Source organism: Haemaphysalis longicornis, unplaced genomic scaffold, assembly GCF_048455015.1.
Source record: "Haemaphysalis longicornis isolate Haplotype H1 unplaced genomic scaffold, Haemaphysalis longicornis Haplotype H1 scaffold_12, whole genome shotgun sequence".
NCBI classification, from domain to species: domain Eukaryota; kingdom Metazoa; phylum Arthropoda; class Arachnida; order Ixodida; family Ixodidae; genus Haemaphysalis; species Haemaphysalis longicornis.
In genome coordinates this window covers 75055265-75199443 of record NW_027526225.1, presented here as the reverse complement: position 1 = coordinate 75199443, position 144179 = coordinate 75055265, and the positions used below count along the sequence as shown (strand labels likewise).

At 49.0% G+C, this 144179-nt stretch overlaps 2 protein-coding genes and 4 long non-coding RNA genes across 7 annotated transcripts; 2 read left to right on the top strand and 4 right to left on the bottom strand.

Moving 5' to 3' along the window:
- Window positions 1-776: 776 nt before the first annotated feature.
- Window positions 777-3276, bottom strand: LOC144162817 (uncharacterized). The gene is made up of 2 exons (XR_013320779.1): window positions 3065-3276; window positions 777-2816 (listed from the first exon to the last, which is right to left on the bottom strand). It is a non-coding gene; the product is annotated as an uncharacterized LOC144162817 (long non-coding RNA).
- A 39538-nt stretch (window positions 3277-42814) lies between these two features.
- Window positions 42815-61462, bottom strand: LOC144161681 (sodium-dependent glucose transporter 1A-like). The gene is made up of 6 exons (XM_077692305.1): window positions 61133-61462; window positions 55887-56217; window positions 51320-51609; window positions 50567-50693; window positions 47920-48078; window positions 42815-44291 (listed from the first exon to the last, which is right to left on the bottom strand). The coding sequence occupies exons 1-6, from the start codon at window positions 61274-61276 to the stop codon at window positions 43330-43332; spliced, it is 2013 nt and encodes a 670-aa protein (XP_077548431.1). The 5' UTR covers window positions 61277-61462; the 3' UTR covers window positions 42815-43329.
- Window positions 61463-82715: 21253 nt separating this feature from the next.
- LOC144161680 (sodium-dependent glucose transporter 1-like) lies at window positions 82716-99596 on the bottom strand. The gene is made up of 6 exons (XM_077692304.1): window positions 99238-99596; window positions 92080-92410; window positions 90700-90989; window positions 89457-89583; window positions 87727-87885; window positions 82716-84041 (listed from the first exon to the last, which is right to left on the bottom strand). The coding sequence occupies exons 1-6, from the start codon at window positions 99379-99381 to the stop codon at window positions 83080-83082; spliced, it is 2013 nt and encodes a 670-aa protein (XP_077548430.1). The 5' UTR covers window positions 99382-99596; the 3' UTR covers window positions 82716-83079.
- Window positions 99597-102743: 3147 nt separating this feature from the next.
- Window positions 102744-104495, top strand: LOC144162816 (uncharacterized). Its single transcript, XR_013320778.1, has 2 exons — window positions 102744-103142; window positions 103703-104495. It is a non-coding gene; the product is annotated as an uncharacterized LOC144162816 (long non-coding RNA).
- Window positions 104496-104718: 223 nt separating this feature from the next.
- Window positions 104719-121993, bottom strand: LOC144162815 (uncharacterized). Of its 2 annotated transcripts, none has more exons than XR_013320776.1 (3): window positions 121738-121993; window positions 116510-116629; window positions 104719-115023 (listed from the first exon to the last, which is right to left on the bottom strand). It is a non-coding gene; the product is annotated as an uncharacterized LOC144162815 (long non-coding RNA). The 2 variants fall into 2 exon arrangements; XR_013320777.1 differs by lacking the exon at window positions 121738-121993 and adding an exon at window positions 119793-120835.
- A 450-nt stretch (window positions 121994-122443) lies between these two features.
- LOC144162814 (uncharacterized) lies at window positions 122444-125101 on the top strand. Its single transcript, XR_013320775.1, has 2 exons — window positions 122444-122554; window positions 123745-125101. It is a non-coding gene; the product is annotated as an uncharacterized LOC144162814 (long non-coding RNA).
- The last annotated feature ends 19078 nt before the right edge of the window (window positions 125102-144179 follow it).

Sequence of the window (144179 nt, the reverse complement as noted above, 5' to 3'; positions counted from 1 at the left end):
TCAAAATTGTAGTACAGCAGACGAGCTGACCACCGTGAAATCCTTAAAGGTCTCCGACCTGAGTCTCCTGCGGCTAACAAAGCAACTACAGCCTGATGGTCAGTTCTAAGTGTGAACCGTCTGCCCCAAAGAAAAATGTGCCACTTTTCGCACGCGAACAAACAAGCCAGCGCTTCGCGCTCTCCCACAGAGTATTTTCTCTCAGTCTCCGACAAAGTTCTAGATGCAAAGGCTATGGTTTCAAGCCGAGAACCATACCGCTGCTGTAGTACCGCGCCAATTCCCACATCAGATGCGTCGGTAGTTACTACTACAGGCAAGTCAGGATTAAAGACTTTCACAACCGGAGAACATGTGAGGCGCGCTTTCAACTGATCGAAACTGCGCTGAGCATCATCAGACCAACAAAACGTCTGACCCTTCCTGAGCATGAGGCGAAGTGGTTCAACTATCTCTGCATAGTTCTTTATGAACTTAGCATAGTATCCTGCAAGACCTAAAAATGATTGCAGTGACTTTATGTCCGTAGGAGCGGGAGCATGAACTATAGCTTTTACTTTGCTCTCCAAAGGTGAGATGCCCTCAGCCGAAATCTTGTGACCCAAAAAATCAAGTTCCTTGACCGAAAAAAGACATTTGTCGTTCAACTTCATGCCACTGTTTGCTATACATGTTAAGACTTCTACCAGGCTCGCGTCATGCTCAGCTTGAGTCTTTCCCCACACAAGAATATCATCAAGATAGCAAACAACATTTTTGCAATTTTTTAAGATCTGAGACATCATTTTTTGAAAAACCGCAGGCGCCGACGCCAGACCAAAACACACCCTCTTAAACCTGAATAAACCTTCATGAGTCACGAAAGTAGTTAAGTCCCTACTGCCCTCTTCCAGCAACAACTGATGATAAGCCGACGCCAAGTCAAGCTTAGAAAAACAAACAGCACCATGAAACATCTGCAACAGCTCTTCAACATGCGGTAAAGGATACCCATCAATGATAATTGCCTTATTCGGTTCCCGGAGGTCCACACACAGCCGAATGTCCCCGTTCTTTTTCCGGACGACGACGAGTGGCGAAACCCACTCCGAGGCGTCGACACGCTCAATGACATCATTGTCCTCGAGGCGTCGCAGCTCGCTGGACACTGGATCACGGAGAGCAAGAGGCAATCTTCGTAGCTTAGATGCAACTGGAGTCACACCTGGCCGCCGTTGGATCTTATGCGAGACGTCCTTGACAAGACCCAACTCGCCGTTGAAGAGATGTTCGAAACCCGGGGGCACGTTCACGGGACACTGCACTGCACACACCGATGCTAGTCGACACGTAAGAGACGCACCGTCGATCTGAATGCCCAGTTGCTGGATGGCGTCGAGCCCCAAAAGAGATGTCCCTTTGTCGGTGACGTAGAATGTGACGGAGCAAGACCGTTGCAAGACTTGAACAGGAGCTTGGAATGAGCCGCGGATGCCGATACGTTGTTTGGAAAAATTCCACAAGTTGACGGAAGCCTTGGACAGCGCATGCTGCTTACTGAAGTGACGCTTGAAATCTTCGACAGTCATCAACGACACGGATGCTCCGGTATCGACTAAGAGTTGCATGGTCACTCCGCTGACTTCGGCTTGAACGACTAAGTCCTTTCTTGGAGGATTGTTGACGCTGACTTCCGCTTGGACGACTAAGTCCTTTCTAGAAGAAGTGCTGACTGTTAAGACGGAAGATCTTGCGGGTGCGATGATCTCCGTGGATGCTGGATGCTCTACAGGTTCCGGTGTCGAAGCGGATCCCGTAGCTTCCTTCGAAGAAACTCGATGCACTGGTGCCGGCTTACGGCACATCGAAGCGAAATATCCCCACTTATTACAAGAGTTGCAGCGCCGATTTCGGGCTGGACAATTTTGAAATGCTGAATTATGCCATTTATTTCCGCATCGTTCGCATAACTGAAGCTTGCCTGCAAACTACTTCTGCTGAACTGTACCGCGGAACTCTACAGCTGACTGCGGATGGAAACGTCCATCTTGGAGGCCACCATCTTGCCTTCCCGAACCCGGTGGAATGACGTCACGGCCTCCCCGGCTGGCCAGGCCATCTTGAATTCCTGAGCCGCCATCTTGAGCGCGCCGGCCTCCCCGGCGGCCCATGCCATCTTGATTCTCCACGCCGCCATCTTGAGCGCGGCGGCTTCCCCGACTGTCATCTTCCGCGACGCCACCTTCTCCTCGTCGTCCTACTGCTTGTACTTGATGATGCGAACCGAAGGCTTGGTTCGCCAACGACAAAGATTCAAAACTCCGACCAATCTCTTCAGCTTTCTCCAAAGACAACTTTTCGCCATGTGCGAGCAGCTTTTCTCTAACCTGGGGATTAGACATTCCATGTATGATTTGATCTCGGACGCGCTCCGCGTACGTCAGCCCGAACTTGCAACGTACGGCTTTCTCCTTTAGAGCGGTCACGTATTCTAAAAAACTTTCCCCCCGAAATTGACGACGGCTTGTGAACTCATGTCGTTCAACAAGCGTATTTGTGGACGCAGCGAAGAGCCGGTCCAGCTGCTCCAAAAGTTGGTCGAATTTCGAAATGGCCGGAGCCGAGGATGCGGTCACACTACAGTCGGTCGCGGAGTCGGTCACGATAGGGCTGGTTACATTAGCGTCGGTCACGTTACTGGCGGCGTCCCTCCTTGCTTCGTCCTGCTCCGCCTCAGCAAAATACCTTCGTTGCCCCTCCCTACCCAAAACACTGACGAGCGCCGACGCGCGTCGTCCGTCATTCCAGTCGCTGCCGCCAGCCGCCTCGAGATGGGCCTGAAACAATTTTTTCCAGTTATGCCACGGAATCGGAGGTGGCCCCGGCAATTCGAGGAAAACGGGCAGGTTATCGAAGAGGCCCATGCTGCCAAGCAGGAAGGAGAGAGACGCAGGAGTAGAAGCAGAAGAACGAAGTAGGGCGAGGCCTAAACGACGGTTCGACAAGCGTCAGCACAAAGAACGCTAGGCCTCGCGACGCCAGACGCGCCGGACAGTCACACTCGAGCGAGGTCAAACGCACTCACGTTTTCATTCTGCCGGACCCGTCGACGATGTCGTCGCAGCAGAAGAAAAGCATCCCATCCTCGTCGCCAAAAAGATGTTGTGTCGTGGGCGACGGCGAGCGGCCTCGGCAGCGACGGGAGCGAAGGCCGGCCGCCGGGCCCACCCACAAGCCCAAGAAGAAAGAGTGCGGCCTGCTCGCACCAAGACCAGAACCCAAAGAGAACGTTTATTGTTCAACAAGACGACACCGAGACGCATACGCACGTGACCCGTCACGTGCGTCCACAGCAACGACATCTAGTTACAATTTATACAACCACGCGTACACAGTGAGCGGGCGCTCCACTAGAGGGCGCCACTACACCACAAATCCGACGCAGCCAAAACCACCATCGCACTAAACACTTATAAATGCGATTCCAAGCGACACATTCGAAATCGCGCCCGTATGCACCAAAGATCAATAGAGGGCACGGGAGAAATTACCCGAACAACTCGGAAACATACCCTGCAGCAATACTCGAAAACTTCCATGCATCTAAAAAATTAAAATGACCCTCAATGGCATTTAGTTTGCATATACAAAGTTCGCATTCCTATCTACTTATCGATTCTGAGGTTTCCGTGGATTTGTTATAAGTTTTTGGGCATTCCTCAAGCAAGTAGTGGTTATTTGCCAAAGAAGGCCATCATCATCATCATCAGTGTGGTCATCATCACCCAAATGGAGGTCGGTCGCTTCGTTTTCGCATTCCGAGACTTCACCATGAAAAAAGCCTGCAGAAAGTTGTCCCGCAGGCGAAATACCGTCTTCATCGTCGTCACGATCGTGAGCGTGTTCGCGTTCTTCCAGCTGGGGAATTTTACAGCGCTGAAGGACTTGCTTCAGGACGAGAATCTGAAGCACATCGAATACTGGAGCCACGAAGTCGGTCAGGCTGCTCTACGTGAGGGCGAGCAGTATGAAGCGACGCGGCTTCCGCACCGCGGAGGCTGGGCCGTGGAAGCGCGCTGTCGTGAGGGCATCGATGTCCTGTTCTTCGTGCACGCCTGCTCACGAGAATGGAGACGGCGGGCGGTCCTGCGCGACACCCTCGTCGAGGAGGCGGCCGCGAGACGCTTCAACTGGGCCGCCGTGTTCTTCGTGGGTCGCAGTGCCAAGGACCCACTTCTCGACGCCTGGCTCAACCTTGAGGCGGACGCCCTTGGCGACCTGGTCGTGTTCCCGTTCGAAGACGGCTACAGGACCGTAACTCCCAAGTGGGTGAACGGCATGCAATGGGTGGCCGACCACTGTCCTAACGTGCCGGTGATCGTAAAGCTGGACGACGATGTCGCCGTTCACCCGTTCAAGGTGAATGCCAATGCGCCTGCGAACATCGACGCTATAGTCTTCAACGAAACCCACGCTGTTAACCTAAAGTTAAGAGCTTAGTTACTGGGGCTGTAGTTGATGTCTAGTGTAGAGGTTCAACGACTGGCACACTGTACCAAGCTAATGAAATTTCGGTTACGAATGCATTTTTTGTTTGGAGCTGGTAAATTAGGAACTAGTTCAATTCAAATAAAAACTAAAATGCATACAATGAAATATGCATGCAAACAGGCATGGTTAACGTTTATACTTAAATCGTTTTCTTATCAGGAGCTCTCGTGACCCCGTAGTCTTGGAGGTCCATCAAATCGGCCACATAATTTATTCGAACGTTTTAGCGAAGGGAATGGTCGTCAAGCTGATAGTTCTCCAGAAAATAACATTCCTAGTTATTATTTTAAAACCGCTATCAACATCCGGATTTGAATGGTTACGTGCCAATCAAACAAACGCTGCCTTTCATCTTTTGTAGATCTGCCAAAACTCAGTGCGCAAAGCTCCGCCACTGCGTGCGCCTCCAAGAAGGGCGTATAAACGGGGAGACCACTATGTAACATTTATTTAACCAAGAGAAACGCTTTCGCCTTCTCATCTCGTGGGAATATGCTTAGGCATACTCTTACACCTTCTTTGTAAAACTCCCGCCAAAGGTGACCTCAAGAAATACGTCCGTTGCCGTGTTGTGGACAGACATGAGTGGTACGTGTGTCAAGTTCTTGCTTAAATTTTATTGTGAAGGCATTAATTTTTTCCATATTGTGTAAAACTGCAAATGGAGTAGGTGTCAGAGGCAAGCCTCTAAACACACGTCACTACAGAGCGTTTCAAAAAGTGTGAATCGCATTGCAAAACCCAAAAATGGGAAGGTAGGCTGAACGATGCCCGCACATGGGCAGAGCCCCTTCGAAAGTGGCGAGTGTTTCAAGCTAGTGCCCCAAATATCAGAACTGCGAACGCATCGAGTAACTTCAGGTTTCTAAGTCCCATACTTACTATCAGGCCTGCTAACGCCTGATGAGTCATTTCCGGGATCTTGTTCTCATGCTCATAAATCAGGAGTGCTAACACCTGATGAGTCGCTTCTGGGTTGTTATTCCATATTAAGGCTTTCATTACGAATTTGTAATATTTCATATTACGACTGCAATCTAGGGGCCGACATAGCAGTCACACAAATATTAAGGTTTCTATACCAAAAACTGCACTTCAGACCCGATGTCACGTGCTGGAGATACGCATGGCAGGTAGGGAAGGGTTTTCTGCCATTTGACTCTGCGCATTCCAAGAATGTCAAGCGGAGATTGTCAAACACTGCCCTGACCTTGGCATTAAGCCGATAATACTACCCTGGGATGTAGAGGAGCTTCGATTGATTGTTTGCAGGTTTTAACGAGCCGGTGCAACGAGGGTGCGAAGGCGCGCCGTAGTGTAGGGCTCCAGGTTTATTTTGACCACCTGAGGATCTTTAACGTTCACCGCAATTTCGTACAGAAGGATGTTTGTGCTTTTCGCCTCCATCAGAAAAGCGGCCGCCGCGGTCGGGAATCGAACCCGCGTCCTCCTGCTCAGCAGCGCAAGCCCTCAGCCACTGAGCCAACCCGACGAGTTGGAGAGGAGCTTCACAGAGAAAATTCCGAAACTGCCCAATTCTGGCTATCCGAATGTGGTCCTGGTGTCGATCTGGGAGTCGTTGCTTGAAAAGATAAAAAGAAAAAGAATTTGTTTTAGTTGAGGAAACCAATTAGGCAAAACAAAGTAGGGGAGCAGAAGAAATGATTTAGTTAGTAAGTTCGAGAGAGATAGAAATGCCAGCACCTTCGCCCCGAATGATAAGATTAGAGCGGAGAAGACAGTGGGAGGGCGAATTGATTAAACCTGTTTTCCAAGTACCTTTTTCGTATAAAGGAGCACCGTCGGCAGGAGAGGAAAACAAGCACATATGCTGCACGCACGTCCGAGTTCATTGTTCAGAAACTGACGCTTGAACTTTGCGTCGGCCCCATTGAAGTTCTGCATTTTTGCAGCTAGACACCTGCGTCTGTCGGCAGAGTTGCCCGCTTCGCAGAGCGCGATCGTCGTACTTTTGCCAGCAAGTCGCTTACGCTCAGCTTCGATGACGCGAACGGATTCGTCAGCAGCCCTTTCTTTCTCACGGAAGGCGTCGCGTGAGCTCCTGGGTCGTGTGCATTCCTTTGTCGGCCTGGTTTTATTTACAGCAAAGCTTTATATGGCCTCGGATTCTACAGAAACAGCTGGCTAGGGCCGCATCTTTTCAAAGTGCTACGAGTTGTGCCGCGCCTCCGCCAGATGGCGCCACGGGTCCCGCGACCGAGAGAAGACGCAGTGAAACATCCCCCTCGCGAGGGGCACGATCAAATGCAGAGCATTTCCGGGGGCGCACGACGTTAAGTAGTTTGCGTTACGTTAATGTTGTTGCACTTGTGGCAACTGCTGACAAGAGAGCGCTCGTCAGCAGTAATTTGAATGAGTCAACGATATAAGGCGCGTTCATAGCGTCCCATTCTGTGTCGGCTTTGTGGCGCAGTGGGTAGAGCACCATGTACATTGGGTTCCGCCCGCAGGGTCGATGGATCGAAACCGGGCGCCGGATAGTATGTTTTTTATATAGTAGGGAGGGGTGCTGACAACGACGTTGCGGACTACGGACGTCAACGCGGGTGACATCGTGAGTCTGAAATGCTCTGCATTTAAAAGTACGCAGGGGTCCTAGAGAGGCAACTTACAGGAGCAAAATTATGGTTGTGCCCTATCTGCACGGAATCACAAACATTAAGAAGATAGCAGCCAGAGAGGGGGAGACAGTTGTGTGCTCAGCTCCAAACAAAGGGTATGCCAGGCGCCGCCATGTCAATCTTCCAATTATAGAGAGCCATTTCATTGCACAACTAACCACCGTAACAACTGTGCAGCATGCGTGCAGGGGGTTGTATACAAGCTACCTTTATCGTGCGGGAAACGCTACACTGGCCAGACCTGCCGTTGTATCAACAATAGAGTTCGAGAGCACAAGGGCGCAACAAAGAACGTTCTGCCAGGTCACTTGGCCACGCACTTCCAACCATAAAAACAGTGATATGCTCGCGCGCGAAATAATCGGAGCAATGAAAATTGAAGAAAACATCGGCGATTGTGTCAGCAATGTGTCGGTTGCGCTAACGCATAAACTATTTCTGCGCACTGTTGGACTCGGACCACGTAGCTAGAGGAGGCTATAAATGTACAGGGCGAGGCGTAATAAAATTCATTTGGTAGTGTCAGCGCTTGTGCTTCGTCTTTCGTCTTTGTCTATGTCCTGAGTTAACTTGAGGCTGACCAGTATTTAATCAATTGTTATCGGACAAGCTCAGATTCTGCCCATGCTAACACCTGAAGAGGTAGCTACGGTTTTTTTTTATTCTGGTACCCGCATATCTCGGCTGCTAACGCCTGACGACTGACTTCCACTTTCCCATTCCTACACCTCAGCTTAGCCAGTACCTACAGACGGAATTGCCCCGGGAGCCCGCACGCCTGCACTGCTGGGTTAGCGGTGGCCAGCCAGTGGACAGAGAAATAGGCACCCGCTTTTTTGTGAGAACGGACGACGCCCCAATGAACGAGTACTTCACTTACTGTTCCGGCCAGGCCGTCATAATGGCCTTCAACGTCATGCGAACGCTCCTTAGAGGGTCATCCAAGGTGTATCCCCACCCCACGGTAAGGCCTCTTGTCGTCTTGGCGTGCACGTACCCCAAAAGCGACACTTCTACTCGCGAACATACACGCTCGAAATTCAGACTTTTTTCGTGTGTACGCTCGAATATGTACGCTCGAATAAGTTGCCGAAAAGTAGATGTGCTTACTTGGGCTGATCTATTCCGCTAGATAAAAGAATCAATTTCACTCTCGGCTTCTTCTGCATGTACTGACAGAGCTGCTACATGACAAGGCAGGAAGAATGTAACGTTGAGCTTTTAATAAGTACTGTCAAATCACCATAAACATGCCTCTGTTCTCTTAAAACCACCAGATGAATATAGTGGCAAGAAAGGAGCTTAACGTTTGAGGTAATATTTGGGTGCCAGACGTTCGGTTTGGGAGAGGGGGAGGGGCGTACATAGCGAGTCATTTTTTGAATATTGGAGCGTTGCTCAGTAGCAACAGTCCTGTTTGAAGCCACCAAGTGTAAGTTATTACCATTACAGCCACGGAGAGTGTGTCCAATTTGCGGTAAGCCTTCTCTTCAGGTGGGAGTACTCGTCGTTGCACCCACGTTTTACCACACATTGACACCCGCACCAACGGGAAAAATGTTTTTTTTCAGCGTTTCAAAGTCTTTATTCTGTGAGAATTGTTGGGGGAGGGCACCTGACGACGTTGAGCCATCCAGCGTTTGTCATATACAGCCTACGGAGCTTACACTGCGCCTACTTTATATTTCCTATACCGTACAGAAAAAATGTACTTCTTGCAGTATGCAAAGCATGAATGAAAGACGATGATGGGTTGCACATTACGTAACGCTGTTTAAAACGTACGTAAGCGCCGTTACTTACGGGAAAACACGAGTGCAAACAACTATTCCTTCAGACAATTTTACGCAAACATTTCTCCATTTGCAAGAAAATTGTCTCTTCACTTCGATGCACATGTCTTCACAGAACTTCCCCGTAAATCCTCTACTCTCCCCCGCTATCCTGTCAACTCATCCCCTCCCGTGTCGTTCCTACCAGGATAAATACAATGAGGGTTTTTTTAATTCAATTCATTTTTCCTGGCTTCCACAGTTCGCGCTGGATCAATTGGAACCATTCAATTTTGGTGGACTTGCAATACCGCCTCGAGGTGTAGTCTTGGGTTTAAAGCTCTTTTTGTATTTTTTCGTCTAAATATGGTTTTTAACGCGTATTTTCATTTGATCCCGCAAAGATAAAGCACATTTGCAGTCTCTGTTAAAAGCCCGCTCCCAGGGCCATCTATCAATTTATGGTTGGCCTTCAATGTGCCTGATGTTTTCTTTTTTGATGTACGAATGCGTTTTCTAGATTTAGCGATTTCGAAAGGTTTTGGATGTGCAAACTTCCCGCTCCAAAATTTGGTTTTACCGTTTCGGCAGCGTGGCTGAATTGAAGGTTAGACACTCAGACATAGGGACCGACATTTGATCGTTTAGGTAGGCCCCCGAAGAGTATCTTCTTTAAAAGACCTGCCTTGATGGCACGACTTCTACGAAAACGGTTGGCGCGAATTGATGCCGAGCTGACTGACACTTTCGTGGTTTTAGGCCAGAAAAAAACATACATAAGAAAGAAGGGTGAGCTTCAAAATGGCAGCAGAAGTGACGGATGCGCTTTCGAAACAGAGACTCCAGTCGCATTCGGCTCATGCAAGAGGCACCGTTTGGGCACTAAGCTCATCCTCTCTGTACAAACATCGTCGGTGTGAAGACTGGAGCTGCAGCCGTCTTGGGCCCAGTTTCCCTCCTTTTACATGGACGAAACGTTATTTCATATTGGCCCAAGGGGCCTGTCTTCTTGAGGAGGGAGGAATGTGAGGTGTACATAGCATCCTCTCTGGCAACCCATACCAACCCCTTTTTTTATAGTTTACTGTGTCACGACACGGTTGAGTATGTGTCGAGCCATAAAAAGTTAAAACGACGCCGTCCACATGACAACAACAGCGGCATAGCTGGCGGCCCTGGTCAGCTTATCCCTTCATAATCAGCGCTCACTGATCCAGAGGGTTAAGGCAGCAGTCGTTGCATCTCTAGACCTGGTCCTCTGGTTCGACCTAGGCATCCTGTTTTAAGTGCAGAATACTTTAAGGGCCCGGGTTATCGTAATAACTACTACAGGATAATGGTGTCATGCGCCAATACAGGGGCTTCGAAAAGATAACCGTTTGCGCTAGTCAGGACAGAATCGGCGTCTCGAGTTACAAAGCTTCTGTCTGCCCCATCGGGCCGACGAACCTCACGTTACTCACATGGTAAGTGTCGTGGGTGGTCTCTGTGCTGCGCCACTGCCGCGGAGGTTGCTTTTGCTTTACGACAAAAAGTACACGCTAATATAAAATAGGAAAAACGCCATGAAATATCGCATTATTGCCCTTAATGAAAAATCAATCACACGGCCTCTTGATGGGCCTTTTTCTGGGGCTTCGCCGCCCTCTCTTGACAGCTTTCGCTATCAACGCTAGGCTGATACTGAAACTAGTCCCCTGATGGCGCCACAGCCCGTCTGGCGAACGACTACTCCGCACTTCGGCAGCTTCCACGTTCAGTGGAACTGCTTTCTCTTTGCGCCGCTTTCCATTCCACACTTTCCCTTTCCCCATAAAAACGTCTTTTCATCCATACAAATAGTTGAAGCTGGAATTACGCAAACGTGCTAACGTTTCCACAATTTCGCGTTTCTTCTTCCCGGTCAACGCAGGACGACGCGTACGTGACCGGCGACCTCGCGCTGCTCCAGGGAATCGGCCACGTCAATATTGGTCGCTTGTACTTCTACGAACCCTCTCGAGAATCAAACGGAAGCTGCCTTTTCGTCGGCGATTGCATCTTCATGCACTGGCAGGTTGTTGCAGGTGGGAAGGCCATTGAAGAAGTCGCGAGGACCCTGGACGCTCGCTTCTACTGGTCTGTCCTGCTCTCGGACCGAAAGGTGCACGCGGGAGTGAGGCTGGACTTATCGTCCAGGCTGAAGTCCCGCGACTATGCACTTGCTTTCCAAGAGACGAGGGCAGTGCTCATCAAACGCAACAGAATTGATAAAGCGCAACAAGCGCCTCTGCCGTCTCCCTAGAGCACCTTGAATTTTTTCGAAAGATTTTCTTCTTAGACGCTAACCGGAAATAGGGCTCTACCAAACAAGCGTAGTTCGGTGCTTGACAGTGCATTTGTGTATCTGCTGGCCTGCACGTAAAAATAAATCCGACTGTGTTTACGTACGTCATGCCTCATTTTCATGCCCTGGAGCATGCCTTGTGGGAAAATGGCATTATTATTCCTACCCATACAAACTCCTGTTGCTCACCGGTGGGTTGATATGCGAAAGAGATTTCTGTATGCTCCATACGAAAGAGAAGATTCTCACCAGCGCACAGTGACATTCCTTGTACAAGCACTTTACTCATATGGTTTCAGCAACAAAGGTAACATCGTTCCTTATTCTTATAAAGTGACAGGCCTAATATTTGACGGCAAAACATTAGTGCGCCTACTCTGTGTAGGAGTGTTTTGCCTTGGTAACTGCTACACGGAACTTTTAATCGCGATCGAGCCCGATCCCTCTCGAACCAAATCCTGGTTTCCAAAATGCGATTAAGGTTTCCAAGCGCGAACAGGCGAAAGCGGTGATACTCTTGTTCCCGCTGAGTAATCGCACAGAAGTTGACAACTTAAACTAATGCCACAAATTGTATCTAATGACTTGATCCAAATAATCAAAAGGCAACATTTATATAGTTACGTATGCCTACGTTTACGGAAAGCTCCCAGACGCTATTATATATTTAACGGTATTATATATTTACCTAACATGGTCGCTTCCTCCTTCTGTAGTTCGTCCTTTGTTGACCCGAAAAAGCAATCTTACTCGCTTTCTACTGGGTCTGCCTCCTACGTGTTCTGGAAGAAAGAAAAAATCGGGAATTAACAACAAAGCGCGTAGGCCTCTTTCTCACTCCGTCTGTAGATCACGTGGTGAAGGTAGTCGGTCATCTGCTCCGTTCACCATTCGTTATAAAGACCCAAATTGTCTGTATTTGTTCTGGGTATTTTACTTAAAAGCAAAGGTACTGATCTCCTTGTAGGAAAGTCTCGAATGAACAGGATTTTTACTCTGCGATTTCATTTTTGCCTAACTATTAAGACTTAGTTGCTGCTCGTTAGTTACTTGAATTCGTGGTTTTAAGCGTTTTAATACTGACGAGTTTCTAACTTTTTTAATATTCCTATTGGGTTTTCGCGCGACGTTTCTGATAATAAGCACTGGTCGCACTTTTAGTTGGTGACCTCAAAGCTTGTGATTCAAGGTATATTAATAATTAAGCCCACGTTTAACAAACGTCCTTTCGAAGGCAGTTGTTCCGGTTTGACTTTAATTTTTACGCTCCCAAGGCAAATTCCGCCAAACAAGGAACTTGTTTTAATGCCACGTTGTGCTTGCCTAATTATGGCCATAATGGTTTGTGCGGCATGAACGAACAGAGCCCGGAGGAACGCAGAAAGAACATTGACTGGCGTTCTTTCTTGTGTTTGTTCGTTTACCGTTAAACCTTACATCCGACCAATTTTTAAATTTTTTAAGAGTACTGACTGTTCGCGAAAGCATAGCAGCTTGGTTCAGCGAGCGCAAACTATAACTCCTGGATGCATGCCGAACTAGGCACTGCTTTTGTTCATGTGCAAGAATCCGCATACACGGACAGGACGCTCAACAATCTGAAGTGCGGCTGCTCTCATTGCTTACAATAAGCTTCCAAGCCTCTCTAAACCCCGAACTTAACTGACTCAGATCAAATTAAAAGCATTAATATTAACAAATGCCGAGACAAGCTTTTAGGGGCGAAGAACTTCAAGACCGAGGCTTGTCCGGTGCTGTGCTCACGGCACAGCACCTTGTAAATCGAAACATCTGTGAACAAACGGTTCATAAAAGGTTAACAAGAACAAAATAAAACGTTCACAAAAGGTTAGAGAGAGAGAGAGAGAGAGAGAGAGAGAGACGCAGAGCACCGTGTAAATCAAAACATCTGGGGACAAAACGTTCACAAAAGATGAGAGTGTAAATTTGGGCTTGTTGGTGATGCATTCTTGCAGGCTAAGCGCGAGGCAGACACAGGACGAGACAAGAGATGTGACGAGGACAAGCGCTCGTCCTCGTCTCAACCCTTGTCTCGTCCTGTGTCTGCCTCGCGCTTAGCCTACAAGAGTTCACAAAAGGTTAACAAGAACAAAATGAAAGGTTCACAAAAGGTTAGAGGGAGGGAGGGAGGGAGGGAGGGAGGGAGGGAGGGAGGGAGGGAGGGAGGGACGCACAGCACCGTGTAAATCAAACATCTGTGAACAAAAGGTTCGCGAAAGGTTAACAAGAACAAAATAAAAGGTTCACAAAAGGTTAGAGAGAGACAGATAGAAAGTCTGCTTCTGGACAGCCGTGCTTTATATGCGCGAGGAGCATTGAATTAGATTGGGTTGGATTTGGATTTGGATTGGATTTGATTGGATTTGATTGGATTATATTGGATTGGATTGGATAGGTTTAGATTGGATTCAAATGGATTGCATTGGATTAAATTGAACTGTATTGTATTGGATTGGATTGGAAATGATTTTAGCAGCAGTAAGAACTTTCACGGATGATTTACGGTAAGTACGATCCCCAGTGCTTCGCCCACTCGTCATAATTCACTTCGTCGAGATGCGTGAACTTTTTTCCTTTCCTTGACTTCATCATAACGAACTGTCTTCATCTTATATATCATCACCAGCCTATCTACGCCCACTGCAGGGCAAAGGCATCTCCCATTATTCTCCAATTACCCCGGTCCTGTGCCAACTGTGACCAATTTATCCCCGAAAACTTCTTGATCTCATCTGCCCATCTAACTTTCTGCCGCCCCCTGCAACGCTTGCCTTCTCTATGGATCCACTCTGTTACCCTTAATGACCAGCGGTTATCTTGCCTTCGCATTACATGCCCTGCCCACGTCCATTTCTTCTTCTTAATTTCTACTAATATGTCTTTAACACCAGTTTGCTCCCTGACCCTCTCCGCTCTCTTCTTGTCCCTTAATGTTACACCTATCATTTTCCGCTCCATTGCCCGCTGAGTCGTTCTCAATTTAAGTTGAACCCTCTTAGTGAGCCTCCAAGTTTCTGCCCCGTAGGTGAGTACCGGTAAGATGCAGCTGTCATACACTTTCTTCTTCAGCGACATTGGTAGGCTGCTATTCAGTATCTGAGAATGTCTGCCATATGCACCCCACCCCATTCCGATCCTTCTAATTATCTCTGCCTCATGATTGGGATCTGGGGTCACAACTTGGCCTAAGTAGATATATTCGGTCACCACTTCCACTGCCTCGCCACCTATCTCAAACTGCTGTGCTGTCCCGAGGTTATTGACCATTACTTTAGTTTTCTGCATATTAATTTTCAGGCCCACGGTTCTACTCTGCTCGCCCAGTACGGAAAGCATGCTTTGCAATTCGTCCCCCGAGTTACTTAGCAAGGCAACGTCATCAGAAAATCTGAGGTTACTGAGGTATTCTCCATTAACCCTTACTCCCACCTGTTCCCAATTCAACGTTCTGAATACTTCTTGTAAGCATGCTGTGAATAACATTGGATAGATTGTGTCTCCTTGTCTGACACCCTTCCTTATACGTATTTTACTGCTCTCCCTATGGAGGATGATGGTAGCTGTAGACCCATTGTAGATATCCTCTAGTATTCTTACATAATGCTCATCTGCCCCCTGGTTCCGTAATGTCTGAATGACTGCTAGGGTTTCGACCGAGTCAGATGCTTTCTTATAATCTATGAAGGCTATATATAGGGGTTCAGTATACTCAGCGCACTTCTCTGTCACCTGATTGATCGTGTGAATATGGTCCATTGTTGAATAACTTTTACGGAACCCTGCTTGTTCTTTAGGTTGACTGAAATCTAAGGTTGCAGAGATTCGGTTAGCGATTACCTTGGTAAATACCTTGTAGACGACTGACAGTAAGCTGATCGGCCTGTAACTTTTCAAGTCCTTCATGTCGCCTTTCTTATGGATTAGGATGATGTTCGCGTTCTTCCAAGATTCCGGTACCATTGCGGTCATTAGGCATTGCGTATACAGGTTTGCCAGTTTTTCAAGTACAATTTCTCCGCCATCCTTCAAGAGGTCTGCTGTTATCTGATCCTCACCAGGTGCTTTGCCCCCTTTCATTTCTTTCAAAGCCTTCCTTACTTCTTCGGTCGTTACTGGTGGGATGTCTATCTCCTCTGAACTACTGTCTCGTTCGGCATTACCCTGTATGTCCCGGCTGCTGTACAGATCCCTATAGAACAACTCGGCCACTGTGACTATTTATTCCTATTTGTGATGACATTGCCTTGCTTATCCTTGGGAGCATACATCTGATTTTTACCCCGGTGGGTGTGCTGGGCCCGCTCAAGACGCTCACACGCTCGGGCGAGGTGGTAGCTAATAAAAATTTATGCTAACACGGCCCTAACCCCTAATGTACTACATAAATGGACCCACGGCGCCAGCTCGCACATCCAACGCTGCCCGTATTGTGACGAGAAGTGTATCCCTAACCTGTACCATTTGATATGGCACTGTGAGCACTTCAAGACCGATCGCGAGCCACTATTGGACCTTGGTTCACCACCCGGAGATGAAGAAGCGCACCTGCAACGCGTTCGAGAGGACCCCTCAGTACTTGAGAAAATTACCAGTGGTCTTTACAAGCTGGTGTAATAACCTGGACCGACACCTCTAAAAATCGTCGCACCTATCTCTTCACGGTTTCTGCGAACTATATGTTCACGGACTTTACAATGCTATCCACCATTTAAGGTGATTGAACCTTGAACATTGTTCTTTTTTTTCGATTATTCCCTCCCTTCCTTCATGTCCGTTTCCTTCCCCAAAAGGGCATTCATGCCCCCTCTGATAATAAAGGCATTCCTCCTCCTCCCCACGCCAAGACGTCTCTTCACTGCTTTCAGGCTACCTCCGTTCTTTACAGCGTATTCGATCCTCTCCATATTATACTTCCGTATGTCAGCTGTCTCACGCTTATTGATTAACTTCGAGAGCTCGGCTAGTTCTATTCTGTCAGATGCGGTAGAGAGTCTCATGGTTTGCCGTTTCCTGATTAGACAGCTGTCTTACGCTTATTGATTAACTTCGAGAGCTCGGCTAGTTCTATTCTGTCAGATGCGGTAGAGATTCTCATGCTTTGCCGTTTCCTGATTAGATCTTTCGTCTCCTGGGAACGTTTACCACTATCCTGTCTAGCCATAGTGCCCCCGACTTCTACTGCACACTCCGTGATAATGCGTGTAAGGTTGTCGCTGGCTTCCTGTGTCGTAAGTTCGGCTTCCTCGTTAAGGGCGGAATATCGGTTGTGCAGCGCGATCCTGAATTCTTCTACTTTACGCCTTACTGTTAGCTCATTTATCGGCTTCTTTCGTACTAGCTTGTTGCGGTCCCTCCTCAAATCTAGCCTAATTCGAGATCTTACCATACGGTGGTCACGACACCTTACCCTACCTAGCACTTCCACATCCTGCACAACGCCAGGGTTATCGCATAATATGAAGTCTATTTCATTTTTGTGCTCCCCATTCGGGCTCCTCCAGGTCCACTTCCGACTCTCCCGTTTACAGAAGAAGGTATTCATTATGCGTAGGTCATTCCGTCCTGCAAACTCAACTAGTAGGTCCCCCCTGCTATTTCTACAGCCCAGACCATAGTTCCCAACTGCCTTGTCTCCAGCCTGATTCTTGCCTACTTTAGCATTGAAGTCCCCCATAACTACGGTATATATCATCTTATATATATATATATATATATATATATATATATATATATATATATATATATATATATATATATATATATATATATATATATATATAAGACAGAAAATAAGGGTTGGCAGTCAAGAAAACCTCGGAAAGCAAAGGGGAGGTTGTGGTGGGTCATAGAAAGAGATGAATTTTTTTAGTCGAAAAGAAAGTGGTGAAAAAATGCCCGCCGGGTGGGATCCGAACCCACGACCTCCAGAATACCGATATAGATAGATAGATATATAAGCAGTAAAAAAAACTTCTCGAGGAGCCAGAAAAAATACTTGAGAAAATGGTAGACGCACGATTAAAAACAAAAAAATACCCGCGCCTTCTCGCAGGGGGAACACGAGTAAATGCAGAGCATTGGTGGTCGTTAACGCCGTGTAATGTCGCGTTAGGGTGGGTAGTTGGGTCGTAGTTGCGTTGTTGTTGGTTTGGGGTAGAGAGAGGAGAGTAAAGTCGCGTTAGGGTGGAGCGAGCGTCAACCAAGGAAGGAAGGAGCAACGCAGTGACTGAAACACGAGCGACCGCTAGCCGCTTTATACAGCGCGCACAGTAGAGGGAGAGCAGTACGGGGGGGGGAGAGCGCGCATGCGCAAGCAGCGCGCGCCCTTCCTCGCCCCACCGCGCTGCTATCACGAACCTGTTACGCCGAGACCGCGACGGAGCGAACGGGCTGACTACGAGGCATGCGTGCGCCAGCTGCTGTTGAGAGAGAGGAGGGAATGAGGAGAGGCGCACCCGTTGCGGACGCGGAGCTGTGGACGCCGTCCGACGCAGGAAGAGGAGAGGCTAAGAAATGCTCTGCATTTAAAACAGTGGTTTACTGACGTTCCGACTGCGGGACCAGTCTTCATATTGAGTAACCTCAAGATGAAGACTGGTCCCGCAGTCGAAACGTCAGTAAACCACTGTTTTCTCAAGTGTGTGTGCGTGTGCGTGTGCGTGCGCGCGCGCGCGCGCGCGCGCGCGCGCGTGCGTGCGTGCGTGCGTGCGTGCGTGCGTGCGTGCGTGCGTGCGTGCGTGCGTGCGTGCGTGCGTGCGTGCGTGCGTGCGTGCGTGCGTGCGTGCGTGCGTGCGTGTGTGCGTGTGTGCGTGTGTGCGTGTGTGTGTGTGTGTGTGTGTGTGTGTGTGTGTGTGTGTGTGTGTGTGTGTGTGTGTGTGTGTGTGTGTGTGTGTGTGTGTGTGTGTGTGTGTGTGTGTGTGTGTGTGTGTGTGTGTGTGTGTGTGTGTGTGTGTGTGTGTGTGTGTGTGTGTGTGTGTGTGTGTGTGTGTGTGTGTGTGTGTGTGTGTGTGTGTGTGTGTGTGTGTGTGTGTGTGTGTGTGTGTGTGTGTGTGTGTGTGTGTGTGTGTGTGTGTGTGTGTGTGTGTGTGTGTGTGTGTGTGTGTGTGTGTGTGTGTGTGTGTGTGTGTGTGTGTGTGTGTGTGTGTGTGTGTGTGTGTGTGTGTGTGTGTGTGTGTGTGTGTGTGTGTGTGTGTGTGTGTGTGTGTGTGTGTGTGTGTGTGTGTGTGTGTGTGTGTGTGTGTGTGTGTGTGTGTGTGTGTGTGTGTGTGTGTGTGTGTGTGTGTGTGTGTGTGTGTGTGTGTGTGTGTGTGTGTGTGTGTGTGTGTGTGTGTGTGTGTGTGTGTGTGTGTGTGTGTGTGTGTGTGTGTGTGTGTGTGTGTGTGTGTGTGTGTGTGTGTGTGTGTGTGTGTGTGTGTGTGTGTGTGTGTGTGTGTGTGTGTGTGTGTGTGTGTGTGTGTGTGTGTGTGTGTGTGTGTGTGTGTGTGTGTGTGTGTGTGTGTGTGTGTGTGTGTGTGTGTGTGTGTGTGTGTGTGTGTGTGTGTGTGTGTGTGTGTGTGTGTGTGTGTGTGTGTGTGTGTGTGTGTGTGTGTGTGTGTGTGTGTGTGTGTGTGTGTGTGTGTGTGTGTGTGTGTGTGTGTGTGTGTGTGTGTGTGTGTGTGTGTGTGTGTGTGTGTGTGTGTGTGTGTGTGTGTGTGTGTGTGTGTGTGTGTGTGTGTGTGTGTGTGTGTGTGTCGAATCAGAATAGGAAATGAGGCGCTCGTTGAAAATAGCACAGAAATAAGAGTTGGCAGTCAAGGAAACCTCGGACAGCAAAGGGGAGGACATGGTAGGCCATTGAAACAGATACAGAATTTGGAAAGAAAGTGAAAAAAAATGCCCTCCATGTGGGATCCCAACCCACGTCCTCCAGAATACCGGTCTGGTGCGATAACCACTACGCTACCGGCGGGGCGACTCTCTGGAGACCGGAATTCTGGAGGTCGTGGGTAGGGATCCCATTCCCACCTGGCGGGCATTTTTTCTCCACTTTCTTTCTTTCCAAATTCTTTATCTGTTTCAATGACCTATCGCATCCTCCCTGACTGCCAACTCTTATGTCTGTGTTATATATATATATATATATCTATATATATATATATATATATATATAGTCGTGAAGTGGAGTCCGTCCTTAGTTGCTGCAGGACTACGCACAAAGTAGAAGTACGCTCTTCGGAGACTTTATTTCCAAAGTTTCGACCTGAGACAGGTCTTCCTCAGGAATGAAAGCTTTGGGTAAAATCGTACGGACTCAGAGTGGGGGCGGCGCCCCGAAACACAAGCCACATGGGAAACAAACACACAAACGACCACAAACAGCATACAGAGCTTATTCTGCCAAAGGCAGGCGAAACGTTGGAAATAAAGTCTCCGAAGAGCGTACTTCTACTTTATATATATATATATATATATATATATATATACAGCAAGAAATTCGGGCAGTCTACAACGCCAAAGAAGGCATAGGGGAATGGTTGGACTATATAATTTTTTACCGTTAGTGAAATTATATATATTTTTTTCCATAATAATTGAAGCGAGAAAGAAAAAAAGAAAGAAAAACACGCACCCAGCGTGGGTTCGGTCCCCACTCTGGGTGCGTGTTTTTCTTTCTTTCTTTCTCGCTTCAATTAATATGGAAAAATATATATATATAATTTCACTAACGGTAAAAAAATATATAGTCCAACCATTCCCCTATGCCTTCTTTGGCGTTGTAGACTGCCCGCATTTCTTTCTGTATTTCCTAACAAGCCCCTCATTTCCTAACCACATATATATATATATATATATATATATATATATATATATATATATATATATATATATATATATATATATATATATATATATATATATATATATGTGGTGACGTCCCGCAGGAGGATGGTGCAGGGCAGTTGGCCGGAATGGGAGATTAGCCACCAAGAGACGGTGCGGTGCGATAGTGGTGGACGAGAAAGAAGAAGTTGTTAATAAAGGTGTTGGTTCGACGGACGCCATGTCTCCTGCGTTACATATATATATATATATATATATATATATATATATATATATATATATATATATATTGTAGAGCGCATGCCACGGAGGCGTTGAAAGAGAGACGACCAGACCACGTAGCAAGGCGGTTTATTCGGAACGCCGTGGGGTCTCGTTCTCCTGATGCCAGGGGCGCGCGAGACCTCTGGCGGGTTAGCGCGCTCGTGGGCGTGCGTCACGCTGCTGCCGCTACAGGGCTCCCCCCCCCCTAAGAGGAGCTGGTGTGACGCTTTGATGAACCCAACGTACATGGTGGTCGCGGTGGTGTGCAGCCACAGTGGGAAGACTCGTAGGATTTATGTCGGCGGCGGTGACGTATGCCGGCTTCAGGCGCTTTAGGGCTATGTTGTCGTGAGAGCCATTGTTGTGAGAGCTATTGTAGGGCTATGTTGTCGTGAGATGACATATGTTGACGAGTAACGTTCTACCACAGGGAAAGAGCCAACGTAGTGTGGTTGCAAAGGGAGGCGCATGAGTCCGTACCGCACAAACACATGTGTTGCCTGTTCAAGGTCCGGAAGCACATAAGGTCCTCTGGGTTTTCGTTGCCGTGTAGGCTGCGGTCGAAGGTCAGCGAGGATCAATCTCAGGGATTTCACGTACTCCGCAGCGAAGATACTTGAGAAAGTACCTCGGACAGCTCGGCTGATAGTCGAAGCTGGGTTCCAAATAGAAGAAGACATGTCGAAACATTTCTTCGTCATCCCACCTGTTAAAGATCCGAACACGCTCAACTTTCTCCAACCAGTCGTCAGGATCTTCCGTGGGTGATCCATGAAATGATGGTACTTCCCGGGGTTGCTGCAGAACTACAGGATGGCTCGATGCGTTGGTCATCGTGGATGCGTTGTTCATGGAAACGGTCGTGACGTCTTCCGCCTTCAGTTTATCTGGCAGTAGTCCAAACTCCTGCTCTAGGCTTGCTGTCGGCGGCTGGAACGAGTTGGGCTTGCTTGACGACTTGAAGAGGGTTGAGTGTGCATGTACCCAGCACCTGCACCAGATGTCACGAAGCCAAGGACGACGCAATTATCTTCAAGAAAAGAACAGCGTTCTTTTATTAAAGCGCAGTTTGTATTTCGCGCGTTCGGTTTTCTGACTGCCTTCACGGCCTCCGCGATCGGCTGCCGGCGGCGCGCCGTTGCGGCGTGCCGCCGGCAGCCGATCGCGGAGGCCGTGCTGCCTTGATGGTAGTTCGCGTCACAGCTGACAGATGGCGCCACCAGTCCACGGCGCGCGCGCCGCTCGTGGGACCTTGTTCTCGGCGGTTGCACTCTGTCTTGCAAGAGGTAGCGGCAAAAATCCCCCTCGCGAGGGGCACGATCAAATGCAGAGCATTTCCGGGGGCGCACGACGTTAAGTAGTTTGCGTTACGTTAATGTTGTTGCACTTGTGGCAACTGCTGACGGGAGAGCGCTCGTCAGCAGTAATTTGAATGAGTCAACGATATAAGGCGCGTTCATAGCGTCCCATTCTGTGTCGGCTCTGTGGCGCAGTGGGTCGAGCACCATGTACATTGCGCTCCGCCCGCAGGGTCGAGGGATCGAAACCTGGCGCCGGATAGTATTTTCTTTTATATAGTGTAGGGGGAGGGGTGCGGACAACGACGGTGCGGACTACGACGGGACAACGCGGGTGACATCGTGAGTTACTGAAAGGCTCTGCATTTAAAACGAGTTCAGCCGAAGAACACGTCAGGTCAGTCTTGAAGGCGGTGCGTATGCCAAGAAGTGTGAGGAGCAAGCGCTGAACCCACTGAGTTGGGCAGTCATGTGCTGTGAGCGCGGCCTTAAAGGGACACTGAAGTGATTTGTAAACAATGCGGGATTACGAGCGCAAATTGTAGTCCGGAGTCCCTAGGCCCTGTTTCGACCACTCTGAGCACGTTTACGCGAATTTTTTTAGTAGAAAAATCAATTCGAAAATGCTGTCCTCCTCTCTGCACTCTCGCCCATTTTCTTTGGCGGTTTCGTGTGACGTCAGCAGGCGAGGAGCTGGCAATTGGCTGCGCTACTGCACGGCTCGCCGACCTTCCGCGACCGAGTCAGTCGACCCAACGTTTAGTCCGCCTGCCGCCGACGGGTCATGGCAATTCGCTCGATCAGTTGAAACTAAGCCACAGCCCGTTTGTGAATGGAAGAATGTGCCTTTCTTTACTTCCTTAGTTTGTACTCTGTGTATAGCTCCAAGTCAAGGTCGCTTCACACAAGCGCTGCACAAGCGCAAATGCGACGCTTCGCTGACTGGTACGCCAGTAGGAAAATATAAGGCCTCCTGAAGGGGTAGAAGAGTCAGCGAAGTCAATATAGGTACTAAGGAAATAAAATCAACTGATATTTTTACCGTACAGCGTAAACTAGGGTGCGAGAAGCACTTTTTTGCGCTGGGCGAACAAGCACAGCGGTCAGCAGCACGACTACGCATCTGCGAACGCTTTTCCGTCTAAGAAATGCAATTGCTAGACGCGGGCTATTCTGGAAACTTGGGGGACGCTTACTGCACGAGCGCAATACAACAAATAGTAGTCCGCTAAGCTGCTTGAAATACTAAAACTAAATAAATGTGTAAACTGGTTATACATTATATACCTTATATTTCCATTCCCGGCAGCGTCCTCGTCCGTGGCCGTGTGGTCTGAGGCGCTGGCTATGTCATCGGAAGTATTTTGCCCGTCACAAGTTCGAATCCCCGCGGGTACAAGTTGTTTTTTTTTAAGGTAACTTTTTCGTTTTTCGCCGATGTTTTCTATTCTGAGTTCACCTTTTTTTGAGCCGCAACGTTCACTGCTCCACGAGCAGTGGGCTCGGCAACAGCGTATCGATGGCGAACGCTCACCTGCGATGCCTGTTTTTCATGCAGATTGTCGTCTGGGCAGGTGTTCCGACAGTCTTCCGCACGGAGCCTCACGGTACCGACGGAAGCTTGGTCTCACTGCACCGGTGACCACAGCGCCCAATCGACTTGCCACTACCGCCCATCACTGACAGCCCCCTTCATGACCGCTGCATCGCCAAACTGCCTCCTGTTCTGCCCCGCCTACTGCACTCCCTGAAGTCACGTGGTTCCCACGTCACCGACCCGACACCGGCGCCACACCGTTACCATAAAAGCACCAGCGTCACCCGTGGCCCCTCCAGTGGGCTCGGCAACAGCGTATCGATGGCGAACGCTCACCTGCGATGCCTGTTTTTCATGCAGATTGTCGTCTGGGCAGGTGTTCCGACAGTCTTCCGCACGGAGCCTCACGGTACCGACGGAAGCTTGGTCTCACTGCACCGGCGACCACAGCGCCCAATCGACTTGCCACTACCGCCCATCACTGACAGCCCCCTTCATGACCGCTGCATCGCCAAACTGCCTCCTGTTCTGCCCCGCCTACTGCACTCCCTGAAGTCACGTGGTTCCCACGTCACCGACCCGACACCGGCGCCACACCGTTACCATAAAAGCACCAGCGTCACCCGTGGCCCCTCCAGTGGGCTCGGCAACAGCGTATCGATGGCGAACGCTCACCTGCGATGCCTGTTTTTCATGCAGGTAACAAACCGCTTCTCCTTATTTGCCAAGCCTACAGGGCATTATGCGTTGATAGTGTTGCCGAGCCCACGGTATTGCATTGGTGCCCTTTATCATTACTGCTACTGCTTACTAAACCTGTTGTTGCTCTCCGGAGACATAGAAGAAAACCCAGGCCCTACTACCCGTTCATTCTCCACCCAAACAGCTGGCGACGTACTGTCAGCCCTTGATGAAGTTCGATCCTCCCTCCTAAAAGAAATGAAAAGCATTCAAACTACACTGTCCCAGTATGATAAAACTTTTGAAAACATGACCGAAAGGCTTGCTAAAATTGAAGCAGACTGTGCGAACGTAGCCACATTTAAAACAGACGTCGAGGAAATCCGTTCCATCGCTGTACAAAATTCCGAACAAATCGCTGAACTAGCTTGCAGTATGGACGATTTTAACGATAGATCCCGACGAAATAACCTTATCTTTTATGGACACAAAGATTCCGGACGCGAAACGTGGGCCCAATCCGAGGCTTTAAACATAGATCACTGCAAGGCTGCCCTCAATCTGACTGTTAACCCACGCGATATTGAACGCGCACACCGACTGGGAACTTTCCATCCTAGCAAAGATAGGCCCATAATTGTAAAGTTCACGCATTTCAAAGATAAAGATCTTATTTTAGCGAACGCAAAAAAACTAAAAAATACTACATACAGCATTTCACAAGATTACTCCCCCAACACCCGTCTGATACACAAACGACTGATCGAATTTGGGAAAGCCCAGTCCCGACCTTATAAGCTCGCATACCGTAAATTAACCATCGATGAGGTGACTTAGATTTTTGACCCGACTACACAAACTGTGCTCCCACGTGCATCATAGCTACCCACTAAAGCCCATGTTCAATCGAAAAACTTTCTTTCAGTTATTTATACTAACATTAGGAGCCTATTGCTTAAACGCGATTCCCTGCACAATCTGATCCAGGCTACCGAATGTAAATTAGTAGTACTAACCGAAACATGGTTGAATTCATCTATCTTCGACTCAGAGTTGCTTCCTATGGTTACTGATTTTGATATTTTCCGCTGTGATCACCAAAACAAATGGGGGGGTGGGTTCTTAATCGCTGCTCACCACAGTTTGCAATGCTGCGCGGTAGACTTTCCTTCTTGCCTTGAAATTATCTTCATCCGCTGCAAAGCTGCAGCCCCACCCATTATAATTGCCGTCTGCTACCGCCCCCCTGACTCCGATTCCTCTTTTATTGGCAACTTTAATGATGCTCTCCAAATGGCAACTTCAGATTCGGACGGTTCCCCTCTCCTGCTATTCGGAGACTTCAACTTTCCCTGAATAAATTGGTCCAACTTAGCATTAACAACTTCAAAAAATAATATTGAAAGTGACTTTGTAGATACTTGCCTAATGTTCAATTTATCCCAAGTTATAACATTCCCTACACGAACAACCGATAATTCCACAAGCTTGCTAGATTTACTCCTAACGTCCGAACCTGATAAAATTTCGTCGGTTTCTAATCTAACCGGTCTAAGCGATCACTCAGTCATTCATGCGAGTTTCCAATACAACTTACCGAACCCCCCCAAAATCAAGAAAAGAATAACCCTATACGACAAAGCCGATTATGAAAGTATGAATAACGAACTTTCCTCTTTCTGCGATTGGTTTCTTATTGATTTCTGGAAACGGTCTGTTGACGAAAACTGGGAGCTTTTTAAAGAGAAAATGCAGCATTTAATAAACACCTATATTCCCATCATCACCATTACAGAACGCCCTACTTCTCCGTGGTACAACAACGCATTAAAACGCCTTAACAGCAAAAAGAAGAGACATTTCCGCTCGGCTAAGGCGTCGAATTCCAAGCAAGCATGGGAAAAGTATCGTAATACTGAAAAACTTTACGAATCCATGATTTCAAATGCTAAACGAACGTTCTTCTCGTCTACCCTCCCAGACATGATACGCACTAACCCCAAACAGTTCTGGAAGGCCATTAACCCCACTCATACGAAACCTATCTCGTTATGCGATCCACAAAATGTTACAATACCGGAGTCCTATGCCGCAGAAACACTAAATTCTACATTTTGTTGTCTTTACTGATGAACCCGAAGATATACTTCCTTGTGCTTCCACCCATGATTTCCCTGTTATGCCTAACGTCATCTTCGAACCTCACGGTATCATTAAAGTGATCGAGTCATTAAGAGTGACGTCATAAGCTGGTATTGACTGCATAAATTCTAAAGTTCTGATAAACACTAAACATTTTTCTGCTGTTATATTGTCTCATATCTTTCAGCAATCACTGTCATCTGGAGTGGTGCCACGAGACTGGAAGGTCGGCAAGATCATTCCAATTCCCAAGAAAGGTCCATCATCCTCACCCTCCAGCTACCGTCCAATATCACTAATATGCATATGCTGTAAACTTATGGAACATATTATCTACTCTCAAACCGTCAAATTTCTTTCGTCTGTAAATTTTTTCCACCCCAGTCAGCACGGTTTTCAGAAAGGCCTCTCATGTGACACCCAACTCGCGCTTTTTATTAACGATATCAGCTCATGTCTTGATCATAATATTCCTGTTGACGCTCTCTTTCTAGATTTCGAAAAAGCTTTTGATAAGGTACCCCATAAACGTCTCTTTCTAAAACTTTCGCGCTTAAACCTTGACCCTGCCGTCTTAAATTGGATCCAAATTTTTCTTTCAAACCATGAACAGTTCGTTTGTGCCAACCAGACATCATCATCCCGTTGTCAAGTAGTCTCAGGCGTGCCCCAGGGTACGGTCCTTGGTCCCCTCCTGTTCTTAATTTATATAAACGACCTGCCTAATAATTTATCGTCAAGTATCCGTTTATTCGCAGATGACTGCGTCATTTATCGCCCAATTAATGACCCTAATGACTCCTGCATTGTCCAAAACGATCTAATAACAATTGAAACATGGTGCAGAAATTGGCTAATTACTCTAAACATTAACAAAACGTCTGTCGTTTCTTTTCATCGTAGGAAACATTACCCGGCTCCAACATACTTTATTTTCGGCTCTACGTTATCCCCCGTGGACTCCTATAGGTATTTAGGTATAAACATAACTCCCGATCTTAATTGGACACCCCACATAATAAATATCTGTAACGAAGCAAATAAAGTTCTTGGCTACCTCAGACGAAACTTGCGCCTTTTCCCTCCTCCTGTAAAACGTTTAGCCTACCTAACATTATAACGCCCGAAACTCGAATACGCTTGCGCCGTCTGGGACCCGCACCAATCCAATCTATCTAAAATGTTGGAATCTATTCAGAATAGGGCGGCAAGGTTTATTTACTCTGATTATGCATATCACTCAAGTGTCACTAATCTGAAAAGCCAAGCACAACTTCAGAATCTAGAATTGCGACGCAAGGCCGCTAGACTAACCCTTTTTCACAAATTATTTCATTCATCCTCTGACGCATCCAGTATCATGCCCGCACATCGAATCTCTTCTCGTACTAGCCACCGCAACACTGTTTATCCTACGCATGCCCGTACAACTGCCCACCTTCGCTCGTTTTTTGTTCAAACAGCAAAGGATTGGAATGATCTTCCACCCGACGTCGTGCACCACTCAAGCCCGCTTCTGTTCAAAACCCACATTGAAAGAAATTTGTACCACAGCCCACCCCTCATGTAACACCCCGTACTGGGGCATTTGAGGTATAATAAATAAATAAATAAATAAACTAGTCCGCAGAACTCGCGAAGCCTGGCACTGGCGCGCTAGCGAATTATCGTTGGCGTGCTGTTGCAATAACAAGCGACACTCAAAGCAGCCAACAACCCGTTTGTCATTACGGGGGATTTCAACGCTGCTCACCCTCTGTGGGGATACGCATACACCAACCCAAGAGGCACTAGACTACACTCGCTGATAGAATCTCAAGACCTCACGATTGTCACAGACCACAGTAGGCCTACACGCATTGGCACAAGCGTCACCAGAGACACAGCTCCCGATCTGACTTTTACGAAAAACATTCCTCAAGTTCAATGGATCCACACGGGTGAATATCAAGGCAGCGATCACGCCATTCTATCTACCACTGTAATAGGATCGGACTGCAAAGCAGTAATAGGTCGGGCTCGCCTCACAGACTGGACGAAGCTCAGAGAGGAACGAAGAAACCGCTCACCAGCCGAAGAAACCCAAGTCGAAATCTCTTTACACGACTGGATCAAACAACTTCATCAGGATTTCCTTGCACACACCAAAATAATAAAGACCACCACAGCCACGCCGTGCATCGACTCTCATTTACTGCACATCTGGGAAGCGAGGACTAGTTTGCAGCGGAGATGGAAGCGGCAGAGACATAATCGAAGGCTACGAAAACGGATCGCACAGCTAACACAAGAAGCTGCGAAGTACGCCAACTCTCTCTGCAGGGAAAACTGGCTTTCTCTATGCGATGGCCTGCGCGGCACCCTCACCACTGCAAAAACATGGAAGCTCCTCCGCTTCTTGATCAACTCCTCAGTTAGCAAAACAGAGTCCCATCACAACATGGCTAAAATCATACACCAATTTCCTGGAGACATGAAAGACCTGCTCACAGCCCTCAAGAACAGGTACCTCCAGACACACCCAACAGAACCTCTACCACCATATTCAGGAGCACCAAACCCGGCGCTTGACGAAGACATCCAACTGCACGAAGTGACCGCAGCCATACAGACTTTGAGAAGACACACAGCTCCAGGAATGGATCACATTTCTAATTGGATGCTTGTTAACCTTGACGAGCCGTCGCTCTTGGAGCTCACCAATTACTTCAATAATATCTGGAAGGAAGGAACAATACCTGAGGACTGGAAGACCGCGGAAGTTCGGCTGATCCCGAAACCAGGAAAACCACCCAGTATAGAGAACCTCCGGCCCATATCTCTTACTTCATGCATAGGAAAACTCCTGGAGCATATCATCCTCAAAAGACTTCAATCCTTCCTCGAAGACACGGGAAAACTGCCCCCAGAAATGGTGGGTTTCCGACCCCATTTATCAACGCAGGATATACTGCTCCAGCTCAAAGAAGAAGCAATGAGACCCGCAACTCGTAACTCCCCGACGGCTATATTGGCACTGGATTTAAAGGGCGCTTTCGATAATGTAAAACACACGGCCATCCTGGAGAAGCTGAACACCCTGGACTGCGGAGTCAAGACCTACCAGTATGTCAAGTCTTTCCTCACAGATCGGAAAGCCATACTCAAAGTAGGGGACCGCACCACGGACCCCTTTCCAATAGGACGACGTGGAACTCCCCAGGGAGCTGTACTATCTCCCCTCCTCTTTAACATTGCTCTCATCGGACTCCCTGCACTACTTAATTCTATTCAGGGTATAAATCATGGTCTCTACGCGGACGACATTACCATCTCGTCCACCACGGGTTCAGTGGAAGCAATGGAGGAGCGCCTACAGGAAGCAGCGGACGTAGTAAATGGCTACGCAAGGTCATGCGGGCTGAGCTGCGCTCCTCAAAAATGCGAACTATTGCTCGTGTCTCCAACTAAACAGAAAGCTTCAGGGACACCCACCATCGCCATACACATAGATGGGCACATTATCACCCCTGCTCAAAGCATCAAGATACTGGGCGTCACCTTTCAGGCGGACAAGAAAAATATCATAACAATCAACAAGCTCAAGACCATGACCGAGCAAGTCACACACATGCTCAAGCGCATAACAACTAAGGCAAGGGGCATGGGTGAATCCGATACACTCCGACTCGTGCAGGCGTTCGTCATCTCGCGGATCACTTACGCAATACCCTATGCTCTGCTCTCAACAACGGAATTGAAGAAACTGGACACCATTATACGAAAAGCCTACAAGCAGGCTCTGAGCCTACCAGTCAGCACCTCGACAGACAAACTGCTTCGTCTCGGACTCAACAATACAGCTGATGAACTCATAGAGGCACATCTATCCCATCAGAGGGCAAGATTAGGTACTACAGAAACCGGCAGATCCATCCTTTCGAGACTTGGACTGTCGATTCCGCTTCAACACCCAACACCCCAAGTCACAGACATCCCGCATGATATCAGGCGCCACATTACAGTACCTGTGCTACCGCGAAACATGCACCCAGTGCATCACGCCGACCGCAGAGAAGCAAGAGCCCGTGCTATCTCAAAGCGGTATGGAAGCCATCCTGCCGTGGCGTACACGGACGCGGCCCTCTATCCCGGAAGGCGGGCCTCAGTAGCAACAGTTATTATAGGCCAAGAGCACCGCACCAGCGTATCACTGGACCGAGCTAACCCTCTACTCGCCGAGGAAGCGGCCATTGCCTTAGCGCTTACCCAAACTCAGGTTGAGACCGTAATTACTGACTCTCAACAGGCTTGTCGCAACTTTTCCAGCGGGAGAATACACAAAACTGCACTTAAAATACTTCAACAGAAGCCACTAAGAAGACCCGCCAAGATAATCTGGGCGCCTGCGCACATTGGACTCTCAGGGAACGAGATTGCCCATCTCACAGCTCGAGAATTGACCGGCCGAGCACCTGAAGAAGAAGATCTGCGTCCGCTTCCTCTAGTCTCGTTTCATGAGATTACAACGCACTATCGGCTCCAAAGACAAACGTACGCCCCACCGCACAAACAACTACCCAAGGGTCACGATAGAATACTTCGTGCCCTGCAAACTAATACTTACCCCCACCCTACCAGAAACCACCACATAGCCCCCACCCTGTATCCCCGTTTGTGCCGCTTCTGCGGGGAGTTTGGAACACTTTTTCACATGGTCGGCGGCTGTACACAAAGCCCACTTGACCCGCCCAATCCCTTCCACACCCATGAGCTTTGGGAGAGCGCCTTGGCCAGCTCTTCCCTCGACGTCCAGCGCAAGTTGGTGGAGAGGGCAGAAGACGCGGCCCGTGCCAATGGACTCCTGGAATGAGGAGGCCACCCTAAGGACTCTTTAATAAGAAACAATAAACATGTTTAGTCTCTCTTGCAATAAGCACCGACTGCTTGCGGGCAGTGGGCACAGGCCAGAATCAACAGACCCTTGGCCTGGTGTGAACACGCTTTTTACGATACAGGCATGAGTAAGGCAAGCTCCAAATATGGGGGAAAAGCGCATGCATTTATGCGTCTGCGGGGACGCGGAGGGCGTTCATGCACTGTGTAGGCCTCGGCTAGTGAATGCTACGATTCCAAGCCGTCCTGGGAGGCTTGTCTTATGCATTTTACAGCCGACAACATGGCAGAAGCGCGGTACTACGATTACTGGGATATTGAGAATGCCCATCCAACGACGCCATCGGATGTCAAACATGTTGTTTTACAGAACCGACACCGAAACCGAAACTTGTTTGATTGCTAACCTTGGGCATCGTCCAATCACGGTGCCCCCTCCTCCCAACGTCACAACTTAGTTGGTGCGGCCGCCGCAAACCGCGCATGGTAGTATTTCTTCTTTCGCGCTTTGTAAAATAATTACCGATTTGTCAACCGGATAAACGATGAAAAGTGTGCTAATTTGAGCCAGTCTACGCAGTGCAAGCAAAAACGGGAGCTTGCCAAATTCACTTCAGTGTCCCTTTAAGTTGGCGGTGAAAGCGCTCGACGAGTTCATTTATTTGTGACCGGTACGCTGCCGTGCGCAAATGATTCGAGCCGTGGAGGTGAAGGAGCTCGGCGAACGAAGTAGACTCGAACTGCCGTCCGCTGTCGGTGACGATGGATGATGGGCATCCGAAGCCCGCGACCCACGTCGACACGAATGCTGACGCTACCGTGGGCGTGGAGATGTCGTGTAGCGGCGTGGCTTCAGGCCAGCGTGTGAATCGGTCCACACAAGTCAGTAGGTAGCGGTAACCTTGGCAAGGGGGCAAGGGACCGACGAGGTTGATGTGCACGACTGCAAAGCGCTCATCAGGTTCTAGGAACGTCTTTGCCGGGCGGAACTGGGTACCGGTGAACCTTTGCGCGTGGGGGGGGGGAGCCCTGTAGCGGCAAGCCACAGTGCCAGCGGCAGCAGCGTGACGCAGGCCCACGAGCGCGCTCACCCGCCGGAGGGCTCACGCGTCCCTGGGATCAGGAGATAGAGACCCCACGGTGTTCCGAATAAACCGCCTTGCTACGTGGTCTGGTCGTCTCTCTTTCAACGCCTCCGTGGCATGCGCTCTACAGTTCCGCTGGGAGGGATATCACGTCCGGGTTACCAACTGTAAAGCGCAATATATATATCTATATATATATATATATCTATATATATGACAGAAATAAGAATTGGCAGAATTTCTGTCTTATTTTCAACGAGACCCTCTCATTTCCTATTCTGATTCGCTATATATATATATATAGCAAAATCATGTAACTTTACTCTGATGAAGGCAAGTCCCGTTGCCGCTACGTAAGTAAACATTGTTTGTTATTGTTCTTGCTGTGTATCCGACTCTTTACTTATGCTATTTCTGCGCGCTTTGTGAGTTTATCTTTCTCTAGATTTATATATATATATATATATATATATATATATATATATATATATATATATATATATATATATATATATATATATATATATATATATATATATATATATATATATATATATATATATATATATATATATATATATATATATATATATATATATATTGCTGCCCAAAAAATGTTACATTTTAAACCAAGTTGCCAAGTTGCCTCATGGCTAGCGCTCCCCTCTCACGATACATGGCGTGCGTAGCGATAGTTTCGGTCGTCAAAATCGTATGCCAAAGCGTATGATATGCCACCGAGAAAGTTGTCGCTGACGAAAAAAACAAAATGTACTCCAACAAAGACAACACACGACAGATACGGGCGCCTGTATCTGTCCTACCTTGTCTTCGTCCAGCACCATGGAGTAAGTCCACGACTGTTTAACGCCACGTTTCCTTTTTTTCTTGTTAAACTGTTGCTGAAGGTCGGTGCACCGGTTCACCACGAAGGCGACGTTTTCATAAGCACGCTCAAAGCAGCTCAAGGCGCTGTGCTGCTGAGCACGACGACACGGGTTCGATTCCCGGCCGCTGCGATAGTTGAGGGCTACCTCTATCTCAGTGTTTCACCGCGCAAAACACACCCTCCTGGTTCGCCCACTATCACCCTACGCCTAGAGGGCCATATCATTGCGCAATCGCCAAGCGTGAAAATCCTGGGCATGATATTTCAGGCGGACCGCTCGAACACCCTTCTGATCAACGAGCTTAAAACGACAACCGACCAGGTTACTCATATGATACGACGGGTCTTGACCAAAACCTGGGGCATGGGGGAAGCGGACACGCTTCGCCTTGTCCATGCCTTCGTCATGTCTAGGATTACGTACGCTATGCCTTACGCCTTTCTTAAAGCCACAGAGCTCGAGAAAATAAACATCGTGATCAGAAACGTGTACAAGGAAGCCATGAGTCTCTTGGCAAGTACCTGAACCCAACGGCTACTCCGACTTGGCATCCACAACTCGGCCGAGGAGTTAATAGAGGCGCACCTGTCTCGCCAACGATTAAGGTTTGGAGCAACCGAAGCAGGGATTTTCATCTTTTCACGCCTGGCGCTGTCGACCCCACTCAGTCACCCACCTCTCTTTACTGGAAACGTAGCCCACTCCATTAGAAAACGCATAATTGTACCCGTTCTACTGCGCAATATGCACCCTGTGCATCACGAGCCCAGACAATATTTATGTTGTACGGAGATGCATCACCTACCGCCTACACGGGCGCAGTCTTTTACCCCGGAACAGCAGCCATGGCAGCCACCGTCGTTTTAAATAAGCAGAACAGGTGCAGCCCCTCGATTCCCGTACACAGCCCTCTCCGAACCGAGGAAGCGGCGACAGCACTTGCGTTTAGCCAAAACGACGCCAAAGTTATAATCTCAGACTCCCAGCAGGCGTGCCCCAACTGTTCCAACGGTCGATTCCACGTCACAACACTTGGACTAACCATACAGAGACCACCAACGAGACCAGTCAGGATTGTATGGGCACCAGCTCACAGAGGCATCCCCGGCAACGAGATCGCCAAACTCGTGGCTCGAGATTTGACCCACAGACCCAGCGCTGGTGAAGCCGAAGCCGAGCCCAAGGGCATGCAACTCCTTGTCAAATACCCGGAAATTACACAGCACTTACTAAAGGCTGTCCCTTAAAACCTATTCTTGACCCCACAAATCGCTACCGATGGATCAGGAAATATTATTGCGCGCCCTGCAGGTCAACACCTTCCCACATCCCACGAGACTTCCCCTCTTTGACCGAACACACCTTTCTCCACTTTGCCGCTTCTTTTGAAAGCCTGGGACTCTCACACACAAAGTGGGTGGCTGCGACAAGTCTACCCTAGATCCCCCTACCCTCCACCTTTCCACAGAGCTTTCTTGGCCAGCTGAGGCCTCGAAGATCAGCTGCGCCTGATCGAAAGGGCTGTCGACGCGGCCCGAGCTCAAGGCATCCTGGAATAAGTATGCCTCTCTGAAGCATTTCCTTGATTTAATTAAAGTTTATTCTCTCTCTCTGTCTCAGTGCTCCCCGCTATGGGGCATTCTCCCATTTTCTCTTCTCGTTAAAGGTAGTTTGCTGTGTACTTAAGGCCCAGCGGCCCTTCCTGACACTTTCCGCTTGCGCTCCCTAACCTGCTGTTTATCTAGCATTTGTCTGTGCCATTTAGTTTTTTTTTTCTTTTCTGGTCCACTGTTGTTATAAGACTTTTATCTAAAATACATCTCCCAACACATCCCGCAACACGTGTTTGGCGACCGGCCTTTCTGCAGCGGAATTCGAATTAGAGGGAGCTCACCGCTTCTTCCCGCAACCAAGCACAGCCCCACCACCGGAGACAAGAGTGGCAACCTCGAGTCCGCCCATTTCCTGGCCAAGCCTGCACCACCCGCCGACGGTTCGTTCTCAGCACTGCGCTTCTTGCCGTTACCAATTACACGCCCAACGCCTATTACGCAACCTGTACCCTCCCCTTAGTTCCCGTCTAACTAATGAGGCTGCGTGCCTCATTCGGCAGGCTCAGACCTCTCCACTCCCCTTCCATCACATTCTTCACCGCATCTATCGGTGCCCTGGCCATCCTTCCTGTCCCACCTGTTCTTCCTAACCATCAATCCCTTGGTCTTTTTGGGACTGCACACCCCCATCTCTTGCCCCATCCCTCCCCTCCATCACTTCCTGGGGGCTCTGGTTGTCTCACCCGTCCACATTAAACATCCAGGCTGCCCTCTAATAACATGTGCACCGGAGCAGCACGGCCATCCTGCCGTACTACTTGGACCCAGTGAATTGAACACTGAAATTAGGACCTCGACTTAGGTCCGGCGTTAAAGGTTTTTTCTCTCCCTCCAGCTACCGCGTCAAGCTTGTGGTACCTCACCCCCCCGAGAGACATTCTTCAGGGAGCGGTCCTCTCTCCTACTTTATTTAACCTCGCCATGCGCCGTATCCACCGCGCTGTAGAATCTTTCCCGAAATTAATTACTCACTTTATGCCGACGATATCACTATCTCGATCTATCGCGGCAGTCCAGGATTCATTCAAGACACCCCTCAAACAGCTGTCAGAACTGTTCATCAAGCAGCTCGCACTATCGGTCTAGCTTGCTCGGCTGAGAAAACTTCATTGCTTAAACCCACACTGCTTAAAGCCTCCCGTCATTGCAACCCACCTCAAGTTGTCCATCATTACAACACCATTCACCCACAAACTTTGAAAGTTCTTATTCTCCACATGAAATCTGACGGAGGAAGAGGTTCGGCCGTACGACACATTCTCCATTTAGCCGAACCCATCCTTAACATGATGCGCCATGTCACTATACACACTCCACGGGACTCAAAGAACAGGACCTTCTGCAACTCCGCGATGATCTTATCTCCCGCATTTTTTATCAAGCGCCGTATGTCGTTCTCACGCGCACCTTAAAAGGGAAGCTTGACGCTGTTATCCTCCAAGCGACAAAGATAACTCTGGGTCTTCCGATAACAACTACCACCACCCGACTTGCGCCACATGGTGTTCTCCGGACGGTTTCTGATATAATTGAGATCCATCGTAGCCACCAATGTCAACGACTCTCCGAAACTGAAACAGGTCGTCATATCTTACGCACATTAGGATACCCGACCAGTCCCCCCCCCCCCGACGTCAACCGACTCCTCTAGACAGCAAAATACTCCAAAATATTACCGCAACCATTTCCCGCCACATTGATAAGGAACGCAATCCCAAATGCCTTCTTATTCGTGCCGCATAGTTCAAGAATATACACCATGGTACCGACAGCAGTCACGAATTCACAGACGTGGCATTTGAAGATAACCTCGATGCGACCGCCTTCATCACTTCACGAGGTATTCACCACTCCATCACTCGACGCTGCACCTCCCCAGAAGAAGCCGAACTTCTTGCCATCGTTTTTGCCGCTGCTGACACCACATCCCCCGCCGGCACAACCAACATCTACACCGATTCCAAGTCAGCATACTACCACCTGGCCCAGGGTCTCGCCTTCCCCTCTGCCTTATCATTTCTCAACAACTTTGAAGGACCATTTCACGGGCACTGGATCCCTGGTCACGCAGGCGTTGAAGGGAACTAACACGCTCATCAGCTTGCCCGCGATGCTCTCCTCCGGGACCCTGTCGACGCGCGCGGCACAAATCATGGTCCTCCCCCTCTCCTCCCCACATGAGCAGACTTTCGAAGCATCCGTCGCAAGTTCCCTCTCCTCCACTCAGGGCTTATCCGTCGTGACCAAGTAACCATTCGGCAGGCACAAACACATTCACTTCGCACACTCACTCAGTAACATCTATTCCAACGCATACCAGCACCCCTGTCCCACTCTGTACCCACTGCCTTATTCCCCATACGGGAGCGCCGTTACAATCCTACCCAACCACGCAATTACACCGGAAACTGGCTGGCTGTTGTGGCGAGTCTCCAAGAGTAACGGGAACGGGCGGCCCACATCATCAGGGCCCTCAGCGGCTGCCTGGACAGAGGCGGCTGAATCATCCCCACCATCCCGCTACCAATAAGGTTTCCATCCATCCATCCATCCATCCATCCATTCCTTCATCCATCCGTCCATCCATCCATCCATCCGTCCACCCATCCATCCATCCATCCATCCATCCAACCGTCCGTCCGTCCGTCCGTCCGTCCGTCCGTCCGTCCATCCGTCCGTCCATCCATCCATCCATCGATGACGACGCCAGCATACAGATGTTGTCGGAACTGAACACTGTACGGATGTCTGGTCAATTACCGGTTGAATGGAAGAACTCCGTAGTTCATCCCATTCCGAAGGCCGGAAAGATGATGACCAGTATCAACACGTGCGACCTATCTCACTCACTTCTACGCTTTCCAAGCTCCTCGCGCGCAACTTGAGCACGCCGGCTAAAAGCCGTACTGTGACGTTGCGCAAACTGGATTTCGACCGGGGCTTTGTACCCATGACACTGCAAGGATTTCGTTTCATTTCATTTCATTCACGTACTCTTAGAGGTGTGAGGCTCTTTAGAAGGAGGGATACAATGAAAAAAACAAGAGAAAAGAGCAGGGCAGTTACAGTAAGTGATCGCTGACGAAGACGATTGGGGCTGTAAGGTGATTCCACTGCAAGCTGGTCATTGGAAAAAACGAGTTCCGGTAGAGGTTTGTTCGGGAGTTCGGCACAGCAACTTTTAACAGATAATCATTGCGTGGTGATACGTATGGTGAAACTGGAAAAAGGATCGTTTTAAGGTCTGATTGTTGTAAAATATTTTATGGAAAACACATAGCGGGATATCATACGACGGATTGCAAGATCAGGCAGTTGAAATTTTTGTTTCATGTTAGTGGCATTGTATGACCGAGAATAACCAAAGAATATAAAATGAACCGCCCGATTTTGCATAGCTTCAAGGGTAGAGACAAGATTGGCGGAATTCGTATTCCATGCGAAAGAGACGTATTTAATCTTCGGACGGACAAGGGTCTTGTAAAGCTACTGTTTTAATGAAGTAGGAGCTCGATAGAAATTACGTCGAAGGAACCCGAGCATGCGGTTCACATTAGTGACAACCCATATATTCAATGTGGGGTGTCACTAAAGGTTACCGGCAGCAGGAGACGGCGCAGAAGCAAGATCCCCCCGTGCTTCTTGGAGTGGACTTTAAGACGCCTTTCGATACCGGTCGGCATACCACTGTTATAGCTGCTCTGGAACACTGCGGTGGTGTTACGCGCGTGATTAACTTCGTGACGAGCATTTTGAATGTCCGGACATTTTAAGTAAGAACGCATGTGCAGAATCCCCGCGTGTTCACGAACACTACCGGCGTTCCCCAAGGCGCAATCCTCCTACCCTCCCTATTTAATTTGGTAATGAGAAAGGTAGCCAAAGAACTTCGAGATATCCTGCACCTGCAGCACACCATGCATGCGGATGATATTACCATCCGGGTGGACCTCACAAAACGGCGTTCGACGTGGGTTACATGGTTTCAACAGCCCAACGTGGTCTGAATGTTATTGAGGCACGTCGTCCTGCCACCGGAATGAGGCCGTTGCCTCATAAAACGAAATTCCTCGCCATTGGGGGCCTCGACCCCCTGCAAGCGCATTTACCATTGAATGGTCAACCAATCGAACGGACTGCCGACAGATGGGTACGCATACTTGGCGTGCCGCTGCGCAAAATAGGAGGGGCAACTGAGGTGCTCAGACTGCTGAAAATTGTTCGGAAGTACCAGGTTGAGATTCTTAAGAGAATAGGAAGCCGCTTCGGAAGCGCGATGACAAAGGTACTACGTACCCTCATTCAGGTTGTGCTCATATCTAAGGCCTGTTATGGGGCAGTATGCTTCACTCTAGCGAAGGCCCAACTCTAACAGTTGGAAGTTCTGAACCACGAAAGCCTCAGATTTATTACCTGCCTACCGAAGCACACACGCGAAGAGGAACTTTATCGTTACGCGCGCCTGCCCTCACTTGAAGATATTATCAAGGAGAGGTTTGAAGCACACGATAGGAGAAGTGAAGCCACCCGCGCGGGAAACCTACAGAATTTTGCTGTCGATCACCTCGACCGAGTTCCCACGCAACTACCTTCAGTCGTTGCCACATGGGACGACGTCTCAGTTCAAGGCCCAAAGCCGCTGTCACTCTCCGGTAGCCCACAATATCACCAGCCAGCGGGTGCATCCGTAGCCGCACGTGCCGATCTTCAAGAAAGGACAGTCTTCATTTCACTTCTTTCGGCACATTTAACTGTTCGTCACGTGACCCAGACACTCTCATAGTCAGAACCTTGTCCTGTCACTCCCCTTAGATTGTACTGGACCTATGTGCACTCTTAACCCTTTCCAGAGGTGTGCTATTTTGGCAACGATGATCCTGCTATCTGCAAGGCAGTGTTCACGTTCAGAAAATGCCGTAAACAATACAGTAGGCATGAAGACTGGCTTCTTTAAGCACAGGTAATTTACGCAAGAAGATTATCACAACCATTGTTGTGGCCACAGCGGCCGCTTTTCTAATAGAGGCGAAAAGCAAAAACGCCGCCCGTGTGTTCGATATTTTGGCGCACATTACAGATTCCCCAGGTGGTCAAAATGAATTCAGAAACCTCCACTACGGCGCGACTCATACCCTGTGTGGTTTGGGCGCGTTAAACCCCATAATAAATCTTTAAAAAACCAATGTTGGCGCTTTTCAATTCTTGGTTGAAACCAGCGACTGTTACAAAATGTGTTCTGCTTGGTTGGAGGATGACACTGAAGTTGAGACGAGCAGCGGGGCTCCTGACATCTTTATCAAGCGAATAACGCTAGCCGGTCGAACGTCGCCAATAAAGCGGTGTCCTCTAACCCTCGCCTGCTTCATCGTTTTTACAATTTGATGCCGTGACCAGAATGGAAGGATTACACCGTTGAAGGCCCCTACCGATGAAGCAAGCTCATTGAAGAGGATACACCGGCCAAGAAGCACGCATCGCATCATCTCCCACCGGAACGTCATTTCTGCCTACCGGGCCCCATCATGGACCGTCTGAAACGAAAACGGGGTGTGGTCAGCGCCTCGACTACAAATATCATCAGCGAAATGAAGGCCATGATGGAGGTGGCCCCACTGCCGATCCGTGGGCTGGCTGAACAGCTTAATATGCTTAAGCGGAAAGAGTTTGCCTTAACCGAAATAGACAAACAGATGGAGCACCTCGTCCCCGATAAAGAACTAGATGATGAACGGAGAACTGCAGAAGATTACCGGGATTCCATCGCACCCATGGCCTTCAGCGCTGAAAGACATCTTCCAGCAGCATGACCTTTAATGACAACTGGTGTGGTACAGGCCGCAACTTCACCTCAAGAACGAGTTTAACTAAGATTGCCCAAACTTGATATCCACATTTTTGACGGAGAATTCATACGGTGGCCTGCGTTTTGGGACCAGTTTGAGTCGATGAGACATAAGAACCAATGGCCGACCGACGTTAACAAATTCAAGTACCTACATAGCTATATGAAGGGGAAAGCAGAAGGCGTCATTGGCGGATTACGATCAACTAACGACCGCTACCCCATAGTTATCGAACTGTGGCAGCAACGTTTTGGAGACAAAACAGTGATCATCAATGACCACATGAGCAAACTGCTAAACCTCCCAAAATTAACCTCCTGCGACAACTTGAACGACCTTCAGACGCACTACGAACGTGTTGAAACTCACTTTAAATCACTTAAGAACCTGGGAGTACACATCGAGTCCTACGCAATCATGTTGAAGACTTTACAAAGTGTACTGTTGGGTGAGTTGGTAGTTCATTGTAAAAGATGATACATCGCGAAATAAAACGCGGACACAGAAAGACGACGCTCGTCCCATCGCCTTTCTGTGTCCGTGTTTTATTTCGCGCTGTAGCATCTTTTATAATGTTGAAGGCTGCACTATCGCAGAAGTTGCCCTATGAGCTCGAGCTTAGATTCAACCAGTAAACGTTAACAAGGCCACAAGCACAGGGAAGAGAACAACCTGCTTAAGTATCGACGTTACTTGAACTTTGGGTCCAGGTAGTGCAAAGTTGAGAGAAGATCACTTCACTAATGCCTGGATCATACATGCCTACCACAACAAAACCACACCGGAACCAAGTCAAGGAAAACATGCACGTTACTTCTTCCACACTTAAGGTAACGATATCGCGCCATGCATGTCTTCTCTGTGCATCCAACGACCACCTCACCAACGACTGCCGCGCTCAGCTCACATGCCGAAAAGAAACCAAATTGCGAAAACAAGGTTGTTCTTTTGCTATGCTAGGCCCTTCTACTGCGCCAAGGATTGCAAGAAGGCAAGAAGACTCTCATGTCGGAATTTCAAAGGATTTCTCATCACATCTTTGTGCGATCCCAAATGGAAACGACAACTTTATAAAAACTGTCGACTGTGTCCACATCGACAGCTATAACGGAGACGCCCCGAAAACGTTTTTTGGGTGGGCACTGCCCAGAGACGCGACACTTACCTCACCAATCATAGGATCCCAAGTGGGTTCAAGCTCGCCCGTGTCAACTGAAGGACCAGAGTTCGATCGGGAAAAGTCCTCTTTGGACGCGGACCAACCACGAGCTACAGACAAAGAATGCGGAAAAGTACATGGGTCTTAAAAGTCCTCGCCGAAACCGAAGCAAAAGCCGATACGAAAGAAACCGCTGAATGTTCATTCTCGACTTCATCGCCTGAAGCTTCATCGGCCGGGACACTCTGGAAACGTTGGAAGCACGGAGAACAACACCTTCTGGAGAGACCATGGAAACTAGGGCGGCGGAACAAAAACCTGCACGCGTTGCGCCCCGAGCACACGACTCCAGGGAAGTCTCCAGTTCTTCTCATCCTCGGAAATTCCAATCATTCGCCAAGTGCTTTCCAGGTTCAAGATATTAGTCATCTGAAGCCAACCAGATCCATATTATTGCGCCGGCTCGTAACCAGGTACAAAATGAGATCTGGTTGGTTGGAAGACGGCGACACCGAAGCGAAGACGAGCAGCCACCGCATGAGCAGCGGGGCTCGTGACACCTTTATCAAGCGAATAACGCTAGCCGCTCGAACGCCTAAATAAAGCGGTCTCCTCTAACCCTCGCCTGCTTGCTGGTACTCAACAAAAACAAAGGAAGAGGAACACAAGGACAGCCGCTGTCTAACAAATTAAGTTTAATATCAGGAAGGCGGTATGTAAACACTTAACAAAAAACAAGAAAAAACCTTGCGCATGAGTAAAACAATTAAGGTTGTAAAGAAGCGGGGAAGACAGGAATTGGCTGTGCTGTTAACCACAAGAAACGCTACGTCGCCTGTGCAACGGGGGTTGTGTAGAGCATTTCTTTATCCTGTGGACGAACATTTGCTGTACAAACTGTTCGTTGTATCAACGTGCGTTTGAGAGAGAATGAATTGTCATTAATGGCCCTCCCCCAATCACCCAATCTTTCTTCACATTGCCCTAAGTGCAGGGGATGTAAACCTGATTTCCCTACCAGTGACATTTTATTTAAGCACTGTGAACAAATGTCCCGCGTTATTATGGAAGCGTTTCACATATCTAAACGAGGAGACAAGTGTATCAGCCAAGCAAGTGTGTGTCTTCATCCCAAAGAGATTGCATATCTGCGCGGACCTTGACTGTAGCCGGTGTCTATCTAGTTACCTTATCACCGTGGCGTTTGTAAACTTCTTTCGCTCACGCGCAGTGTTTTTTTTTTGTTGTTTTTGCGTTATGTGTTTATATTCCCCCTTCTTGATATTAAACAGTCATTAGACTGGCGGCTGTGGTGATATTCCTTCGCTTTTGTTTACGTTTGCGCTGGTTTCATCCAAAAATACCTCTTTCCAACTAGCCCAGCTTCCAACCCTTCTTCTTCTCAGGTATTTATTTTTGAGGCTTACTTAGAGCTGAAATTTGGGGCACGCTTCATTTTTGGATAAAACCTTCAGTGTGAAAGATTAAGAGCTCGCCTTAAGCAATATTAACTCGGGAAAAATTTTATCTGTCACGTAAAGATGAATTCGGGACCAATTTTCTCCGTCATGTAAACACGGACAGCGTGCACGAATTGAAGGTCTGTAGAAAGCTAAGCGGTAAGATGGCACAAATGTTAATGCGTTTCAACTAATAAGAACCGTGACACTACTTCCGCCTCTCTTCATTTAAAAAGTTATAATAAACAAAAAATATGCGAAAATTTATGGCACTAATTACTTCAAACGACCTTCGCCTGTGTCTGCGATGGCAGCACTAACAGCGTTCACGCCGAACTACGCGCGCCTATGGCTCCACGAATGAGGCTCTTCTATTCGCGCCGCTTGAGAGACTTGTAGGACGGACGCCGGATGTCGTCTGTGGGAAGGCGGACGTAGCGCTCTTCCATGGCAATGCGCCTCAGCAAAATCTTCCCAATGAGTGCCAGGACCAGCACGACCGTGGAAAGGGCGGCCAGCGCCTGGTGGAAGAGCATCGGCTGCCGCTCCAGCTTGGCCCCGACGCAGAGCGGCGGAAAGGCGGAACTGGCGCAGGCCACCAGCATCGCCAAGGCAAAGCGCGAGGTCGAGACGCCCGAGTAGTCGTGCAGCAGCAGCAGTGTCGACGGCATGCTGGGGGCCATGCAGGCGCCGACGACGGCCGTGCCGATCCACAAGAGCCGCGTCTGGTGGCCGAAGAAGGCGCTCAACCCGGTGGCCGCCACGAGCAGTGTGTTGCAGAAGAGCAGGGCGTCGAAGGAGCCCCGCTGCGGGAAGCAGGCGATGGAGACGCCGCGGACGGCGGTGAAGGCGGCCCAGAAGAGGCTGGTCACGTACGTGGCAGCCGTCTTGTTGTGGCCAAGCAGGAGCGCGAAGGGGGCCACGAGCTGACTGCACAGCGTCTCCACGGCCAGGCACGCGGCCAGGTAGAAGAAGAGCAGCACCACGAAGCCGCTGCAGGGGAGCACGGGGCATTGGCTCTCCATGTCCCGCAGGTCCTGGTGCCCGGGGTCCACGAACATGGCTACCAGCGCGAGGAAGGCGACGCAGAAGGCGTACACGCTGATGAGCCAGTACGCGTACCCCACGTAGATGAAGTCCTTGTCCTCGAGGTTGTTCAGATCGCTCAGCGGTGCCGGGATCGCCGAGTCTCCGGTGACGATGCTGCGGTCCGTGATGAAGGGCTCGCTCAGCAGCGGCCCCAGGACGCAGCCCAGGCAGAAGGTGAACGTCAGCGTCCGCACCAAGAACCCGCTCGCCTCTCGCCACAGCGCCGATGTCCACAGGACCCCGACTGCACGAGCACAGTATTGACTTGCACCGAAAGTGCGACTGCGCAGAAGCGCACACAATTGCGCCGTTGCGTGTACCTGACCGTATCGTGGCGAAAATAACGGCCCTGTTCTAGTGGAAATGGCTGAAATGACAGAGGCGTGGTTAGACAGGTTACAGCAGACTATGAAGACGATGCTCGAAAACTGATGCTAACAAATGTCCGATCAGCCCGGATAGAAATTTATAGTAGGGGCAGCATTTTGAATACAAAGCATTTGTGCGTTTCCTCATTTCAGTAAAACACCTTGGTAGGGGGCGTGAACGCGCGCGCCACGCTGAAGATATCGAATGATTAGCACTATCCATTGCGCAAGCGAACCGGCCGTAAGCTGTTAGGTTGACCAATCGAGATATTTTCCACACCTTCCAAACCGCATCACCACACGGGCTCAATCGGTTTGCTCAGTGCGCGGTCGCATGTGGTCGGCAGTTGATCGGCTCACTTTGTGACGTGCTCTTTTACATCATGACTCAAATTAACGGTTGGAAGGAAAGAGAGACGCCAGCTTCTCATTACTTATTTCTAATCAAACAGTGTTCTTTGGGCAAAACAGACAACCCCCGCTTTGCTCGTGGCGCTGGGCCCTTTCACACTTAGCGCTACCGTAACGACGAAACCCTCAGCAGCGACCACGGCTTTTCTGAGAAGAGTTGCGAGGAACTCGCGGCCTTGGTCGGCTCCGAGGTGGCACATAAGGCTGGAGTGTACCAATAACCGCACTCTGATTTTATCCGCACTCCCACACAATTTTCTCCTCACTCTTTGGCGGCAGTTTCATTCGCTCTCCTCCTCGCGCTCTTTTCGCTGCAACCGTCGTTCATCATCCGCTGCTCATTTTTATCCTCGCCTGTACATCTTTCACCTTTCAGGTCACCTTGAACCTTTTCAGGTATACCTGCGCTCCTAGCGTTTGCTCAATTTCGCCGCGGCAATGCCACGCGCAGGACAAAGACTGCACTTTTCTATAAAAAAGGGATTCAGAAGAAATATTTCAAGAAAATGCCGGATTCAGGTTATCGAATCGAATACCGAATATCATTCCTCAGTATTATTGTATTTTTCAAACCACGCAGTGTTATTTGCGGGCTCCGGTACTATCGGGAGGCAACAAATGTGAACTAGGAATAAAAAAATCTGAAGAAATTCAGAGAATTGTCTAGTAATGTGGTGCATTGTTATGCCGCTTGTCTATATACTGTGAGTCCTTTACACCCCATTATGGCTATAAGTAGCGAAAGACCATAGATTATCTTGTTCTTTTCAAATTTTCATTTGTTTCTTTCTGCCAATGATTTAAATGTATACCATTATAGCAATGAAGTGTCTTTACTTCGCAAATTATATTTTTTATTCTTCCGGAGATGCAAAGCGTAGCGCAGGGTATGTCCATTCACGATATCTTCTATTCGAATTTCAGAAGTTCTTTTGCGGAACTTTTTCGTTTATTCTTCGGTTTGGGGGGAAGATGTAAAGACGGATATTTTTTATTTTGTCCGATCGTTTTTTTGGGTTTTATTTTTCTTTTTCTATTATTTTTTGCTTTTTAAAATCCTGTCACACTAATTATCTTCATTTAGGCCATTCTAAACATTACAGGTTTTACCTTTGCCAACTCGGCATTTCTGTGGAATGCAGGGCGTTACATGGTTCTGGCTGTGGGGATACTCGGCGAAGAATACTACGCATCAAAAAGCAAGGCGTATTTGGGTTTCCACATTCACATTGTGCAACCCTGGCGTGATTTATTCTCGGACGCTTAATTTTACGGCTGCCGCTTATTTAGCAGTCGATGCAAGTTTCAACATTTACAGTACCGCCCGAATATTTTGTCGGAACCGAGTGTTCTACTGTTCTAGAATATCAAATTCTCGTCCCGAATACGAAGAAAAAAATAAAAATCATTGCATTAGTACTGTAAGTTGCTTTTGTACTGTAAATTTTGTTCATTCGTACGCGCATGGTTATATGCAGCGCCCAAGCGCAACATGAACGTGTTTTCAAACAAACAATCCGCCCCATCAGAGCTGCAACTGAAAGCATGCTTTTCCACGTGGGTAGTGTGTGCGTGAGAAAGTGCTCTTTACAGGGAGGTGACCACGCGCACACACTACGCACCCACGATACGAAAAAACAACGAAAAAGTCGCGGACCCGGTAGGGCTGCGACGCAGTCAATAGGAAAACATGCTTAGTAACGTCACATACAGATCGGCACACACAAAACGCCACGCTAGCCACATTACGTAATTGACTGGCTGTCGTAAGAGGGCTGCCACATGACTCGTCCCAGCTGTGTCAGTTTGGCGCCAATTAAGTAAAAACCTATTTTTGTTGATTGCGGCATCGTTGCATGGGGAGGCAGGCCTGGATGTCCTTCTCAAACCTGACGGTTTCTGTGCAGCTTCACGCTTGCTAAATGCTGGGTATTTCTGCACCAGGCGTTGCCGTCGTGTTTAAAATTGAGTGCCTCTGTACGCTTCGCTGAGTTGCGCGTCCGATTTCTGCGAGCCGCCGCGCCACCGGTTCTTCCGTGACAGGAAAGCCCACTTTAAGTGCTCAATACCGAATCGCTTTTCCAGGTGTGAACAGATCAGCGGCTGTGGTTGACCCGCCGCTGCAACGGGCGAGGCTGCTCCCCCATGCGTGACAGGTGGCTTTATCGCACGACTTTGGAACTCACGATGGCGGATGGACGCGCAAGTCTGCTCCGCTAGGGGAACCATATACTGAAACTCTAGTTTATGGCACGAACATTTGAGTCACGCAGCCCTTTTTCGGGGAGTTGGTTTCCCCGAGTCCAGCCACATGACTATCTTGCTGTTATGAAGTAGCATTCGCCGGGGGATCTCAGAGACTAGCAGCAAAAGAACCGCGCGCCGAATTCTGTACAGCTATTTATAGATTACTACAAATTACTGCACAGCACGAGAAAACGAAGTTCAAAAAGAGCGGAGGGATAGAGGTGTACAGGTTGCTGCGTTAACTTCTTGGTGGTAAAAAAAATACGATTATATTTCCATTTCGCCCAAACCGGATTTGCCCCCAAAACCCCCTATTTAGGTAGTCCCGGCTGTAGAAAAAACACTAATGAGCCGCGGTGAGCAATGTTCTTCAGTGGTGCGGTCAGAAGCCTTTCATGAACCACACAATAGCCTATGAGCTGTCTGTGCTACGTAGTTCAGCACTGACAAAAAATAAAAGCTGGCAGCCGCTGCAAATGCAGAAGGCGGACAGCGCTTGCGTATGGTAAGTGCGTTCCATGTGCGAGATCAGCTTTCGCGCTGTTAAGCCTTGTAAGTATCGGTTTCTTTCATTTGAATAACTGTTGGGTGACAGCTTTACCAGTGTCTTCCCGTTAGAGCTCCTGAAGAGGCTTGGCAATGTACACGTCGGGACTATCGCCTTCACGTCTCTCAGGCTGTAGCTAAGGACACTTTTGAACTCTCTATTGTCCACACAGCTTTCGCTTGCAAGTTTGTCTCATTACGTATCCGTGGGCATTGTTTGGGGGGTCTGGCGTCACGCTATCTTGAACTCCGAGTAAACGAAGCCACGGCGCATGCGTGAGACGGCCCATCAGCACTCACGGACGCTGATGGCGCCGAGCGCGAATCCTCCAAGGCCGAAGAGCAGCTGGTAGGGGAGGAGCGTGTCGATGTAGGAGACCCCGAGGCAGGCCATGGCCAGCAAGAAGTTGAGCAGCACGAACGCCACCTGCGGGTTGACGGGACGCAGGACGACAGCGCCTGCGGGCACGCGCAGGTCCATCAGGTATGAAATTCTCCGGCAGTGAAACTCTCAGGCCCGCCATCGGCCCTGCGCACTGGCGTCCCAGAACTCGCAGGAGTAAACTCTTGTTAGATTGCCCATGCTAGATTCATTCGAAATATTCTAGATCCGAGTTTTGGGGTGCATGACGAATGCAGTAAAAATTGTTTGCTAACAAACGCCATATTGAATATGAAAACAGCCGCACATTTGTGGCGGATATTTTTACAGCAGGCGGGTCGGGGATGCGGCGGCATAACCCAGCTCCCAATGCGCTCTTCCCAAACTGTGGTCACAAAGCGGCAGAGTTGACGGGCAGCAGCGTTTCCTCACAGAGCTTTCCGAGTGTGGACCAGTAAAGGTTTTTTCGCAAATGGTAAATATCCTCGGGTTGGGACATGAAGAGAGGAGTCAGAAACAGGATGATTTTATGGGGCAAGCATGGCCCTCCTTTAAGACCCGTTCACACTAGCGACGAAAGCAAGCGAAAGCGACGGGAATTCCGTCGCTTTGTCGCGCGACGATCGTTTTTGGCGAATGGTCGGGACCTATTCTTGTCGTCGCGTGACAAAGCGACAGAATTTTCTTTCGTCGCAGTGTGAATGGGCCTTTAAACGCAAGCGGTGCGCGGCCAGTACCAGTACAAGCACGTTGTTAGAGAGTTTTGGCTATATGTGTGTTCCGTACGTTCCGTCTGTTCCGTGCGTACCAGGACCCGATAACATCCACGCGAAGGCACGTCGTGGAGGGCCGCACCCCACCGGAACGAATGCGTGCGCATGGCGCGCTGGGAATGGCCAGCCAGCTGAACTAAGCCACCATACCGAAACAAATACGCGCAGCGCATTTGGCGCGGCGGGGACGGCCCGCCAGCGGAATAAAGCGACCCTACCAAAACATGTGCGCGCGCGTGGCGCGGCGAGGACGGCCCATTAGGAAAACTTACCCACCCCACCAAAACAAATTTGCGCGCATGACGCCGCGGGAACAGCCCACCAGCGGAACTAAGTCATTTTCTCCGGAACGAATGCACGATGATGGGGCGGCGGAGACGGCCCACCAGCGGAATTAATTCACCCTACCGGAACGAATGCACGCTTGCCTAGTCGGGTCCCGGTACATGCAGTACACACGAAACGTAAAAAAAAACCACGGTATGCTAAAGCTCTCTATTGTCCTCCATTTGTAGGTCACATCGAGGAGTAAAAGCAAATAAAAATACGTGCGGGATTAACCACTCAATAAAGAGAATTTCTTGCCTGTGAGTTTCAAAGAATAAACACTGATATAACGCTGTCTTCTAAGTGTTCTAGTATAATCTGTCTCGCCATTTTGCGCGCCCAAAGTTTGTGCTGCCACGAGTTACGACTGTAACAGTTTTTTAGGGGGCACTGCAGCCAGCAAGACGGCCGCTGTTTAAAGAGTATAGAGAGCTCCCCTTATGAAAATATTTATTGCCTTTGAACTCACAGTCAATTGCCCATCAATATCCCAGAGGCAGTACAAGGGAAATTTCCTTTGAGTTGCCTCTGAATTGAGAATTGGCCACTGCTATTTAATAGACTTTGAATGTCCTTCCTTTGAATTGCCTCTGAATGTCCTTCCTTTGAACTGCCTCTCAATGTCCATCCTTTGAATTGCCTCTGAATGTACTTCCTTTGAATTGCCTCTGAACGTACTTCCTTTAAATTGCCTCCGAACGTACTACCTTTGAATTGCCTCCGAATATACTACCTTTGAATTTACTCTGAATGTACTATCCTTAAAATTTGAAGGAGCAAACAGTGTGCAGAAAATGCCTCGGCCCATAATGCCTGGGTCCTTACTCAGAGGGATCCAGGCATGATTGTGACACTGAAGGGCAAATTTCCAGAATTTCGCCCCATACTTAGATGTTTTTCTGAGCACCAAGCCACAGTTCGGACGAGCACACCAGCACAAATAGGTAGGGAAGCATGCTTCAGTTTGAAAGCATGAAACTTTTAAAAAAGGAACTAGAAATTGAGTTTAGATAATAGGGAACATACTCTATGAAGTGATTGTAAGGCAACTGTACGATTAAGAGCATCAAAAAGTTTACATAATTTTTTGTGCACTAATTGGTAGATGTGGCAGGAAACGACGTACCAGCATAGCACACTGACAGTCTAGTGCCTTACAAACCCTCAAATGAAGTGTTTTGCTCCATGGATGCAATGTCACAAGGAACAATGCGCTGTATGTTGCTTGTTACGAAATTATCATAATTTAACTTTCCATAAACTGAAGAAAAAACAGGCAGTTCATGAGTTAAGGCCTGTCCAACAGTCTATATAGTCTACACTGCGCTCCTAGGAGCGCAGTGTTCCGTGTTCGTGTCATCTATGCATCTTTCGGCTTGGCCATGGCCCAGCCGTACGTGGTTTCGGTGTAATGACATCGAAGCCACGCACAACACGAGTAATGCGCGCCCCACCACGCACTGACCGGTCACGGCTCCAACGAAGAAGCCGACGGCCCTGGCTGCAAGTAGGAACAGAACTCGGAACAGGCCGACGTCCATGATCACCGCGAGGTCCTGCACCGTCGGCCCAAAGATTGCGTAGTACATCCCCTGGGTAAAGTATAGGGAAAGACACCCACGCATGCTTCTGTGAAGGAGTGCCCTGTTTATCTGACCCTTTTCTGCACGTTTTGTGCATAACGTTCTTTTCTGCTGCTGATCGTGTCGCCACTTGGACTGTAAACGTGACATGTCATGCATAATGGGTGTGGCGCTTCGCTGCCAGAAAGACGGGAGAATGGCCTACCAAAAATGGTAACAATTTCAAAAGTATTTCCCTCTTTTCACTGTCAAAAGAAGATGGGCATACGTGTGCCTGTTCCGGGGGCAGTACGCTGCGGAATGTTAATTTCGCAAAAAAAAAACGCCTCCGTAGCGTAATTCGGGAATGCTCCTCCATGTTGGGGCAGCCACCCGTCCCCCTTTCCCGTGCCTCCTCTTTTAGAGAGCATAAATGTTGAATGTCACCTTTCCCACTGACAACCCAGCCTGGAATAGTCGACCGGGCGCATACGGACAGGACGTCCGTATACACCGGCTGCTGAACACACACACTTAACGTCCGCTGTTAACCGGTTAACAACTCCCGATGGGCCACAGGCCCCATTAGGCTCAATATAAGCGTCAAGATCATCATTATCATCGACATCATAAAGTTGCGTAGAGAGCGAGCTCACCGCTCCGAAGAAGCTGGCGTGGACGACGATCGTCTGCACCGCCTTGAAGAGCCTGTCCCTCCTCCTGGCGTGGTGAGCTGTGCCTTCCGCAGCAGCGAAGGGGGGATCCCAGTGCGAGTCCAGGTGTTCGTGCTCCCACTTGCGGTGCAGCGCCTGCGCTTCCGCCGTGTCCGTCATGTCGGCCACCGTCACCGCCTTCCAGGGCGCAGGTTGCAGAGAAGTGGGAGGAGGCGCCACGGCGGCCGCTGTAGTGGATGCCGCCTCCGCCTTCAGGCTCGGTCTCCGCTGCTCTGCATCCGCAAGAGCAGGAGCGGCACTGATGTAGGAATGCAGCCTTGGGTCTGCCGTCAACCTAATCCCTAATGTTTTTTTCGGCTCAAGCAGCGAAGGAGGAAGTTGCTGTGGACGCACCCACCAACCCTGCCTGTCATGAATAACGACTACACTCGGTTACAACTCAAGAACGGCACCACCTTATGTAGTGTATCACTCCGCCAAAGCGCCGGACCCGTGACGTCAGTGCGCGCGCGTTTTGAAAGGGTTTGCTATGAATGCGTGATATCGTCTGCCTTGTCTCACGCCGTTTGTTTGTCGTCACTGGAGTCGTTTATCAGCATAGTAAGCCCAAAAAATCACTGGAACGTCTACCGCCATGTTCAAAATATTCCCAGTAACGCCCCACTTGCGATGCGCGGAGAAACATCCGGCTACGGTGATACGGCACAGCGGCAACTTCCGGCAACTTGAAACGATTAGTGAGAAGTTTAGGACAATAGTGGTAGGGAAACCTGCACCGATAATATCAGCGCCACAAAAGACTGCGGAAAGGGAAATAAGTTTGAGCAACCTTGATTGGAAAAAAGCAGAGCAAAAGGTTTCCCCCCAGACAGCAGTGGGCCCAGACGGAATACCAATGCAACTGGTAAACCTACTTGGACCTAAAAGTAAGGAATCGTTTATGAGGGCAATAGATAAGGTGATAGAAACCAAGCAAATACCAGAGGACTGGTTAGAAAGTAGGATGAATTTAATATATAAAGGCAGAGGAGACAAAGCCAGTATTGATTCATACAGACCACTCACAGTAACGTCAGTGGTGTATAGATTCGTAATGCAGGCGATAAAATCAGAAATTCAAGCATGGATGGAAGAAAATGAAATACTTGGGGAACTGCAGAATGGATTTAGACAAGACAGGCGACTGGATGACAATCTGTTCGTGATAACGCAATGCATTGAAATTGCGAAAGCACAGAATAGACCACTATGGATTACGTTCTTGGACATTAAAGGGGCATATGACAACGTAAACAGAGAACGGCTGTGGAGGATGCTGAAACTCCAGGGATTAGATGACGAGTTAGTACAGTTCCTTATAGCAATCTATAAAGACAATAGAGTGCACCTGACTTGGGAAGGACAGAAATGCGCCCAGCAGGTCAACATCCATCGGGGACTGAAACAGGGATGCCCTTTGAGCCCAATACTGTTCATGCTTGACATGGCAGGGTTAGAAAAGAAAATGAAAGAAAGTCAAGTAGGGTGTAGCCTAACCCATATGCTGCAAGGCGAAGTGGTACAACAGCATATTCCGGGAATGTTATACGCAGACGACATTGTTCTTTTAGCTGATAACCAAACTGATATGCAGCGGCTAATAAATATTTGCGGCCAGGAAGCCACTGACCTCGGATTAAATTTCAGTGCAGAAAAATCAGGAATAATGGTTTTCAATGACGCTACCACTGACGTAGTGTCTATCCAGCAAGGCGAATTACCTAGAGTGAAGGAATATAAATATTTGGGAATGTGGATAAACAAAGGGGATAACTACTTAAGTACTCACGAGGAGCAACTTAAGGTTAAGGGAAAGCGAAACGCAGCTATAATGAAGCATAGAGCTCTGTGGGGGTATAACAAATATGAAGTAGTAAGAGGAATGTGGAAAGGAGTAATGGTTCCGGGTCTCACGTTTGCGAATGCTGTACTCTGCTTAAAATCAGACGTTCTATCAGGCCTTGAAGTAAACCAGAGAACGGTAGGACGTTTGGCCTTAGGCGCGCATGGAAAAACAACTAACGAAGCAGTTCAGGGAGATATGGGTTGGGCGTCGTTTGAAGTTAGAGAAGCTCAGAGTAAAATATGCTTTGAGATGAGGTTGAGGGCAATGGATCAACGAAGGTGGGCAGCTAAGGTTTTTAGGTACCTATACTTGAAAAGCGTGGACACGCAGTGGTTAAGAAAGAATAGAAGGCTAACGATGAAATACGGAAAGAACAGTGGGGAATCCAAAACAGCCAAGGAAACCAAAAAAGAGGCAAGGCAGATTGAAACGAATAAATGGAGGGAAAAAATGGAAGCTAAAACGTCGTTAGAGATGTACAGGGCTGAGAAGATGAACATCATAAAGTAAAATTTCTACGATAATTCCCAGGGCAGTGCTTTGCTTTTTGAGGCTAGAGCAGGTTGCCTGCGAACTAAGAGTTTTGTGAGGAAGTATTCACAAAATGATGGGGTATGCGTGGTCTGCGGAAAAGAAACAGAAACTATGCGGCACATCGTGTTAGAATGTGAGGGTATCCATCCAAATCTACATGAAGGGAATATTGGGCTTTCAGAAGCCCTAGGATTTAAGGGTATCACAGAGGAAGTTACCTTCAAGGCTGTCGAGGGGACGAAAAGAAGATTAGAATGCTGGTGGACGAAAAGCAGAGAGGGGAATATTGCCTAGGACAGTTACCACCTGTAACAGGAAATAAAAAGTATTTTGTGCCTAATGAGCTTTTTGTGCCTGCCCTAAGCAGCGCTAGTATTGAACCAAAAGTGTAAAACATATGTATATTAGTCCTTTTTGGTTAGATGACATGTCATCACCCCGATACAAAGGGGAAACCAATAGAAATCATCACCATCATCATCATCGGTGCCGTTCTTTAGTTGTCACCGAGTGTACCCGTAATATTTTTAGAGCGAAGCTTTCGGAGCCTCACTGATGGCGCTCGATGTTGCGCAAAAACGCACTGCGGAAAGCCAACTTTATACAGAATGGGTATCACACACAAAATACCTTCCCGCGGTCGGCATCTAACCTGGTTCCCTGGCGTTATGAAGCCGACGTCCATCCAATTGCGTGATTTGGACATCTTTGAAGCAGTTTGGATTTTGCACTTTGTCTGACTGTGGTTGCATGAGAGAATGCTGCGCGATTTAACCGTCTTTCTCATACGAATAGGGCTTTGAGTTTTTTTGTTTTTTTTTTGTCACAGGCCATAACCACGTGGCTTCGAGGTCTGCTCTCAACGCGGCCATCACCTGTATTGCATACACCTGAAGGAAGATAAAAATGAAAAAAATTACGCCCACCTCCCCTCGCGGGAACCCTGGTGTGATGCGACGCTGAGGGGGTTCAAGCGCACGCGGAGAGCAACCGTCGACCGAAAGGCCGCCGGAGAGCGGCACACCGGGACCCTGGCACTATATATGCGCAGCGCGCCAGAAGGAGAGGAAACCGCGGAGAGAGAGAGAGTACTGCACATGCGCAGCACCGCGTGCAGCGTCGCCCACCGGCGGAGTGAGAGCGTGCTGGGCCGCACACGCTCTCACCTGGGCACGCGCCGGCGCCAGTGCGTCTGCCGCGGCTATGACGCAACACAATCCAATACAATCCACTTTAATCCAATCCAATCCAAATCCAAGCCCAGCCAAGCCAATCCAATCGAATCCAATCCAATGCCCCTCGCGAGAGAGTGTTCGCTATGGGAGAGGAGAGCGGGAAAGTGGCTGCGGACAACGGACGCACGCGGACAATAACAGACGCACGCAGGAAGGACAGGGCCGCCGACAAGAGATGCTCTGAGCGTCGCATGTAAAAAGGAACTTTAATAAATACGCCCACGGAATCTTAACGCTCTTCTTTTTCATTTGAACTGATTTATTCAGTAAGCCTTTTCGTTTTTTTATTGTTTCCGTTATGCCTTTGTCTTGTTGCCTTTCACTTTATTCTTTACTTTACTACTCTCTCCCTCCTTAGCTCTCCCTCTCTGTCTCTCCCTCCGAAATAGCGACACACCCGCAGGCTTAACTATAACTGGAGAAGCCATATATAGGAAACAAATCTACAAACCACTGGCCTGCTTCCACCGTTCACTCGGTCCGCTTACATTCAGAAAATCTATTGCGCTAAGACTGAAGGGCCCGATTGCAGACCACTCTGCGAGTGCACGCTACGACTCCAGGAACCCAATCCAATCCAGGAGCCCACAGTTGCCCCCGAAAAGGGCGATTAAGGTTTCATCCCCGCCTGGCCCATTCACAACAGAAATCGGTCAGAGGCATCTGCAGACCGGCATTTTCCCAATAGCCAACATCCCCACATCCACATAACAGTTTGAACGCGACATACTTTTAACTACAGCGGGTGTCTCGGTCTGTCCTTACTTCCAGTGTATCCGTTCGAAGGCATATTTCCCGGCTTAAAAGGATTTATGTTCGCCCTTTCTGTCCGAAAGGACGACACGAGCAGCCCAGAAATTGATGACAATGCAAGCCGACAACGCCGTTGGTGTACCTTGCACCAGAGGGCTCCGTGATGGCGTCGAAAGCCGAGGTGCCTGTGACTCGGAGGCCGGCGAATACAACGCCGGCTGCGGCAACGCCTGGGGACGCGGCGGTAGAAACGGAGCGGCGTGCTGCAGCCTCGGCGGCGTACTCAGCTTCAAGTCCACGTTCGGAGACGTGGAAGACCTCCTCCTGTACTGCCGCTGAGGTTCCGCCTCCCCCTTCAAGAACGGAGCTTCCTCCGTCGGCTGCTGGGGCGACGCGGTTCCGGAGGCCGGGGCCGGCTGGTATTCCGCAATGGCTCCCTGTTGCTCCACTTTGCTGAGAGCGGCTGGGGTCACCTGCTCCGCAGGAAGATTATAAACGTCGCCCTCCTCGTAAGAGTGATTAAATCCTCCATTTCACGCGTCGAAGTTACACCAGGCTGGGCTGTGAGGCGCGCCGGAGTAGGGGGCTCCGTATTAACTTTCTAGTGTTCTCTAACGTGCGCCGAAATCTCGACAAACGGGCGGTCTCGCTTTTCGCCTGCATCAGAAAAGCTGCCATCGCGGCCGGGATCGAACGCGCGTCCTTTGGATTAGTAGCACAACGCCTTAGCCACTGAGCCACCGCGGCGGGTTCCTCGTAAGAGTGCCTTCTAATTCTGGAAATGTGTCCCCATGACCTCGCACGACATTCAACTTCTTCCCTACTGTTTTCGCGTGAGGTTGACGTTAACTTGACCCGCGAAAACGTGTTGCACACTCACATCTTCCGAAGACCATTTGTCCGGAGGGGACTACTTGCACGCGACTGTTTGCGCCACGGAACATCTCTGTACGCACGGGAGCCACTCGATTCAGTTCGCTCTTTTGTCATTTGCTTATAAATATCGTAACATGAAATATCGTAATTCTCTGCAAACCCTATCATAATCAGTGTTCTGCTTATTGGACCTTTGCAGGCAGTGATTTTCCTACACACCTCTCAGGTGTTTATAGACTCTGTAATTATTCTGGACACCTCCTCTTCCCCCCCGCCCCCCTTGAATCTCGAAATTTTAGTCATATCAATTCTGCATTAAACGTATGGACAGATTGGTCAAGCCCCAGTAAAAGGGGGAAAGAAACACCGCGTTATCTAAAGCGAGACAAAAGGGAAAATACGCACCTGTCATCTTCAATCGAAGGGGCTTTACATTAAACCTATGACCAAACTTCTCCGAAAATAAGAAGCCTCACAGGAAGCTATAGCTGAGTGGACTTGAAGTGGAAAGAAAAAGGAAGGGATGTCGTTTGAGGCACATGGAGAATGTTTATAAATACAAACAACGCAATCAATGTTCGATACAACTGATGGAACCTAAAGAAAATTTTATAAAGAATCTAAAATAAAAAAAAACTTACGTCACGGGGATGAAATTTGGTTATACGACGTCTAATATTTATCCAGTGCACTAAAAAAGAAACAGTTTGCGTAGTTTAGCCTCCCGCTACCACTGCCCCCCTCTTCATCTCCCCCTCCCAAAGCCATTGAGACAACCCCCCTTGATTCGAATCCTGCGGAAACCCCTGGAGGCAAGTCTTTGTTTCAAGTCACCTCTGGCCGTGATTTGGTCACTGTTTTGACAACATCTCGCAAGTCGTTTCTCCAACCGCGTGAAGCATACTGAATACACAGAAATAACCATTGAGATAATATACTGACTCTAGAGGGAAAGCGCACTGCTGAACGAATGCATTGGAACAGTACGACACACAGTGGCTGACATGATACAATGATTTGAAGGTTGCCAGCTGAGTATTTGCCCACTAAAAACGGCAAAAGTGATGGGTATTAATCTGGCAACGTGCTGCTGTGGCATTTTCGCTTCCGGCTAGCAAAGCATGCCGGGATTAATTGTAAAATGGCGGCCCGCTGGCCAGGCGGATTTTGTGTAGGCGGTCTCGACAGCATTGCGCGGTTTATTTCCTTTGGGTAGGTAACGAACGTGTTTTCGGTTTACCGTGTGACTTATCTGTAGTGAGACCCTGAGAAATTCGTGGCAACGCTCACACAACACTTGCGCACCAGCGCTCGAATCCTACTGATCGCATGCGCGCGGACGCCAAGGAATCAGCTTATCCGTACTGAGTCTCCGTCGTGATCTCCGTGCATTTTTTCGCTGTGTCGCTTTATTTGCCATTCTCTGACATTTTGCCCGGCGTTCAATGCTTTGCAAACGAAGTGAAGTGAACTGCGGCTTTAGCTGAATGTGAATATTAACACCAAAAAAAACATTAATGCATGGTCCAATGGTGATATTTCCGGTGAGTCCTGGTCCTTTGAAGCACAAAAACGAAAGGGCGCGGTCAATCGCAGGGCGACGGAGTGACAGAATGCACTATGGCAGGGCACTATGCGAAATACAGTCAGTGGCGTGCCGTGTTTTCTTTTCTGTCTGTATTTGTCAAGTTCTAGCTGCTTTCAACCACTTCCCAGGAAAAGCTTGCGCTACTGAATGGGGCAGTAATTTTCCGCACAAAGCGAGTAGAGAACATTCGCTTATTGTCACTGTTTACAACAAACAAACTGCATTTCGTTGCATATTTTTTCGTTCTACCTTCACGAACGTTAGCGCGAATATTTGAAAAACAGAGAGCTGTACGAAGTTTCATGAATAAAAGAACTTAAATGGAACGATTATAAAAGCTGTTTTTATTTCTTTTCCCATGTGAACGACCGCTGGCTGCAACTCTATTGGCAACTTCAAGGTGCGCGACGCAGTCTGGCAACACTTGTCAAAACAATAAATGTGGAGTCGCAAAACAGGTCCTCCATCGCAGTTTCGTTTGCGACCGTACTAAGATTCTTAAACTTCAGCGTTGATTCGCGTTGTTTTTGGCGAGGGAGAGCGCATGACTTCAGCCGACAGCCTTATTTTGATCGGGGTCGATGATCGGAGCGATGAAAACGACGAGATCGTCGCTATGTACGTGCAAACGTTGGTTGCGACCAAAGCACCGCATCGCATTTCGCTCATGATTAGCTGCCACTCTAACGGCGCCAGAAATCGAGGAAGGGCGGCGCTCGTGGGCACGAAGGCTCTCAGAAAAGTGCAAGCACCCTACTGCGGCTTTCATCAACTGCTACAAGTAAGACGTACAGTTTTAATTACCACTGTTCGGGCTGTGATAGAGCTTCGCAGTAGCCTTATAAATGAACCTTCCTTTTCGATTCGTAGCATGAAAACCCACTTCAGGATATCATTATCCCCGACAACACGCAAATTTGAATGCAAAGCATTGCCCGTATCTGCTCAGTACTAAAAAAAAGGTCGGTTTATGACAACTGAGCTGATATCAAATTGCTGTAAACGTTTTTTCCAAAATATTGTGTCAACGATTACACCACGCTGCTTACAAATTCTGGATAAACTACCGAACATCTTACGCTGTGGCGTAATTGCCTAGGGCGTTGGGTAGCTGGTGGTGAAGTCAGATTCTATGCAACAAGGCTGTGCTTTAAATTGCTCGGCATTCGGGGCACACGTTAAATTTCCGGCATATTTTTTTTTCTCTCGCTAGTTCGTAATTTTTCGCTTTGAGACCCAAGTTCGACTATTTTGATTTGCAGGCCCCCACGATGTTCGTAATAAGTAAGTACAAATTCGTACTAGTTGGTTTACAGGCGCACGGATAACTGCTGGCGTTTGGAGCATACACAACTTCCTCCCGGAAAACGACTAAAGTTGAAGCTCACGTGCGATAAGAGTAAACAAAAAGCCGACAAAGCGTGTGCCGATGGGATAACCTCGTCCGCTCGCTGCTTGGAACTCCCGAAGCTGCGGGAGTCCTGCCACTAACTGACTTGAGCGTCAAGTACGTCGAGTGGCGCGCGGGGAATCTGCGCAAATGCGGATTTGAGGCCCGCTTCAAGTGCGGATTTAACCCGCCGCGGTGGCTCAGTGGCTAAGGCGTTGCGCTGCTGAGCACGAGGTCGCGGGTTCGATTCCCGGCCGCGGCGGCCGCTTTTCTGATGGAGGCGAAAAGCAAAAACGCCCGTGTGTACGAGATTTCGGCGCACGTTAAAGATCCCCAGGTGGTCAAAATTAATCCGGAGCCCTCCACTACGGCGCGCCTCATCGCCTGCGTCGCGTCGGCGCGTTAAACCCTACAATCAATCAATCAATCAAGTGCGGATTTAAAAACGATGTTCCCAGCTAATTGACATCGAGGCTTCATTTCAAACAAGTATCTTGACATAATTACCACCTAATAGATATCTTTAGCGCCTAATATATCTGTAAAGGGTAGGTGCACGCTTGCGCAGAGCACACGGGGAAGCGAGCCGACAAAAAGTACGCCGCACGCATGCAATGTGGCTCCGTTACTAAGAAAAGGCTAGTGGATGCTGACCTGGAAGGTAGTAGTCGTCTTGAGCGAAGTGCTTTGAGCAAACATGCATGGCGTACGTCACTTTTTTTCCGATGCGTAGGTTCCGTCCCCCCAACGCCTCGCGACACGCGTCGTCTGTTTCTCGCGGGAAACGGTAAAAGTATCCACTGCTGCACTTCCATCGTGCCGACAGATCGAAGGAGACGCAAGAGAACTCCTTACACGTCCGCTTTATCGCCTTCCGGACTTCTTTCGGCGGTATCACGCCAACTACGCCGTTATGAGGACAAACAAGTGCGGTGCGGCATGGGTAAGTCCGGAACCTGACCTGATTTGGGCGATTCTCGCGACGGCCGCTAGGTGGCGCGCACAAACACGAAGTCACCAATAGCCTGCAGTGAACTTGCAGCAGTCATGTTCCGATTGGAATCGCTGTTCCGGCGTCAGTACAGGGGCGACAGATAAGGTGCTTAACGTGAAGGAACGAATGACGGCCTCGAAAGCGCCCGGGGAGGCAGTTGCTCAGCGAGTGCACAGCGTGCATCCGAGTTGCGCACGTTTTGCACGCACGAACATCTGAGCTGGAGACTGCACGCACGCACTGCGCAAGTCAGGTGCAGGGGCAGTGAACTAACCAAACCAAAAATGAACTACAAATGTACCCGTTGTCGGAAAATTACAGTTTAAATACACAGGAAGTTCTTTACAGAGTTAGTATTGGTTACCCAGGCAATTATATGTAACTATATTGCATCAGTTCTTTGTTTTAGCTAAATACTCAGTGAAAAACTTTTCAGCAGGCTGAATACGATTGCTCTGGCAACCATGGGAATTGTATCATATCCGCGCCAACGATCCGTAAGGTTTTCGAGCTCGCTTTATCCCCCTGGAAATAACTCACCGGGGCGGGCTGTGCGGCCAGCGAGGCGACAGAGGCCGGCTTGGTGTCCGTTGGGGCCACGATCGGCTCGTAGGTGAGCATGGGGCGCTCTTTGCGGCTGCTGCCATGCTGTTCCGGCTCCGGCGGCTTGTCCGTGCCCTCCATGGCCTGGCCGTCGTCGAAACCGGGGGATGTCCGCCAAGTGTGCCCCGCAAGCAACCTCACGTTCGCGCCCAGCTCGCCTGATCGGGGACCAGAACATGCCAAACTAATGGGCAATTGGCAAAGAAGCACTAGGGGTAATCAAAATGAAACACCCGCGTGTCGAGATTTAGATCCCAGGTAATCTAAGTTTATCCCTAGCAACGCAGAAATTTGGGCTAGTTGGTTATAAGACTTCGACATGGCAAAAAGCGCACTAGACGGGGACAGGAAAGGACAGTGGCACGGGACGAGCGCTAAACATCAAATGGGCTTTATTAACAAGAAAGGCTATATACACACAAATTCGCAGAAACACTAAAAAAGATGCGTAAGGCGCAGCTTTCACAGAGAAAGTGACTGACGCTGTAGATAGGCTTTTTTTTGTGTGTGCAAAGCCAAAGGCGGAGTGCTAACGCATTCTTCATTTTTCTTGATAATACAGAACGCCTTGAAGATCTCTCTTTGTTCCGGCGCCACGGAAACTGACGCCGGAACCGCGATTCAAATCGGAATATGGCTGCTGCAAGTTCACTACACTACGTCCTGCGCAGCTTTAGGACGCGACTACAAAGAGAGATCTTCGAAGCGTTCTATATTATCAAAGAAAATGACGAATGCGTAAGCACTCCGTCTCTGGCTTTGCACACAAAAGAAAAAGCCTATCTACAGCGTCAATCACTTTCTCTGTGAAAGCTGCGCCTTACGTAGCTTTTTCGGTGTTTCTGCGCATTTGTGTGTATGTAGCCTTTCTTGTCAATAAAGCCTCAGTTGATATTTAGCGCTCATCCCGTGTCACTGCCTTTTCTTCTGTCCTTTCCCTAGCCCTCCACTAGCGCGTATAGCCGCGATCTACGGCTATGGACAGGAAAACTAAACATCCCGTTGCCATGGGGCAAATGCTATGTATAGTGCAGACTGGCCACGTTGCGCAAATGACCGGAGGGGGTGGGGGTTGTAACACGCATTTTTATTTAGAGAGGGTACAAAGAGCCATGTTACGCTTTTGCGAATTTCGATGTATACAGGGAAAAGGAGACCGGTTAAGGGAGCACCGAGCAGCGATTTCGTTGCTTGACAGGCAGACCAAGTTGACGCCATCCATGTGCTGGAATGTGGACCCGCCCAATCAAATCGAGGAATTCGTGGGACTTATCACATTCACACGGAAGCAAACAAGGAAGCATAAGCACGTTTCGATCTCCCTTACAGTAATATAGTTACGCTTCTTGCAAGGGCGCCTGGCGCGAGACATAGCTTAGCATGTGCTAGGTTGTTCGTAGCTGGGTTGGTACATTAGTCACTATTTTTAAAGACGATAATATTTTTAAAGACGATATCTTTTTTTGAACTACCAAAAAGCAGGAATTTTGGTTTGTCTGTATATCTGTCTGTCTGTCTGTGTCTGACTCGATTGAGCCAACCGACCAAATGAAACAGGAGCTGAGTAAGAGTCTTATATACCCGCATACAAATCTAAACAACTAAGCCTGGTGTCAGTGTTCATACATGTCAAAACTGTTGATCAAACAAGACATTACGCAAATATAAGGAAGAAAACCAATACATAAGGTATGTTGGCAGTGTTCCTTTTTTCAAAAATTCATGGATGCTTGGTTTTTGCGATAGCAAACGAAATACTACCCCAACTGCAGAAAACCATCGCCTGCTGTTGCCAGGGCTGCTATATCTCCTGGCGGCATTTAAGAAATAAAACGGCAAAAGCAACGAAAGGTTCCCCTAGATAGGCTCCACCTGCCGCTTGGCACGCTCGTGGAGTAGGGCAACGTGGTTCTATAAACGTTGCAGTAGGGTGACTCGATTCACGCAAGTCTCCGCCATACGGCAGCGCTGGCATCGAGCCGCCCGAATTTGAGCAGTGGAATGCGGTAAATTTAAATTGACTTGAGCATACCTCTAGTGTGTTGTCTTGGGAGTAACGCGACGGGACAGGAACAGCATGAGAGGTGAGTTGGAAAGTGAAGGGAGGCATTTACTTGCAGCGACGCCAGTGGGTTATCGTCTTTCGTCGACATTTCCAACAAGAGGAGCAGAAACGCTGCCATTTTTAAATTTTATCGTTTTGTGTTTGGCGTGTCCCAAGTAATTACCTCTGTTGAAGTCTTCCACGCGTCCTGTGGGGCGTTCTTCTCTGTTCTGGTCTTAGTTTCGTTAATGAAATGTATCAATGTGAAGCAGAAACTAGCCGGCGGATGCCAATCAAAACAAGCCTAAACTAGCTTTATGTGCAGTTATCCGTAACTACGTAGTCTTTGAAGGTCGGCACACAATGTCCAGCCGTACCCTAACCCCAAAATTCCCAAACTTAAGTATCGCTTTTGCCTTCCGACACTTTTCGGCGCCTTAGCGTGTTTTCACAAACCAAAATTTGGTGAGCGCGCATATTTTCGCAACCAACATCGGGGACTATACTACGGTACTTTGCTTGAGTTCGCAGATTTCGCCCGTCATGCTAACGAAATCGATAAATTGAAGCAGTAAAGAATGAAATGTTTTCGGCACGCAAAAACGATTTACGCGCTTATGCCGAGTATACGCCTCGACAGCTGCCTATAGGGGTGCCCCTGAAAGCCCCCTAGCGGCCCGTTTCGAAAGTAGTCGCGGCAGGCTCCGGCCCGCTCACCACTGTCGCCGCTGCTTTTGCGACACGTTCACGACTGAGGTTTACCGTTTGTATGGGTTGGAAACACATATGTCGAGCAGTCATTCTCTCAAATGTGCTGTATTTACGAGAGTGTAAATGATTCTGACGCGATGTGAGTGCAGTGCATTGGGTCTGTATAATCGCCAGGGATGTGTCACAGGCCGGCGTCGCGAAAACGGCGTATGCATGAAGCTGACTGTAATTACACTGCTCTGAAATTTACCATCAGTATCTCCGTAAGCAGGGTTTCTTCAGATGGTCATGCTACGTATATACACTACGATGTAAATCAGTATTGTGAGCTTACATAGTCTAAATTTTAACTCATACCAGAACACTCCAGTTACGCTTCATACCTCAGGTATTGATCACTACCCTGGACGAACCAATGCGGCACAAATTTCAAGAAAATTCTACGAAATAAGTACGATGGATAATGGAAAATCGCACGTGGAAATCAGCACACGACAAAAAAATTATTGCTGGGTCGTCTAGTGGCGAGGTAAACGCGGAGAAGGGCTAATAGAGTAATCCGCGTCCGCAACTAAAGGTTTCTTCGAAACATCGTCATTTCACACAAGGAGCCTACAGAATCTAGCACAAACTGATAAAAAGGGGCCTTATCAGATACCACACTCTTCCAACGACACCGTTTATCGCTTGTAAACTTACTGTATACTTCCTTACTTACTGCATACTCCAAATAATGCGTCCGCCGAGTGATCAGATGTTCGTTGGACTCGAGAAACAAAAGGAAAGTGAACGCCCCGCTTGTGTGTGTGTGTGTGTGATTACTAAAACGGTAATTCTTTGATTTCGCTCCGCATTTGTAAACAACAATAGTGAAGTGTCCTGCCCGCGATGTCTTGCGAAATATCGGTGCATTTCGCATCTAGGTGGCCTGGTGAGTACTACCTTGCTTAATTTTCGACAAACGTTTTTAGTATTTCCGAAGATGCACTGGGTTTTTTCATCTCCGTATGAGCTGTTCTGTTTCTTCACGACTTGGCAGACCATTTATTTTTCGGTGGTACCATTAACCTTCCTTGGTCCTTGGTATCAGGCGTCAGTGGGCGCATATTTAACGAACCACTGCCTTGGGATATACTTAACATTTTCGCGTGGCATATATTCCCATAAGAGGAACAAGTTATTGACAGGTATTGGGTAATGACATCCCCGAATCTTATTTTTCTACAACGAATCTATCCAAAACAAAGCCGCATTCGTTGTCCGTGCTGAAAACGAAACCAACCGCTCACTGTACCAGTATCAGGTCTAAAATAGGTAACAATAGAATTCACCTGCTCCTGATACATCCCGAGGTGACAGTGGTGATATGCTGCTGCCGTCGCCGACACCAAGAGCAGCCTAAAAGCGCGAAGAACCGCGTCCCTGGTCAGCTCTTGTTGGCCTTCAAAAATTCTACCAAGACGCAGCTATTTTTTGTAGCGTGAGCTACACTGGCCGAAGATAAGCAGTTTCGCGTGGACCTTGAAGGACGGTGCTGCGCAATCGCGAGAAGCATTGGATTGTATTGGATTTGGCTTGGATTGAATTGGATGATTGGATTAAATTGTATTGTATTGAATTGGATTGGAAGTCCAGTCCAATTGGAGTACGGGAATGCAGAGAATTGGGTCTCCACATTCGCTGGCTTGCACATTCCAGAGGAGTGACGTCGTAGCCACGGCAGACGCACTGGCGCCGGCGCGTACGTGCCCAGCTGTGCGCCTCCGTTGCAGAGTAGCCAAGTCTGACGGTGCGCCGGAGCCGCTTGATAGCCGTTTCGCGTGGCTCCTGGAGAGCCGTGCTGTGCATTCGCGAGGAGCAGCGACTGGATTGGTCTGGACTGGACCGGCCTGGATTGGACTTGACTGGACTGGACTGGACTGCACTGGACTGGAATGGACTGGACTGAACTGAACTGAACTGGATTGGATTGGAAATCGTTTAGCATCAGAAAGAATGATAATAAGCTAATCCTAGACAACCAGGAAACCTAAGAAGCTGAACCTTAGCCCACGCTACGTATATCCTGGCATAACCGAGCTAAGCCACTGCTAATTTTTTTGAACTGCCCTAAACCTACTGTTTGCTTACAGACATCACCATTACAAGTTGATAGGGTGCAGAATGGCAAAAAGAAGCGAATGAAAACTAAAACACTGCATGAGCCCCTGTCAGGCACGCAGCGCTAATCTGGTCTGCGCAACGGAGAAGCGGTGGCAGGCGGCGCAGCGATCGCGAAGCGCAACGCGTATACACTTGTACACTGCTCCAGGGCCCCTAGACATCCGGCTTCAGTCAGAGACAGAAGAGAGAAAGAATTCTTAATTGGCTCAGGGCTTCTTGAGTCACGCTGGTCCGGCCCTCTAGTCTGGGGATTCCGTTCACCGAAGTGTAGCTCTCTCTGTACGGTCCGTGAGCCGTTTCTGGCGAGCTGGATGGGGTTGAGCAGGGCGGCCTCCCACTGTGTCGGGGATCTGTTGTTTGATGTCATGTTCTTCATGTCGGGATTTTGTGTACAGTGCCACATCATGTGGAGTAATTCTCCCGCCTGATCGCAGTGCGGGCATTGTGGTGTTCGGTAGATGGCCAGGTAGTACTTATGTATGGCTGCGGGAATTAGAAGCAGTCGTGTGAAGCTGTCGGAGCAGCACCTCCTCCATTCTTGTGAGCGAGGGATGAGGAACCGGAAATCTCCTTCTACCGAACCTCTTTTCAAGGAGCATCTCCTTGCAAGTGGTACTTCTTTTTTAATTTCGACTGATTCCTTGAGTAGGCTTTTTCGTTTGTGGTTGTGTTTTGATTATGCTTTTGTCTTGTTGCCTTTATTTTTATTCTTTACTTTCGTATTCTTTCTCTCTTGATATCTCTTTCTCTCTCTCCCGAAATTGTGACCCACCAGAAGGCCTCAATGCCCTGTAGAACCATATACAGGAAACATATCTACAAGCCGGTGGCCTGCTGCGCCGCTCACTCGGTCCACTGACTGTTCACAAAATACTGTTGCGCTAAAACTGAAGGGTTCGACCATTAGTTCACTGTACGAGTGGGCACGCTACGACTCCAGGAACCCAATCTCCCACCATTTTTGCCTCGACAGTTGCCGCTGAAAAGGGGCGAGTTAGCTTTCATTCTCGTCTGGCCCATTCACACCAGAAATTGGTCAGAGGCGTCTGCAGACCGGCATTTCACCACAGCCACTATCCCCACATCCACATAACATTTTGAACGCGAGATACTTTTAACTACAGGGGGTCTCTAGGTCTCTCCGTACTTTCGGTGTATCCGTTCCAATGTATAATTCAGGATAAATGTTCGACCTTTCTGTCCAAGATCCCGACACCAGTGACCCAGTTATTGATGAGAATGTAAGGCGACAACGCCGTCGGTGTACCTGGCGCCTGAGGGCTCCGTGATGGCGTCGAAAGCCGAGGTGTATGCGACTCGGAGGCCGGCGAATACGGCGCCGTTTGCGGGAATGCCTGGGGTCGCGGCGGTGGCGGCAGAAACGGGGCGGCGTGCTGCGGCCTCGGCGGCGTACTCAGCTCCAAGTCCGCGGTCGGAGACCTGGAAGACTCCGCCTCCCCCTTCAAGAACAGGGCTTCCTCTGGCGGCTGCTGCGGCGAAGCGGTACCGGATGCCGGGGCCGGCTGGTATTCCACAATGGCGCCCCGTTGTTCCACATGGCTGAGATCGGCTGGGGTCACCTGCTCCGTAGGAAGATTATAAACGTTGCCCTTCTCGTAACAGTGATTAAATCCTCGATTTCACGCGTCGAAGATACACCAGGCTGGGATGGGAGGCGCGCCGGAGTAGGGAGCTCCGTATTAACTTTCTGGTGTTCTCCAACGTGCGCCAAAATCTCGACACACGAGCGGTTTCGCTTTTCGCCTCCATCAGAAAAGCTGCCATCATGGCCGGAGTGGAACCGGCGTCCTTGGGATTAGCAGCCCAACGCCTTAGCCACTGAGCCACCACGGCGGGTTCCTCGTAAGTGTGACTTCTAATTCCAGAAATGTGGCCTCCCGACCTCGTGCGACATCTAACTTCTTCCCAACTGTTTTTTGTGTTAGGTTGACGCTAAATTCAACCGCTAAAAAGTGTGGCACGCTCACGTCTTCCGAAGACCATTTGGTTACAGGATTCTACTTGCAAGGGACAGTTTGCGCCATTTTATATCTCTGTACGCACGAAAGCCACTCGCTGGCTTTAATTTCTCTCTTTTACCGTTTACTTACAAGTATTGTAGCATCAAATATCGTAACTCTCTGCAAACCATATCATACGAAGGAAAGTTTGGCATTCACCTCGATGCAGCCGTACGGCTACAAAGGAAAGCTGTCCAGCTAAATCAGAAACTTCGCAGTTGAAGATAAATTTGTCCTGGTCCAGGTTTCGAACCCGGGACCAACGGTTAACTCAAGCAGTCGCTCTACCAACTGAGCTAACTCTCTGCAAACGATATCATACGAAGGAAAGTTTGGCATTCACCTCGATGCAGCCGTACGGCTACAAAGGAAAGCTGTCCAGCTTAATCAGAAACTTCGCAGTTGAAGATAAATTTGTCCTGGTCCAGGCTTCGAACCCGGGACCAACGGTTAACTCAAGCAGTCGCTCTACCAACTGAGCTAAGCAGGAGGCTAGCAGTTTGTAGCGCGAGAGCGAATTGATCAACTCGAAATGATGGGCAGGTGCTAATCGACCAGATTTAGGGGAACTCCCCAAGCTGGAGTACTCTGTCGATTAACACCTGTCCATCACTTCGAGTTGTGATCATTTAGCTCTGGCGCTACAAACTGCTAGCCTCCTGGCTAGCTCAGTTGATAGAGCGCTTGCTCCGGTTAAGCGGTGGTCCCTGGTTCGAATCCTCGACCAGGGTCAATTTTTCTTCGACTGCGAAGTTTCTGAAAAAGCTGTACAGCTTTCCTTTGCAGCCGTACGGCTACATTGAGGTGGATGCCAAACTTTCCGTCGTTTGGCATCCACCTCGTTTGGCATCCACCACCAACCTAATTCACCTCGAATATTTCTTCTAAATCTGGTCCATTAAAACCATATCTTATATGGCGCCAGAAGACCACGAGGATGTGAGCGCGAGAAAGGCACTGGTTGTGGGGCACGAGCACGCGTCACGCGTCGAACGCTGGCCACTGCTCTCTCCGACCCCCGAGATACTGACTATGTTTGGATATCTTGAGCTTTATTAAGTCGTCAGCAGCCATCCACGGCTGTGCAGACGCAACAATACCATAATAATTAGAGTGTTCTACAGATTGGACCGTAGCAGGTCATTGTTTACAGTCAAATTCGGCCGAGATTTGGTCACTGCTTTGACAACATCACGCAGGTCGTTTCTCCAGCCGTGTGAAGCATACGGAATAGACAGAAATAACTCACCGGCGCAGGCTGTGCGGCCAACGGGGTGGCAGAGGCCGGCTTGGTGTCCGCTGGGGCCACGATCGGCTCGTAGGTGAGGCTGGGGCGCTCTTGGCTGCTGCTGCCATGCTGCTCCGGCTCCGGCGGCTTGTCCCTGCCCTCCATGGCCTGGTGGTGGTCGAAACCGGCTGCCGCCGGCCAAGTGCGCCCCGCCACCGATCTCACGTGCGCGCCGAGCTGATCTGATGAAGATGAGGACGCAGAACATGCCCAGCCAATGGGGGATTGGCAAAAAAACCACTATGGGTAATCAAAATGAAACACCAGCGTATCGAGATTTAGGTCCAAGGTAATCTACGTTTATCCCTAGCCCTCCATTAGCGCGTCTAGCCGCGATCTACGGCTGTGGAAAGGAAAACTGAAGATTCTGTTGCCATGGGGCAAATGCTATGTATAGTGCAGACTGGCGACGTTGCTTAAATGACCGGAGGGCGTGGTGGTTCTTATACGCCTTTTTATTTACAGAGGGTATAAAGGGCCATGTCACGGTTTGGCGAATTTCAATTTACAGGAAAAAGAAGACCGGTTGAGGGAGCCCCGAGCACAAACGTCGTCGCTTGCCTGGCCGACGAAGCGGTGTGGGTGCGCTCCAGCATTTGACGCCATTCATGTGTTGGGACGAGCCTAAGCCAGTCGAGAGATACGCGGGACTTATTACATTCACACGGAAGCAGAAAAGGAGGCACGTTCTGATCACCCTCACAGAAAAATAGTTACGCTTGTTTCAATTGGGCGCATGCGCGAAACAGCTTGGCATGTGCTGGGTTGTGCGTAGCTGTCTTTGTACAATAGTGTTCATTTTTAGATGCGACGCATCTCTTTGACTCGCCTTGTCCCTCCATCCATCCGTAGTCCGCACGCCTCTCCCCATTCTCCTCGCCACGCCAGCTGCGCGGTAACGCCGCTCTCACCACAGCGCCATCTTGCGTTAGCGCTCGCTCCCCTCGCCATGCCAGCTGTGCGTCAGCGCGCGTTAGCGCTCGGTTAACACTTGCGCACGCGCTGCTCTCTCTCATTCCCCTCACCGTTGACGCGCGGTACATATAAACGCGATAACTGCGCCGCTCCGCTCAGTCGCTCCACCGCCGCCGCTCCGATGACATCCGATGACCACCGATGATTTGAAAGGAGACTAACAGGTCTGCTACCGCGATGGTCGGCGCAACCGTAACAAACACCGCCCAGATGCGTCACATCACCCCATGATTTCCCCCAGCGGAAAGAAGTAATCATTTTTTTTCTATAGAGAGCGACATAATAGATATTTTTATTTATGGAGCAGAGGCTCATAAATAAAAATATTTATTCTCCCTCTCTCTCTTTCTGTCTCTACAAAAATAGAGACTATTGTACCAATACAGCTACGCACAACCCAGTAAATGTTTTCGTTTTATGCTGCACGTGTCCCAAGTAATTTCTTCTGTTTAAGCCTAGCGAGAGATCTGTGTGCGTTCTTCTTCGTTCTTGTCTTGTTTTCTGTAAGTGAAACGTATCCATGTGAAGGAGAAACTAGGCGGTGGACGGCAATCGAAAAAGCGTTTAAACTAGCTTTATGTGCAGTTTTTCGTAACTGAGTAGTCTCTGAAGGTCGGCACACAATATCCAGTCGTACACTAACGTGCATATTCCCAAAGCTAACTTCAGTACCGCTTTTTCCTTCCTACATTTCTCGGTGCCTTGGCGCGTTTCCAATAACCAAACATCGATAAAAGGGTACCTTTTCGCGGCCAACATCGGGGTCTACTAAGATAGTTTGCTTGAGTTAGCAGATTTCGCCCGTCGGTAATTGTAGCAAAAAGAATGAAGTGTTTTCTGCATATTTGGTGTATTCATGGGAGGTTGTGGCCGTTGTGGTTGTGGGTGGCCAATCCTGCTCTGGTGAGGGAGTGCGTTACTGGCAATAGTCGCCGGGGTCAGGCCGCACCCCAAACCCCATTCTGCAATTCCATCAATACGCGGATTTTTGTTCATTCCGGTGGGAATTGTCTGGCACCGGGATTCGAACCATGATCCTTCTGCACGCGAGGCGGATGCTCTACCTCTACGCCATCGCTGCACGTTTTCTTTTTTTTTACTTTTTAGCGCAATTTTATTTCTTTCGGGAAAAGTGCACTAGTTTTCATGCGAGAATCATGTGTTCACCGCTATCAAACATCTCCGTCGTGAGGGAAGAAATCCCACAAATAACAACACTAACAAGAAGCATGGCCCGGGAGCCGGTGTACGAGTGTATACTTGGCGTACGCTCGTAAATAGTTTTTGGTTGCACAAAACATCATCACTATCATCATCACCAGCCTATCTACGCCCAATGCTGGACGAAGGCCTCTCCCGTTATTCTCCAATTACCCCGGTCCTGTGCCACCCTGAAGGGTGCAGCGATGGCGACCGCCACTTCGCCCTGCATTGGGCGTAGATAGGCTGGTGATGATGATAGTGATGATGTTTTCTGCATCCAAAAATGATTTACGCGCGTACGCCAAGTATACACTCGTACACCGGCTCCCGGGCCCCGAGGCATCCGCGGAGAGTCCAAGACAGAAGACAGAGAGATGGTGGTGGTGGTAAAACGTTTATTGAGCCAAAGGGAAGGGGTAGAAGGGCGTGGTTAGCCTCCTAGGTCCAGGAAGCCTCTTGTCCGGGCTGCCTCCAGTGCGCGCCGCACCAGGGCGACCTGGCGCTCCAGTGCGAGCTGGTCAGCTCGGACTCCCACTGCTCAGGTAAGGGCAGGGGTGCGGATGTGGGTGTTGGGGGCAGGAGAAGACAAGGTGGTAGGTGTTGAGAGGAATGTGACAATGTGGGCAGTCGGGTGAAAAGAGAGAAGGAGAAATGTGGGATAGGTTGATGTGGTTAAAGTAGGTTTCGGTCTTGTTACGAATGAGCCTGCCGCTGTGCTTCCTTCAATACTCCTCGGCTGTGCGGCGAAGCCTCCACCTCGTGCGCCTTTCAAGCAGGCCCTCCCTGTCGGTGACTCACACTTGCAGCCGACAATTCAAACAAGCTGCGACTTGTCTGGATCAGGCGCCTCGCTACCGGCGCGGTCAAACCTCGATGGCGGCCGACGCAATACGCGAGACTTGTTCCAAGGACGCAGAAGCTGTTGCGGAGACCTCCTCTCTCCCCTCTCTCGGACTCAGCGTGCGCCGCTACTACCAACTGCTCACGAACTCTGGAAAGAGCGTTGTGTATGTCTGTGCCGATAGTGTTGGGTGCATAATTTAGAGGGAACGCTTGTTTTGACCGTTGGCGCTTTGTGTAAAAATAAGACCCCCCAAGCGCTGTAGTTCATTCCTGTTGGAGCACTGAATCAATGCCGTTATTCTGCTCGAGTCTTGTACTGTAACCTCGCCCGTCGGGGCATTTTTCTTTGGCTTCGGCTCATCTTTCGCTATGAAGTAAACAAGTTACGTTAGCCTTCGGTTTCTGGTCTTCTTCGAGGCAGCAAAATTGGCTGGCCGCTCGCTTTAAACCACGCTACCACACGCATGTCGGAGGCGACGGAGCTCGGCTCGGGTCGGCCTTATCGGATGCAGCAACGGGTTGTCAGGGGTGGATTGCACCATCTTGGTGCAATTTGCTTAGCGAGAGTATCAGTAATGCACGAGTGCCAGTCGTTTCATATTATCACCACGCGTCTCCGGTTTGAGCCATGCATTGAAAGCAGGCAGGAGCTCCTGAATGTGTACTACTTCACGATGTTATGTCAAAGCGGGTGATATGCCGCCGCGAAAGTTGTAGCTGACGAAAAAAAAATGTACTTCAACAAAGACTGACAACATACGACAGATACGTGCGCCTGTATCTGTTCTATCTTGTCTTCGTCCACATCCATGGAGTAAGTCCACTACTGTTTAACGCCACGTTTGAGGGGAGCAGTGAGACATACCGAGCCGTGGTGACGCGCTGGAAGGTGACACCTTAGAAGCGCGTGCCGCCCTCCACCTCACACTTTCGCCAAACGGTTCTCGTGTTTTCTTTCTGCTAGGGTGGCTCGTTTGCTCACTCGGTTACGCAGACACCACCGCCGACGCCGTCACAGCGAAACGCCTTTACCGCGCGCCAAAGTACTGCGCACTAAAACGTTTGGACGTGTGTTTGCCTTTGCCATAAATGTCGCGCGCGCGTTTGCGTTGCATAGAGGGGAATTGTTCGTAAACTAAATTTGCGAGTCGGACGAATGAGGCCGACTTGCTGTTACGTTGCCAATTTACGGCTTGAGTGCAACGGGGAACATGCCTGGTAGCACTGCTTTTAAAGTCCCTTTAAAGGCTAGATTAAATGAATGAAAGAAAGTCAATGTTATGAACGAACTTCATGGGTGCCCGTGTGATGGCTGCGGTAGTTGAGGGCTACCTCTGTCTCAGTGTTCCACCGCGGAAAACACACCCTCCAGCTTCGACCAATATCATCCTGCGCCGAGAGAGCCATATCATTCCACCATCTCCAAGCGTAAAGATACTGGGCATGATATTCCACGCGGACCGCTCCAACGCCCTTCTGATCAACAAGCTTAAAACAACAACCGACCAGGATACTCATATGGTACGACGGGTCACGACCAAAACCAGGTGCATGGCGGAAGCGGACAAGCTTCGCCTCGGCCAGGCCTTTGTCGCGTCCAGGATTACATACGCTATGCCTTACGCTCTGCGTAAAGCCACAGATCTCGAGAAAATAAACATCCTGATCAGAAATTCGTACAATCAAGCCGTGGGCCTCTGGGCACGCACTTGAACCGAACGGATACTCCGACTTGGCATCTACAACTCGGCCGAGGAGTTAATAGAGGCGCACCTATCTCGCAAACGATTAAGGTTAGGAGCAACCAAAACAGGGACGTTCATCCTCTCACGCCTGGCGCTGTCGGCCCTGCTCAGCCACCCACCTCTCTTTGCTGGAAACTCCATTAAGTTTCCTTTCCAACCCCACTCCATTAAGAAACACTCAATTGTGCCCGTCTTACCACGCAATATGCACCCGGTGCATCACGATCCCGGACAATATTTCGGTTGTACTGAGATGCATCATCTACCGCCTACACGGACGCAGCCTACTACCCCGGAAGAGCAGCCATAAAAGCCACCGTCGTTTTAAATAAGCAGCACAGATGCAGCATCACAATCACCGGACACAGCCCTCTAAAAGCCGACGAAGCGGCGATAGCACTTGCGCTTAGCCAAAGCGAGGCCAAAGTAATATTCCCGCAACTTTGTCAACGGTCGATTGCACGTCACAACACTTCGACTAATCAATCAGAGACTACAAACGAAACCAGTCAGAATTGTATGGACACAAGCCAGAGAGGCATCCCCGGCGACGAGATCGCCATCCTCGTGGCTCGAGATTTGGCCCGCCTAGACAGCGCTGATGAAGTCGAAGCCGAGCCTGAGCGCATGCAACCTCTTGTCAAGCACTAAGAGGCTGTCCCTTAAAACCTACTCTTCACCCCAAAAACCGCTGCCGAGGGATCAGCAAAGATTATTGAGTGCCCTGTGGGTCCACATTTTCCCACATCCCACGAGGCTTCACCTCTTTGACCGGACACACTTTGCTCCACTTTGCCGCTTCTGTGGACAGCCTGAAACTCTCAGACACAAAGTGGACGGCTCCGACAAGTCTACCCTAGACCCCCCTAACATCCACCTTTCCACGGAGCATTGGGAGAGAGCCTTGGCCAGCTCCGGCCTCGAAGATCAGCTGCGCCTGATCGAAAGGGCTGTCGACGCGGCCCGAGCTTAAGGCATACTGGAATGAGAATGCCTCTCTGAAGCATTTCCTTGATTTGATTAAAGTTTATTCTCTCTATATATCTCAGTGCTCCACGCTATGGGGCATCTTCCTATTTTGTCTCTTCGGTCAAGGTAGTTTGCTGCGTCCTTAAGGCCCCGCGGCCCTTCCAGACACTTTCTTCTTTCGTTCCCTAACCATCTGTTTATCTTTCATTTGTCTGCGCCATTTCGTTTTTTTTTCCTTTACTGGTCCACTTTTGTAAGACCTTTATCCACAATACATCTCCCAATACATTCCGCAACACGTGTTTGGCGACCGGCTTTTCTGCCGTAGAATTGAAAAAAAGAGGGAGCTCGCAGCTTCTTTCAGCAACCAAGCACAGCCCCATCACCGGACACGTACCAGTGGCAATCTCCAGTCCGCCCATGTCCTGGCCAACCCCGCACCACCCGCCGACGGTTCGTACCCAGCACCGCGCTTCTCGCCGTTACCAATTACACACCCAACGCCTATTACGCACCCTGTACCCTTAGTTCCCATTTAACTCGTGAAGCTGCATGCCTCATTCGTCAGGCTCAAAACTCTTCACTCCCCTCCCATCACATTCTTCACCGCATCTGCCGGCGCCCTGGCCATCCTTCTTGTCCCACCTGTTCTTCCTACCCACAAATCCCTCTTTCTTTTTGGGACTGCACCCCGCCATTTCTTGCCCCATCGCTCGCCTCCATCACTTCCTGGGAGCTCTGGTTGTCTCCCCCATCGACAGTGAACATCCAGGCTGCCCAGGAAGCCCTCTATAAACATGTGCACCGGATCAGCACGGGCATCCTGCAGCCCTACGTGGACCCGGTGAATTGAACACTGAAATTAGGACCTCGACTTAGGTCCGGCGTTCAATAAAAGTTTCTCTCTCTCCATATACCGTGTCAAGCTTGTGGCACCTCACCCACAGAGAGGCATTCTTCAGGGAGCCGTCCTCTCTCCTACATTATTTAACCTCGCCATGCGCCGTATCCAGCGTGCTGTAGAATCTTTCCCGAAATAATTACTCTCTGTATGCTGACAATATCACTGTCTGGATCTATCGCGGCAGTCAAGACGCCCTTCAAGACAGCCTTCAAGCAGCTCTCAGGACTGTTGATCAAGCAGCTCGCACTATCGGTCTAGCTTGCTCGGCTGAGAAAACCTCATTACTTAAAGCCACGTTGCTTAAAGCCTCCCGTCATTCCAACCCACCTCAAGTTGCCCATCATTACGACAACACCATTCACCCACAAAAATCTTTGAAAGTTTTCGGCCTTAACGTAAAATCTGATGGAGGAGGATGTTCTGCCGTAAAACACATTCTCCATTTAGCCGAACCCATCCTTAACAAGATGCGCCGTGTCACTACACACTCCACAGGACTCAAAGAACGGGACCTACTGCTACTCCGTGATGATGTTATCTCCCGAATTCTTTATCAAGCGCCGTACGTCGTCCTCACACGCACCTTAGAAGGGAAGCTTGACGCTCTTATCCGCAAAGCGACAAAGATATCTCGGGGTCTTCCGATAACAACTAGCACCACCCGACTTGCGCAACTTGTTGTTCTCCCGACGGTTTCTGTTATAATTGAGATCCATCGAAGCCACCAACGTCAACAACTCTCCGAAACTGCAACAGGTCGTCATATCTTACACATATTAGGATACCCGTTCCCCCCCCTCCCCCGACGTCAACAGACTCCCCTAGACAGCAGAATACTTCAACAAATTACCGCACCAATTCCCCGCCACATTCACAAGGAACGCAATACCAAACGCCCGTCCGTCCGTCCGTCCGTCCGTCCGTCCGTCCGTCCGTCCATCCATCCATCCATTCATCGGTCCGTCCGTCCGTCTATTCATTCATCCAATCATCGACGGCGACGCCAGCATACAGATGTTGTCGGAACTGAACACTGTACGGATGTCTGGCCAATTACCGGTTGAATGGAAGCACTCCGTCGTTCATCCCATTCCGAAGGCAGGAAAGATGATGAGCAGTATCAAAACATGGGACCTCTTCTATGCTTTGCAAGCTCCTCGCGCGCAACTTGAGCACGCCGGCTAAAAGCCGTACTGTGACGTTCCGCAAACTGGGTTTCAACCAGGGCTTCGTACCCATGACCCTTTATGCTCCCACGGATTTCATTTAACTTCATTTGATTAATTTACTCTAAGAGGCGTGAGGCTCGCAGAGAGGAGGGATACAATAAAATACAACAAGAGAAAAGAGCAGGGCAGTTACAGTAAGTGATTGCTGACTGAGGACTTCAAGTGTGCAGCGTCGCTGACGCAGACGATTGTTGCTGGAACGTGATTCCACTGCAAGCTGGTCATTGGAAAAAACGATTTCGGGTAGAGGTTTGTTTGGGAGTTCGGCACAGCAACTTTTAACGGGTGATCATTGCGTGGTGATACGTAAGGTGGGACTGGAAACAAGGATCGTTTTAAGGTCTGATTGTTGTAAAATATTTGATGGAAAACACATAGGCGGGGTATCCTACGACGGGTTGCAAGATCAGGCAGTTGTAATTTCTGTTCCATGCTAGTGCACTGGATGACCACGAATAACCAAAGAATATAAAACGAACGGCCCGATTTTGGATAGCTTCAAGGGTAGAGACGAGACTGGCGGAATTCGGATCCCATACAGAAGAGGCGTATTCAATCTTCGGACGGACAAGGGTTTTGTAAAGCTGCTGTTTTAATGAAGTAGGAGCTTGAGAGAAATTACGTCAAAGGACGCGGAGCATGCGGTTGACATTATTGGCAATATATTCAATGTGCGATGTCACTAAAGGTTACCGGCAGCAGGAGACGGCGCAGACGCAAGTACCCCCCCCCCCTCCATCCGCCTTGTGCTTCTTGCAGTGGACTTTAAGAAGCCTTTCGATACCGTTCGGCATACCGCTGTTATAGCTGCTCTGGAACACTGCGGTGTTGGTACGCGCGTGATTAACTTCGTGACGAGCATTTTGAATGGCCGGACATTTGAAATAAGAACGATGTGCAGAATCCCCACGTGTTCACGAATACTATCGGCGTTCCCCAAGGCGCAATCCTCCCACCAACCCTGTTCAATTTTGTAATGAGAAAGGTAGCCAAAGAACTTTGAGATATCCCGTACCTGCAGCACACCATGTATGCGGATGATGATACCTGATATTACCATCCGGGTGGACCTCGCAAAACGGGGCTCGACGCGGGTGACGTGGTTTTCACAGTCCAACGTGATTTGAATGTTATTGAAGCATGTCTTCCTGTCACCGCAATGAGCCCGTTACTTGATAAAATTAAATTCCTCGTCATTGGGGGCCTCGACCACCTGCAAGCGCAAGTGTATTTAACATTGAATGGTCAACCAATCGAACGGGCTGCCGACAGACGCATAGTTGGCGTGCCGCTGCTCGAAATACGAGGGGCAACCGAGTGGCTCAAACTGCTGAGAATTTTTTGGAAGTAGCAGCTTCAGATTATTAAGAGAATCGGAAGCCGCTTTGGAGGTGCGACGACAAAGGTACTACGTACCCTCATGAAGGTTGTGCTTATATCAAAGGCCTGTTATGAAGCAGTATGCTTCGCTCTAGCGAAGGCCCAACTCTAACAGTTGGAAGTTATGAACCGTGAAAGCCTCAGAGTTATTACCTGCTTACCGAAGCCCACACGCGAAGAGGAACTTTATCGTTACGCGCGCCTGCCCTCACTTGAATATATTATCACGGAAAGGCCTGAAGCACACGACAGGAGACAGAAGACGTGAAGCCACCCGCGAGGGAAACCTGCAGAATTTGGCTGTCAGTCACCTCGACCGGCTTCACACGCAACAACTGGCAGTCGTTGCCACATGGGACGACGTCCCAGTTCGAGGCCGAAAGCCATGTCACTCTCCCGTGGCCCAGAATATCACCAGCAAGCGGGTGCAGCCACACGTGCCGATCTTCAAGAAGGGACAGTCTTCAATTCCAGTTCTTTCGGCTCATTTCATTGTTCGTCACGTGACCCAGACACTCTCATAGTCAGCACCTCGTGCTGTCACTCCTCTTTGATTGTACTGGACCTACGTGCGCTCTTAACCCTTTCAAAAGATATGCTTTTTTGACAATGATGAGCCTGCTATCTGCACGGCAGTGTTCACGTTCAGAACATGCCGTAAACAATACTGTAGACGCGAAGACTGGCTTCTTTAGGCACGAGTAATTTACGCAAGAAGATTATCACAACCATTGTTGTGGCCACGGTGGCCGCTTTTCTAAATGAGGCGAAAAGCAAAAACGCCGCCCGTGTGTTCGAAATTTTGGCGCACCATAAAGATTCCCCATGTGGTTAAAATGAATTCAGAGACCTCCACTACAGCACGTCTCATAAGCTTTGTAGTTTGGGCGCGTTAAACCCCATAATTAATCATTAGACAACCAAGGTTGGCTCTTTTTAGTTCTTGGATGTAACCAGCGACTGTTACAAAATGTGATCTGGTTGGTTAGAGGACGACACCGAAGCGCAGGCGAGCAGCCACCGGACGAGCAGCGGGACTTGTGACATATTTATCAAGCGAATAACGCTGGCCGCTCGAACACCGCCAATAAAGCGGTGTCCTATAACCCTCGCCTGCTTCATGGTTTTTACAATTTGGTGCCGTGACCAGGATGGTAGGATTACACCGTTGAAGGCCCCTACCGAAGAAACAAGCCAATTGAAGAGGTCACACCGGCCAAGAACGACGCATAGCATTATATCCCACCAGAACGTCATCTCTGCCTACCTAGCCCCACCATGTACCGTCTGAAACGGAAACGGGGTATGCTCCGCGCCTCGACTACAAAGTTCATCTGCGAAGTGAAGACCAGGATGGAGGTAGCCCCACTATCGATCCATGAGCTGGCTGAACAGCTGAATATGCTTAAGCGGAAAGAGTTTGCATTACCTAAATAGACGAAGAGATAGAGCCCCTCGTCCCCGATGAAGAACTAGGTAATGAACTGATAACTGGAGAGGATTACCGGGATTCTATCGCACGCATGGTCTTCCGCGCTGAAAGACATCCTCCAGCCGCATGCCAGTTTAACAACTCATGTGGTAAAGGCCTCAACTTCACCTCAAGAACGAGTTCAAGTAAGATTCCCCAAACTTGAGATACGCTTTTTGACGGAGAATTCATACGGTGGCCTGAATTTTGGGACCAGTTCGAGTCGACGAGACATAAGAACGCATGGCTGAGACGTTGACAAATTCAAGTACCTGCATAGCTATCTGAAGGGGGAAGCACAAGGCGTCATCAGCGGATTACCATCAAGCTGCCCCATAGCTATCAAACTTTTCCAGCAAATGTTTGGAGACAAAACCGTGATTATCAATGACCACATGATCAAACTACTAAATCCCCCAAAAGTAACCTCCTGCGACAACTTGAACGACCTTCAGACGCTCCACGAACGTGTTCAAACTCACGTTATATTCCTTAAGAACCTGAGAGTACACATCGAGTCTTACGGAATCATGTTGCAGACTGCACTATTGCAGAAGTTACCCTATGAGCTGGTGCTGAGGTTCAACCACTTAAGGTTAACAACGCCACAAGCACAGGAAAGAGAAGAGCCTGGTGAAGTATCGACGTTACTTGAACTTTTGGACCTGGAAGTGCGGAGTCGGGAGACCACTCGGGATCAGACATTCCTACAACAAGAGGACCACACCCGAACGAAGTCAAGGAAAACATGCAAGTTTCTTTTTCCACGCTAACAGTAACTATATCCCGCCATTGATGTCTTCTCGTTGAATCTAACGACCACCTCACAGAACACTGCCGCGCTTCAACTTATATGACGAAAAGAAACCCAAATTGCGAAAATGAGGTGGTTTCGTTCGCTGCACCAGGCCCTTCCACTGCGCCATAGATTGCAAGAAAGCAAGACGACTCTCATGTCGGAATTGCAAAGGATTCCTAATCACATCCTTGTGTGATCCCAATTGGAAACGACCACCACCAGAAAAACTGACGACTGTGTCCACATCGACCGCTATATCAGAGACGCCCCCGAAGGCGGTTTTTGGGTGGACAGTGCCTCGAGACGCGACACTTACCTCACCAATCATAGAATCAGAAGTGGTTTCAACCTCTCGCGTATCAACTGAAGGACCAGAGTTTAATCGGGAAAAGGCCTCTTTGGACGCGGCCCAACCACGAGCTACAGACAAAGAATCTGGAAAAGTCCATGGGTCTTAAAAGTCCTCGCTTAAACCGAAGCAAAAGCCGATACGAAAGAAACCGCCGAATGTTCATTATCGATTTCATCGCCTGAAGCTTCATCGGCCGGGACACTCTGGAAACGTTGGAAGCACGGAGAACACCTTCTCGACAAATCATGGAAATTAGGGTGGCGGAACAAATAACTGCACGCGTTGCGCCCCGAGCACACGACTCCAAGGAAGTATCCAGTTCTTCTCTACCCCGGAAATTCCAATCATTCGCCAAGCGCTTTCCAGGTTCAAAATATTATTCATCTGAAGCCAACCAGATTCATATTATTGCGCCGGCCCGTAGCCAGGTACAAAATGGTATCTGGTTGGTTGGAAGACGGCGACACCGAAGCGAAGGCGAGCAGCCACCGCATGAGCAGCGGGGCTCGTGACACCTTTATCAAGCGAATAACGCTAGCCGCTCGAACGTCTAAATAAAGCGATCTCCTCTAACCCTCGCCTGCTTGCTGGTACTCAACAAAAACAAAGGAAGAGGAACACAAGGACAGCCACTGTCTAACAAATTAAGTTTAATATCAGGAAGGCAGAATGTAAGCACTTAACAAAAAACAAGAAAAAACCTTGCGCATGAGTAAAACAATTAAGGTTGCAAAGAAGCGGGGAAGTGATAAGACAGGGGTTGGCTGTGCTGTTAACCACAAGAAACGCTACGTCGCCTGTGCAACGGGGGTTGCGTAGAGCATTTCTTTATCCTGTGGACGAACATATGCTGTACAAACTGTTCGTTGTATCAACGTGCGTTTGAGAGAGAATGAATTGTCATTAAAGGCCCTCCCCCAATCACCCAATCTTTCTTCACATTGCCCTAAGTGCAGGGGATGTAAACCTGATTTCCCTACCACTGACATTTTATTTAAGTACCGTGAACAAATGTCCCGCGTTATTATGGAAGCGTTCCACATAGCTGAAAGAGGAGACAAGCGTATCATCCAAGCAAGTGTGTGTCTTCATCCCAAAGAGATTGCATATCTGCGCGGACCTTGACTGTAGCCGGTGTCTATCTAGTTTCCTTATCACCGTGGCGTATGGAAACTTCTTTCGCTCATGCGCAATGTTTTTTTCTTATTTTGCGTTATGTGTTTATATTCACCCTTCTTGATATTAAACAGTCATTGTACTGGCGGCTGTGGTTATATTACTTTGTCTTTGTTTAAACTTGCGCTGGTTTCATCCAAAAATCCCTCTTTCCAACTAGCCCAGCTTGCAACCCTTCTTCTTCTCAGGTATTTATTTTTGAGGCTTACTTATAGCTGAAATTTGGGGCACGTTTCTTTTTGGATAAAACCTTCAGTGTAAAATATTAAGAGCTCGCCTTACGCAATATTAACTCGGGACAAATTTTATCTGTCACGTTAAAAGAAACTCGGGACTAAGTTTATCCGTAATGTAAGTACGGACAGTTTGCACGAATTGAAGGTCTGTGAAAATCAAAGCGGTAAGATGGCCCAAATGCTAATGCGTTTCAACTAATAAGAATCGTGACACTACTTCCGTCTCTTTTCATTTAAAAAGTTATAATAAAAAAAAATATGCGAAAATTTATGGCACTAATTACTTCAAACGGCCTTCGCCTGTGTCTTCTATGGCAGCACTAACAGCGTTCACGTCGAACTACGCGCGCCTATGGCTCCACGAGTGAGGCTCTTCTATTCGCGCCGCTTGAGAGCCTTGTAGGACGGACGCCGGATGTCGTCGGTGGGAAGGCGGACGTAGCGCTCTTCGATGGCAATGCGCCTCAGCAAAATCTTCCCAATGAGCGCCAGGACCAGCGCGACCGTGGAGAGGGCGGCCAGCGCCTGGTGGAAGAGCATCGGCTGCCGCTCAAGCTTGGCCCCGACGCAGAGCGGCGGAAAGGAGGAACTGGCGCAGGCGACCAGCATCGCCAAGGCAAAGCGCGAGATCGAGACGCCCGAGTAGTCGTGCAGCAGCAGCAGTGCCGACGGCATGCTGGGGGCCATGCAGGCGCCGACGACGGCCGTGCCGATCCACAAGAGCCGCGTCTGGGGGCCGAAGAAGGCGCTGAACCCGGTGGCCGCCACGAGCACTGCGTTGCAGAAGAGCAGGGCGTCGAAGGAGCCCCGCTGCGGGAAGCAGGCGATGGCGACGCCGCGGACGGCGGTGAAGGCGGCCCAAAAGAGGCTGGTCATGTACGTGGCGGCCGTCTTGTTGTGGCCAAGCAGGAGCGCGAAGGGGGCCACGAGCTGACTGCTCAGCGTCTCCACGGCCAGACACGCGGCCAGGTAGAAGAAGAGCAGCACCACGAAGCCGCTGCAGGGGAGCACGGGGCATTGGCTCTCCATGTCCCGCAGGTCCTGGTGCCCGGGGTCCACGAACATGGCTACCAGCGCGAGGAAGGCGACGCAGAAGGCGTACACGCTGATGAGCCAGTACGCGTACCCCACGTAGATGAAGTCCTTGTCCTCGAGGTTGTTCAGATCGCTCAGCGGTGCCGGGATCGCCGAGTCTCCGGTGACGATGCTGCGGTCCGTGATGAAGGGCTCGCTAAGCAGCGGCCCCAGGACGCAGCCCAGGCAGAAGGTGAATGTGAGCGTCCGCACCAGGAACCCGCTCGCCTCTCGCCACAGCGCCGATGTCCACAGGACCCCGACTGCACGCGCACAGGACGCGCTATTCACTTGCACGGAAAGTGCGACTGCGAAGAGGCGCTCACAATTGCGCCGTTGCGTGTACCTGATCGTATCGTAGCGAAAATAACGGCCCTGTTCTTGTGGAAATGGCTGAAATGACAGAGGCGTGGTTAGACAGGTTACAGCAGACTATGAAGACGATGCTCGAAAACTGATGCTAACAAATGTCCGATCAGCCCGGATAGAAATTTATAGAAGGGGCAGCATTTTAAATACAAAGCATTTCTGCGTTTCCTCATTTCAGTAAAACACCTTGGTAGGGGGCGTGAACGCGCGCGCCACGCTGAAGATATCGAATGATTAGCACTGTCCATTTCGCAAGCGAACCGGCAGTAAGCTGTTAGGTTGACCAATCGAAATATTTTCCACACCTTCCAAACCGCATCACCACACGGGCTCAATCGGTTTGCTCAGTGCGCGGTCGCATGTGGTCGGCAGTTGATCGGCTCACTTCGTGACGTGCTCTTTTACATCACGACTCAAATTAACGGCTGGAAGGAAAGAGATACGCCAGCTTCTCGTTACTTATTTCTAATCAAACAGAGTGTTCTTTGGGTAAAACAGACAACCCCCGCTTCGCTCGTGGTGCTGGGCCCTTTCACACTTTGCGCTACTGTAACGACGAAACCCTCAGCAGCGCCCGCGGCTTTTCTGAGAAGAGTTGCAGGGAACTCGCGGCCTTGGTCGGCTCCGAGGTGGCACATAAGGGTGGAGTGTACCAATAACCGCACTCTGATTTTATCCGCACTCGCATGCAATTTCCTCCTGACTTTTTGGCGGCAGTTTAATTCGCTCACCTCCTCGCGCTCTTTTCGCTGCAACCGTCGTTCATCATCCGCTGCTCATTTTTATCCTCGCCTCTATATCTTTCACCTTTCACGTCACCTTGCATCTTTTCAGGTATACCTGCCCTCCTAGCGTTTGCTCAATTTCGCCGCGGCAACGCCACGCGTAGGTCAAAGACAGGCACTTTTCTATATAAAAGGAATTCTGAAGAAATATTTCAATAAAATGCCGGTTTCAGGATATTGAATCGAATACCGAACACCTTTCCTCAGTATTACTGTATTTTTCAAATCACGCAGTGTTATTTGCGGGCTCCGGTACTATCGTGAGGCAACAAATGTGAGCTAGGAATACAAAAATCTGAAGAAATTCACAGAATTGTCCAATAATGCGGTGCATTGTTATGCCGCTTTACTATATACTGTGAGTTATTTACACCCCATTATGGCTGTTAGTAGCGAAAGACCATAGATTATCTTGTTCTTTTCAAATTTTCATTTGTTTCTTTCTGCCAATGATGTATAAATGTATACCGTTATAGCAATGAAGTGTCTTTACTTCGCAAATTATGTGTTTTATTCTTCCGAAGATTCAAAGTTTAGCGCAGGGTTTGTCTATTCACGATATTTTCTATTCGAATTTCAGAAGTTCTTTTGCGGAAATTTTTCGTTTATTCTTCGGTTTTGGGGGAAGATGTATAAGACGCATATTTTTGATTTTGTCAGATCGTTTTTGTGAGTTTTATTTTTTATTTTTCTCTTACTTTTTGGTTTTTAAAATCCTGTCACACTAGTCGTCTTCATTTAGGCCATTATAAACATGACAGGTTTTACCTTTGCCAAATCTGCATTTTTGTGAGAATGCAGGACGTTGCATGGTTCTGGCTGGGGGGATACCCGGTGAAGAGTACTACGCATCAAAAAGCAATGCGTCTTTGTGTTTCCACCTTCACATTGTGCAACCCTGGCGTGATTTATTCTCGGACGCTTAATTTTACGGCTGCCGCTTATTTAGCAGTCGAAGCAAGTTTCAACATTTACAGTACCGCCCGAATATTTTGTCGGAACCGAGTATTCTATTGTAGAATATCAAATTCTCGTCCCGAATACGAAGATAAAAATAAAAATCATAGCATTAGTACTGTAAGTTGCTTTTGTACTGTAAATTTTGTTCATTCGTACGCTCCTGGTTATATGCAGCGCCCAAGCGCAACATGAACGTGTTTTCAAACAAACAATCCACCCCATCAGAGCTGCAACTGTAAGCATGTTTTTCCACGTGGGTAGTGTGTGCGTAAGAAAGTGCTCTTACAGGGAGGTGACCGCGCGGTCACCCCCTGTAAGGGAGGTGACCGCGCGCACACACTACGCACCCACGATACGAAAAAACAACGAAAAAGTCGCGGACCCGGTAGGGCTGCGACGCAGTCAATAGGAAAACATGCTTAGTGACGTCACATACAGATCGGCACACACAAAACGCCAAGCTAGCCACACTACGTAATTGACTGGCTGTCGAAAGAGAGCTGCCAAGTGGCTCATCCCAGCCGTCCCAGCTGTGTCAGTTTGGCGCCAATTAATAAGTAAAAACCTATTTTTGTTGATTGCGGCATCGTTGCATGGGGAGGCAGGCCTGGATTTCCTCCTCAAACCTGACGGTTTCTGTGCAGCTTCACGCTTGCTAACTGCTGGGTATTTCCGCCCCCGGCGTTGCCGTCTTGATTAAAATGGAGGGCCTGTGTACGCTTCGCAGAGTTGCGCGTCCGATTTCTGCGAGCCGCCGCGCCACCGGTTCGTCCGTGACAGGAAAGCCCGCTTTAAGTGATGCGTACCGAATCGCTATTCCCGTTGTGCACAAGTCAGCGGCTGCGGTTGACCCGCCGCCGCAACGGGCGCGGCGGCTCCCACAAGCGTGACGGGTGGCTTTCCCGCACGACTTTGAAACTCACGATGGCGGATGGACGCGCAAGTCTGCTCCGCTAGGGGAACCATATACTGAAACTCTAGTTTCAGGGGCACGAACATTTGGGTCACTCAGCCCTTTTTCGGGGAGTTGATTTCTGTGATTCCAGCCACGTGACTATCTTGCTCTTATGAAGTAGCGATCTCCTGGGGATCTCAGATAGTAGCAGCAAAAGAACCGCGGGCCGAATTCTGTACAGCCACTTCTATTACTACAAATTACTGCACACTACGAGAAAACGAAGTTCAACAAGAGCAGAGGATAGAGGTGTAGACGTTGCTGCGTTAACTTCTTGGTAGTAAAAAAAATACGATTATATTTCATTTCACTCGAACCGGATTTGCCCCAAAAACATCCTATTTAGGTAGGCTCGGCTGTAACAAAAGTATTAATTAGCTCCAGTGAGCAATTTCCGTCAGCGGTGCGGTCAGAAACCTTTCATAAACCGCACAATAGCCTATGAGTTGTGTGTACTACGTAGTTCTGCACTCTCAAAAAATAAAAACTGACAGCCACTGCGATCGCAGAAGGCGGACAGCGCTTACGTATAGTAAGTGCCTTCCGTGTGCGGGATCAGTTTTCGCGCTGTTAAGCGGAAATCTGTGTAAGTATCGGCTTCTATCTTTTGAAGAACTGTTGGATGACAGCTTTACCAGTGTCTTCCCGTTAGAGCTCCTAAAGAGGCTTGGCAATGTACACGTCGGGACTATCGCCTTCACGTCTCTCAGGCTGTAGCTTAGGACACCTTTGAGCTCTTTATTGTCCATGCAGCTTTCGCTTGCAAGTTTCTCTCATTCCATATGCGTGGGCATTGTTTGGGAGTCTGGCGTCACGCAATCTTGTACTCCGAGTAATCAAAGCCACGGCGCATGCGTGAGACGGCACATCAGCACTCACGGACGCTGATGGCGCCGAGCGCGAATCCTCCAAGGCCGAAGAGCAGCTGGTAGGGGAGGAGCGTGTCGATGTAGGAGACCCCGAGGCAGGCCATGGTCAGCAAGAAGTTGAGCAACACGAACGCCACCTGCGGGTTGACGGGACGCAGGACGACAGCGCCTGCGGGCACGCGCAGGTTCATCAGGTATGAAATTCGCCGGCAGTGAAGCTCTCAGGCACGCCATCGGGCCTTTGCACTGGCGTCTCAGAACTCGCAGGAGTAAACTCTTGTTAGATTGCCCATGCTAGATTCATTCGAAATATTCTAGATCCGAGTTTTGGAGTGCATGACGAATGTGGTAAAAATTTTTGTTTGCTAACAAACACCACATTGAATATGGAAACAGCCGTACATTTGTGGCGGCTATTTGTACAGCAGGCGGGTCGGTGATGCGGCGGCATAACCCAGCTCCCAATGCGCTCTTCACAAACTGTGGTCAGAAAGCGGCAGAGTTGACGGGCAGCAGCGTTTCCTCACAGAGCTGTCCGAGTGTGGACCAGTAAAGGTTTTTTCGCAAATGGGAAAAATCCTCGGGTTGGGATATGAAGAGAGGAGTCAGAAACAGGATGATTTTATGGGGCAAGCATGGCCCTCCCTTAAGGCCCGTTCACACTAACGATGAAAGCGAGCGAAAGCGACGGGAATTCCGTCGCTTTGTCGCGCGACGATCGTTTTTTGGCGAATGGTCGGGACCTATTCTTGTCGTCGCGCGACAAAGCGACAGAATTCCCGTCTCTTTTGTCGCAGTGTGAATGGGCCTTTAAACGCAAGCGGTGCGCGGCCAGTACCAATACAAACATGTTGTTAGAGAGAGTTTTGGCTTTCTGTGTGTTCCGTACGTTCCGTCTGTACCGTGCGTACCAGGACCCGATAACATCCGCGCGAAGGCACGTCTTGGAGGGCCGCACCCCACCGGAACGAATGCGTGCGCATGGCGCGGCGGAAATGGCCGGCCAGCGGAACTAAGCCACCATACCGGAACAAATACGCGCATTTGGCGCGGCGGGGACGGCCCGCCAGCGGAACAAAGCGACCCTACCAAAACATGTGCGCACGCGTGGCGCGGCGGGGACGGCCCATTAGCAAAACTTAGCCACCCCACCAAAACGATTGTGCGCGTGTGGCGCCGCAGGAACAGCCCACCAGCGGAACTAAGTCATTTTCTCCGGAACGAATGGACGATGATGGGGCGGCGGAGACGGCCCACCAGCGGAATTATCCACCCTACCGGAACGAATGCACGCTTGCCTAGTAGGGTCCCGGTACATGCGGTACACACGAAACGTAAAAAAAACCCACGGTATGCTAAAGCTCTCTATTGTCCTCCATTTGTAGGTCACATCGAGGAGTAAAAGCAAATAAAAATACGTGCGGGATTAACCACTCAATAAAGATAATTTCTTGCCTTTGAAGTTCTAAGATTAAACACTGATATAACGCTGTCTTCTAACGGTCCTCGTATAAACTGTCTCGCCATTTTTCGCGCCCAAAGTTTGTGCTGCCACGAGTTACGACTGCAATACCAGCAAGACGGGCGCTGTCTAAAGAGTATAGAGGGGACCGCAGTGTTCCGTGTTCGTGTCATCTGTGCATCCTTCGGCTTGGCCATGGCCCAGCCGTATCTGGTTTCGGTGTAATGACATAGAAGCCACGCACAACACGAGTAATGCGTGCCCCTCCACGCACTGACCGGTCACGGCTCCAACGAAGAAGCCGACGGCCCTGGCTGCGAGTAGGAACAGAACTCGGAACAGGCCGACGTCCATCACCACCGCGAGGTCCTGCACCGTCGGCCCAAAGATTGCGTAGTACATCCCCTGGGGAAAGTTTAGGGAAAGACACCCACGCATGCTTCTGTGAAGGAGTGCCCTGTTTATCCGACCCTTTTCTGGACGTTTTACCCCCAATACCGTTCTTTTCTGCTGCTGATCATGTCGCCACTTGGACTGTACTCGTGACATGTCATGCATAATTGGTGTGGCGCTTCGCTGCCAGAAAGACGGTAGAATGGCTTACCAAAAATGGAAACTCTTTCAAAAGTGTTTCCTCTTTTCACTGTCAAAAGAAGACGGGCATACGTGTGCCTGTCCCGGGGCAGTACGCTGCGGATTGTTAATTTCGCAAAAAAAAAAAAGACCCGTCCGTAGCATAATTCGGGAATGCACCTCCAAGTTGGACCAGCCACCCGTCCCCCTTTCCCGTACCTCCTCTTTTAGAGAGCAGAAATGTTGATGTCCGCTTCCCGCTGACGACCCAACCTGGGCTAGTCGACAGGGCGCATACGGACAGGACATACGTATACACCCGCTGTTAAACACAGTGTTAACGTCCGCTGTTAACCGGTTAACCACTCCGGATGGGCCCCATTAGGCTTAATATATACGTCACCAGCATCATCATCATCACCATTTATAACCGTTATCAAAGACACGATTCCCCTACCACTCTAATGCAGAACAACGGAATTCTAACGCTAGAATCCCGAAGAAGAATCAATCGATTAAAATTTAATGACGACCTTCTGAACCGCAAATTTCGCATTGAACCATCAATATCTCTGACCTGTCTCTTCCCGGCCAAGCAGGCAATACCACCCCTTTAAATTTACCCCACTGTTCGCCCGCACAAACACTCATAAATATTCATTTTTCCCACAAAAAATATCCGATTGGAACAGCCTTCCTGCCTCTGTCTTTACTTCGCCTATTCTGCATGCATCAATTGATCAGCTTTTTCACATGTAGAATTTTTTTTGTCGTTTGCCATTCTCTGTTGGTGTTTTCTAAGATAGAGATTGTATAATTACATTTGCCTGATATGCTATGTTTTTATCTTTCCACTCCTGCTTGGGCCTAATTCTGGCCTCCAGCATTGTCTAAATAAATAAAAATAAATCATCGACATCATAAGGTGCGCGCGGATAGCGAGCTCACCGCTCCGAAGAAGCTGGCGTGGACGACGATCGTCTGCACCGCCTTGAAGAGCCTGTCCCTCCTGCTGGCGTGGTGAGCTGTGCCTCCCGCAGCAGCGAAGAGGGAATCCGAGTGCCAGTCCAGGTGTTCGTGCTCCCACTTGCGGTGCAGCGCCTGCGCTTCCGTCCTGTCCGTCATGTCGGCCACCGTCACCGCCTTCCAGGGCGCAGGTTGCAGAGAAGTGGGAGGAGGAGGCGCGGCGGTCGCTGTAGTGGGCGCCGCCGCCGCCGTCAGACTCGGTCTCCGCTGCTCTGCATCCGCAAGAGCAGGAGCGGCACTGATAGGAATGCAGCCTTGGGTCTGCCGTCAACGTTACCTCTTGTCCCGAATGTTTTCTACAGAATGGGTATTACACACAAAAAACCTTTCGACGGTCGGCATCGAACCCAGGTCCCTGGTGTTATGAAGCCGGAGTCTATCCAATTGCGGGATTTGGACATCTTCGAAGCAGTTGGGATTTTGCACTTTTTTCTGACTGTGGTTGCCTCAGAGAATGCTGCACGATTTAACCGTCTTTCTCAAAAGAATGGGGGTTTGAATTTTTTTGTCACAGGCCATAATCACGCGGCTTCAAGGTCTGCTCTCAACGCGATGATCACCTGTATTCCATACACCTGAAGGAAGATAAAAATGGAAAAAAGGAAGTTTATAAATACGCCCACGGCATCTTGACGCTCTTCTTTTTAATTTGAACTGATTTATTGAGTAAGCCTTTTCGTTTTTGATCGTTTCCGTTATACCTTTGTCTTGTTCCCTTTCACTTTATTCTTTACTTTAGTACTCTCTCCCTCCTTAGCTCTCCCTCTCTGTCTCTCCCTCCGAAATAGCAACAGACAGGCAGGCCTAAGTATAACCGGAGGAGCCATATACAGCAAACAAATCTACAAACCACTGACCTGCTCCCACCGTTCACTCGGTCCGCTGACCATTCATACAATTCATTGCGCTAAGACTGAAGGTTCCGATTGCGAGACCACTCTGTGAGTGTGCCGTACGACTCCAGAAACCCAATCTCCCACAATTTTTACCTCGGCAGTTGCCCCCGAAAAGGGGCGAGTAAGGTTTCATCCTCGTGCGGCCTATTCACACCAGAAATTCCTCAGAGGCGTCTGCAGACCGGCATTTTCACCACAGCCACCATCCCCACATCCACATAACAGTTTGAAAGCGACCTACTTTTCACTACAGGGGGCCTCTCGGTCTTTCCTTATTTCCAGTGTATCCGTTCCAAGGTATATTTCCCGGCTCAGAAGGATTAATGTACGCCACTTCTGTCCGAAATGCCGGCACGAGCGGCACAGCAATTAATGAAAATGTAAGCCGAACACGCCATTGGTGTACCTGGTGCCAGAGGGCTCCGTGATGGCGTCGAAAGCCGAGGTGCCCGTGACTCGGAGGCCGGCGTATACAACGCCGGCTGCGGGAACGCCTGGGGACGCGGGGGTAGAAACGGAGCGGCGTGCTGCAGCCTCGGCGGCCTACTCAGCTCCAAGTCCACGCTCGGAGACGTGGAAGGCCTCCTCCTGTACTGCCGCGGAGGCTCCGCCTCCCCCTTCAAGAACGGAGCTTCCTCCGTCGGCTGCTGCGGCGAAGCGGTTCCGGAGGCCGGGGCCGGCTGATATTCCGCAATGGCTCGCTGTTGCTCCACTTTGCTGAGAGCGGCTGGGCTCACCTGCTCCGTAGGAAGATTTTAAACGTCGTCCTCCTCGTAAGAGTGATTAAACCCTCGGTTTCACGCGTCGAAGTTACACCAGGCTGGTCTGTGAGGAGCTCCGGAGAAGGGGGTCCGTATTAACTTTCTGGAGTTCTCTAACGGGCGTCAAAATCTCGACACACGGGCGGTTTCGCTTTTCGCCTTCATAAGAAATGCTGTCATCGCGGCCTGGATCGAACCCACGTCCTTGGGCTCAGCAGCACAACGCCTTAGCCACTGGGCCACCGCGGCGGGTTCCGCGTAAAAGTTCCTTCTCATTCTGAAAATGTGGCCCCATGACCTCGCACGAAATTCAGCTTCTTTCCTACTGTTTTCGAGTGAGGTTGACGCTAACTTGACCCACGAAAACGTGTGGCACGCTCACGTCTTTCGAAGACCATTTGTCCAGAGCAGACTACTTGTGAGGGATAGTTTGCCCCACTTTATATCTCTGAATGCACGGAAGCTGGCCTCGCTCTTTTGTCATTTGCGCATAAATATCGTAACATAAAATACCGTAATTTTCTGCAAGCCATATCATAATCAGAGTGTTCTACAAATAAAACCGTGGCAGGCAGTGATTCTCCTACACACCCCTCAAGTGTTCATAGACACCCTAGTTATTCTGGACACCCCTCTCTCCACCCCTCTTAAATCTCTCAATTTTAGTCATATCAATTCTGCACTAAATGTCTGGGCAGTTTGGTCAAGCCCCAGTAAAAGGAGGAGTGAAAAAGCACGTTATCTTAAGCGACACAGAAGAGAAAATACGCACCTGTCTTCTTTAATCTAAGGGGCTTTACATTCAACCTATGACCAAATTTTTTCTGAAAATAAGCCTCACAGGAAACTATAGCTGAGTGGAAGTGAAGTGAAAAGAAAAAGGGAGGGATGCAGTTCGAGGCACGGTACTGTAAATGGAGAATGTTTATAGATACAAACAACGTTAATCAATGTTAGAAACTGATAGACCCTAAAGAAAAGTTTATAAAGAATCTAAAATAAAAAAAACGTACTTCACGGGGATGATCTATTTGGTTAATAGACGTCTAGTATTTATCTAGTGAACTACAAAAGAAACAGCTTGCGTAGTTTAGCCTCCCGCTACCACTGCCCCCTCCCTCCTACTCCTCCCTCCTCCCCCCTTCCAAAGCCTTTGAGACAACCCCCCTTGATTGGAATCCTGGGGAAACCCCTGGTGGTAAGTCAACGTTTCGAGTCACCTCTGCCCGTGATTTGGTCACTGTTTTGACAAGATCGCGCAAGCCGTTTCTCCAGCCGTGTGAAGCATACTGAATACACAGAAATAACCATAGAGATAGTATACTGACTCTAGAGGGAAAGCCCACTGCTGCGCGAATGCATTGGAACCGTACGACACACAGTGGCTGACATCATGCAACGATTTGAAGGTTGCCAGCTGAGTTTTTGCTCAATAAAAACGCTAAAAGGGATGGGTAATATTTTGTCACCGTGCTGCTGTGGCGTTTCCGCATCCGGCTAGCCAAGCATTCCGGGATTACTTGTAAAATGACGGCCCGCTGGCCAGGCGAATTTTGTGTAGGTGGCGTTGACAGCATTGCCTTCGTCATTTCCTTTGGGTTGGTAACCAACGTGTTTTCGGTTTTGCGTGTGACTTATATGTAGTGAGACTATTTTAGCATTTCGTGGCAACGCTCATACAAGGCTTGCTCACCAGCGCTCAAATCCGACTGATCGCATGCGCGCGCGCGTCAAGTAATCTGTTTACCCGTTCTGAGGCGCAGAGAAAATGCATCTCCGTCATGATATCCGTGCATTTTTTACTGTGTGGCTTCATTTGCCATTCTGTGACATTTTGCACAGCGTCATATGCTTTTCAAACGAACTGAAGTGAACGGCGGCTTTAGCTGAATGTGAACCCTTATTAACACCAAAAAAAAATGTTATCGCATGGTCCAACGGTGATATTTCCAGTGAGTCGCGTTCCTTTGAAGCACAAAAACAAAAGGGCGCGGTCAATCGCAGGGGACGGAGTGTCAGAATGCATGCCAAGGGCACTATTCGAAATACAGTCAGTGGCATGTCGTGTTTTCTTTTCTGTCTGCATTCGTCAAGTTCTCGCTACTTTCCACCACTTCCAGGGAAAAGCTTGCGGGACTGACTGAGGCAGTAATTTTCCGCACAAAGCGAGTAGAGAACAATCGCTTAATGTTACTGTTTAAAACAAACAAACCGCATTTCGTTACATATTTTTTCGTTGTACCTTCACGAATGTTTGCGCGAAATTTTGAAGCACCGAGAGCTGTACGAAGTTCTATGTATAAACTTAAACGGAATGATTATGAAATCTGTTTTTTATTTCTTTTCACACGGGAACGACCGCTGGCGGCCACTCTATTTGCAACTGCAAGGTCCGCGACGCAGTCTGGCAACACTTGTCAAAACAATCAATGTGGAGTCCCAAAACAGGTCCTCCATCGCAGTTTCGTTTGCGGCCGTACTAAGATTCGTAATCTTCAGCGTTGATCCGCATTGTTTTTGGCGAGGGAGATCGCATGATATCAGCCGACGGCCTTATTTTGATCGGGGTGGATGATCGGAGCGATGAAAACGACGAGATCGTCGCTATGTACGTGCAAACGTTGGTTGCGACCAAAGCACCGCATCGCATTTCGCTCATGATTAGCTGCCACTCTAACGGCGCCAGAAATCGAGGAAGGGCGGCGCTCGTGGGCACGAAGGCTCTCAGAAAAGTGCAAGCGCCCTGCTGCGGCTTTCATCAACTGCTACAAGTAAGACGTACACTTTTAATTACCACTGTTCGGGCTGTGATAGAGCTTCGCAGTAGCCTTATAAATGAACCTTCCTTTTCGATTCGTAGCATGAAAACCCACTTCAGGATATCATTATCCCTGACAACACGCAAATGTGAATGCAAAGCATTGCCCGTATCTGCTCAGTACTAAAAAAAGGTCGGTTTATGACAACTGAGCTAGCTGATATCGAATTGCTGTAAACTTTTTCCCAAAAATATTGTGCCAACGACTACACCACGCAGCTTACAAATTCTGGATAAACTTATGAACCGATCATCTTACGCCGGGCCGTCATTGCCTAGGGCGTTGGGTAGCTGGCGGTGAAGTCAGATTCTATGCAACAAGGCTGTGCTTTAAATTGCTCGACATTCGGGGCACACGTTAAATTTCGGGCGCATTTTTTTTTTTCTCTCGCTAGTTAGTAATTTTTCGCTTTGAGACCCAAGTTCGACTATTTTGATTTGCAGGCCCCCACGACGTTCGTAATTAGTAAGTACAAATTCGTACTAGTTGGTTTACAGGCGCACGGATAACTGCTGGCGTTTGGAGCATACACAACTTCCTCCCGGAAAACGACTAAAGTTGAAGCTCACGTGCGATAAGAGTAAACAAAAAGCCGACACAGCGTGCGCCGATGGGATAACCTCGTCCGCTCGCTGCTTGGAACTCTCGAAGCTGCGGGAGTCCTGCCACTAACTGACTTGAGCGTCAAGTACGTCGAGTGGCGCGCGGGGAATCTGCGCAAATGCGGATTTGAGGCCCGCTTCAAGTGCGGATTTAACCCGCCGCGGTGGCTCAGTGGCTAAGGCGTTGCGCTGCTGAGCACGAGGTCGCGGGTTCGATTCCCGGCCGCGGCGGCCGCTTTTCTGATGGAGGCGAAAAGCAAAAACGCCCGTGTGTACGAGATTTCGGCGCACGTTAAAGATCCCCAGGTGGTCAAAATTAATCCGGAGCCCTCCACTACGGCGCGCCTCATCGCCTGCGTCGCGTCGGCGCGTTAAACCCTACAATCAATCAAGTGCGGATTTAAAAACGATATTCCCAGCTAATTGACATCAAGGATTCATTTCAAACAAGTATCTTGACATAATTACCACCTAATAGATATCTTTAGCGCCTAATATATCTGAAAAGGGTAGGTGCACGCTTGAGCAGAGCACACGGGGAAGCGAGCCGACAAAAAGTACGCCGCACGCATGCAATGTGGCTCCGTTACTATGAAAAGGCTAGTGGATGCTGACCTGGAATGTAGTAGTCGTCTTGAGCGAAGTGCTTTGAGCAAACATGCATGGCGTACGTCACTTTTTTTCCGATGCGTAGGATCCGTCCCCCCAACGCCTCGCGAGACGCGTCGTCTGCTTCTCGCGGGAAACTGTAAAAGTATCCACTGCTGCACTTCCATCGTGCCGACAGATCGAAGGGGACGCAACAGAACTCCTTACACGTCCGCTTTATCGCCTTCCGGACTTCTTTCGGCGGTATCACGCCAACTACGCCGTTATGAGGACAAACAAGTGCGGTGCGGCATGGGTAAGTCCGGAACCTGACCTGATTTGGGCGATTCTCGCGACGGCCGCTAGGTGGCGAGCACAAACACGAAGTCACCAATAGCCTGCAGTGAACTTTCAGCAGTCATGTTCCGATTGGAATCGCTGTTCCGGCGTCAGTACAGGGGCGATAGATAAGGTGCTTATCGTGAAGGAACGAATGACGGCCTCGAAAGCGCCCGGGGAGGCAGCTGCTCAGCGAGTGCACAGCGTGCATCCGAGTTGCGCACGTTTTGCACGCACGAACATCTGAGCTGGAGACTGCACGCACGCACTGCGCAAGTCAGGTGCAGGGGCAGTGAACTAACCAAACCAAAAGTGAACTACAAATGTACCCGTTGTCGGCAAATTACAGTTTAAATACACAGAAAGTTCTTTACAGAGTTAGTATTGGTTACCCAGGCAATTATACACCATTTTCCTTGCTAGAGGTGGGCGCCGCCATTTGCTTTTTCTGACCGGACGCTAGCGCCGTCTATGAAGCGACCGCCGAAACTTCCGCGCTGGGCTGTTAAGTGCTCCGTTCTTTCCGTGCGTCTGCTCGGTACCCGTGCATTACCAAGTGAACCGTAGTGATTTGGCGTTAAGTTAGCGGTTACAGTGTTTGTATGTGTGTGTGTTCTGTTTTGTTTTCATCATCTGCGGACGGATTTTAGGTCCTGATTTGCTGCCAGAGCGTAAAATGCCGATCCCGGCTGTTGCGAGCAGCAGTAGCAGAGTGGTGATGGTGCCGGTGGTGCTCCGCAGTTCCGCGATGCAAACGTACCGGTATGGCACCGAATGACATAGAAATCGATATCGGGGAGTAAATACGTGTTTTCAATGCCACCGTGCTCGTTATGTTCACCAATTAGTCATGTTTACGGAAGCGCGGACGTCGAATGCGAAGCGCGCACAGCATATGTGGGTCACGGTGATCCGTGCTCGCGATGGACTTTCGACGAGGCGATTGCTACGCTATTGACATTGCAATGTAATATAATCTTTCTTAACTAGATTTATGACGGTTACTGACGAAACGAAATTACCTGGGCGGAAAAATAACACGACCGCACAACCAGTCAAATTACTATTCTTCGAAGGTTGAGCAGAAGGGTCGACGTTCGGGCGAGTTAATTCTGGTGGATCATGATCGTGATTATGATTGACCTAACTCTGCGCAGCGCATGTGGCCTGTCGCTCGGAGCCCACCTTTGTGAAACCGCTGCTTGCACCACAAATGCTTTACGCGACCAGCAGTAACTGTTTTGTAATTGTAATTAGCTCCGTGACAACGCAAAAGGATTAGAAGCTTTTCCTTTGACCGCGTTGTAAACAGGTTGAGCTATTTTCCAAATGCAGCGTTCACGCGTATCTCGAGCTTCGTTTCCACATTGGGCTGCCTGCTTATCCTGCTATCGACCAGCAGTGTGCGATGGAGAAAGTTGTCGTTTGGCAGTGTAATGCGTTGGCCTGAAAAAAAGTAAACAAAACGCCGTGATTTTAAAGGTTAGATTAGATGAAAAGGGTATTGTTTAATGCCAATCGGCTGTAATGACCAAACAGTATATGGTATTTTAAATTGACTACATGGAACCAGAAGTTATTGTAATGCTGTATTGTATCGGCGCTCGTGAAAAATCCCCAGGTGGTAAAAATTAACCCGGAGCCCTCCACTACGGCGCGCCTCATCACCCATGAAGTGTCGGGGCGTTAAACACCATAATGAATCAATTAATCAATCAACCAATCAATCAATGCTGTATGGTAAAGGATAAAGTTGCTTCTAACATTTCAGGGGGTTCCGTTCCCTGTCGCAGCTTTGCGTGTGATAAATGGATTTTGCTCCGTCTGCTTGCCGTCCAAGTGCGCCCAACAAACCCTGGAGTTGGTCGTTGGTACAAAGTCGTTGCGATTTATCAGCGGCATCCACCAATATCTCAACTCGGTGTTTGTTGGGAAGCGATGCCGCAAAAACACGCCGCAACCGCACTGCATTTTCTCCAGGCAGTGTCGTGCCCATGCGTGCTGTCAGCAACTGTTTCTCACTTTCTCTGGTTGTTCAATAACCCACCACCGCGCAGTGCTGACCAAGTGACGTTTGCGCCTTGAACGGCATCGCAGCATTGGCTAAAACAGTTGAAAGTTCCGCAAAAACTAAGCACGCGGTGCCAAATACCCCCTGTACACGCAGCGGAGCATACCGCGCCGAGCGATGTTAGCAGCCCAGCGCGCACAGGCAACACTGGTCGGCCGCCGAGAGAACTGGTTTGAGAGTATTTTCCTCCTTTCCCGGCTGCTTATGGAAAATGGTGTATATGTAACTATGTTGCATCAGTTCTTTGTTTTAGCTAAATACTCAGTGAACAACTTTTCAGCAGGCTGAATACGATTGCTCTGGCAACCATGGGAATTGTATCATATCCGCGCCAACGATCCGTAAGGTTTTCGAGCTCGCTTTACCCCCCTGGAAATAACTCACCGGGGCGGGCTGTGCGGCCAGCGAGGCGACAGAGGCCGGCTTGGTGTCCGTTGGGGCCACGATCGGCTCGTAGGTGAGCATGGGGCGCTCTTTGCGGCTGCTGCCATGCTGTTCCGGCTCCGGCGGCTTGTCCGTGCCCTCCATGGCCTGGCCGTCGTCGAAACCGGGGGATGTCCGCCAAGTGTGCCCCGCAAGCAACCTCACGTTCGCGCCCAGCTCGCCTGATCGGGGACCAGAACATGCCAAACTAATGGGCAATTGGCAAAGAAGCACTAGGGGTAATCAAAATGAAACACCCGCGTGTCGAGATTTAGATCCCAGGTAATCTAAGTTTATCCCTAGCAACGCAGAAATTTGGGCTAGTTGGTTATAAGACTTCGACATGGCAAAAAGCGCACTAGACGGGGACAGAAGAAAGGACAGTGGCACGGGACGAGCGCTAAACATCAAATGGGCTTTATTAACAAGAAAGGCTACATACACACAAATTCGCAGAAACACCGAAAAAGATACGTAAGGCGCAGCTTTCACCGAGAAAGTGACTGACGCTGTAGATAGGCTTTTTTTGTGTGTGTGCAAAGCCGGAGGCGGAGTGCTAACGCATTCTTCATTTTTCTTGATAATACTGAACGCCTTGAAGATGTCTCTTTGTTCCGGCGTCACGGAAACTGACGCCGGAACAGCGAATCCGATCGCAATATGGCTGCTGCAAGTTCACTACACTACGTCCTGCGCAGCTTTAGGACGCGACTACAAAGAGAGATCTTCGAAGCGTTCTATCAAAGAAAATGACGAATGCGTAAGCACTCCGTCTCTGGCTTTGCACACAAAAGAAAAAGCCTATCTACAGCGTCAACCACTTTCTCTGTGAAAGCTGCGCCTTACGTATCTTTTTCGGTGTTTCTGCGCATTTGTGTGTATGTAGCCTTTCTTGTCAATAAATCCTCAGTTGATATTTAGCGCCCGTCCCGTACCACTGCCTTTTCTTCTGTCCGCGTCTAGTGCGCTTTTTACCTTTCCCTAGCCCTCCACTAGCGCGTATAACCGCGATCTACGGCTATGGACAGGAAAACTGAACATCCCGTTGCCATGGGGCAAATGCTATGTATAGTGCAGACTGGCCACGTTGCGCAAATGACCGGAGGGGGTGGGGGTTGTAACACGCATTTTTATTTAGAGAGGGTACAAAGAGCCATGTTACGCTTTTGCGAATTTCGATGTATACAGGGAAAAGGAGACCGGTTAAGGGAGCACCGAGCAGTGATTTCGTTGCTTGACAGGCAGACCAAGTTGACGCCATCCATGTGCTGGAATGTGGACCCGCCCAAGCAAATCGAGGAATTCGTGGGACTTATCACATTCACACGGAAGCAAACAAGGAAGCATAAGCACGTTTCGATCTCCCTTACAGTAAAATAGTTACGCTTCTTGCAAGGGCGCCTGGCGCGAGGCGTAGCTTAGCATGTGCTAGGTTGTTCGTAGCTGGGTTGGTACATTAGTCACTATTTTTTAAAGACGATATCTTTTGGTTTGTCTGTATATCTGTCTGTCTGTCTGTCTGTCTCTGACTCGATTGAGCCAACCGACCAAATGAAACAGGAGCTGAGTAAGAGTCTTATATACCCGCATACAAATCTAAACAACTAAGCCTGGTGTCAGTGTTCATACATGTCAAAACTGTTGATCAAGAACAAGACATTACGCAAATATAAGGAAGAAGACCAATACATAAGGTATGTTGGCAGTGTTCCTTTTTTCAAAAATTCATGGATGCTTGGTTTTTGCGATAGCAAACGAAATACTACCCCAACTGCAGAAAACCATCGCCTGCTGTTGCCAGGGCTGCTATATCTCCTGGCGGCATTTAAGAAATAAAACGGCAAAAGCAACGAAAGGTTCCCCTAGATAGGCTCCACCTGCCGCTTGGCATGCTCGTGGAGTAGGGCAACGTGGTTCTATAAACGTTGCAGTAGGGTGACTCGATTCACGCAAGTCTCCGCCATACGGCAGCGCTGGCATCGAGCCGCCCGAATTTGAGCAGTGGAATGCGGTAAATTTAAATTGACTTGAGCATACCTCTAGTGTGTTGTCTTGGGAGTAACGAGACGGGAGAGGAACAGCCCGAGAGGTGAGTTGGAAAGTGAAGGGAGGCATTTACTTGGCAGCGACGCCAGTGGGTTATCGTCTTTCGTCGACATTTGCAACAAGGGGAGCAGATACGCTGCCATTTTTAAATGTTATCGTTTTGTGTTTGGTGTGTCCCAAGTAATTACCTCTGTTGAAGTCTTCCACGCGTCCTGTGGGCGTTCTTCTTTGTTCTGGTCTTGGTTTCGTTAATGAAATGTATCAATGTGAAGGAGAAACTTGCCGGTGGACGCCAATAAAAACACGCCTAAACTAGCTTTATGTGCAGTTATCCGTAACTACGTAGTCTTTGAAGGTCGGCACACAATGTCCAGCCGTACACTAACCCCCAGATTCGCAAACCTAACTTAAGTGTCGCTTTTGCCTTCCGACACTTTTCCGCGCCTTAGCGTGTTTTCAAAAAGCAAAATTTGGTGAACGCGCACATTTTCGCAACCAAGATCGGGGACTATACTACAGTACTTTGCTTGAGTTTGCAGATTTCGCCCGTCGTGCTAACGAAATCGATTAATTGAAGCTACAAATAATCAAGTGTTCTCTGCACGCAAAAACAATTTACGCGCTTATGCCGAGTATACGCCTCGAGCGCTTCGGGCTAAGGTCTTTAGGGACCTTAGTAGGGGCGCCCCTGAAATCCCCCTAGCGGCCCATTTCGAAAGTAGTTGCGAGAGGCTCCGGCCTGGTCGCCACTGTCGCAGCTGCTTTTGCGACACGTTCACGACTGAGATTTACCGTCTGTATGGTTTGGAAATACATTTTTATGTAGAGCAGTCATTCTTGCAAATGTGCTGTATTTACGAGAGTGTAAATGTGTCTCACGCGATCTGAGGGGAGTACATTCGGTAGGTTTAAGCGCCGGGCGTGTGTCACAGGCCGGCGTCGCGATAACGGCATATGCATGGAGCTGATTGTAATTACAGTGCCCTGAAGTTTACTATCGCAATCTCCGTAAGCAGGGTTTCTTAAGATGGTCATGTTACGTCTAAACACTACGATGTAAATCAGTATTGTGAGCTTACATAGTCTAAAGGAGAACTCATACCAGAACTATCCAGTTACGCTTCATACCTCAGGTATTGATCACTACCCTGGACAAACCAATGCGGCACAAATTTCACGCACATCTACGAAATAAGTACGATGGATAATGGAAAATTCTACGGGGGAATCAGCACACCAAAATAAATTTATTTCTGGGTCGTCTAGTGGCGAGGTAAACGCGGAGAAGGGCTAATAGAGCGTATTCACATACATACAGGCAACCATGCGTGCGCCGCCATATCTGTGGCCAAGCATCTGTTGCTAGGCGACGTGTGCGCACGGCCCGCAGATCAGGCCCTTCTCTTCTCCTCCGTGCCTTCATGGCGGCCAGGCAGGTCGCGGTCCGCGATATGAGCTTGTGTTTTCGTGCAAGGCGTGTGCGAGTGGCTTGAAAGTCTGTTGCACCGCGATAGCGTTGGTTACGCGAAAATTCATGGTTCCGCTCATGAGTGTGACAACCTTATCTGCAATTCAACCGCAGCCTCTGCGCACACCTACGAGCGAGTGCGAGCCGGTCGGGGCGCAAAGGTTGCATCGTTAGCGCATTGGTCGTTTGTCAGCATGAACTGCATCATTTCCAAACTGATGCCCACTGAACGCAAAGTAATAACTCGACGCTAAGTACTGTTGAGTACAGTGCGATCTACCTATCGCCAGACGCGTATCAAGTCGCCGCCGCAGATCAGCTGATGGCCAGCCGCCGCGCTCTAATGTCACAGGTGAGTTGTTTTGCTGAGTGTGAAACATTTAGCGCACGAGAAACCCAGTGCCAATGTGTCGCCCGTGCCATCTTGAGGGAAGCCGTTTTTAGGGCTGCTTTTTTGATAATAACTCGAACATAAGCAGCAACGTGTTTTCTTCTTGTTTTTTCTCGTGCGGTGATTGGATCGCATGCAGCGATCAATTACATGAAGCCCTGTGTTTCGATTGTCCTTGGATGGAGTGAGGAAACCGGCGAGCATCAGTTAAAGGTCAAAACCTCGGGTACTTCTATCCTGCGCACTTTTGAGGCCGATATATCTTTTAAAGAAATTGCTGTTCGATCACGCCGTCCGGAAACGAACGTCGTCTCAAGCTGTTGTTTTGCGCCAGCAGCGCTTAGCGAAATTTACTATTATGTGTTTTTAGGGGCAGCAGAACTGCCATTTCAGTCTCCGTACAAAACTTGTAGCTCCTGCTTGATTTAGAAAAACTAATTGTGCCCATAATGGAAGTAATTGTGCCTTTCTGCTTCACCCCGAACTTTAGCCCGTTTTTTTTTCTTTCTCTTTCATTGCAGGCGTATGCAGCTGCTAGAAAAGAAATACGGCGCCCTCACAGAGCTGGTGTGCGTCCTGCGGGGCAAGCCTCAAGAGTGGCGTTTTTTGCGGCATCCGTGAGCAGCAGCAGGTTTAAATACAGTGATGGTGTTTAGCACGCTTCGAAACTGATCTACAGAAATATTCAGAAATAAATAGCGAGGTCAACTGGTGCCCTTTTATGTGCATTTAGGTGCCTTTCCGGCTACTGCTATTTGAATTTACAATGACTGTGGAGAATGAAAAAAAAAAAAAAAAAAGAAACACATTTTGGTCATGCTCTTCATGTGCTAGAATATAAAAAAAAAACATTTTAGTCATACTCTTCATGTGCTAGAATATTTTTTGCAAGACGTGGTTTCTGGCCAGGAAATGATAACTCATGGCTATCGCCTTCATTTTGGCTAATTCAACTGTTATGAAATGGTGATCTGTACAGTGAGCACAAGGACTTCATTGAATTATCGGGCCACATTTTGTCACACTGCGAAAAGTTACGCTTGTGTTCCACTTTTTGGGAAGTGCGTTCATTGCTTAGAAAAGGAAAAGTTCACGCATGAATTGATAGGCGTACTTGAAATTGAATGTTTAATAATGTGTGCATTAGAGACCCTTCAGTTGCACTCCCAAAAAAAGAAATCGTGTATCAAAACCTTGCTATGTAGCAGGGAAGGGGCGAGATGACGTGTTGGTTTCGATGTGCTTTTAGCCTTTTCATTGGTTGTAATCGCATTGGTATGTTTATTCCTTGAATAAACAATCAGTCACAGTTCAGTGCTTTGTCCTGCCTTTGTTCATATTGCTTTGTAAGACCCACTTTTCATTATGCAATACCAACTAGCTTACCAACCCATGTTCTTTGTGCACCACCAAAGCTTAACATTGGTGTTTCCGGGCATCAGCAGCAAGGCTTAAGTTAACTTGTCTTACTTACACCTAGGGTAACTGCTAACAGCAGCTTGGGACACTATTAAAAATGGCATGATGAGAACATGTCTATCAAGAAACATTTTATTACACATCAATAAAACACCGCCCAACCAACAGTTCACAATGTAATTACCCATCAGTTAAATATTAGTGATAGTTTGCAGTAGGTCACAGGAGCACCGATGCAGTCTGCCGATTCTCTTTTGTTGTCACTTCTGCACTACTACTTGGAGCTAAACAGAGACAAGGAGCCTTGCTGGGGTAAAAAAAAAAATTGCACCCATCTCCCCGAAGGGAACCATGAGTAGGATGCGGAGTGTCATGGGGGTTCCGTTTGCGTTTCCGTTATGTTTAATTGCGTCAGCGCACCCGTTGACGGGACTGTTGCTTCCATCCTACTTCATCTGAAGAAGCTCGGAGTCAAGCGAAGCAAGCGCAGCACTGAACGGGCGCTCTGCTAGTTCCCCTTTATATTCACAGCTGTAGGAGAGGAGACTACGAGAGAGAAGTTTGAAGTTTATTAGGAAGATTGCATATAATACAGTACATACATTGGTAAAGAATACAGAAAGAGGTCCCATAGTTTATCACTGTGGGGGGACCTCTTGTTAAAAAATACATAAAAAAACGGTAAAACAAGAGCAGTCAGAAGAGATAAGCAGAAATATAATGTAGATTTATACACAAACCAAATGGACACGGTATAACGGTATAATGAACAATTGCGATGATCGTTCATTACTGATTAGGCCAAAATATCAGAGCGGAGGTAAAAAAAAAAATGACGCTTCACTGGACATCAACAGTGTCGAAATATAGAACAAAACAGTTTAATTGTGGCAAAACAGCCTAGGCTGATTTGTTCAGCCTTCATAAAGAACACAGAGCATGAAAGCAGAATTATTGTAAAATAATATTACACAATAAATGCATTACGGGGATCAATCAGGCAACATGCTTTCACTGGGATGGATTAAAAAAAAAATTGCAACACAGAAATCAACGTCAGTGAACTGGAGACATACATTTTCCCGGAATATATACGCTTTCCTTGGATTTATAGGGTGAGAGTGAATGAAGGACTATGAAGGAAGAGCCGCGCATGCACGCGAGAGAGCTGAAGCGAACGGAGGAGGAGCGCGCGCAGACGGTAGGAGAGGAGAGGAGAGTACGCAGCTGTTTGGAAAGGAGGAGAGGAGCGCATGCACAGATGGTGTGCGGACGGTCGCCACCGGTCAACAAGTGACATACCCCCGAGCATAAGACACTCCGCATCTAGAACACGGAAACACCATTTTTTCCCATTCCATTCGGTTTTTGTGTGTGGGTGCTTCCACTTGTAACCTTCCATTCTTTGTGTTACGATTGATACACATAGCCATTCCCTATTGTGCACAGTTAATCTAAAGCAAGGGTGTGAAACACCCGGGCCACATATGGCCTGCAGACCTTTTGATTTTTTTTTTGACCTTTTGATGTATTAAAGGATCACCGTAAAACAAATATCAGTGCCTAGATTTTAGTCATCCTGGAGATCAGTACTGATATGTTTCTCGAATGGTGACACCAAATTCCATACAGAAATGACCAAGCATATTTACAATGTGTGGGAAAGGACTTGTTTCGTTTGAACGGCAGCATTAGGTGACAATTTGTTACACCCCCCTCCCCCCTGCCTTTCTTGCATTGCAACCTTCCCACGTGGGACTGAACTTCTTGACTGTGGCTTGCTTGCTCACTGATGTGAGTTGAGACCCCTCATGTCACTAACTAAGATGCACAATTTTTTTTGCACAAAACATTAACAACTCTTAAAAACTTGCATACTACGACGACAATCATCAATGTCAGCTTGGACAAAAAAGGGAAAGAAATACTGACATTGGGCAGCATTACAAACACCCTGTATTTTTTGTGAAGACACAGAACTAAGCTGAAGAATGTTTACTAGAGCAGCAGCAGCAGCATAAAATGGACAGTGGTGTAACAACTGACAAAAAATAACCTACCTAAACCATTGGAATCAAAATCACGAGCGTAACAGTTCAAAATTGGGCTTGATGTCTTCATCTAGACTCTCATTGCTTTAGGCTCGCAATGGGTGCTGCCATTCACTGCGTGGAATAGCATTTCACATTATGGAAAATTCGGAGGGCTTATTTTACACATTACGGCACATCAAAACTTTCACCGCCAAGAAATTAGGTAAATCGTCGGTCAACAGTCCAGGAAACAGCTTTTCATGTCTACAGGAGCAAAATCCTCATAATGTTCTGTTTGAACAGAAGAGTGCATTCATATAGATGACCAGGGCTAAAATCTTCATGACAGAACATAACTGCAAATCACACAATGAAAACCAAAACATCTGTGCATTTAGATACTACAGCGAAACAAAAAATTGCATCAATAAGTCAATCATCAGGAATTGCACTACCTGGTACAGTAGCCTGTGTATTGTGCTGTTATGCCCATCGCTGGGTAGTCCCTAAATCATACTTCCAATAAATACACATGGTTTGCGGCGATTTTAGATGTCCATCACACAACATTTTTTGCACACCCGTTACACACCACACTAACCATGCGTTGCATCCTGGCTGTCTTAATGGTCATGTTCGCCTTCTAACCAGTGGCATTGGATGCCTGCTGCTCTTTTCACTGTTGCCCAGTATTGGCATTTCATTGCGGCCATTCCCATTCCATCCTCTTCTGTGTGGCTAAGGTGTTGTGCTGCTGGGCCCAAGGACATTGCAGGTTCGATTCCCAGCCACTTTTCTGACAGAGGCGAAAAGCAAAAACGCCCGTGTCTGCGAGATTTCGGCGCACGTTAAAGATCCCCCCCCCCCCCCCCCCCCCTCTTCTTGCCCCAGGTGGCCAAAATTAATCCGGAGCCTTCCACTACGGCGTGCCTCACCCACCTATTTCCCACACAATAAGGGAAACTGCTAGACATTGTTGTCTCAGCCAAACTGATGCACACGGCTTGCTGGAAAATGCCTATTCGAATGGCACAACTGACTGGCTCAGATTTGCTAGAGCTGCGCAGACAGCTACAATTTTGTCTAGCTGGGTGAGCCTCTCGTTGTGCTTCACAGTCACAAGATCAATTGGAATAGTGCTTGACAGGATTCAGTATCGTCCTCTAAGTAGCCCAATCACCCGTTCTACATGAATGCGGACATTAGCCAATTTTCGAGTTTTTTGGACGTCCCAAGCCGATAACTGCGATTTCCCCCTAGTGAAAGCCGGCATTTCTAGCTTGGCTGAGTGGATGCCAACAGCATCACCTATTGTGAATCCTCTGTCAGCCAACACTGTGTCACCTGGTACAAGGTTATTTAAGATGCCGCAAGACTCGGTAAGGCGCTTGTCGCTGGTCCGACCACCCCAACCCTCGGAAATGAAAGTGACTGCACCTTGTGCTTTGCAGCGCAACGCCTTAGCCACTGAGACACCGCGGCGGGTTATATTTGCAGCATTGGTAAAACCATTTTGAAATACTGCAACTTGCCAAGGAATTTAGTCCTGTCAGTTTTACCTTGCAATCTGATTATACTCACATTTTTTGCAGTTTGTTTTTAGTTGTAAATTAAGTGTATCAAGTCATTTTTTTGCGTGTTTGCCATTCAGCAGAAGACTGCACTTACTGGGCACGTCTGGTATTGATGGTCATTTGTACTCAACACATCCTGTATTTACAGATTTCTTTTCTGACTCCAACAACTGCATCGGTGAAGCAATTTTGTAAGCCTGCAGCTCGTCGTCTTGTTCAGTTGTTATTAACGTGCTATGTTAGAGAAATCACATCAATCTCAATTATCTTTTTAGTTTAAGAGTGTGGCATTACTTTGTGTATTTGCCAGAAAACTATTACCTGTCTGTATAATGCCTTTAAATCCCTATTTCTTTGAACTGTTTCAACACTTTTCTGTGTATGATACTGTCCAGTTGCTGTAATTTTTTTAACACGAGAAAAATGCAAATATCATTTTAAGCAGTGACATCACAAATGACATACTGTGTGCTGAATAAACTTTTTCTGTTGTTGCCCACTAACCTGTTGCCTGCCAACAGCTTTGCAGGCTTTGCTTAAAGACCTAAAAAAAAAAATAAGTAGCAGATAGTGAATTTTCACTATTGCAAACGTGATACCCAGGACTCTGCTGGGAAAAACTCGTCATTGTGTACATAGAAGGGAACTTAGTATCTGGCACACAGCATCACTGAAAAGCAATTTACATGCCCATCATAGCTAAAACATGCTAAAATTCACACTCACTGCTACATTGTAATTTTTTTTTATTCTAAGCATCCCCTTTTATTCATGCCCCTTGCACTTGCGATAGATGCACTTATGGTTGATGCACAAAGATTTGGAGTATTTAACATTCAATACACCTTTTATTAAAATGGGGTAGGAACTAAGAATTGAGCAAATGGGGCAGTAAAAATTGGAACAATTCATATGGTGAAAGGTGTTGGAGGGCCAGAGACAGATGTGATGATAGTTCCAGGGTGCTTACTGCTCCTACCCTTGTTCTACTCTCCCCAAGTAGGAGCTGTGCAGTACGGTCTCCCACAGCTATTAACACTGCAACTTGGTGTGGCTGTGTGAGGACGCTGACATAGCATGTGTGCTAGGCCTGCTCCTTCCTGGCACCTGTGGCACTCTGCAGGGGGGGTGGGGGGACAGCTACTGTTACCTGTCCTGGGTAACAGTAGCTGTAGACAATTAAGCTCCGACACGAATTTGTCTGGAGGTGTCTCCAAACCACAGATTCCTGGGAGGGATACAGGCTCAGGTCAGCTGACAGTGGTTGGGGATATCCGTGTAGGACACTACTCTGTTCCTGCCTGACAGTGAGATGAAGCCACCGTCCAGATTGACGTGCGCTAGGTCGGTGAAGCCGCAAGCGGCGTTGTGTGCGGATTCACTCCTGTCCATGCCAAAGAGGGCAGCGGTCCAGATTAGATCCAGAATTAGCGGTCCAGAACTTGCTGGTTCGTTTTTCGGGGTCGAAGCCAAAAGTTAGAGGTACGGACACCTCTTCGGAGATCTGCCCCCGGGAGAAATTTAGGATTGCAGACTTGGAGGTTTTAATTAACAGCGATGCTGTTGAGCAAATCATTTCTGTATGGTGTCCGCAGCTTTTAAAATACTACGAAAATGCACACCATTCATGCTCGCGTGCCTTGATACGTGTGCATAGTTTGTCGCGGATAGTGGATAGGCCACAGATAGTTGGCATGGCCGAGGAAAGGAAGAGGCCGGTGTGCTTCGACAGGCTCGGCAAGCAAAGCATCTGCTAGAGACGATAAGTCATGCTTACAGGGCGGCACAAGAAAACGTCGACCAAAACGACGAGGTCACTCTGGCGTTGCTCAACGTAAGGTAATGAAATGCCATCCCGCCGACGTCAACCACGGCACGACGACAACAAAACTCAACTTTGTGTCCGTCAATGATCAAGTCTTGCACGTGAGCACAAGCTTCCCTGAATTTTTTTACTGTTCTGATTTTTGTGAAGGCCACCATTGCCAGTGCAATGGCTGCTGCTTCATACACCACTGGGGTATGAAGCGGGCCAGAGGCAATGGAGTTTCCCTGGTTATTGACTACAGCAACTAATATTACGTCGAGACAAAAATAGTTGGCTGCGTCCCTGTAAACCACGTCCTCACATTTAGCTTAGCGTTTGCGCAGAGCTTGCGCCCTGGCCTATCGTCGCTCGTCATTGTAATTGGGGTGCGTTTCACGAGAAGAGGGGGAATTAGGATGCAATCTCCGCGTTGTTGGAATAGCTACTTGTAAAGTCGTGCTGCAAGGAAGGTTAATGTCCAATGTGCTTAAAATGCGACTCCTTGTTTGGCTGTTAGCTAAAGCTCATGCTGCCTTAACCTTTGTAGAAAGTGTACGTCTGAAACTGATCATGGTATGCAGAAAAAGAGTTTTCCTCCATGTTCAAGAACCTTTCCCATGCATGGAATGAGAGATAATGGCTGGAGAATTTCAATCGTAAGCTTTTTTTCAGGTTTAGGGATTAAAATATTTTTAGCTCTTTTCCACTGTTTCAGAATGTGGCCTCTATCCCAACACATATTGAGCTAATGAGTGAGGGCTTCCAAAAAGTCATAACCTAGATTACAAGCATTTGTTCCTGATGTCGTTTTGCCTAAAAGCACATTTTGTTTTGTGCAAAGGGCCGTAATGGCAGCCGCGTACCTTGCCCGAAGTAATATTGAGGAGGGCATTATTCCGGCTCGAGTAGGGGGCAGTACCTTGGCAGCACAGCTTGCAATATGAAGATCCTGAATAACCTTCAGTAGTTCTTTGTCCGTGCTACCAAACTGATAGGGAATGACACTTATGGCGAATTCCATTGGGAGAGCAGGAGCACTCAAAAGCACTCTGAAAGTGCTCTCTCCTGAGCAGGCGTGTTTCAGTGGTCGAACAGAAGTAGGAGCACTGTCATCCAGTGGTAGTGCGAGACCACTTTCAGTGCTCTGAGAGCAGTTGGGAGCAGTTCGATCTTCTCCCGCTTGAAAAGTCGGAGTGAGCACAGTACGATACGAAGGAAGTCACATGACCTTTAACGTCATATCCTCCGCTTTGTGTGTGTGTGTGTCTGTGTGTTTTGCTCCCTTGTATCGGGGAGCGCGGCAGTATCCATCGTGCATTTGCAACTTTGTGGAATGGGCAGCGAGCCCTACGAGCATGCGAATGCTTCACACCGCCACACGTGCTTTGCCCGGCTTTGCTCACACATGCTTTTCCGCAGAGATTGCTGGGATGCCTAAAGGCTGGAATACGTGGAGCGAACTTTCACGACAAAGTTCGCGCGGCGGGAAATCTCTGAGCTACCGTACTTATCCAATTCTAACGCGCCCCCGATTCTAACGCGCACCCGATTTTTCTGACAAAAAAAACCAAAAAACTTGCACCTCCGTTTGTAACGCGCACGGAACTTTATAACCCAGACAAACGAATGCGGGAGAAATGGGCGATTTATTCCCCAAAGTAATTTCGCTCATCTCACTCCTCGTTGCTTTCCGCTGACCAGAACATCTCGTCCTCGGTGCCACCAAGAGCCTTTGCGATGCCACACTTCTGAACGAACATTCAACCATGGTCGATGGGATCGTGGCCCACGCCTCGCACGCCCATCCCGCGAGCTTCTCCAGAGCCGCACGCTTCAGCCGACCGCTCGTTTTGAACGCGTGAGAGCCGCTGCTGCCATTGCTGTTATCAAGCGCGCAAGTGGAACAATTTGACGATTTGTGTGAACGCCGATAGAAAAGTCTAGGCGCATATGGTTCCTGCGTCCGAAAAATCGTTGCTAAAAGCTTTAGCGCCATCTTGACATGGTGATGGCGATGGGTGGGACGAAATTTCTGCTGTTTCGGTTTCGAATCCGATGCTAACGCGCATGTGATTTTTCGGCCTTTTTTTCCGGAAAAAGGGCGCGCGTTAGAATCGGGTAATTACGGTACATGGAGCGACGACATGGCGCGCGCCGCCGCGCTGCCGCTGGGCTGCTCTAAATTAAAGCCCCTCCGCCGCGGCCCTGCCCATAGGAGGGGCTTTACTCTCACTTAACTCCATGCCCAGAATCAACGGTGCTGTTCAGTAAACAGACCCAGTGAAGGAGCTTCCCACTTTGGTTGTACATCATTTAATGATTCTGCGTGGGGCGGGGGTGTTTCTTCTACTGAAATATTCGTTCTCAGTTCTCAAAAACGCTAAAGGCTGAAGAGAGAGAGAGAGAGAGAAAAAACGAACGGCACCGGGGAGATTCGCATGAACGACTACAAGAACAAGTAGCCGGCAGTTTAACCTCTACTTCACCCCGAGAGATGGTGCATATGAGCAAAATAGCCTCTGTTACTGGTTTTTGTCATATTTGAGACGCCCTCGTAGTGATACCGCCTGTTCCTCACTCGCCAATCTTGCAGACAGGCCTCATATTGCTGCTACTGCAAGTAATGTAGCCGGATCGCCCTTATTTAACCTGATAAATGCTATCATGTATGCCCATACAGCCGGTCGGGACCGTGTTTTCCCCTCGTCGTTTTTTCCTCTCCCACCTGCTCTCCGGGTGCGTGCCGCACTCATGGCAGGTGCAGTGGCCCTGCTCCCGCGTGCCCCCAAGTGTTCTGTCACCTACTCCTCACTGCACGATGCCACTGCTCCTGTTCTCTCAATGGAATTCCCCATTAGGTTGCATCAATGTATGGCTTGGCTCTTACCGAGATCGATTAAGCATCAGACGACGTTTCATGTCTTGGGTAGTTGCTTCTCACGGTGCAATCGCAAGCTGCATGCCAATTTTGTCGCAATAACTGAGTATTCTTCAATGTGTTGGTCAAGCCAATCCAGGCGACAAAACACGTTGCAACTGACTTTGTTCTTGCGGAGTTGCTGTTGCAAACCACTCTTGGCCTCCCACATGTGGGGAAGCTGCAAGTCAACCTGGCATTGGTTCCCTGCTTCAAATGTATAATTAGTTGCCTGCTCAGCATCTCGGCCCAGTTGATCCGCCTTTGCCTTGATGTTAGTTATTTCTCAGATATGTGGACCAATCACCGAGTGTGAGGAATCCCGCTGCACCACTCAGAGCCCTTGAAATGCATCTCAGTAAATGAGGATAAGCGGGCCTACCAGACCTTCGTTTGATGTTGCCGGGTGGTCACTGCCGAGATTCTCTTATGTGTTGCGTAAAGTGGTCTTCCTTTACGTGTGTTCTGTAAAAGTGAGGCAAGGCTGCTCACACTGCTGCTCATCACTGCTCACACTACTTCCGGTGCAAGTGGGATGCGTATGGTCAGTGGAAAGGGTGAGGCCTTCTTGTTGGGCATCAAGCCAAAGGTTTTCGCTTTTTAATGGTGTCATGCTTGCAATCCCCACTTAGTGTGATGTGCATTAAAATCACCGACAATGAGTAATGTGTCGAAATGGAAAATTTCAAGAGTTTTCTAAAAAAGCTTGGTCAATTTGGAGGTGTTGCGAGAAGGGCTCCATACGTTTAGGAGAAACGTGCCGGTCAGCCATGTTTTGCATTTAGTAATTAATTCGATGCAACAATACTCGCATCCCGGCCGGCAAATTTCACTTCTTTTCACAGACGCAGAAGTTTTGACGCCTCCGAACGCTCCAAGTTCTACACCGTGTTTGCCATTTGAAAAGACTTTCCACACTGATGAGTTCTACACTGTTTGTTGATTAGTACACACATACCCTGAAGTCACTGACCTAAGAACTGAAGCGCATGAAAAATTCCTTGCCGGCCTGACCCCTGACCCGACAGGCACAGTCAGCCCTGTGCGGCAGCAGCGGCTCACCATTGTTTGCATTGCTGGATGTAAACAAATCTTTCCTTTGCAGCTAGGTCAGCTGACTCCTTAGCCATGATTGGCTATCCGGTTTTGCATTGCCGAGGCGCAACGAGGGGATTCAGTCCTAGAGCGATCTTGTCCTCCCTCGCAAAGCGAGAAAAAGCGATGCCTGGCTCATCACTTGCGACGTCACGCAATGTGCCAAGTCGCCAGTGGGAATGTGCCTTTAGACGATTGGTGAGCACTTTCGAACTGTCCGCTGACGGAGGCCAGACGCACGTGCAGTCGATTTTATGGGGCCTATTCCCCTTCACGCAGCGTCCTCAAAGAACCGGTGATGCAAATGTTGAGACCGGTGATTTCAGCACCAATCTTATCCTCAAATTGCACTAACATGGCTTTGAATGTCGCACGAGAGTTTCCATGATCTGTTCTCCAAAATTTTGAAGCACACCTTCCGTAACGTACTAATCATCCGACCCCGAAGCAAGGGGGGATTGCCAAGGCCAATTTTCTTGTCCCAGTGTTTTAACTGAGTAGAGCCAGATGGAGAATTGTCCATTGCATCTGCGGACCCAATTTCTGAGGACCCCAAGGTCGGTAACCTGCTGTGGCTGGAGTCAACGATGGCCTGAGATGCTGGTCTGACGTTTCGGAAGAGGCGGGGTTCACAGTGGTGTCGACTCCCTTAAGTTCAGTTACGGCTGCTTTTAGAACTTTTTTTTTCCAACGATAATGGACTCAAGCACGTGATGGATTTTGTTAATTTCTGAGCATGAATCGGAATGTCTGCCGTGAGTGTATTGACTCTGGGGGACCATGTGTCTCTGAGTGTGTTTGCCGTGGGAGACCGTAGCTGCCCAGCTCACCTTGTTGTTTAGGTTGATTCTGTTGGCATGGATATGGCCGCCAGTTCTCGATGGTTTTGGCCCTCAGTGCTCGACAGCCGACGACGCAACGTCCAGCGCACACAATCCCAGCTCCGGGTGGAGTTGTCCTTGGTCGCCGGTCCACAGCTCGCATTCCCTTGGCTTTGCTGCAACCAAGGAAAGGAGCCCAAATGGTCACTCTCCCCAGATGAGGCCCTAAAGAATTTTTTACTGCTCCTTTCTATTGTCCTTGTCCTTCACGAATAGTCACAATCTGCACATAGAGTGTAAATCCCGAAGTGCTAGGACTTGATTTTAATGAAGCCTGTCGCGTGCTTAAGCTCCCAATCAGAGGTCAAGAAAAAAACGTTCAATGCATTACTGACCGCTAATCACTAAAACGCTTCAACAAGGCCGAAGCCACATGTAGCCAAAGCAACAAGCACGAAATGAACATCGTACTGTTAAACTAGGCCGTACAGCCAGTGTCTTCTTGGCAGGAGGCACTTATTCACGTGGCAGCATGTAATGCCTTTCAGCTGCTGCTTGCATAAATCTAGAGTTTTGCTCCCGTGAGTACACCCCATTGTTTTTCTCAACAGCTGCGTAGTTTAATTTGACCCAATGCAAGTGCAGTTACTAATACGCCTGCAGTGCACTGCCCTTGAATGCAGGATCACACATGCTTGGTGCATTGCTACCGTGGTATGCTGCACGTATCAACTCGACTCAACAGTGTGTCACCTGACAACCTCCAAATGCACACCTGAAACACCTCCTTTAGTTCTTTCCAGGGTGCTCATTCTTCACAGTCCATAAACTGTTGGTACAGCCAGAAATACTTTTAGGGGTTGGGGGTGTATGGAGGTATGGGAGAATGGAAGGAGCCTTGCCAAAATGAATACTAGCACTTGTTTATGTGCAGCATAGTAAAATGTTGGGGGGAGGGGGTTCAAAACCCCTCCGCGCTGTACCTGGAGAATCCTATCGGCCATCTGGGAGGCCATCACTGATGTGTTGCTGGGGCATTCTTGGCTCGTTTCTCTCTCACAAAGGTGAGCACATGGCGGAGTTATTTGTGCACTGGACAGCACCTGAGGATTCACAAGGATTGTCAGCTGCTGATAATGGCTGAGCTGTTGGGTTGACCTTTTTTCTGTGCAGCTTAGCAAAGGGGTCAGCCTCGCGTAGGATGTTTACTAGCACTGATGAGAGGCTGAAAGTTGGGACATAAAGAGTAGTCAGGCAGTGGATGTTCACACGTATTTAAAGAATTGGCCATAATATGGCTTATGTGAAGACTATGACATGCTTTTCATCACTATCAGAAGTGGGGTAGGTCCAGCCCCTTTAAGGGACCGTGGCACACCATCTTGCATTCGGGACACACGCAAACACCCACACATCAAAACGTTCGACAAGTACTCCTGTAATGATGCCAGCATTTACGGAGGTGAAGGATAAAAAAATCTAAAATGAAGTTTGCCTTGGAGGTGCAGTGTCCCTTTGGCACTGCACATTTTTATACGTTTCAACACGAAAATGCATAATCAACATAAAAAAAAAGTTGTACAACTGAAACTGAAAAGCAACACAGGCTGCATAAACTTTACCTTCTTAAGAGAAGCAAAAATAGGCCAGAAACATGCATACGCTATGCCAAGTTTTTTCTGCAGCCTTGTGTGCCTAGTGGTGGCTGGATGGCTTTTTGTTGACTTCGCCGGACTGGGGGAGTGGCTGTTGAGAGCCAGTGGTTGATCTCATGCTTCAGACCTGCAAGAGTGAGTAGTAACATGTGAACTTAAACATGCTGCGATGCACAGTTTTACAACAGTCAGTTCACCAGTGACCACATAAAGTTGAAAACGGCTTGTGCTTGCTTTGTAGAAGGTTGTACAAACACTTTGATTGACTATGAGGTTTAACACACTGACACTACACAGGCAATGGGGCACACCGTAGTGAGGGACTAAGGTTAATTTTGACCACTTGGGGATGTTTTAACGTGTGCCAAAATCTCGAACATGGGCATTTCTGCTTTTCGCCTCCATTAGAAAAGCGGCAACTGTGGCCAGTTGCCGCTTTTCAAATATGAAGTCTGGACTAGAAGGTATGCAGGCAACGTTTAACAAATATACATATGTGCAGACGCAAGGATGGTGAGAACAGAGCCTGCAAGCATATGAATAGTCTGCTTGCCGGTTGGGAAGGTTGGTTGCTTAAAAAAAGAATGGTGCATAAAATAACCTGCTAGATACCATGTGTGCCCAAGGCAATGCTTAAAAATCAACTCGCCATTTCCATGTAATAAATGCAGCTATGTAGTAAAACCACATAGGGGGAGGGAGGAATAACCGGGTGTTTTAAGGTGCACAGTAAAAATAGCGCAGTTAAAAGGAACGAGCCAAAGATGGAACTAGCGTTACTCCGCTTTGTTCACTAATTAAAACGCCCAATTTTTTTTCATTCCTCAAATTAAAGTACTTCCTGTCTCGTCGGCTGACGAGTGACGATGAAAGCGACCACACCGACCGGTTGCTGGAACTCAAGTGCCTTTATTAAGCGAAGAGAAATAAACCCCCCCGGTCCCCGATGGCGCGGCGGCGCAGGCGTGGAACACGATAGCTCACGCGTCACACATCCGGCGGGTTTGATCCGCGGAGCTTTCAACCGTCACTGCTGGTGTTTCGTCTGTGCTTGAATAACTGTCAGACGCAAGGCCATCAGGCATGCCTGCACCGTTGAACGGCACCAAATGCCGACGGTTGCGCTGAATGATGCATGTCGGTGTTTCCACCACATATGAGCGTGGTCTTCTTGCTGGGCTGAGCACCTTTGCTGCGCATGACATATCCTGCACCCACACATCCTCCCCGTCAGCGAGTGGGCGGAGTTGGTGGGCGGCGTGACGACGGTTGAAGTCTTGACTTTGTTTTGTTTGGTTAGCTTTATCCTTAGCTGCAACTTCGTCGTGTGGTGGCCACTCCGGTTGCAGGGTGTCTGGCATCTTCGGCACTGTCGTTTGCAGACGTCGGCCCATTAGGAGCTGCGACGGGCTGTATCCGCTCGCTCCTGGCGTGTCGCGGTACACCAGAAGCGCCATGTGTGGGTCCTTGGATTTTGTGAAAAGATCCTTCATGGTCCGCACCATGTGTTCTGCCTCGCCGTTTGACTGTGGGTAGCCCGGGCTGCTCGTGATGTGATGAAATCCGTAGGTCTGCGCGAACTCGGCGAACACCCGTGACGAAAATTGCGGGCCGTTGTCGGACACGAACACATCAGGTATTCCATGTCGCGCGAACGTGCTCTTGACAGCCGCAATGACAGCTGTGGAGGTGGTCGACGACAAGCTGATTACTTCCGGAAAACGAGAGTAGTAGTCCACCACGATTATGTAGTGAGTTCCATCAAGTTCAAACAAGTCGGCGCCTACACGCTGCCATGGCCGATTTGGAGTCGGTGTTGCGATTAGTGGCTCCGAACGCTGAACTCTCGTCTGAGCGCATTTCTCACACGATGTTACGAGCTGCTCAATTTCGCTGTTAAGGGTAGGCCAGCATACTGCGTCCCTTGCCCTTGCCTTGCACCGTCCAATGCCCTGGTGGCCTTCGTGGATTTGCTGAAGTACCTCACGGCGCATCAGGCTTGGAATAATGATGCGGCGATCTTTGAGCAAGAAGCCATCGCACACTGTGATGTTGCCTCTTTCCTTCCAGTACTCCCTTAGATGAACTGGAACCTTTGAGACGTTTTCTGGCCATCCTTTCTCACAGAAGCGGAGTAGCCCAGAACAGATGCAGTCTTCCGCTTGGTGCTTGCGTAAGGCATCCATGCGGGAGGACATGAGGTTGGCAGCTGCTGTAACGACTTCCCCGATGAATAACTCGATGGAGTCTGTCTGCCATTGACTTCGCTCAGGATCGTGTCCCTGAATAGGAGCCCTTGACAGCGTGTCTGCCGTGGCAATCAGCTTGCCAGGGACGTAGAGAACAGTGAACTGATAGCGCATAAGACGGATTCGCAAGCGCTGGATTCTGGGCGGAATCATGTCGAGTTCTGCTGATCCCAGGAGCGTGACTAAAGGACGATGATCCATTTCGACTTGAAATGCGATGCCCCTCAGAAACTGGTCGAACCTCTTGACAGCCCACGTCACAGCCAAAGCTTCTTTTTCTGTTTGACTGTAGCGGCTTTCAGTGTCCGTTAGGGATCGTGAGGTGTAAGCAACCGCTCGTCGTTCTCCCGATGGTTGATCTTGAAGCAATACAGCTCCGAGACCGTATGAGCTTGCGTCAGCTGACACAACCGTGGGGTACGATGGGTCATATTTAGCCATGCAGACCTCTGAACTGAGCAAGCTTTTGAGCTTGTCGAAAGCAGCTTGCTGGCACGGCCCCCAAAGCCATGAGTTTCTCTTTTGAAGCAATGCCCTGATCGGTGCTGTGATGTCGGAAAGATGAGGAATGAAGCGGCCCACATGGTTCACCATTCCCAGCAGTCTTCGGACACCGCTGACATCCGATGGGGTTGGTAGCTTGGCCAAGGCCTCGACCTTTACTGGATCGGGACTGATTCCTCGTGCGCTAACCACGACTACAAGAAACTTGACTTGGTTTGCAGAGAACGTGCATTTCTTGCGGTTCAGCTTGATTCCCGCTTCTTCCAAGCGCTATAACACCTGCTTGAGATGTTGGTCATGCTCTTGCTGCGGTGCTCCGAAGACAAGAATGTCGTCAATCATGCTCACAACTCCTTCGAGGCCTTCCAGAATTCTGCTCATCTGTCGCTCAAAATATTCTGGCGCTGAGCAGATTCCAAAAGGTAGCCTTTGGAAACAGAATCTTCCCATTGGTGTTATGAACGTAGTGAGTTCTTGACTTTCTTCTGAAAGCTTCACCTGGTGAAAGCTAGCGGTAGCATCGAGCTTAGAGAATACCTTTGCTGATCCGAGGCGTCCCAGGATGTTCTCGACTGAGGGTAGTATGTGACGCTCCCGAAGCACGACTTCGTTGAGTCGGGTGAGGTCAACGCATATTCGGTAGCCTCCTCCTGCTTTTGGAACAGCCACCATACCGGAACACCATGGTGTGGGACAGTCCACCCGTTGGATGACTCCCTGGGATTCGAGCTTGGTGAGCTCCTCTCGAACTGGTTTGTGAAGCGGAATCGGTACTCTTCTCGGCACGCTGAGTGAGAACGGTTTGGCGCCTGGTTGGAGACGTATCACGTCTTCGTCTTGCAGCTCGCCCAAGCCATCGAAGAGACTGTCCTTCAAAGTGACGGTAGAATCCGTTACACTGTCCACGAACCGTATAACTCCGAGAGCCTGTATCGCAGGGAATCCAAGAAGCGGCGGGTCTTGCAAAGGCACAACATACACTGTTTGCACTGTAGACCTGCCTTTCCAGCTCAGTTTCGCTTGGAATGTTCCGAGAACGGTGAGGGAGTAATTTCCTGGGCCCGTCCCGGAGACCCACGACGAACCTGTCTCGAACGAGTCGTTCTTCCACTTCCGCTGAGGCGTAGTTGCACTTTTTGACAAGTGTACGCAGCGCAGTGTAGAACTCGTCTACGGTCTCGCCTTCGCCCTGGGTTCGACGGTGGAAGCGGACACTTTCGTAGACCTCGTTGACCGGGTGGATGAAGTGATCGGTGAACTTCTTCTAGCGAGCTCCAGTCTTCGCTGGACAATGCTAGAGTGTTGAGAACGCGGCAGGCGTCTTGGGAGCCCATGTCGTAAAGAAGCGTTCTGACCCGTACTTCTCCCGGCGCTTGGTAGAGCCCAGATGCATAGCAATAGTCGTCGAACTGGTAGACCCATTCTTTCCAAGAGCTTGGGTTCCCAAAATCGAATTTCGGTGGCGGTTGAAGCCCGGTGCCGCTGAACTGGATAGAAGGATCTCCATCCGCCATAGCGTGTTTTGCAGGCTACGCACCTTAGACTGATTGCTATTAATAATTGATCGATGTGTCGCTAACTTTACCCACTTCTGACACCATGTCTCGTCGGCTGACGAGCGACGATGAAAGCGACCACACCGACCGGTTGCTGGAACTCAAGTGCCTTATTAAGCGAAGAGAAATAAACCCCCCCCGGTCCCCGATGGCGCGGCGGCGCAGGCGTGGAACACGATAGCTCACGCGTCACACATCCGGCGGGTCCGGTAACGCGAACCGCCGCCCGAGCGAGCGTGAGAAACGCACCTTCAGCGCGCCGTGAAATGCGCGTCCACTACACTTCCGAAATCTGGGTCCTAGTAATTTTTCTGCGTCAAGACTTGCGCATTGAATCTACACGGCACCAGCGGAACGGGTTGGTCACTGCAACAGCAGATTTTCTCTGGAATTGGAGTCTGAAGAAAATCTCAGTGATGTCAGTGATTGTCAGTGTCAGTGATTGCCGCGATTTAAATAAAAAACAAGAGCGCGCCTGTTTTTATCCCTCGTACGAACAACCGACAAGGCATCCAGCGTGCGACCGCGACTGGTGACTGCGAAGCTGATGGTGGCGCATTGCTGCCTGCCTAAGTTTTCATTCCAATTTATTTGAAAACACGTTGGCACACGGGGGCGTGCACGAGTAGGTAGAGCGATAAAAACGTTAGAGTCCACGTATGCGTGCGACTGCGTCGCGATAAGTCACGCGTATGCTCGCGGAAAAGCGATCGCCCGAAGGCATATGCAGAAAATGTTGCCGTACGGAAGCCAAACTCGAGGGATTTGTTCAAAGGGCGCTTGCGATCCGTCAGCGCTCGGGTTACAGCACGGCTCGGGAAGCGGCCTCGCATTCGCTACCATCGCTAACTCGGCGTACACGTGAAACAGCTCTCCAAAGAAATTATTCGGTTTTTGTAATCAACCATGTATTAGAGGGAACTTACCAGACAAAGTCGTGGATACGGTGCGGGTGCACTTGCGTCGGCATCCACGGCGGCAGCCAACAGCAATGTCGGACTTTTGCGCGCCGTTCCGGCCGTTCGCTGCCGCGGTTTCATCCTCCGGTGATGCGAAGTTATCGATGGCAGGTAGAGCGCCACCACGTAATGTGAATGCGATTAGTAATATATCTCTTGACGCCACTACCGATAATTGGGTTGAAACGCGGCAGACGACAAACGGGCAAACGGGACACCGGTGTTTTTTTTTTTTTTTTCTCGAGATGTGGGCGCACAGCGCATGCGCTAGCACAGTGGCCACAGACCATAGAGTTTCATACTAATATACACTAGAGGGGACACTGGCGCTAGTGTCTATGCGAGCCGTTGATCGTCTGCTTCAACCCCCATGAGGGCGGCCATGCCAGATAGACGTGTGATTTTCGAACTTGGCTTGACTATGCCGACATCTTGACTTGACTCGAAATATCTTTTTTAAATTGAAAAGCTACAACTAATGTTTATTACAGTATAAATTATTAGTCGCATAAACAACTTGTACGATACGTTAAGTTTTAATTAACGTTTAGAAGTACTGTTTTATAAGAGGGGAAGTGATTTGTGAACGGCATACGCGGCTGAGTTTAGCGGGGCCGGTGATTCGGCCAATTCGGCGGCGAAGCGTATTTTTTTTCGTTGTTTTTTTTTTGCTTGCGAGTCGGCGGTGGCATGTATCTGCCGAAGGGCCGCTGTACGGCTGTACAGCGTTAAATTTCGTTCTGGAAGACTACGAGTAGCGGAGCGACGCGTCATATAACCCCAAGTAAGTATACACGGTTGTTGTTCATTTCCACTCATAAGTGTAACTGTTGTCGCCTTACCCGACGTGCGGTCGGCATGCTGACAAAATCGTGAAAGGACGCTGATTAACAGCTGATCGTTTGCTTTGGTGCCTTAAACAAGCCATAACGGCCAACTCGACCACGGAACTCGACCATATCACCTTTGTTCGTCGCTATAACACGCAGACGATGTTTTATTGACCGGATGGTTAATCGGGTTCTTTCTTTGTTGCACTATTCGTGTATTCTTGATGTCTTGACGCACTGTAGAGCTGTTTCTGTGAGCAAATGTTAATTTTATATGTTGAGAGCGACAAGCGTAGGAAACAGGGTATCTTATCAGGCCACACAGCGAAAAAATTCTCGTACTTCATTCGTGTTAACCTTCCAGAAGACGGCCTCGTCTTGCTAAGAGCGGCAGGCATGCAGGGCGTTCTGGAGCAGTGGGCTGCATTTTACGGGAGTTCCTAATTTTGTGAAAATTCCCGTGTAGAATGTTTCTATTAGATGACTAATAACGCGCACTGATATATCTAAGCACCGTGTGTGTACATTACACGCCCACAAGTACCAATCATCACCTGTCTAACCGAGGTCTCACGCCCAGATATAACCAGGTACGCGTGTTAAATTGAAGGCTCTGTATTTTTTCCAGTGCCTCTATACAAGCGTGCCGAAGCGCAGGAACAGTTGGAAATTGCGTGCGAAGGTGTCAAACAGCGTAAATGTTGCTGATCAGACGGTGCTTGCCTAAATAGCAACTAAATAGTGCCTCTGGGGTGCCATTTCCATAATACAGAAGCTGCCTTCATGCATTCGTTGTTCCGTAGCTGTTCCACAATAAGTTCAAAACATTTACTCATTTTGTGTGGTTGTTCAGTCTTGAATAATCCAACTGCTAAAGTCATGTCTTGTTAAAGCACGACCTCTGAAAACATTGTTGGCGTCTTGTGAGTTCATTGTATGTGCCTTCTCTTTGGTTTAAGTAATGACTTCAGTGTCAACACGGCAGCGCACAGCTGATCGTAACTGTGTGTTTTTATATGTTGCTGGAACCATTTTTGTAAATAAGCATGCTAGTGTGCTGGATTTTAAGAGTACATACTTGTGCTCTAAATATCTGTAAAAAAGCCTTGCAAAACCTTCAATGATGCCATCCATTTCGATACAGGTCCCAGCTGTGTCAGCAGTGCAAGGAGCAGACCAGCAGGCAACACAAGAAGCTGCACCAGGCATGCAACCAGTTTCCAAGTCAGGATCATTGGATGGATCATCAGCAGCGCAAGACAAGGCAGGCGTGCTGCCAAGCTGCCAAAAACACAAAAATTCTAGCAAGGGCCACCGTTGAAAAAGCAAAAGGGCTTGGGGAGAGGTTTATTGCAGCCTACGATATGTAAATAGTAAAAACAATCCTGTACATTCAGCTGCACAATAAAGAGAAAAACAAGTGGTGAGGAAAGTGCCTTGTAGTGCATGGAAGATGTTCTTTGAATCTTGCTTGTTAGGCACTCAAGATTCAAACTATTTTTCTCGGGTGCAAGAAAATTAGTTATTCGAAACCATCCATTGTATGCATAAATGTGACTTATAGCAGTGGCTTCATTTGCGATAGCCTTGGCACAGCATGAAACCAACTTCATTTAACTACTATGAGCAGCCGTTTGAAGACTTGTGTACGTGCTTATTGAACTGAAAGAATGAAGTGGAAGTATTCTGCGTGGTATTTTAGCCCACTGTGTTCCAAAGTGGTATTCACTTGAGGGACCGTGCTGAGGAGGACTGTGTGTGGTGCCAATGACTGTGAGAGAGCTGGCACGTCCTCACTGCCCATGTAAATCTCTATTGAAGTTAGGTTCTACTGTGCACCTTTCACAAACTTTTTGTGGCGCCGCCACCTCCTCCAGCAACATAGTCATGAAGGTGTGACGTAGGGGATCAGCTTTCACCACGTGAATGTCAGTTAAAACTTACATTATACGTTGTGGCTGCAGTGTTTTGTTTATGCACCATTGATGTCTGCCCAAACAATGGATTGAAAAATGTTAAGCTGCCCTTTCCCATCTTGCACTGTCAGTATGGCTCAAAAGGTTCTGATCAGTGGGGTAGAAGGCTGCCTCACCTACTTCTGGCTGTTATCAAGTTGCAGATTGTATCCACCCACTGCTGTTCACTGTGGCTGTATATTCTCATGCCGAGTGTACGCTGTTTTAAGACCTTTGTTTGTTCGTTGATCAGATATTGTTGCCCTGCTTCTACTGTGCTGGCAGATGCTGATCGAAACACTTCTGCTCTACAGCTATAAGCTTTTCTAGGGTTCCTTTCATGCAATCTTTTTACCGTAACCTAACGTCGCATTTGTTCGCCACTTACAGTAACCATTTTGTTGATTCCTGCATAAAGCAGCCTGCGTACATCAGTATGCTGGTTGCGAAAATGGCAATGCTGGTAGGTAGCTACAAACTAAATCCTGGTACCAATATGTTCACAGTGGCTCTTGGATGGGACAATAAATACATTGATGCGACATGCTTATGCCTTCACTCATTTTCACTGCATAGTTTGCATGTTTGCTGTTCACCAGCCTTCAAAATTTTAAAACAACTTCCTCAAGGTAAGCTTGCACTCGTGATTTTGTTGTATTAAGCAATGCTGGCTCTTGGATGGGACAATAAATACATTGATGCGACATGCTTATGCCTTCACTCATTTTCACTGCATAGTTTGCATGTTTGCTGTTTACCAGCCTTCAAAAGTTCAAAACGACTTCCTCAAGGTAAGCTTGCACTCTTGCTTTTGATGTATTAAGCAATGCTGTGCTTTTTTTATTAGTGTTACAGAGTATGACTGTGGTGAGGGCTTTTTTATAAATGAGTGAAACGGAATTCTGCACTTTGCTGTTGGCACAATAAATTCACACAGTACTCGCCTAGTGCAGTCGCCAACTTTTTCTCTGTGCTCAATATGCCTGTCTCCAGGCGCTGAGCCAGGGTTCCACTAACGCAAACAGTTGCTACAGCAACACCTGCCACTGGATGGGGAACACTATTACCAATGTAGACTCACAGCGACTTCATTGAATAGCAAGCATGCATGCCGGTGATCGCCTCATATGGCTTCAGCAGTAGCTATGTAAGCCATGGCCCAAAAGTACTGTAGGCCCCAGGCAATCATTTGGCCACGTTCTGTTGCAATAGGTAAAGCCATTCTACCGTTGCAGAGGTACATTTTCTTCCCCTGTCTGATACTGCACTGCATATACAGAGTATTCATTTCATTACATTGTTTTTACCTTCAGCTTCAAACACCCCATATGCGTCCATGGTTGCGGGCGGTCACAGCGATTGCGCGTGAGCCTTGGTTAAACCGGTGAATACACGCAGCTGATTAGCAACGGAAAGGGACTGTGTCGGCTGTGTTGTGCTTGCGGGAACAGCCTAGCAGACGACGGTTGCACTGGCGGAATCGTCCTATGCAAGCGGCCGCTTTCACTTGTTTCGCCGCTTTCTCCCACGATAAGGTGCCGACCCACCCGCTGGTGGACGCTCCCGCAACATTAAAAAAAAAAAAATCACCGGCTGTGCACACATACGTACTGCTGATAAAAGATTTTTATTTGTCTTCGGCGCTACCGTGCTCGTGTTATAATCGCAAGCGTAGTCATGAACGTGGCTAGGATGGAACGCACTACCCGACGCGGAGTGCTTCCCGTATCCATTCATTCCAGCCGTGCAGTATTTGCGCACTGCAGCCGCTGGAATCGAACGCCAACAGCAATTCTGCCCCGGAATGACCACCGACGCTTTCGACGCCGAAACCGAAACTGACGGAGCGGAAAAAGTACGAAGCCTAGTACATATAACAATCGTCAAGCCTCAAGTTAAGCCAAGTTCGAAAATCACGAGTCTACGTCACACAATCAGCTCCATGGGGGTTGAACGATTGCAGCGCCAGTGTCCCCTCTAGTTTCATTAGTATGAAACTCTATGCCACAGACATGGCGGCTTTCAGTGTGGCCAAGCGAAGAAAATCGCCCGCTAAACTTTTGAATGAATACCGTCTATAGAGTAATCCGCGTTCGCAACTAAAGGTTTCTTCGAAACATCGTTATTAGAAACGTGGGAGGCGACTCTGGCCAGCTAGGCCTTGGAAGACCAGCGCCAGCTGATTGACAGGGCCTGGGCCGGGGCACAAGCTTCTGGGGCCCTGGAAAGAGGACTCCACCCAAGTTTCTCCCTTTAATCCCTTCCCCCACCTCAATAAAGTTTTACTGAACTGAACTTGACACAGGGAGCCTGCAGAATCTAGCACAAACTGATATAAAGGGGCCTTATCAGATACCACACTCTTCCAACGACACCGTTTATCGCTTGTAAAATTACTGTATACTTCCTTACTTACTGCATACTCCAAAAAATGCGTCCGCCGAGTGATCAGATGCTCGTTGAAGTCGAGAAACAAAAGGAAAGTGAGCGCGCCGCTTGTGTGTGTGTGATTACTAAAGCGGCCATTCCTTGATTTCGCTCCGCATTTGTAAACAACAATAGTGAAGCGTCCTTCCCCCGATGTCTTGCGAAATATCAGTGCATTTCGCATCTAGGTTTTTTTCGACAAACGTTCTTTAGGATTTCCGAAGCTGCACTGGGTTTTTTCATCTCCGTATCAGCTGTTCTGTTTCTTCAGGACTTGCCAGACCATTTATTTTTCGGTGGTATCATTAACCTTCCTTGGTCCTTGATATCAGGCGTGAGTGGGCACATATTTAACGAACCACTGCCTTGGGGTATACTTAACATTTGCGCGTGGCATATATTCCCATAAGAAGAACAAGTCATTGACAGGTGTTGGGTAATGACATCCCCGAATCTTATTTTTCTACAACGAATCTATCCAAAACAAAGCCGCATTCGTTGTCCGCGCTGAAAACAAAACCAACCGCTCACTGTACCAATATCAGGTCTAAAATAGGTAATAATAGAATTCATCTGCGCCTGACACGTCCCGAGGTGGCAGCGGTGATATGCTGCTGCCGTCGCCGACACCCGTAAGAGCAGCCTAAAAGCGAGCAGAACCGCGTCCCCGGACAGCTCTTGTTGGCCTTCAAAAATTCTACCAAGACGCAGCTAGCTATTTTTAAGTGCGAATGCACTTTATAAGCGACCCCAAACCATCCACCGCCGGCGGCGGCGGCGTTGGCGTCCGCAGTGCTCCTCTATATTTAAAAAAGAAACAGCATCCGGCGCCAGGTTTCGATCCGAGGACTTTGCGGCCGCAGCGCGACGCGCTACCGACTAAGCCACGGACTTTTTTTTTTTTTCTTTATTGCCTGCTCTGGCACATACAGAACACAGACATTCATTCACAGACAGCCGTCAACCTGACTTTGGTTGACGTCATGTGTTTAAAAGTCCCTTAGGTGTACCAACGATTCCATGTCTGCAAGACATTCGGGCGGATTCGACACATATTTTTGATTTTCCACGTATTCACTCATTGCCTCTCTAAAATACTGTCTCGCGCTTCGCGCATCGATGTCAGAGTACCTTGCGGCCATTCTTGCTTTCCAAATAGAGCTCAATCCAACAAGCATGATCAGGTCGTAAGGCATACCATCCTCGTTTTCAACAGGCAAGTACCGTATGCCTTGGGCATCCACAGGCAGATCCTTTTTCAGAGTTCGTTGGAGCACATCCCACAGGAACACAGCATCCCAACAATCGATGAATACATGCTCAATAGTTTCAGCTTTTTTGCATATGTTACAGTCAATTCCCCATGGAACGAACAAGTCTTTTTCTGCCATCCACGTCTTAACAGAGAGGGTTCCAGTATGCAGTTTGAAGAAAAAAGTCTTTACGCTAGGGGGTACCTGCATACGCTTAACTCTTTTAAGCACATGGACGCCACGCTGATATCAGTGAGTAACGCGCCTTATATATTTAACGCATTCAAACTACGTCGTCAGCGGCGTGCGTTGGCGACTCAGCGGCGTTATAGCGGCTTGATAACTGCGTGGTGTACACGTGATACTACAAACCCGATGGAAGAGATGGAAGAGAAGGCGGCGAGGCGGTGGGCTGCGGGGGCCGAGCGCAAGCGCCGCAAGCGGGCCGACAACCGTGCATTCGCACTTTCCCATTCTCCCCCTCGGGGAAATGCGGGGGAATTTTTTGTAGTGTGAGCTACACTGGCCGAAGATGAGCAGTTTCGCGTGGACCTTGAAGTGCCGTGCTGCGCAATCGCGAGGAGCATTGGATTGGATTGGGTTGGATTTGGCTTGGATTGGATTGGATTTGCCTTGGATTGGATTGGATTAAATTGGATTGGAAATCCAATCCAATTGGAGTACGGGAATGCAGAGAATTGGGTCTCCACATTCGCTGGCCTGCGTATTCCAGAGTAGTGACGTCGTAGCCGCGGCAGACGCACTGGCGCCGGTGCGTGCCCAGCTGTGGGCCTCCGTTGCGGAGTAGCCAAGTCTGACGGTGCGCCGGAGCCGCTTGATAGCCATTTCGCGTGGCTCCTGGACAGCCGTGCTGTGCATTCGCGAGGAGCAGTGACTGGATTGGACTGGACTGGACCGGACTGGATTGGACTTGATTGGACTGGACTGCACTGGACTGAACTGGACTGGATTGGATTGGAAATCGTTTAGCAGCAGAAAGAATAATAATCAGCGAATCCTAGACAACCAGGATACCTAAAACTAACCAGCTGAACCTTAGCCCACGCTACGTATATCCTGGCATAGCCGAGCTAAGCCACTGCTAATTTTTTTGAACTGCCCTAAATATACTATTTGCTTACAGTCATCACCATTACAAGTTGTTAGGGTGCAGAATGGCAAAAAGAAGCGAATGAAAACTAAAACACTGCATGAGCCTCTGCCAGGCACGCAGCGCTAATCTGGTGTGCACAACGGAGAAGCGGTGGCAGGCGGTGCAGCGATCGCGAAGCGCAACGCGTATACACTTGTACACTGCTCCAGGGCCCCTAGACATCCAGCTCCAGTCAGAGACAGAAGAGAGAAAGAATTCTTAATTGGCTCAGGGCTTCTTGAGTCACGCTGGTCCGGCCCTCTAGTCTGGGGATTCCGTTAGCCGACGTGTAGCTCTCACTGTCCGGTCCGTGAGCCTTTTCTGGCAAGCTGGATGCGGATTGAGCAGGACGGCCTCCCACTGTGTCGGGGATCTGCTGTTTGATGTCATGTTCTTCTTGTCGGGATTTTGTGTACAGTGCCACATCATGTGGAGTAATTCTCCCGCCTGATCGCAGTGCGGGAGTTGGGTAGTTGGCCCAACTGGAGTTGGGTAGATTATGGAGTTGGGTAGATGGCCAGGTAGTACTTATGTATGGTTGCGGGAATTGGAAGCCCTCGTGTGAAGCTGTCGGAGCAGCACCTCCTCCATTCTTGTGAGCGAGGGATGAGGAGCCGGAAATTTCCTTCTACCGAACCTCTTTTCAAGGAGCATCTCCTTGCAAGTGGTACTTCTTTTTTAATTTCGACTGATTCGTTGAGTAGGCTTTTTCGTTTGTGGTTGTGTTTTGATTATGCTTTTGTCTTGTTGCCTTTATTTTTATTATTTACTTTCGTATTCTCTCTATCTCGCTCTCTTGATATCTGTTTCTCTCTCTCCCGAAATTGTGACCCACCAGAAGGCCTAAATGCCCTGTAGAACCATATACAGGAAACAAATCTACAAGCCGGTGGCCTAGCTGCTGCGCCGCTCACTCGGTCCACTGACTGTTCACAAAATCCTGTTGCGCTAAAACTGAAGGGTTCGACCATTAGTTCACTCTACGCACGCTACGACTCCAGGAACCCAATCTCCCAACATTTTTGCCTCTACAGTTGCCGCTGAAAAGGGGCGGGTTAGCTTTCATTCTCGTCTGGCCCATTCACACCAGAAATTGGTCAGAGGCGTCTGCAGACCGGCATTTCACCACAGCCACCATCCCCACATCCACATAACATTTTGAACGCGAGATACTTTTAACTACAGGGGGTCTCTAGGTCTCTCCGTACTTCCGGTGTATCCGTTCCAATGTATAATTCCCGGCCCAGAAGGGTAAATGTTCGACCTTTCCGTCCGAGATCCCGACACCAGTGACCCAGTTATTGATGAGAATGTAAGCCGACAACGCCGTCGGTGTACCTGGCGCCAGAGGGCTCCGTGATGGCGTCGAAAGCCGAGGTGTCTGTGACTCGGAGGCCGGCGAATACGGCGCCGTTTGCGGGAATGCCTGGGGTCGCGGCGGTGGCGGCAGAAACGGGGCGGCGTGCTGCGGCCTCGGCGGCGTACTCAGCTCCAAGTCCGCGGTCGGAGACCTGGAAGACTCCGCCTCCCCCTTCAAGAACAGGGCTTCCTCTGGCGGCTGCTGCGGCAAAGCGGTTCCGGAGGCCGGGGCCGGCTGGTATTCCACAATGGCCCCCCGTTGCTCCACATGCCTGAGATCGGCTGGGGTCACCTGCTCCGTAGGAAAATTATAAACGTCGCCCTCCTCGTAACAGGGATTAAATACTCGATTTCACGCGTCGAAGATACACCAGGCTGGGATGGGAGGTGCGCCGGAGTAGGGGGCTCCGTATTAACTTTCTGGTGTTCTCTAACGTGCGCCGAAATCTCGACACACGGGCAGTTTCGCTTTTCGCCTCCATCAGGAAAGCTGCCATCGTGGCCGGGGTGGAACCCGCGTCCTTGGGATTAGCAGCACAACGCCTTAGCCACTGAGCTACCACGGCGGGTTCCTCGTAAGAGTGACTTCTAATTCCAAAAATGTGGCCTCCCGACCTCGGGCGACATCTAACTCCTTCCCAACTGTTTTTTGTGTTAGGTTGACGCTAAATTCACCCGCGAAAAAGTGTGGCACGCTGACCTCTTCCGAAGACCATTTGGCCAAAGGAGACTATTTGCAAGGGACAGTTTGCGTCATGTTTTACCTCTGTACGCACGGAAGCCACTCGCTGCCTTTCATTTCTCTCTTCTACCGTTTACTTAGAAATATTGTAGCATCAAATATCGTAATTCTCTGCAAACCATATCATACGAAGGAAACTTTGGTATTCACCTCAATGCTGCCGCATGGCTATAAAGGAAAGCTGTACAGCTTAATCATAAACTTCGCAGTTGAAGATAAATTTGTCCTGGTCCAGGATTCGAACCCGGGACCACCGCTTAACCGAAGCAGTCGCTCTACCAACTGAGCTAAGCAGGAGGCTAGTAGTTTGTAGCGCGAGAGTGAATTGATCAACTCGAAATGATGGACAGGTGGTAATCAACCAGATTTAGGAGAACTCCCCAAGCTGGAGTACTCTGTCGATTAACACCTGTCCATCACTTCAAGTTCTGATCAGTTCGCTCTGGCGCTACAAACTGCTAGCCTCCTGGCTAGCTCAGTTGATAGAGCGCTTGCTCCGGGTAAGCGGTGGTCCCTGGTTCGAATCCTGGACCAGGGCGAATTTTTCTTCGACTGCGAAGTTTCTGAAAAAGCTGTACAGCTTTCCTTTGCAGTCGTACGGCTGCATTGAGGTGGATGCCAAACGTTCCGTCGTAGAAACTTACTTCACCTTGGAGATTTCCTCTAAATCTGGTCGAATAAAACCATATCTGACATGTCGCCAGAAGAGGACAACGAGGACGTGAGCGCGAGAAAGGCACGGGTTGTGTGGCACGAGCGCGCCGCACGCGTCGAACATTGGCCACTGCTCTCTCCGACGCCCGACCCACTGACTATGTTTTCAACTCTTGAGCTTTATTAAATCGTCGGCAGCCATCCACGGCTGCGCAGACGCAACAATATAATAATAATTAGAGTGTTCTACAGATTGGACCGTAGCAGGTCATTGTTTCCAGTCAACTTTGGCCGAGATTTGGTCACTGCTTTGACAAGGTCGCGCAGGTCGTTTCTCCAGCCGCGTGAAGCATACGGAATGCACAGAAGTAACTCACCGGTGCGGGCTGTGCGGCCAACGAGGTGGCAGAGGCCGGCTGGGTGTCCGTTGGGGCCACGATCGGCTCGTAGGTGAGGCTTGGGCGCTCTTGGCTGCTGCTGCCATGCTGCTCCGGCTCCGGCGGCTTGTCCCTGCCCTCCATGGCCTGGTGGTGGTCGAAACCGGCTGCCGCCGGCCAAGTGCGCCCCGCCACCGATCTCACGTGCGCGCCCAGCTGATCTGATGAAGATGAGGACGCAGAACATGCCCAGCCAATGGGGGATTGGCAAAAAAAACCACTATGGGTAATCAAAATGAAACACCAGCGTATCGAGATTTAGGTCCAAGGTAATCTAAGTTTATCCCTAGCCCTCCACTAGCGCGTCGAGCCGCGATCTACGGCTGTGGACAGGAAAACTGAACATCCCGTTGCCGAGGGGGCAAATGCTAAGTATAGACAGAGTCCTTCAATGCTCTGGTATAGGGCAGACTGGCCACGTTCCGTAAATGACCGGAGGGGGTGTGGTGGTTGTAACACGAATTTTTATTTACAGAGGGTACAAAGGACCATGTCACGCTTTGGCGAATTTCGATTTGCAGGGAAAAGAAGACCGGTTAAGGGAGCACAAAGCAGCGATGTCGTCGCTTGCCTGGCCGACCAAGCGGTGTGGGTGCGCTCCAGCATTTGACGCCATCCATGTGTTGGGACGAGCCCAAGCCAATCGAGAGATTCTCGGGGCTTATCACATTCACACGGACGCAGAAAAAAAAGCACGTTCTAATCACCCTCACAGAAAAATAGGTACGCTTCTTGAAATTGGGCGCATGCGCGAGACTGCGTGGCATGTGCTGGGTTGTGCGTAGCTGTCTTTGTACAATAGTGTTCATTTTTTGTAGAGAGCGACGTAATAGATATTTTTATTTATGGAGCAGAGCCTCATAAATAAAAAAATATTTATTCTCCCTCTCTCTCTTTCTGTCTCTACAAAAATAGAGACTATTGTACCAATACAGCTACGCACAACCCAGTACACGTTTTCGTTTTATGCTTCACGTGTCCCAAGTAATTTCTTCTGTTTAGGCCTAGCGAGTGATCTGTGTGCGTTCTTCTTCCTTCTTGTCTTGTTTTCTGTAAGTTAAACGTATCCATGTGAAGGAGAAACTAGGCGGTGGACGCCAATCGAAAAAGCGTTTAAACTAGCTTTATGTGCAGTTTTTCGTAACTGAGTAGTCTCTGAAGGTCGGCACACAATATCCAGTCGCACACTAACGTGCATATGCCCAAAGCTAACTTCAGTACCGCTTTTTCCTTCCGACATTTCTCGGCGCCTTAGCGCGTTTCCAAAAACCAAACATCGAAAGGGCACCTTTTCGCGGCCAACATCGGGGACTACTAAGATTGCTTGAGTTAGCAGATTTCGCCCGTCGTTCAAACAAATCGATAAATTGAAGCAAAAAGAATGAAGTGTTTTCTGCATATTAGGTGTATTCATGGGAGGTTGGGGCCGTTACTACACCAGGGTGGCCAATCCTGCTCTGGTGAGGCAGTGCGTTACTGGCAATAGTCGCCGGGGTCCGGCCGCACCCCAAACCTCATTCTGCAATTCCATCAATACGCGGATCTTTTTTATTCCGGTGGGAATTGTCTGGCACCGGGATTCGAACCACGATCCTTCTGCACGCGAGGCGGATGCTCTACCTCTACGCCATCGCTGCACGTTTTCTTATTTTTTTTCTTTTTAGCGAAATTTTATTTCCTTCGTGAAAAGTGCACTAGTTTTCATGCGAGAATCATGTGTTCACCGCTATCAATCATCTCCGTCGTGAGGGAAGAAATCCCACAAATAACAACACTAACAAGAAGCATGGCCCGGGGGCCGGTGTACGAGTGTATACTTGGCGTACGCGCGTAAATCGTTTTAAGTGCGAATGCACTTCTTAGGCGAGCCTGAATCGTCCGCCGCCGTAGTCCGCATAGCAACAGCTGCGGGTGGGCGCGCTCCTCGTCTTCCCTAACAACAGGGGGAGATGGGCGCGCGCTGCCTGGCCGCGTCCCCATGGCTCATTCTTGTTGTTGTTCCTGCTGACATGGCACATACCCACGTGGGGGATTGGCCAGGAATCGGGCGTGAGAAGGGCTAATGCACCCGCTCAAAGGAGCCATGAAGAGAAAATGCAAGTTGGTTTTATTCGAAAGATTTCGTGTTTTATAGTGCCCCCAGCGCTTGTCCGGATACAAACTGTGCTTTATTCACTGAGAAATTAAACAATTTAGGTTAAAATTTTGATTTTCCCGCTCAGTCGTGCGTTTTCGTGGTCCCAAGTGACATCACGGGAACCGACCGCTCTGCAGCCTAGAGTACCTTCATTCACGCATCCGCCGTACAGGGTAGAGACACGTAACGCTGGCGCCGCCATGTTCGGTTGCTCGATCGCCGCCGAAGCAAGTCATTGTGTCAAAACCGCGCTAAAATTATCGCCGCAACGCGGTTTACTGATGAAGTTTGAATCATATTGTCTGTTTCGCGTTGCTAGGTCTCGTGGGAAACGAAAAGAATAACGCGTTGAGCCCGTTGGCCCAATTGCGGCGGCACGGGACCGTTAAAAGGTTGTCTCCACCCTGTACAGCGGTGTTGGTTTGTTCCCGCGTTTCTTTACGTTCCGTAACCTAGATGGCGCCACCATACCGTGGCAAGCGTTTGGTTTGTTTTTGCCCGCATTTAAACCTGGCTTGTTTTTGTTCTGGGAGAAAATATTCGTTCCCTGAAACAGTGCTCGCTCGACAAATGGGGTCACGTAAGACACCGTTGCTTGCGTCAATCGGCCAGTGTCGTCTGAGACAACCCCAAGCCCCGTAGTGCTGTGCAGCTAAACCAAAGCATGCTGTGCGCAGTACGAACAGCAGAACGCATCAGTACTTCTATGTTTACATGTGCTTTCGTAACTTCCACTGTTTGTCCCATCATTCTTATTGCTTTGTAAAGAATGTGCCCTAAATTTAAGCGCAAATCGCTCGTTCGTCTAGTTTGTAAGCTCTACCTAATTTGCGTCTGCTTCTGCCAGCCTCCGCCAATCGCAGAGCTTAGCCCATGTGACATCACAGGTTCTGTTGCGGGAAATGAGCTGGTGGGTCGCATGACCATTCCCGTTTTTCCTAATTATGTAGCTTATTTGAGCGCAGTTTACGTTAAAAGTGGTGTCAGTATGATTCTAACGAGACAATCTTTTGAATGAACCAAACTTGTGTTTTCTCTTCATTGCTCCTTTAAAGGAGTACTGACACGAAATTTCAAAGCTGAGATCCGCTCTAGCATTCAAGTACAACGACAACACAAATAGGTGTCTGTGAATAAATGCGTCTTTCTTTCTTTGTAGTTGTGTGTGTGTGTGTGATCTCTATTTCGCGAACATTACCGAACCGCGCAAATTCAACTCGTGCATTCGCACTTTCACATTCTTCCCCTCGGGGAAATGCGGGGAATTTTTTGGATGCACAAAGCATCATCACCGTCATCATCACCAGCCTATCTACGCCCAATGCAGGGCAAAGGCCTCTCCCATTATTCTCCAATTACCCCGGTCCTGTGCCACCCTGAATGGTGCAGCGATGGCGACCGTGGCGACCGTGGACTCTCCCAATGGGAGAGTACGGTCGCCATCGCTGCACCATTCAGGGTGGCACAGGACCGGGGTAATTGGAGAATAATGGGAGAGGCCTTCGCCCTACATTGGGCGTAGATAGGCTGGTGATGATGATAGTGATGATGTTTTGTGCAACCAAAAACGATTTACGAGCGTACGCGAAGTATACACTCGTACACCGGCTCCCGGGCCCCGAGGCATCCGCGGAGAGTCCAAGACAGAAGACAGAGAGATGGTGGTGGTGGTAAAACGTTTATTGAGCCAAAGGGAAGGGGCAGAAGGGCGTGGTTAGCCTCCTAAGTCCAGGAAGCCTCTTGTCCGGGCTGCCTCCAGTGCGCGCCGCACCAGGGCGACCTGGCGCTCCAGTGCGAGCTGGTCAGCTCGGACTCAGTGGCGTACCATCATGCAGTTTGTGCTTATATCAAAGGCCTGTTATGGGGCAGTATGCTTCGCTCTAGCGAAGGCCCAACTCTAACAGTTGGAAGTTCTGAACCGCGAAAGCCTCACAGTTATTACCTGCCTACCGAAGCACACACGCGAAGAGGAACTTTATCGTTACGCGCGCCTGCCCTCACTTGAAAATATTATCACGGAAAGGCCTGAAGCACACGACAGGAGACAGGAGACGTGAAGCCACCCGCGAGGGAAACCTGCAGAATTTGGCTGTCGGTCACCTCGACCGGCTTCACACGCAACAACCGCCAGTCGTTGCAACATAGGACGACGTCCCAGTTCGAGGCCCAAAGCCACTGTCACTCTCCCATGGCCCAGAATATCACCAGCAAGCGGGTGCAGCGGCATCCGCACGTGCCGATCTTCAAGAAGGGACAGTCTTCAATTCAAGTTCTTTCGGCTCATTTAATTGTTCGTCTCGTGACCCAGACGCTCTCATAGTCAGCACCTCATGCTGTCAATCCTCTTTGATTGTACTGGACCTACGTGCGCTCTTAACCCTTTCAAGAGATATGCTGTTTTGGCAATGATGATCCTGCGATCTGCACGGCAGTGTTCACGTTCAGAAAATACCCTAAACAATACAGAAGACTCAAAGACTGGCGTCTTTGGGCACGAGTAATTTACGCAAGAAGATTATCACAACCATTGTTGTGGCCGCGGCGGCCGCTTTTCTACTAGAACCGAAAAGCAAAAACGCCACCCTTGTGTTCAAAATTTTGGCGCACATTAAATATTTCCCAGGTGCTCAAAATAAATTCAGCGACCTTCACTACGGCGCGCCTTATAACCTGTGTAGATTGGGCGCGTTAAACCCAATAATAAATATTTAAACAACAAATGTTGGCGTTTTTCAGTAGTTGGATGAATCCAGCGACTGTCACAAAGTGTGATCTGGTTGGTTGGAGGACGACACCGAAGCGCAGACGATAAGCCACCGCATGAGCCGCGAGGCTCGTGACATCTTTATCAAGCGATTAACGCTAGCCGCTCGAACGTCGCCAATAAAGTGGTGCCCTCTAAGTCTCGCCTGCTTCATGGGTTTTACAATTTTGTGCCGTGAGCAGGATGGAAGAATTACACCGTTGGAGGCCCCTACCGATGAAGCAAGCCCATTGAAGAGGATCGCATCATCTCCCACCAGAACGTCGTCTCTGCCTACAGAGCCGTATCATGGACCGTCTGAAACGGAAACGGGGTATGCTCCGCGCCTCGACTACAAAGATCATCAGCGAAATGAAGGCCATGATGGAGGTGACCCCACTACCAATCTGTGAGCTGGCTAAACAGCTTGATATGCTTAAGCGGAAAGAGTTTACATTATCCTAAATAGACAAAGAGATAGAGCCCCTCGTCCCCGATGAAGAACTAACTAGGTGATGAACTGAGAACTGGAGAGGATTACCGGGATTCTATGGCACGCATGGCCTTCCGCGCTGAAAGACATCCTCCAGCCGCATGCCAGTTTAACAACTCATGTGGTAAAGGCCTCAACGTCACCTCAAGAACGAGTTCAAGTAAGATTCCCCAAACTTGAGATACACTTTTTGACGGAGAATTCATTAGGTGGCCTGAATTTTGGGACCAGTTCGAGTCGACGAGACATAAGAACGCATGGCTGCGACGTTGACAAATTCAAGTACCTGCATAGCTATCTGAAGGGGGAAGCACAAGGCCTCATCAGCGGATTACCATCAACTAACGACAGCTACCCTATAGCTATCAAACTTTTCCAGGAAATGTTTGGAGACAAAACCGTGATTATCAATGACCACATGATCAAACTACTAAACCCCCAAAAAGTAACCTCCTGCGACAACTTGAACGACCTTCAGACGCTGCACGAACGTGTTCAAACTCACTTTAGATATCTTCAGAACCTGGGAGTACACATCGAGTCCTACGGAATCATGTTGAAGACTGCGCTATTACAGAAGTTGCCCTATGAGCTCGTACTGAGGTTCAACCAGTTAACGTTAACAAGGTCACAAGCACAGGGAAGAGAACAGCCTGGTGAAGTATCCACGTTACTTGAACTTTTGGGCCAGAAAGTGCGAAGTCGGGAGTTCACTTCACTAATTACTGGATCAGACATGCCTACCACAACAAAACCACACCGGAAACAAGTTAAGAAAAACATGCAAGTTTCTTCTTCCACGCTGACGGTAACGATATCCCGCCATGGATGTCTTCCTTGTTAATCAAACGACCACGTCAAAGAAGACTGCCGCGCTCAAGTTACATGACGAAAAGAAACCGGGATTATGAAAGCAAGGTTGTTGCTTTCGCTGCGCCAGGACTTTCCACTGCGCCATGGATTGCAAGAAGGCAAGAAAACTCTCATGTCGGAATTGCGAAGGATTCCTCACATATCCTTGTGCGATCCCAAATGGAAACGAGCAACACCATAAAAACTAACGACTGTGTCCACATCGACAGCTATATCAGAGACGCCCCCGAAGACGGTTTTTGGGTGGACAGTGCATGGAGACGCGACACTTATCTCACCAATCGTAGGATCAGAAGTGGTTTCCAGCTCGCGCGTATCAACTGAAGGACCAGAGTTTGATCGGGAAAAGGCCTCTTTGGACGCGGACCAACCACGAGCTACAGACGAAGAATTCGGAAAAGTCCATGGGTCTTAAAAGTCCTCGCCGAAACGGAAGCAAAAGCCGATATGAAAGAAACCGCCGAATGTTTTTACTCGACTTCACCGCCTGAAGCTTCATCGGCCAGGACACTCTGGGAACGTTGGAAGCACGGAGAACACCTTCTGGACAGACCATGTAAATTAGGGTGGCGTAACAAAAACCTGCACGCGTTTCACCCCGAGCACACGACTCCAAGGGAGTCTCCAGTTCTTCTCATCCTCGGAAATTCCAATCATTCGCCAAGCGCTTTCCAGGTTCCAGATACTATAGTCACCTGAGGCCAACCAGATCCATATTATTGCGCCGGCCCGTAGCCAGGTACAAAATGGTATCTGGTTGGTTGGAAGACGGCGACACCGAAGCGAAGACGAGCAGCCACCGCATGAGCAGCGGGACTCGTGACACCTTTATCAACCGAATAACGCTAGCCGCTCGAACGACTAAATAAAGCGGTCTCCTCTAACCCTCGCCTGCTTCCTGGTACTCAACAACAACAAAAAACAAAGCAAAGGAAGAGGAACACAAGGACAGCCGCTGCCTAACAAATCAAGTTTAATATCAAGAAGGCGGAATGTAAACACTTAACACAAAACACAAAAAAACACTGCGCATGAGTAAAACAATTAAGGTTGCAAAGAAGCGGCGAAGTGATGAGACAGGGATTGGCTGTGCTGTTAACCACAAGAAACGCTACGTTGCCTGCGCAACGGGTGTTGTGTACAGAATTTGTTTTGTCCTGGGGACGAACATTTTCTGTACAAACTGGCCGTTGTATCAACGTGCGTTTGAGAGAGCATGAACTGTCATTGAAGGCCCTCCTCCAATCACCCAATCTTTCTTCACATTGCACTAAGTGCAGGGGATGTAAACCTGATTTCCCAACCACTGACATTTTATTTAAGCACTGTGAACAAACGTCCCGCGTTATTATGGAAGCGTTTCACATATCTGAAAGAGGAGACAAGTGTATCAGCCAAGCAAGTGTGTGTCTTCATCCCAAAGAGATTGCATATCTGCGCGGACCTTGACTGTAGCCGTTCTCTATCTAGTTGCCTTGTCACCGTGGCCTTTGTGAACTTCTTTCGCTCGTGCGCAGTGTTTTTTTTTATTTTTGCGTTATGTGTTTATATTTCCCCTTCTTGATATTAAACAGTCATTGGACTGGCGGCTGTGGTTATAATCTTTTGTCTTTGTTTAAGTTTGCGCTGATTTCATCCAAAAATACCTCTTTCCGACTAGACTAGCCCAGCTTGCACAACCCTTCTTCTAAGGTATTTATTTTTTAGGCTTACTTAGAGCTGAAATTTGGGGCACGTTTCTTTTTGGATAAAACCTTTAGTGTGAAAAATTAAGAGATCGCCTTAAGCAATATTAACTATGGTCAAATTTTATCTGTCACGTAAAGAGAAACTCGGGACATTATAAGTTTTTCCGTCATGTAAGTACGGAAAGTGTGCACGAATTGAAGGTCTGTGAAAATCAAAGCGGTAAAATGGCCCAAATGCTAATGCGTTTCAACTAATAAGAATCGTGATACTACTTCCGCCTCTTTTCATTTAAAAAGTTATAATAAACAAAAAATGTGCGAAAATTTATGGCACTAATTACTTCAAACGACCTTCGCCTGTGTCTTCAATGGCAGCACTAACAGCGTTCACGTCGAACTACACGCGCCTACGGCTCCACGAATGAGGCTCTTCTATTCGCGCCGCTTGAGAGCCTTGTAGGACGGACGCCGGATGTCGTCGGTGGGAAGGCGGACGTAGTGCTCTTCCATGGCGATGCGCCTCAGCAAAATCTTCCCAATGAGTGCCAGGACCAGCGCGACCGTGGAAAGGGCGGCCAGCGCCTGGTGGAAGAGCATCGGCTGCCGCTCCAGCTTGGCCCCGACGCAGAGCGGCGGAAAGGCGGAACTGGCGCAGGCCACCAGCATCGCCAGGGCAAAGCGCGAGGTCGAGACGCCCGAGTAGTCGTGCAGCAGCAGCAGTGCCGACGGCATGCTGGGGGCCATGCAGGCGCCGACGACGGCCGTGCCGATCCACAAGAGCCGCGTCTGGTGGCCTAAGAAGGCGCTGAACCCGGTGGCCGCCACGAGCAGTGCGTTGCAGAAGAGCAGGGCGTCGAAGGAGCCGCGCTGCGGGAAGCAGGCGATGGAGACGCCGCGGACGGCGGTGAAGGCGGCCCAGAAGAGGCTGGTCACGTACGTGGCGGCCATCTTGTTGTGGCCAAGCAGGAGCGCGAAGGGGGCCACGAGCTGGCTGCACAGCGTCTCCACGGCCAGGCACGCGGCCAGGTAGAAGAAGAGCAGCACCACGAAGCCGCTGCAGGGGAGCACGGGGCATTGGCTCTCCATGTCCCGCAGGTCCTGGTGCCCGGGGTCCACAAACATGGCTACCAGCGCGAGGAAGGCGACGCAGAAGGCGTACACGCTGATGAGCCAGTACGCGTACCCCACGTAGATGAAGTCCTTGTCCTCGAGGTTGTTCAGATCGCTCAGCGGTGCCGGGATCGCCGAGTCTGCGGTGACGATGCTGCGGTCCGTGATGAAGGGCTCGCTCAGCAGCGGCCCCAGGACGCAGCCCAGGCAAAAGGTGAACGTCAGCGTCCGCACCAGGAACCCGCTCGCCTCTCGCCACAGCGCCGACGTCCACAGGACCCCGACTGCACGCGCACAGGACGCGCTATTGACTTGCACCGAAAGTGCGACTGCGCAGAGGCGCACACAATTGCGCCGTTGCGTGTACCTGACCGTATCGTGGCGAAAATAACGGCCCTGTTCTAGTGGAAATGGCTGAAATGACAGAGGCGCGGTTAGACAGGTTACAGCAGACTATGAAGATGATCCTCGCAAACTAATGCTAACAAATGTCCGATCAGCCCGGATAGAAATTTATAGCAGGGGCAGCATTTTAAATACAAAGCATTTCTGCATTTCCTCATTTGAGTAAAACACCTTGGTAGGGGGCGTGAACGCGCGCGCCACGCTGAAGATATCGAATGATTAGCACTGTCCATTTCGCAAGCGAACCGGCAGTAAGCTGTTAGGTTGAGCAATCGAGATATTTTCCACGCCTTCCAAACCGCATCACCAGACGGGCTCAATCGGTTTGCTCAGTGCGCGGTCGCATGTGGTCGGCAGTTGATCGGCTCACTTCGTGACGTGCTCTTTTACATCACGACTCAAATTAACGGCTGGAAGGAAAGAGATACGCCAGCTTCTCGTTACTTATTTCTAATCAAACAGAGTGTTCTTTGGGTAAAACAGACAACTCCCGCTTTGCTCGTGGTGCTGGGCCCTTTCACACTTTGCGCTACTGTAACGACGAAACCCTCAGCAGCGCCCGCGGCTTTTCTGGGAAGAGTTGCAGGGAACTCGCGGCCTTGGTCGGCTCCGAGGTGGCACATAAGGGTGGAGTGTACCAATAACCGCACTCTGATTTTATCCGCACTCCCATGCACTTTTCCTCCTCACTTTTTGGCGGCAGTTTCATTCGCTCACCTCCTCGCGCTCTTTTCGCTGCAACCGTCGTTCATCATCCGCTGCTCATTTTTATCCTCGCCTCTACATCTTTCACCTTTCACGTCACCTTGCATCTTTTCAGGTATGCCTGCCCTCCTAGCGTTTGCTCAATTTTGCCGCGGCAACGCCACGCGTAGGTCAAAGACAGGCACTTTTCTATAAAAAGGAATTCTGAAGAAATATTTCAATGAAATGCCGGTTTCAGGATATTGAATCGAATACCGAACACCTTTCCTCAGTATTACTGTATTTTTCAAATCACGCAGTGTTATTTGCGGGCTCCGGTACTATCGTGAGGCAACAAATGTGAGCTAGGAATACAAAAATCTGAAGAAATTCACAGAATTGTCCAATAATGCGGTGCATTGTTATGCCGCTTTACTATATACTGTGAATTATTTACACCCCGTTATGGCTGTTAGTAGCGAAAGACCATAGATTATCTTGTTCTTTTCAAATTTTCATTTGTTTCTTTCTGCCAATGATGTATAAATGTATAGCGTTATAGCAATGAAGTGTCTTTACTTCGCAAATTATGTGTTTTATTCTTCCGAAGATTCAAAGTTTAGCGCAGGGTTTGTCCATTCACGATATTTTCTATTCGAATTTCAGAAGTTCTTTTGCGGAACTTTTTCGTTTATTCTTCGGTTTTGGGGGAAGATGTATAAGACGCATATTTTTGATTTTGTCATATCGTTTTTGTGAGTTTTATTTTTTTTATTTTTCTCTTACTTTTTGGTTTTTAAAATCCTGTCACACTAATCGTCTTCATTTAGGCCATTATAAACATGACAGGTTTTACCTTTGCCAAATCTGCATTTTTGTGAGAATGCAGGACGTTGCATGGTTCTGGCTGGGGGGATACCCGGCGAAGAGTACTACGCATCAAAAAGCAATGCGTCTTTGTGTTTCCACCTTCACATTGTGCAACCCTGGCGTGATTTATTCTCGGACGCTTAATTTTACGGCTTCCGCACATTTAGCAGTCGATGCAAGTTCGAACATTTATAGTACCACCCAAATATTTGGTCGGAACCGAGTATTCTACTGCTGTAGAATATCAAATTCTCGAACCGAATATGGAGATAAAAATAGGAACCATTGCATTCGTACTGTAAATTTCGTTCATTCGTACGCTCGTAGTTATATACAGCGCCCAAGCGCAGCAATATGTAATGAACGTGTTTTCAAACAAACAATCCGCCTCATCAGAGCTGTAACTGAAAGCATGCTTTTCCACATTGGTAGTTGATGCGTGAGAAAGTGCTCTTTACAGGGAGGTGAGCACGCGCACACACTACGCACCCACGATACGAAAAAACAACAAAAAAGTCACGGACCTGGTAGGACTGTGACACAGTTAATAGGAAAACATGCTTAGTGACGTCACATACAGATAGGCACACACACAA

Coding starts and splice junctions, on each gene's coding strand:
- LOC144161681 (XM_077692305.1), bottom strand. CDS start 61,276: ATGGAGGGCACGGACAAGCCGCCGGAGCCGGAACAGCATGGCAGCAGC. Junction 56,218..61,132: donor TGGCCGCACAGCCCGCCCCG/GTGAGTTATTTC, acceptor CCTGCGGAGCAG/GTGACCCCAGCCGCTCTCAG. Junction 44,292..47,919: donor GCTCGGCGCCATCAGCGTCC/GTGAGTGCTGAT, acceptor GTGCTCGTGCAG/TCGGGGTCCTGTGGACATCG.
- LOC144161680 (XM_077692304.1), bottom strand. CDS start 99,381: ATGGAGGGCACGGACAAGCCGCCGGAGCCGGAACAGCATGGCAGCAGC. Junction 90,990..92,079: donor ACGGAGCCCTCTGGCACCAG/GTACACCAATGG, acceptor TTGCGGATGCAG/AGCAGCGGAGACCGAGTCTG. Junction 84,042..87,726: donor GCTCGGCGCCATCAGCGTCC/GTGAGTGCTGAT, acceptor GTGCGCGTGCAG/TCGGGGTCCTGTGGACATCG.